At 43.3% G+C, this 144179-nt stretch overlaps 1 protein-coding gene across 2 annotated transcripts; it reads right to left on the bottom strand.

Moving 5' to 3' along the window:
* Window positions 1-25633: 25633 nt before the first annotated feature.
* Window positions 25634-86848, bottom strand: F13A1 (coagulation factor XIII A chain). Of its 2 annotated transcripts, none has more exons than XM_075705175.1 (15): window positions 86839-86848; window positions 85346-85497; window positions 79381-79569; window positions 67837-68088; window positions 61015-61133; window positions 55430-55537; window positions 52760-52934; window positions 46639-46777; window positions 40310-40413; window positions 39415-39503; window positions 38282-38435; window positions 37416-37703; window positions 33219-33379; window positions 30073-30209; window positions 25634-26131 (listed from the first exon to the last, which is right to left on the bottom strand). In XM_075705175.1, the coding sequence occupies exons 2-15, from the start codon at window positions 85494-85496 to the stop codon at window positions 25987-25989; spliced, it is 2211 nt and encodes a 736-aa protein (XP_075561290.1). In that variant the 5' UTR covers window position 85497; window positions 86839-86848; the 3' UTR covers window positions 25634-25986. The 2 variants fall into 2 exon arrangements, with proteins under 2 accessions (XP_075561290.1, XP_075561289.1); XM_075705174.1 differs by lacking the exon at window positions 86839-86848 and adding an exon at window positions 86433-86453.
* Window positions 86849-144179: the final 57331 nt, after the last annotated feature.

Raw genomic sequence — 144179 nt, 5'->3', positions numbered from 1 at the left:
TAACTCGTGGGTGACATACTTCTCTTGTGTATCAGCTTGCATGGTCTTTTTATTGGAGCTTCTATCTCAGTAAACCAGGGGAATCATGGGCAGCACATACTTATAAAGCCGTTCTCCTCTGAGACTGATCCCCAGACTCTAACTCAAGTCCTTGGACTGCTCACTTACAGATTTACAGTGCCCTCAATCAGTCCTACAAATAAAAACAAGGAACAGGGACTGCTGTTAATAAGAGGCTCTGAATTAGAAACCTTGTGATTTGCTGCTGGCACAGACAGACCGGCACAACCTTGTCAGCCCTGCTAATAAACTTCAGTCACAGTGCTGACCTGCTGACACACTCCACAAGCTGATGATATCTTGCAGCTTTTGAGCAAAGATTTTTTTGCATGTCAGTGTGGAAGGCTTCTTTATTATATTATTTTTAGATTAATGTTTTTATTAGGGAGCTAGAGTGAAAACAGAACCTGAGGAAGAGAGGAGGGCTGTGACATGAATATTTTCAAATGCTTTCCCCTCCACCCTGCCCTTTAATCTATGCTGAGTTACCATTCAGTGATGGAGCCTTGCAACTCCACTCGTCTCCCAGCAAGAAGTCAAGGACCACAACATGGCAGTGCTGGCTATTGAACAAAACACAGTTCATGAAGGGGGTCCCAACCCCAGTAATCTGCTCTCTCAATAGAGGATGAGAGATAATGCATGGTTGTTGGCAGGCAGGAAACAGTGAACTACAGGGATCAATGTAACCATCTTGGCACTGGTCTATACAAGACTGCCCACTGACACCACTCTGTCTGTGTCCTCACCCCTCATGAGCCGTCTGCCCCAAGTGCATCCATGCTGCACATCACAAGATACACTTGCCCAATGCTACACCACCTCTGGAAAGCTCCCTATAGTACCAGGCATGGATGCTGCCCCTCAGCATGCCCACTGCTACCTCTGCTCTAACATAGAATCATAGAATATCTCAAGTTAGAAGGGTCCCATAACATGCAGCATCTGGATGCTGTCTGCTTGGCGTTAGGTGGCTGATACCCACTGTACCTTGACAGCTTTGTGCATGCATCATGCAGACTCCATCTGAGAGATGTGAGGGGGCACCAATGAAGCAGGCGGGAATCAGAGTCAAACCAAACAGCAGGGGCTGTTCTTCAAGCAGCAGCGACTAGACCTGTGGGACTCTTTGCCAAAGGAAGCTGAAGCTCTTTATAGTTTACATGGGTTCATGAAAGATTGAGGTAACCATTTAATAACTGTTGGAGGTTGCTAAATATACGTAGAAACCTCCAGCTCAGAAAGGCCATGAACAAAAAATAGTTGAATCCTGGGGAAGTGTCAGTAGAAAATATCATATACATTTTCCCTGGCCATATGCATTCCTTAGACTTCTGTGGGTCATTGCTGGAGATACAATGTGGGGGCATCTAGACCTTTGTTATCACCTGCTACACCATCTCGATGTTCAGTAATGAGCACCTTGCATCTGTAGGAGCATGTGTCCTAACAGTGTCCCACTGATGTGAAAGGTTGCCTTCAGAGACTCTTGTGGTCTCCACTTTGGGAAGTAAGTATGTGTATTTATGTCCTTTTCTGGGTCCAAGAGCAGGTGAACTTTGCAGAGATCTTCAAAGCCATGCACTGGCTGGTCAAGCCACAAGTTTTGGCTGTTAAAGATATCTGGAGTGACACTATAGCATGCAGGAGGTATGACATTCCTCGTTGTGCTGGGACCTCCAGTGGTGATCACTGCTCCACCACCCAGTGGGACGCCACTGATAGGTGCAGGAAATTTATGCATGTAACTTGGCCATACTGGCCACACACATGGTACCCTTGGTGTATCTCAGTGTTGCCTACCTTGAAGGTGGGCTTGACACGAGGTTGGAGGAGGCCAGTAGTACTCCTGAGGCCATCAAGGTCCTTCACCCAATCTGTGCCAAAGTAGCAGGGAGCCTGACAACCCAAGCAGCAGAAGCCAGCAGGCCACTGCTCTTGGTGAATGTGATTCCCACATGGGACAAGCATCACTTGATGCTATCTGTGCACACACTGGCAGAGTCCTCTGTCTCCATAACCTTCTGTATCACTCTGCACCATGACTAGTCACACCTATGCTACTGCCTACCCCTGAGCTGCCTCTCTTTCCATCACTTCCAACTCAATCCCTTCTAATAGTTTTCCCTTCTCTGTCCCCTCTCTTTTCACATGGCAGACTCTCCTGTCCCTGCCCCACCAACGTGGCTGGATTTGCCAGCCTCCCTCACTGAAATCTTCTCTCTATGAGAAAAAATGTTAATTCTCTTTCAGACTCTTCATTGTCTGAAGCAGGAGGAGTAGCTCCACGCTGTGAGGACCAGCTGCCCTCGCCTCCCTCACACTCCTTCAAAAAAGGCTCCATGGTACCCATACTGGAGGACACACACGACAGTTTGCCATGATCTAGATGTGTTTCCCTGCCACAAAAAGGTCCGTGTCAAGAGGGACAGAATCTGCTTGAATCGTCCAAACATAATCAAATGTGATCTGACCTTCTACCTTGAACTAGTATAATCAGGTCACAGCTGAGCTTTTGGCTCGGTCAAGGCTGAATGTGGTGAGGGGAGAGATTAGCCCAGCACCAGTATAACAGAATATAAATTCTTGCCTCACATACCTCCCAGATTTGAAGGCCTGCTCAGCAGCCCTAGTTAATGTGCCATTCTACTTCCTACCATCTTCTGTGCTTCATCTGGAGACAAGTGCGAGTTGTAGCATTCTTCACAGCTTAGCTCAAGTAGCAGCCTTGTACATCTCATGTCCCCCTGTCAGCCACAGCTTGACTGCTGTATAGTGCTTCAGGGTCCTTGATTGTGCCGTGGTCCAATGACACTCAGAGAATAGGCTTTTATGATACACAACATTGATGGTGCCCAGCACATAGATGATGTTGTTCAATGGATCGTTTGTTGAACTGGGCATAGCTGGACATTCATACAGCTATGCACAATGTTTTGGAGAATACAGTGGTACTGGGACTCATGTAAAGGGTGTGAAAAAATCTTTTCCCTTGAATTATCACGGAACTCCAAAATAATGAAACTGTTTTGTTATCAAGGCCTGCATGGATGCCATGATGAGGGGAGGGGTGAGATATTTCTAAAGATCTCTGCACTTGTTGTGGGAGGAATGTCCCTCTGGCAGCTGCAGCCCACAAAGGAAATGTTAGCTGCCTCTTTCTTGTCGGCACTCTCATTGTGCCAAGGTTAGGGGATCACATATCACCTCACCTTTAGAAAGTTCTTACTGTTGACTGACTGGGACATCCAAAGATCCAATACTTCCAAATGTAGGTTTGGCCCTCCTCATGCAAACACTTCAGCATAAGGATGAGCAGAAAACTGGACAGTTTGACTCTTTCATACAGCCTCCATCGCTGGTGGGTAGCTGATGAAGATAATTGCATGAATTTCTGTATATGACTTAATACGCATACTTCTGGAAACCTAGGTAGCTTTTTGCTCTCCTGGACCTTTGTGGAAGCATTCCTTGCTTTGCTACAAGCTCATGCCATGAAAGGAGTGCTTGCAAGGCCACCCCATGCTTCGGTGTAGAAGTCCCTCCATAAAATGGACCCTTCATAGGCCATGATGCTTACATGTTGTCCACTCTTTGGGTAGCTGGTAGATGGGTGCACTTCTGCCACCACTGGAACAAGGTATACGGTGTGCCCAGCCAGAACAGCTGAGCACGACTCCACCAGTGGTGTCCTTTTCATTGAAGTATCCTTTTCATTAAAGGCAATGCTGTGGTCTTGATCCTGGTGTGACCATTTAGGCCTTGTGCCAGCGAACACTTCACGTCCCTCACTCCCCCAAACCTTGAAGACTGTCCTGTGCAGGTGGCTGGTGACTTGCTCTGGCTGACCAACATGGCTGGATGGGGGCCTGACCAAGAGTGACAGGGAGGCTCTCCTGCCTGTTTAGAAGAATGAAACAGGGAATGGTGGCTTGGGGTGCTCAGCTAGCATTTGCCAGGCAAGGATCTACCCCTGCATATTTTCACAGGTGTAGCATGACAAGCTGTTGTGCCAGTAGTAGAATGAGGAAGGTTAAAAAGAAATATTTACCTGGCAGCATCTCTTTTAACCCATGACTCATCATCACAAGCACATTTCTGATTCTCTTTCCATTCATATCTCAAGGACCAATATCTCAGTTCATGAAAATTTTAGTCAGTTGCTTTTCTGGCTGGTGCTACAAACTCTGTCTAATGGATGTGGGTAGTACAGATGACTTGCTATGAATGAACAGTGCTCTGTTGAGGAAGTCCATGCACTTTCTCCAGCTGCTCACCAGAACATGTGAGGCTGCGTGTGGGTCTGACAGGGAGCCAGAATTCAACTTCTGAAATGGAGCAGTGGTGGAGGAACTACTGTTTCACATGCTTATCAGCCATAGCAGCTTCAGAAAGCAAAACAACTTGGATTTCAGGGCTCTGCTTTGAATCAAGGTGCAGGTCTGGTTACAATACAAGGTCTCATGCCACATTATTGCATTGATTATTGTAATTATGCCTTTTCAGGACTTTTTCAAGCTACATTATATCCAATTATAGCTGTTTTAAATACCTTTGTACTGTACATCATGTGGTGTTGGAGAAAGGAGGTAGTAGATGTATTTTATTTAGCTTCCTGTTCTTACAGTAAGTCTTTTTATGGATAAGGGAGTTGGCATTATTAATATTCTTTATTTCACTGACAGCTATATCTGAAGCTATCTTTCTGAGTACCATGCCAAAAATGTACTTATCTGTGTTTCTGCAGTGCAGAGTGTCCAGTTTTAAAAAGGGATAAGGAATAGGTCCTGCATGCTCTTGGCCCATTCTTTTGTGGTAGGATTTATACACTGAATTTCCGTGCACTTCATTTGCAACAGAACATATGAAATTGTGGCATCACTGAAGTCCAAAGCAGCAGTGAAGTTGACTTCAGTGGGAACAGGATTTCTCCTTGAATATCTCCTTAGGTTGATCAGTACTGCTTAGAGGAGCTAAGCCTTCTGAGCTCCTTATGTAAGGGATCAGCTTTCCTAGGAGAGATACTCTAGATTTCTATCCTCCTTTCTTCTTTTCCTCCTCCACAACTTTACAATTTGGTCTTTATTTTGTTTAATTGTTTTGGGGTTTTTGCTTGCCTAAACTTGAAGACAAAATGCACCTAGGCTTTGATTTGCCTGGCTATGCATCCCCCTTTCTGCTGTGCAGAGGGTAATTGCAATACTGATGTGTGGCTTACTTCCACTAGCTTTAATGGATTTAAACAATGTGTTAGCCTTCTTTTGAATCCTTCATGGAAAATGATGTCAGACTGGGAGAACCTCCACAAAAGCCATTCTCAGATGAAAGTCACACTGTTTCCAATTCTTGAAACTGTTTTTCCAACCCAAAGGATTCCTTCCTTCCTTCCTTCCTTCCTTCCTTCCTTCCTTCCTTCCTTCCTTCCTTCCTTCCTTCCTTCCTTCCTTCCTTCCTTCCTTCCTTCCTTCCTTCCTTCCTTCCTTCCTTCCTTCCTTCCTTCCTTCCTTCCTTCCTTCCTTCCTTCCTTCCTTCCTTCCCTCCCTCCCTCCCTCCCTCCCTCCCTGTTTCCAGTTCTTGAAACTATTTTTTCATCCCAAAGGATTCCCTCCCCTCCCCTCCCCTCCCCTCCCCTGTGATTACTTCATATGTAGACATCAGTAAGTTTGCAGACGACCCCAAGTTGGGCAGGAGTGTTGACCTGATTGAGGGTAGGAAGGCTCTACAGAGGGATCCAGACAGGCTGGATCGATGAGCCGAGGCCAACTGTAGGAGGTTCAACAAAGCCAAGTACCAAGTCTTGCACTTGGGCCACAACAACCCCATGCAATGCTATTGGCTTGGGGAAGAGTGGCTGGAAAGTTGCCTGGAGGAAAAGGACCTGGGGGTGTTGGTCAACAGCTGGCTGAATATGAGCCAGCAACGTGCCTAGGTGGCCAAGAAGGCCAATAGCATCCTGTATCCAAAATAGTGTGGCCAGCAGGACTAGGGAAGTGATCATCCCCCTGTACTTGGCACTGGTGAGGCTGCACCTTGAATTCTGTGTTCAGTTTTGGGTCCAAAGAAGGGCAACAAAGCTGGTGAAGGGTCCAGAGCACAAGTCTTATGAGGAGCGGCTGAGGGAACTGGTGTTGTTTAGCCTGGAAAAAAGGAGGCTGAGGGGAGACCTTATTGCTCTCTACAACTACCTGAAAAGAGGTTGTAGTGAGGTGGGTGTTGGTCTCTTCTCCCAAGTGACAAGTGATAGGCCAAGACGAAATGGGCTCAAGCTGCGCCAGGGGAGGTTTAGATTGAATATTAGGAAAAATTTCTTCATGGAAAGGGTTGCCAAGCATTGGAAGGGGCTGCCCAGGGAAGTGGTTGAGTCCCCATCCCTGGAGGTATTTAAAAGATACGTAGATGTGGTGCTTAGGGACATGGTTTAGTGGTGGACTTGGCAGTGCTAGACTAACAGCTGGACTCAATGATCTTAAAGGTCTTTTCCAACCTAAACAATTCAGTGATTCTATGATTCTGTGATCATCAAGTCCTCTCATGCTTTGCTGAACCAGAACCAGATGTAGTTTTACAACTGAAGCATCAAGTGTCCCTGTGAGATGTAGTTTTTCCTCTGCTAGAGTACCAGCAAGCTGATTCTGGGTGCTGCAAATTACTCTCCCCTGCTCTGATCTGTCATCCCTCCTTCCTAGATTGGGACCCTCTGCCCCTTCTGCCCTGATCCTGCCAGTCTCCTGCAGCTCTGCCAGCCTCTCTGAATCAGGCCCATTGCTTGCAAATGCCTGCAACTTCCCAGCTGCTGAGCAACTGACTTGCCAGACAGGGCTCCCACCACAGCACTGTTTGTGGTATTGATGTTTCCCGCTGGGGCGGAGAGAGAAGAGGAAAAGCAGGCATGTACTGTTTGGCGGCCTGCTGGGTCAAGGCTGTTGGTTTAAAAAGGAAAAGAAAGGGAAAGAGATTATTATCCATTTTTTTCCCCAGTTCTCCCTCTGTGCTTTCAAATAGTGAAGGTCAAAACTGAATGCCAGTGTTTCCTGTGCATGTTATGAAGTGTCACCAGGGAAAGGAACACCAGGTGAGAATCTGCAGATGTCCCATGCACCCTGCCGGTCCCACTGCTCAACTCTCAGCAGTGGTGGCCCACCATGGCTAGTTTATGTAATGAATTCCCCCAGCCACTCCAGGCGTCCAATTGCATTTGGGAGCATCAGCCTTATGCTTTGCGTTGTTATGTATGAACTACTGTCTTCTGGTCTCTGAGTCACTGCTGATGAGTGTTTGGATGTTTGGAGCCTCATCCCCTTGCACGCACGAACATTTTCCAGCAATGTTAATGAGCTTCACAACCACTCGTTGTTGACTAGAGAATGCCCAGAGCCCAGCAGAGCAAACTAAGTGGGAGCAAAATAGCACACTGCTATAATCCAAACATCCTGATAGCCAAATCCTGACCTGCTGACCATAACACTTCTAGAGTCAAATACTTCATAATTACCTGTACCTTTGCATTGTCCTGTGTCAAAATACACATACCTAGTCAAAACCAGAAACCCAAAAAGCCCAGAAAGTCCAAAAACTATTTCTGTAATATGTCTGAAAAATACTAACTTGAGTTAGGACTTCCTACGTAGCATGAATATAAAGTTTCAGTAATTCAGGAGGGGATAAATGATGGTAAAAGGTTCTAAATCCCCTGAATATATATTTTAGAAAAAAAAAAGTGACCAGAACCATGATAGATTTTTATGTCTATGCTCATACAGACCTACTAGTCTCTGTAGTTGCTCTTCTTATAGTAGCAGGCACTGAGATCCTGCATGTAAATCATATTGCAGACTCATTAGTGTTACTGCTGCTTGGTTGCTAGCTGAGACACCAGTTCTGATTTAGGGTATTTTGACACTTAGCAACAAACTAAGCTTTGTGAGCAGGTGGCTGAGCCAAAATAGTAGCAGAGTTCGCAGTTAGCTGAAATAATAACAAGAATTGCTGGTCAGAATATGCTTTCTTTCTTGATTTATTAAAACAGCCTAGGAAAAACTCATTTGTGACAGATCCACTCCCACAAGACACCTGCTTCAAAACCACCATGGTACAGGTGTGTTGTTTTGCACACATGGGAACAGTTTCCACGCTTGGACTGTCCAACCAGTAGACCCATTCACCTGTGGTGGTCAAAGCAATCAACAGTGTGTGTGTCTTGCTCACCCAGGAGATCTTTAACAGCTCAGTTCTAGGCTCTCCCAGCAGCTTCTTGCACCTGCAACTCCAAATCCACTCTCCTTTCCTGATCTACATTGCTGTGCTCTCTGCCTGAAGAAATGGAAGATATCTCATTCGGTTTGTAGGACAGTCTCTCCCAGCTCTGGTGTGGCATTTCCCTTTCACCCCACTCAGGCTGTACAGAGACGCTAAGGACATCCACCTTTCTTTTGAGGGTCTCAGTGATACCTTGGACCGAGGACCTCCTCTCCCTGGTTTCCAGCCTGGCTGTCAGAGTTGACTATCACCTGCCCACCTCCACACACAAATCAACTTTCCAGGCAACAGAGACAGCATAAAGCTGTCACTCTGCTGTGCAGTGCCCACAAACTTCCCTGTTCCAAAAGGGAAGGAGACCACTGCTCCTGACAGCAAGACTCTCTCAATGTGTCAGACAGCTAGATTAAAACAAAAGAAAAACCTGAAAATCTGAGAAGAGCCTAGCTCTCCACTTCAGACAACGTGACTTGGTTGTACTCTCTGGTCACTCTTTATTCCTTTATGCTGCACGTTTGTAGTCTAATGCAGGGATATGAAACCCAGGGCTGAAGGGCAGACACATCTTGAAAATTCATCTCTCATGGCCTGTTGCCACTCAATTTTTTAAGGCATGACCATTGCCTTGCCCAAAGCCCTGTGTTTCGGGGGCGGCTGGCTAGCAGTGGTTGAAAGACCAGCAGTACATTTGTCAAGAAGGTAGGGCCCACCCTGGCCTCAAGACTGGAGGAAGGCACTCAGGAGGTCCAAGCATCCGGCTGCTAATCACAGCTCTGTGATTTCACTGTGAAGCCGTGAGTGAGCCTCTTCCAGAGCTCTTGTGCTCTGCAAAATGGGGCTAGAAATAGAAATTTTTCTCATGCGCGAGACTTGCCATCTGTTTGGGAACCTTGCTGGCAGGTTCACCGGCTGAAAGCTTAGTGTTAAAGGATTTGTATGGGATGATGAGAAGGTGCACATGTGTGTGTGTGGGAGGGAGCAGGTTGGGGTGGTAGCCTTGCAAGGACTCACGCAGCAATCGTGCCAGCAGCGGAGGGGACTGGGGGCACAGCCTTGGTAGAGACCACTGTGGGTACTTCCAGTGTGCCAAGCTGGATCCAAGGCTCCATGCTCAGGCCCATAGGTAGTTACTTGGTAGCAGGCATCCATTTTCTCGGTCATTTTCTCAGTTCATTATGGGCATCCAAGTGGAACCATTTTAGAGGGGCAAAACTTATCTTCAGAAGGCAGAGGAACATTCTTTCTGGAAAAACAAGCTTTCTTGCAGCATCTCAGTTTGAACTTGCAAAAATCAGTAGTCACTTTCAAAAATCTTGACAGTTTACATTTACAGATCACTATGTATAAAGAACTAAGTTTTATTAACTTTTCCAGAAGAAATCAATGAAGATATTGCAGAGAATTATGATCCCAATGAGGAAATAAGCTGCAGAAGAAGAGGAATGGTTAATAAGCAAGGAGCTTTTACCAGAAAAATACCATTGCCATTATTAGAAAAGCATGAGGAAAAGCGATATATATAACTCAGGACATGAGTGAATTGTCTGGCTTAGGGGAGAAGATAAAGGAGAATTGTTTTCTAAAAAGTTATTTTTAAGATGTAAGCAGGTCTTTAAAACACAGGCATGCATTCTGCATTTTACATTCACTAGCACAGGGAATCCAGCAAATGAACACCAAACCCGAAGGGCTCCATCCCAGATGATAATTCTCATGCAAGGGGTATTTAAGTGTACCCCTGGGGCCACATGGAGAGATTGGACAGGGACCTCTGCAACAATTGCACTGCAGAGAAAGAGGAGGAATAATCAGCAAAGCCTGTGGTATAGACTGGAGTTAACAGAATAAATTTAACCCTGCAGTACGCGGTCAGATCCTGGTATTGCTTCTATGACCACCTAGCCTAATTACTGCCATTTGTTAAATTAGATTATTTCTTAGCAGTAGCTCTTGAATAGCCCTTTATACACTCATGAAGAGACATTAAAAAAAAAAAAAAGTAAGCTGCTTTCTTACCAACTTGAGACATCCTAAAGGGCCAGGGCTCAACACTGTCAGACATACTTGAAGGTGAGCATGCATGTATGTGTGTAATGTATATGTGTGCAGATCTTGAGGGCATTTTGGTAGATGGTTTCCAAACACTTAACCAGAATGAGTTGAAAGACTGCCTAAGACAAAATGAATGCAGGGAAACAGTTTTGGCAACGCACAGGTGGCAAGTGTGAAGCACTGACCCTTGGGCTTCTGGTGCTCTTGCCCTCACATCTCAGTGCCTGATTTCTGAGTTTTTTGGGAACTCAATAATGTACTCAATGCTATTGAGTCAAACAGAACCAGGCTCAGAGCTCAAAAGTATTTCAAATCTTCTTGTGAAACCTCCAGGGGTCCAGGTTAACATTGAAGCTACAAGATATATAATGTACTTTACCACAAAGTTGATTCATGTCAACAGTCTGTATATGTGTTAATATTTCAAAAATCAGTAGGTCAGTTTAAAGGGAAAACAATTGGTAATGCTTTAGAAGCAATATCAACTGAAGTGATTGACTCAAAGGCAGTGAAAACCATCAAGGATGTAGCAATAGTATGAAACAAGCTTTTACAGAGATATAGCCGTGGCTAATTTTGAATGAAAGGCATCAAAACATCACTGGATGTTCTTCTAGGGTGCCAAAAAAGTTGCATCACGGTATTGCTCCATATCACTGTGAGCCACTCTGGGCCAGCCTTGAGTGTAGTGAGACACTTAAGATGTCTTACAAATGCACTGGGAGAGGAAATAGGTGAAAAGTGTTTCCAAGGCTGACACAGTAGTAACAATTTTGGTTTCCAATGAAAAAAGAAAACCTGGCTGGAATATGGAGATGTCTTTTCATTGTGATTGTCACATAGCAATGCTCAATTGATGTACTTCTCAAGAGAAATTTCTGAGTCAAAGATGACACAGCAGTGTCAAGTTCAGTGTTTGCACTAAATTAAATTTATCAAAGACTCAGGACACAAGCATCCTACCAGGGCTAATTAAAAGTAGATCTCTGCTGCAATCAAACACTATCTCTTAGTCAATAAAGAGCACAAAGCCAAACCAAGACCTGATGCAAGCTAGTCCAACTCTGACACAATAGCTGCTTTTGGTATTACTTATACCTGTCTTTACAACACAACAAAACATAGTTAATATTGATTCTTTTAAAAGCTGGCACATTATCAATGCCTTTGTATGTGTTCTGGTAAGACACACCTCTTCCTGAGAGGGGCCATGTGCTCCACTGAAGTCAGTGGGATCCAAGGACTTTTTACTCAGTACCTTTAAAAAACAGCCCTGTACCTCTCTGCAAACCAACCCTCACCAAAAGCAACCATCTGGGGCATTTATTGCTGGAGATGTTACATATAGGATAACTTTAACTCCTCTACCTAATTCTACATTATACACAGTATTTATAATAATCTAGTGTAATAATACCATGTTTCTAAGACTTTTTAAAATCCGCAGCCCATGCCAGTCTTTCAGAAAAAAAACCCCCAACATTCTGACCATCACACAGTTTTTCATTTGAAGCCAAGTAAGAATTAGCCCATGCTTTAAAAGTTCATTTATTCTTAGTATTTCTCCCCATTTTTTGTTTGCCTGCAAGTGTGAAGTTTTTGTAAGAAAACCAGCAGTGGTTGTTCTGAGGATCACTTTCTGGAGTCTCTGGCTCAGCATTGGTCCTTGGCTCCATGCAATGCTTGCAAGCAGTATGACCCCTTCCCAGCTGTAAAACCAGGACACAACAGAGAACTGACTTGCACAAGGATGCCCAAAAATCAGCCGCAGAGTTACTTTATCCTGAATCACCTTCCCTCTCTGTCTAGTTGGCCTGATTGCCTCCCTTGGCAAATGACTTAGCAGCAGAAATGTTTCCCGCTTTCTCTGGTTTCAGCAGTGAGTTCGGTTCTTTCCTATAGAATGGAACTATGGTTCCTGTTCAGGTTCTCTGATTTTATTCCCATTATTCCCCTTGACTTTCCTGTTAATTTTTGGGAATCCCCTAAAGTCAATATATGTGACAACAAAAGAAGCAACAGCCAGACTTCTGAAGAAGATTTACCAGCTCTTCTTTGTGTTACTGTTTATCTTTTCTGTTCTGCACTAGGAAGACTAGTGCTGCTCCTGGAGCTGACTTCGTTGCCCCATGTCCTTTAGCAGGAGCCTATTGGGTGGATTGCAATAGTGAATGGATCTACTGTAACCCAGCCAGACATCAACAATACGCCTCAAAATTCATGAAGCATGAGAAATAAAAAAGGAAGAGGAAAAACACTGCTGTCTTTTAATTATTTGGTGTTTTCTCATGTTCCTTACTTTATTTTCAAAGGACAGAGAGAGAAGCACAAAGTCAAATCTCTCTCCCTCCCTTCACAGATCGTTGTGATGGGTCTTCATGGCCAAGCAAAGGGGAGAGGAATGGATTTATGATCTCTGCTGCTACAGGCACTTGCCAAACTAATCTCAGTTACCTACCAGCCACATCAACCTTTAAGTCCAGGCTTCAACTCCATCACCCTGGGTTTGTGTTGCACCAAAGCTCCAAGCTAGTAGGCTTACTGTGGGGCTGAAGGATTGGCAGCCTCTGGACTGTGTCACACATGTCCGTCCAGACTGTGCAAGTCCAGCAGCCTTGTTCATGGTGGCTTTCCCTAGGGAAGCTCACCAGGCCGGGATTTACCAGAAAGCCCTAATCCTACTGGAAGATAAAAATGTTCAACTGTTCAGATACATAACATCAATTAATGTAATAAATCATTAAAATAAAAAATTATAACAAACTGGGCAAAGAAGTCCTTGTAAAGTTAGTTACTGCAGTGGCCCCTCATTTCAGCCACTACTGTCCTACCTAAAGCAGCATGGGATACTCCCACTCTCAAGCTAATAGTACAGACAGCCTACCCCAAGCATGTTGTCATGGCAGATATTTAGTAAGACCAAGGAAGGAGAGAGGGAGCCTCAGCAAAGTTTGGGGGAAGGGGTCAAGTAGCACCACAAGCCCCAGCTTCCCCTGCTTTTCCTCCCCACCAGCTATTCAAGCCCTGCTCAGAAAGCAGAGTTATCTTCCTTCACAGGCTTTCTGTTGTACATCATGACTGCATTTTCTCAATAAGCCCCATAACACACAGAGTGGAGAGAAGCCAGAAGTTACCTGGAAAATTGGGATGCTCAATTAACACGTGATTTTTGAGAGGATTTAGAGCTCCTGCTGCATTTTATGGGTTTAGTATGAGTCCCTCATTAACTTCTCCCACAGCAATGAGTATGCTACCTCTGCACACAGGAGCCCTGTGCTTGCAATCAATCATCCAAGGCTACAAACACCAATCACTCATCCCAGACGGACCCACCAGCCCACCACCAGAGGAGTGCGGTGTCAGTGAGGGCATACACAGCCTAAACAGTCATGACCCTCATCTTGTTGTTCTGCTAATCCCTTCCCTTATCCACTACATTTTCTCCTAGTCCTGCAGGAGATGAGACTGGGATCCAGCAGGCAGGGGTTGTACTCACTTCACAGTCTTCCTTCCTGCCCCACCGCACCGTCCATCCTGGCCAAGGGAGGGACTATTCCTGTGGAAAAGAGTCTGTAATTAGTATATACAGTGGTGATGCTGCCCTGCAAAGGGGCTAACTTAGCATCAGTCATGCACTCCTGTTTCTGAGCACTTGACTTTGTGACATGTTAATGTCTTCTATGTAGATGCAGCAAGAGTAGGGTAAGGTGAGTACCTAGGAAGAGCGAATTCCCCAGACTGTCTTTACAAGCTTGGACCTGCTAGGTCAGAGCTGCCAACCGTGCACAAAACAGACAGAATCAGGGGGAATGCAGCTGCTAAAATCTCAGAAAGGTTGCAGCTTTAGCCTGCAGCTGAATAGGCAGCATGTGGCCTGCCAGCACTATTATTTCAGTCCATGGCTTGTTTCTAAGTGCCTCTTTTCTATGAACAAGTGTCCTGGTTTCAGCTGGGATAGAGTTAATTTTCTTCCTAGTAGCAGGCATAGTGCTGTGGTTTGGATTTAGTAGGAGAAGAATGTTGATAACACACTGATGTTTTTAGTTGTTGCTGAGTACTGCTTATGCTAGTCAAGGACTTTTCAGCTTCCCATGCTCTGCCAGGTACACAAGAAACTGGGAGGGGGCACAGCCAGAATAGTTGATCCAAACTGACCAAAGGGCTATTCCATACCATATGATGTCATGCTCAGTATATAAAGTGTGGGGGGCTGGCCGGGGAGCAGCGATCGCTGCTCGGGAACTGTCTGGGCATCGGTCGGTTGGTGGTGAGCAATTGCATTGTGCATCACTTGCTTTGTATATTGTTGTTATTATTATCATTATTATATTGTTATTATTATCATTACTATTTTACTTTATTTCAATTATTAAACTGTTCTTATCTCAACCCAGGAGTGTTTCTCACTCTTACTCCTCCGATTCTCTCCTCCATCCCATCAGGGTAGGGGGAGTGAGTGAGTGGCTGCGTGGTGCTTAGTTGCTGGCTGGGGCTAAACCGCGACAAGTTTTGTGCAAAAGAGAGCTATAGGCTGATCAAATTGTGGCTGAAAGTCTCTTTAAATATCACCTTTTTCAAGGCCTTTTAGTTCTTGCACTAAACTCATGTGAAGTACCTCTGAGGCAGGGGAGAAAAGGCTTTTGGGTGGTGTGGGAAGGAGGGGAGCCACCTTGTACCCAGCCCTCCTCTGGCACTGAAAGGAGATGTGTCACCTTCCCATCTTGGCCATCACTGCTCTAAGTTGCTATGAGCATGTTCAGGGAGAACTTTTTTCCCAAGGCTTGCAGTCCAGCTTGGAAAAAAAACAACTGTTAACTGTGCTTCTGTTGAGCAGCGTTCCTAGCATCAGTCCCTTTGGGACAGTAGGAGATACACAGATGTGAGCAACGTTGCAGGCAGCAGTGCCACCAAAGCAGATAAGTGAAATGCAACACTTTTCCTCCCCACACTCATTTTTTTCTATGAGGTCTTAGATCATTCTTTCTTCAAATACCATTAAATACTGCTTTTCATCATTGCATAATTGTTCAAGATCTGATCAAGCAGCACCTTATTTGACAAATCAACCCACTGAGTAAATTGTGCAGCGGCATCCTGAATGGCAGGTACAAGTTGGGCTCTCATCAGTTTCTTTGACACAGTGGTAAAACTAGATGAGAAGCAGAAAACCCAGAAAAAAATCAGAAGCAGAAATTACACAATCTGTTACAGGAGTTCCCAAACACAGGCCCACTTAGAATCTTGAAAAGTAGCTAAAGAAAAGCTATGTAAAATTATTGTTGTCAATGAAAGGCATTCACATAGAGAAAAGAAGAAAATAAACCCCACTTTCTTTTCAATCCAGATTGGCCTACTGAGATGCAATACCGTAGGTACTGCTGTGTGTGCTTCTCATTAATTGTATAGTGCTGCACTTGCTCTAAAAGCCAGAGTGGCCTCTCTTGACAATTTTTGCTTAGAGGCCAGGTAATATCCATTCCGTGTTCAATACAGAAGATGCAATAGAACAAATTCACACTGCTCTAACACACTAAAACACTCAATCTATCGGTAATGGTATCTGGCCAAGAGCTTGCAGCTGATCCATTTGAAAGCAAAGCAAGCCCATTCCATGGGTTTTGCTACTCTGTTCTAGTACTGTGACTGTTACGACATTGGTTCTGCACAAAGTATAAGAAACCTGAAATAAAATGAAACAGCATTCACCTTAATACAATTCGTCCCCATACAAGTTACTTAGAGAAAACTGTTCTTAAAAGATTTGCATTTAGTTTAGGATGGCCAGAAGTTGTGTCTTCTGAAATGGGTGAAATAGGATTTCTGCATCTGTCCCAAATACTGCACAGCTGGCAACTTGGATGCCTGATTTGGGACTTCCCAAAGCATAGCTCACTTCTGACTGCAGTGAACCTAAACCAGCACTTCCCAGGAGAGGAAAATATCTCTGTACAGGAGTCTGGGCAGCTACAATGACTGTAGAGCCATTGAAGCTAATCCCCACACTGATCTCCAGAAATATGAGTCCAATAAATTCCCACTATCAGAGCTTTTGTCCTGGCAGCTGCCTAGTACCTCTCCTTAGAGGGGAGCTCCAGCTCTGACCAAGGAGAGTAATGGAAGTGCCAGGGTGGATAACTTTCTAGGCATTTCCAGAAGACTGGAGGGAAAGACAGAGCTCCTCATCATTCCCAGTCCAAACCCATAATGTCATCTGTATAAAGCACTTATTACAGCACTTTGAAGAAAGGATGGACTGAATGGGGCAGAAGGCAACAGAGATGCTCTTGCTACACAAGAAGGCATGTGAGCCATGAAGTCCATCTCCTGCTCCAGGGAGAGAGGCATTTGACCACTGTTTGAGCAGTGACATAGAGGAACCAAGATCTACTTGGTGACAGGAATTACAGACATCGGAAAGAAAACTGCATATCCATTTTGCCTGCTGGCGTATCTATGTTGTTCTAGATACGGCCTCTTCTGCCTCTGTCCCTCATTATTGTCCCTAGTTGTTGTATTTGTTCTCTGGCAATCAATGTCTAATACCTAAAAATCACATGCATGGATTTTCAGCATTGTGCCCTATAGACTTTAACAGCCAAACTGCCAAATATAAGAAACATACATGTCAACAACTAGCCTACAACACAAACTATTTTCCTGGGACTTTAAAAACTGGCTGGTCATGGAGGGATCTGGTTGGGACTATAGGTTATCATATGGTCACAGTGAGAAACTGATTATTGACAAAAAGGCAGTGAGAAGGATCTCCTTCTATGAAGCATTGAGGTCACACTTCTCTAAGAATAGCTGTAAAATGTGTGAGGAAGCATAGGTACGTGCACTAACACCCAGGACACCCCCCGCACGCACAGCCTGCTGTGCTCCAGGGCAAACACGGCACAGGGTGTGTAATATTGGAGTGGCCTTAGGGCCACACTGAAAAGCCAAACTAGGTATGGGGGGAGCCATGGAAAACATGATGATGGAGAGAGAAGCAGCTGGTATCGTTGTCTGCACTAGTAAGGAGTCAAAGTACCGCAAAGATGAATGCAGTGTCTTCACCTGATCCACTAGGTCAGTGGGTTTTTAGAAGTCCAGCTAACAAAAGGCTGAACAAACTAAATGCTGTTTCCCAGAGAAACTGATGTCTTACAAGAACATCCTGATGTTACAGAGCTTCACTAGAAAGACAGCAATAAGACACTTAATATTTATTTTATTTTCTTATGTTCCTGACCCCCCACAGTCTGAAGTCTGCTTCCCCCCTGCCCCGTTTCCTCAGAATGATGTTTTTTTCCATTTGCCTAACCTCACACCTTCAGTTGCAACTGCAGTTGGATGCAAGTTAATCTGCAGTTTGATGATGACACTTCCCCAATGCTAAGTGTCTCTGAACGCAAAGGCATTTTTTCTTGGGCACCAGTAACACTGATGAGGCCAGAGCTTTGGGAATATGTTTTATTAGTTAAAAGCTCTTCTAGAGCCAGCTGATTGGAGCACAAAGTATTGTTGTATAATACAAAAACTGTGGCTACCTTACTTAACCAGTTGAAAGGCAGAAAATAACTCACTAGTATGTTGCAGTCGGGTTTATAATGACTCTGTGCAAAACTTATCTTAGCACATGAAAATGCCTTACTATAAACTAAACTGTTTAGGCAGCAGAGGCTTTGGAACATCATCTTTACAACAGTCACTAAATTAGCTCAAGTTGTTTGCTTTTTAAAGGACAACAAACCCAACAAACTTTTAAGCAAACATCAGGGTGAAGTTTTACAGCTGCAAAGGGGATTTGGAGCAAGTGCACATCACTAATGATGTACATTGCATTTGTTTAAAGGGAGACAAGTTCCCAAAACATGCATCTTGGTACAATCACAAGCACAGTTACAGCTAGATTAGTGCAAAGATACTTTCAATGATCAAACCAGATCAGTGTGTGCCACTCTGCAAAGGGCACCAGGAATTCCTGCTGATAAGAAACCAGACCTGTGGGAGACTAGAGATTTTTTTTTTCCTTGAAGCTGGGCTATTAAGAGTTCATACCATTACTTCTAAAGGTGCATTTTGACTGTTGCTTACAGCGTACAGTCTATTTATGCCTCCTATAGGAGTGAGCAGTAGTGGTGCGAGTACTTTTGTACCAGTGCATCTATGCAGGGAAATATCAACTGCTTCGATGCTCTCAGATGGCACTGCCGAGGCAGAGCTTTGCCATGCAGCTGTCACAGTTGCTGAGCTCTTGACCGTCCCTCGCAACTTCTGACCAGGAATGCGTTTTTGAAACAACAGCTTACAGTGCTTTGGTTTGCATCAGAGTGGAGCACACAGTTTTTCAGATCAGTTTTGTCCGAGAGAGGGGACTGAAGAGTGCACCGAAGGCTCTTCAAGTGCTCATAGCCATTCAGACCAGAGAGGGGCAAGTCCAATATGAACCCTCCAAAGTACAGTGTAGCTATTGGGTACTTGACACCAGCCACTTCACTCTACAGATCTGCTCCTGTTAAACTTACTAATGCAAATATATCTGAAGAATACTAAAACTGAGTTACAGCTCACTAGACTCACCCCTTACTCCACAAGGTTTTGGCTGTTCCATTGCCTGCAGTTCACAGCAGCATTTCACTATTATTCTGCAGGCTATTTCCAAACAGAGTTTGGAATTTCCAAATTTTGTAATCAGATAAAACAATCTGAAGGGCACCACATAACCACTGTGATACCAAGACATATTTACTTTGAAGAAGAGCAGAATGCAGATAAGAGCATCTCAGGACCCTATGACTCTACATAGTGATGAAAAATCAGCTGGTTTTCAAATGTTAATGCTCTACTCATCAGTAAATTGTTGTAGAAAGCTGATCCATGGTCTTTTCAAGGGCAGTCACACTTGTGGTTGCATGAGACTGTGGGGCATTTAAAGAAATACTTCATGCAAGAGAATAAAATTTGTTCAACCTTGGCTGTACAGAGCTTGCGGTCAGGGCAGGTTTTGAATCTATTCATTTCAGCCACAGCTGGGTCCAGGTTTAACCTGATGAAACTAGATCCAAACAGACCCACATTCTCCCTGCACAGGCAGGCCATTCACTCATTAGCAGTGTCCTTTCAAAATACAGATGCTTAAAACAGCTGTCTTGTTTTTAAATGGTACTTAAAATGACATAATACTGGGAGAAGTTCAGAGGAGAGAAACAAGAATGATCACAGGTGTAGAACAGTTTCCATGCCAAAAGTGACAAAGGTAGGACTCCTAAGTCTGAAAAAGAAATTATCTGGGTGAAATACAGTGCAGAAGTCTATGAAATTATAGACAGCATATTGGAGAGGGAAGAAATTTTCCCTGACTCTTCCAGTATCAGAGATGTATGGTGTCAAAGGAGGTCAGTAGGAGAATGAGGTTCAAAGTAAATATGAGATGTTTTTTCTTATCTGTTGGTAGCACACCTAGGGAACTCCTTTCCCAAATGTGTGGTAGATGCTAAAGGCTAACAAAGCTGCAAAAGCGCACAAAAGAAAAAGCCACCAAAGCTACTAGAGAGACTACATTGTATTTGTGCCGAATAAGGAGGCTACTGTAGCATAAGCAAAATACCTGCATCTGCAATACCAGTCATTGCTACTACAGTTTTCACTAGACCAGACATTTCCTGTTTCTTATGATCAGGGGTGTTATGATCCATTTGGATTGCTCAAATTTACAGGACAACATACTCTGCAAATTAAACTTTATTTTATGAACACACTAGGAAAGAAAACAAACACTTCAAGCAAGGGCTAAATTCCCTTGTACAGACTAGTCTAATGTGAATTCACTGATTTGTCACTTAATTCATGATATTTCTAACTCAAAAGTTCTCTAATTCATAACTCACAACTCAAGCGCCTAAGAGCAAAATAGTTACCTAGTTGACAGTGAGAGTGCTCATTCTTCCTTCTTCATCACCTTGTGGGTGTCTCCTGTGTCACCCCTAGAAACACAAAAGCCTCAACAGTCTGGCTGCTGTTGGATCCACTTCAGAAGATTTTGGGGTAAGCTGATGTATTTATACCTTCCAGCTTGGAAGTTTGATCTACACTATTTCCATAAGTTAGTGGATTCTGAAGAAGCTGTCATACAATCAATATACAAGGACTATGGCTGCAGGTGATAACAGCTGCACAATGACCTCTAGCCCTCCCTGCCCACAGCATCCTGCCTACATGTTGCTCTTGCTTTGACCTAATGGCACTGCTCCCAGCATACATCAGACCCTAGCATGAGCTGTGTATTAGCCAAAACCTGAGCAGGAGTTGAGTGAGCAGTTGCAAGGGGTCCCTTTTATTCTCAGGCTAATACTGTGGAGGCCAGATAAACACAACCACATTTGGGCTGGGCTGCAGGTGACTTAAGGAAAATGCTGAGCCCAGCCTGGATCTCCTCATAGTGCACACTCAGCCATGCAGTTGGTTTGCAACTGCTGACTGCCTCACAGAGCCCATATTTCCAGCACCCAACCCACATTCTGACTTTCCCTTCCCCAAGATTTGCCAGCCTTGCAGACAAGCTTGCTCCTGAACCTAGCCCTGGCCCTCAGCATAGGCTTACAGACCCACCTGCAGAGGGGATAAAATCCCTGTGCTGCCAATCCACATCCAGCTCCAGTGACTGCCAGGAGGTCTGCCTTCTGCCACCACTACCTGTCTCTCCTGTTGATTCCCTGCATTAGGAAACACAGCCTTGGGGCCTTCCCCTCTTACAGCTTTCTGTTCCACCCCGCCTCTCCCCACCAGGAATCTTCCATCTACATCACTTTGGACATGTTTTCCCCTCTTTAGCATGCAGTCCTTCTTTTCTTTGTTTAATATTCAACTCAGCCTTTTCAACTTTGCCTTTAAGCACTGAGTATATCCCTCTCACCTGCATGTCAAAACCTCCTAGCTTCTCTCAGGCACTGTCTTCCATTACAGGTGCTACTCCAATATACATATCACACCCCTAGTCAGTACCAGCTATCATGCCAGCTCCAATATACAGGACAATCCCTCTCCTTCCATCAACACTCACAGTATACTTTGACTTTCCTCTTTCATAATGGGGCAATTAATTTTGAACAACCCCCTCTGACCTGGTGATCTTCCTCAATTGCACCATCACTCAAGTTCAGAAGCTAGCACCAGCAGCCTCTACCTCCTCCTCAGGGGAAGCAAGGACAAACGTGAAAGCAATATGGTGAGGAAAGGGCAGTATGTAAGTCCCCAGCAGGAGAAAAGGGTGGGGGGCACAGGGTGTCACCCATTTGGCAGAGCATTTATTGATTAGTTGCAGTTCAAACGAATTATCACTGGTAGCACCAGTCATTAGAAAAGCCAAGGCTCAGCCACATTCTCTGATTCTGGTTGACAAATAAGATGCTGCCATTGCTTGTGAAAGGTCACAGCTTGGTGGTAAGCTAGCAGCACAGGCATCAGGACTTGTGAAGCTTTTTCTGTGCTTTGTTTAGCTATAAGAGCAATTATCTAATGACCTGATGTCTACTACTGACTTTGTCTTAGCTTTTGCTTTGTTTATCCAATTGCATGGTGAAATGTTTACTGTTATAGCTACTTTTTGTAGCTAATAGACAGTAATAGCAGGTAGTTATTCTGTGTAGAATGAACTGTTTATGACACCAAAATAAAATGCAGCATAAAGAATCAGTAGCACAGGATGATAACAGGGGCCCTGGCAGTACAGGTGTAGGATGTTGTTGGAGGCCCCAGGCTACAAATAGCTCACCAGTGGTTAATTACTGGTCATCCAAGGGTGCAACCTTAGCAGGTGGGTAAGTCAAATTTTAGATGTAACAAAGGAGAACAAACAACGAGTACCCAACACATGTAAAATACATCACATACAGCAAATTTGGATCTACTGTGGAGTTGTGAACCAATGAAGAGAGAACAAGATGTGGAGTTTATTAGTAAGCGTGTAAAAATAACCTCTGGTGGATCATGTGGTGAGAAGGAAGAAATTTTCAGTTGTGCTTATCCCAGCAAAGAGGAAGAGAAACTCCCCCCACTAACGTCTGCTTGGTGGAGGACCTGGAACACCGATGACTTGCTGTTACATGTGCTCCTACCCCAGACTGAAGACATCAGAGGGGCAGTGTAGTGGTGCATATAAAAGCAGAGGAAAAGGAGTGTGCTAGAAAGTTTATGTGTATCAGTTTTACCTGATATAATTTGGACTGTGTTAGTACCATTGTAAGAAAAATACAAGATTATAATTTCATCACCTAATTATCTCAGCTAATAATAATTCTTTGATTAGACTATTTTTAATAAAACTAACAATATATTATTCCTAGGTTTGCATGTAAGATGTTTTCTTTTGCCCATAACAAGGTTTTGAATCTGACAAATTGATGGGAATTGAACCAACCTGCTCTGTAGCTTGGATGTAACAAGTTGGTAACACATGAGGTGTGCTTTCAGGAGTGCACAGACTTTTGTTTGTACTTGGCTTCTCTGAGCTGCTGGAGTGTGGGATCTGTGGAGGCAGGGGTTTTGTTTTGGACTTTTTCCTCCCCGGTCCATCTCAGAGATGTGATGGTTGGGTTGAGGACACAAGTTCACCCCTTTCAAAAGAGACCCTCAGCTGAAGAGATTGAACTCCAGCTCTTTTCAGGTTCAAAGATCCTCCAGATTTGGTGTTGCCAGTCTGACCTTATGACTGATTACTTCCTATGTGTACATATAGTGCTATTACAGCACTCACTGCTTCTTCAGTCAGATTTTACCCATGATTCACTTGAGAGCCCATCCACAGGGTGATGAGTGGCTGTAATCCTAGAGGCCATCCTCATTTTGTCCTTAGGGTTTTGTGAGCAATTCTGTACCGAGAGACTGGGTTGGTGATGCCAAGGGCTGTTGACATCCCTGGCCTCTATTCCCAGTCATCACTGAACTTCTTTTTACTTCAATATACCCCTCTGTAAACTATTAATAAAAATACTTCCAGTCTCCTGGTGAACATTGTTCATCTTAACGATTGTTAGTAAAATGCCTTGAAATATTTAGTCAAGAGAAACACACTTTTGAAGTGGGATGTAGGTAAGGTTTCATTAGGAGCATACGAGCCACTTAATGTATCTGACATGTTAAAGCAGTTTCCAGAGGAATCTGGGAATTTTCTTTGCTGGCACGGTGATGTGCTCTGGAAATTTTCACCTTCTCCAATGCATTAGGTAGTCAGTTTTTAAAACAGAAAGAAAAACAAAGGCAAATAGTTGAACTGAGCCTGTAAGTGGTTGGAGTTTTTTTGTTGGGTTTTTTGGGTTTGGGTTTGTTTTTTTTTTTAAATAAAGATAGGGTTTTCTCCTTAGCGCCAAAAAAAGGCACCTTTATCAGCATGGCTTAGAAGCAAATTTTTTAACTTTTACAATTAAGACGCAGCAAGTGATGTCTGTAGTGCTACTACATAGAAGAAGTGATTGATCAAAAATACAGAAAACAAGAAACAAATGCAATCAGACATGCTTTATTTCAAATTATTACACTGTGGTTATAAAAAGTCTGGAATGGAAAGCAGGGTTATATGCAAGAGCAAACAATGGATAATTTTGTTAGATGATGCAGACTCTGGTAGGACTGCTTAATTGCTTAACAGAGATTGTCACCTTGCATTTACAAGACACTGTTCAGTCCCTTGTACCCCAGAGGACTTATCTGGGAGTCTTTGACATTGCAGAGTTTCTAGTGTGGTCACATAAACTGTACAAAATGAGTGTGTGCCCATGCCTGAAGTGAAAGCCCCCAAAAATCTGGTGTTCCTGGATCTGGGAGTACTCATTGAGCATATGAGGTGGTGTGAATCTTTGCTTTGTTCCGCATCCTTTAGCAAAAGAGCAGCCTGCATTTCTCCCCTCGCAGGACTTGCTTATTTTTAACAACTCATCACAGGTTTTGCAGGAGGCAACATGTGGCAAGAAGAGGAGCAGAAGGCAAGTCATCTCCCTTGCTTTCTCAATAATGAGACCGCAAAATGACATAGCCATACACAGCACAATAAAGCCCCAGTCTTTAATGAACATGAGGATACTTTTAGCTTCTTTGGAAGCTCATTTAGCTCACCTGTGTTGTTAGTACGGGACATGCTCTTACACTAGGTGGCCAGTGGAGAGGAGTTGCCGCAGCTTGTGGTACATGTATCTTTGCTTTATGGAAAAAGATGCCAAGAAGCATTTCAGGGCAGATGAGAAATGAACATGGACACACGCCCACCCACCCCTGCTGCCCTAGCACAATCGATACATGGCTTAAGATGGAGTGGTACCCTGCACAGAAGACTAATGGAAACCACAAATTCGGAGCAGCTTCTGGGCCAGAAGGTCCTCAGGGAAGGAGCGATGCCTTGGGAGGCCCCACTGCACCTCACAGAGGAATATGCTGCAAGAAAGCCAGGAAGCAGGTCCAGTTTGTGGAGTTTCTGACTCTCGGGATAGGTCTTTATTGCTTTTCCAGCTGAGATGCTGTCCCTGTGTATTCCTGGGGTTGTTCATGTAACAGGACTTCATTCTGCAGTAGCTGTAATTCCTGGGAACTTTCAGGCATGGTTTAATCTAAAGTCATTCCCAGGTGTTTAATCTAAACTCACCCCCAGCTCCAGTGCAGGATATTCGCTAGGCTTGTGGGGCTGGCAGGAGAAGACCCTCAGGCTGCTCCATCCACTCCTCTCTCCTTCACCCCATTTACCAGCTGGCAGAGCCTGGACTGCTCTGGAGCAGTGAACCCCCCCGACACACACACATGTGGGAAATGGGGCTACTGGGTGGGTTCAGGAGAGAAGAAAAGGCAGAAAAGGATGAAGAGAGAACACATCATACACATGACATGTGACGAGGAAATGCAAGTTTGACGAGATGAACTCTGAGCAGGGGCATGAAAAACTCTCAATTTTCATCAAGCAAAGGACAGGAACAGCATTAGAACAGCATATGGGGTGGGACGAGGGCATGAAATAAAGGACTGAGTATGTGTGGGGGCTTGCACACATGAAAGAGTAGGAGAAAAAGCATAGGGAAGCAGCAAGAGGAAACAAGGAGCTGGGAATATTCTGGAGATAACACATCCTGAGAGATGCTTCCAGCAAAGCAAGCCTTCCATGAACTGGAAAATTATAACATTGTAAGATAAAGCAGTCCCTTTAGCTAGAAATACCTGTTTTTATTGCAGCCTGAATGATTTACCATAGGGTTGTGTAATTCAGTCTAAGAATTTATAACACTGGGTTCTTTTTTTTTTTTCTTTTTTCAGTGAAATATCAGGCCTTAATTAAAACTAAAGTTCAGACTACTTTGGTGAATGGAGCTTTTCAGATTCCCTTGCAGCACTAAAGCAGAAGACCATAAATACAAGTGAACTATAGGAATAATATGGCCTAGAATTGCCTTTAATTACATGTATCTAATTTTAAATCATTCACTATCCAGGTGCTTTTTCATGATCTCCCCAGTCTTACCAATTAGTTTTCTTTATCAAATTTTGTTCAGCACAAGGATGACCAAAATAACAATAAGCAGATTTCTACTGTTTCCCCCCCTCAAAATGTGATATTTTGAAATATAGCTAAATGAGAGATGAAGGCAGCACCTTGGTTCATGGTTTCTGAATCTGGACATTCAGCTCACCATACACATGCCTCAAAGCATCACAATTCAGGCTTGCAATCAGCTTTCGTAACCCTGGTCGGTTTGGGATACATTTTAATTCCCAGATCAAGGTAGAGTTCACTGGGATTTGCCTGCAGGGAAAAAGGAAAGTAACAATATTGTGATCAGTCAGCAAGTGCTCTCAACCTGACCCACAACTGGGGAAACTGATGGTGGACAGTATAACATGTCTCAAATTTTTTATGTTTCACTCATTCTCATAAGTGTCCTATAAATTATTCCCTCCATCTTCTATTCCTTTCAGAACTGACTCTGTCGAAGCATTTTCTAGCCTTTCCTCCAGGCTAATTTTAAATTTCCAAAATGAATCCATTTTCTTCTGCCTCCTGTTACTTCCTCTCACAATCACTTTCAGAATGAACTTCTTTATAGCTAACATATTTTTTTCTACTTTATAATTCCATTTTACCTGTTTAGTACAGCCTATAGCCTGCTGGTGATTCCTTAAATGGTTAAATAAGTCCTTGTTATCAAGTGTCCAGGGCATTCCCATGCAAACCCGATGCAGCACTGATGAGATGCTAAGCCCCTCCGCCAGCTCCTACCCTGAACCACCCTGTCACAGTTGTAACATCAGCAGATCTCCTCACTGGCCACATCAGATGACTTCTTCATGTCCATACAAATAAGTCAAAGTGTTCTTGGGAGTCCTGGTGTCAGCCCCTACTCTTTTACATTATGTATGACTCTTGATAACTCATACTATAAAGCAACTGTGTTCTGTGCTGCTCTTGGTTTTCAATTTTTGTTACAATTAAGATGCATGGAGAGCCTCAAGTATTGGGTTTCTGCGTTTTCTCAGTGCTTTCACTACGTACTGTGTGCAGATTTTGAAGGCTGATATTGATTGATTGACTATGTTTTGGGGATGTCAGGATACAGCTACCCCAAAAGAACCAATGGAGAAGGTAGTGTAGTGGGGACCTATTTATAAAAATGAACGTATTTTCCTCAGCATTAAGTAAGAGTATTATGAATTTAGCTAATGTTCTCATCTGACATGGCTATAGTATTCTGCAAACAACTGAGTAAAGTGAGAGTAAAGTAATCCTAAACTTCAGTCACTGTTTCAAATTCTCATCTGGTAGGATTTGGCTCTCAGATGCCATGTCCTATGCCGGGGTCAGGACAGAAATGACTGCCCAGGTTTAGCACGAGTTGCCACAAGACAAGAAACCTTAATTAGCTCTAAATGAGTTAGCCTGGGATCCTCCCACCTGAATATTTGTTTCAGTGCAAGTCTCCCCATGTTAAAATGAGAGGTATTCTAGCTCTTTAGAGTTTAGCTTAGGTATCTCTACATGGCATGGCATTGCATTTTGCATAAACAGTTATAGGTACCCTGGGGCATGTAATCAGGTTTAGAAAAGAAAAAGCAGAGGAAGATCATATTTTTGGTGTGAGCATGTGCTGACTGCTTGCAGCAAGTGTTTTCCCTCCTTTTATCTTTGCTCTTAATGAGAGATGTTCTGTTCCCCTCAGCTGGCCTGCCTGCTCCACTAAATGCCCACTAAAATGGTAGTATGATAAAGCAATGACTTCAATTGCTGCACAAGGTTAAGTACCTTTTTAAATTTAGAGTTTATGGGAATGATCTGCAAGGCATTATCTGTATGGAAAGTGAAGAAGATATTATACAAGTCTGCCGTGCAGCAAGGTTCAGTCTACTTTCTTGAGCACTTGGGAGCCAGATTCTCTAAGGACGAAGGTTTCTAGACCACATCTTCACAGTGCCCCAGTGAGAGAGGGTAGCACTACCACCTCTGATTTATAGTGCTATCATCTCTGCATATTTTTTTTTTTTTCATATATATATGTGAATGTGCAGGAAGACAACTGCTGTGCTGGGAAACCAAACCCACCTTTTCCTGTTTCTCTACTGTCCTACTTCTAAAACAACTTGCTTTTCTCTACAAATGCTAATACTAGCTGAACTTTGACATGTAGAAACACCTAAAGTTACTTACCTGCTAGTGTGAATGCATGCTTGGCTAAAATCTGTTTAACTCTATCCATCGCTGCCTGGTTAATTCTCATATGTCATGCAAAGACTATGCCCCATATAGGAATTGCTGTTGCCAAAGGCTTTTCCATAAGTCATGCTCCTCATCTGTCTGAGGCTAGTAGCTAAATATCTATCTATCTATCTAGTCTTTATGAATGGTCAAGACTGAAGCTCCCAAACCACTTCACTCCCAGAATAATGTTGTATCAGCTGGAACACACATACCTTTTTTGTGGAGTCACTCAAGTGATACAGAAAAGTTACCTTAAAAATACAGGGAGGTCAAAAGTCTCATCCCCACAAAGAATTGCAAAAGCCACACCCCATATGTGACAGTACCTAATGGACAGGGAAGCAGTGGAAGGTGGGGAAAACCTAGAATAGATTTAATTCCCTTTGCAAATGGAGTAAAGCCACACTAATCTGATTTTCCTGGGAGAGAATTCAGTGATGAATGTTTCTGCATAATATGCTGAGCCATCACCACACCAGAGCCATTTATCACTCTGAATGCATGGAGGCAAATATGATTATTATTTAAATAAACTACAACTGCCCCCTGCTCTGTCCTCTGCGTGTATAACCTGCAGCCTTCATTCATTTCAGAGAAGTTAAATCTTAAAATGACTTAGCTGCTCTATTTCCATTTTAAATGATGCCAAGGGCACTACTGAAAAGGGGAAAACATGGTGACTTGAAGGAAAATGACGTCTGTTCTGTGAGTCATTTTTCTCCCTAACTCCTGTGCCTTTGATGCACCCGACCACTTCTGCATCTTTGAAGGTGAGAGCAGCCCACGGCAGCTTTTGGATCAAGAAGGATGCAGAACAACAGGGGAGGCTGGCACGGCTGGCAGCAATGAGGACTACCGCTGCAACTTGTGTAACTCATGTGGACTGTGCTGAGTCCTGTTCAGCAGCATCTGTGACATACCACATGCACAAAGCAAGCACAGTATGATGCCCTTTCACAGTCATTTTTCTATCCAGCTCCACTCTGGAGACTGATTTTGATCTTTTTATTCCTGGCCCAGGTGCAATCAGGCTCAGACCTCCCCTACTGGCTGCAGATAATGCTGACAGTTTATGCAGCTGCTGGAGCACAGGTAATTTTTCAAACTCCTTGCGCGCACACCTGGGGACCATCAGCTCAGGTAATGATAGATAACATCACTTTGGCTGCCCAAGACCAAGCAATGGCTGCAAAATTTTCCAAGGTTCTCAGTTATATATCCTGGAACCGGCTAACACTGAGCTTGTAACACTGAACCCAAATGAAAAGAGGGTTTAGGAAGCAATTTGCTTAGCATACAGATACCACTGTGTCAGCATGAGGTGCAACTCTGAGTATAATGGAGGTGGCTTTCCTTTTCCTCAGGCTTGGGAGCACCCTGTGTTGGGAACACACCTCTGTGCCAGGGCAGCCCTGTGCAGTGGTGCTACTGCGGGGGAGATGTGTGCTCGCACACATCCCAGTGGGCTCTGATGCATCCGACACACATTTCGTGTCTTGACATAAGCTTGCAAAGATCATCTGAGGTACCTGAGCATCTTGTATAATCATGATTAACATGAGTGGAGAAAAGCCCTTTTTGAAAAAGAGCACAGGACTTGATCTGCGCATACAGAGTGAGTGGCAGTAAACACTTCATGTGTAGGATAAATCTGTCTGTCTCTCTGTGATAGCGGCTCCTAGGTGCTATTGTCAAGCGCTAAAAATAATGTAATACAGTGAAAAAGTAAACTCAGGTTGCATTAGCAACTACCCACAACCACTACCCCTTCCTCCAACACTGGTACTGAACAGATGAAATGCTCTCACAGTCTCTCTGGACAGCCTGACTTCTGACTATTGAGACCTATAGCTCCCCTGTGTATTGAATTTTAAAGTAAGGAGAGAGTGTCTGAATTGAATTACTCAGCACAGCATTAGTTAGGTGTCTCTTGTGAGCTTCTCCTGTGAGCAAGCAGGGGACAAACTCCCAGATAGTTGTGTTTTCTTCCCTACCTGAACTCCTTTTTCATTGTTCTCAGCACACCAGGTCCCTCAAGACGGAGTGTGACGTTCTCCAGGGTTTGTTTCAGAGGATTGGTGAATTCCACAGTCACAGACATTTCTTTACCAGCTACCGTCTCACCTTGGGTCTGCAAGACAAGGAAAGGACAACATTCCACAAGCCGATAATAATAAAATGCCCCATGGTGAAATCTGTAGGGTTAAATACACAATACTTGCAAGGAAGCAGAGGAGGGGGAATGGAGCACACAGCAAAACAGCATGAGGCAGAGAAAGCCTAGTCAGAAGAAAATTGTTGGATGGGCCCATAGGTACCACTTCAGATTTTTCTGCCCATTGCAATTTTCCCTCAAGCCACATGGCAAGTCAAGAGGCAGGCCCTCATTTCCACAGAAAAAACAGAAATCTGCATGCACATTCCTGGAGCTGAGTGTCCAACTGAGGGCGAGTCCAGCTGAAGGAGCCTCTCTCCCAGATTCTGCCCCCCTCCCCAGGCTCCCCACCAGCACTGAAGTGCATGGCCTGCTCAGGACATAAGCACCAGAAAAGAAGGGCAGGTCTTATTACCTTAAATTAGAAACACCAGGTCACATTGCTTGCACACCCCCCCCCCCCAAAAAGTGTTGTGCCCATCTTCCCCTTGCCTTGTAACCACCTCTCATGCTCTGAAGGGATTCTAACCCTGCACATGCACTCTACGTAGACCTGAGAACCAGTTGTCGTCCAAAACCCTTACATGGCAAAAAAGCAATACATCTTGCACTGGAAAATATTAAACTGCAAGACTAATGAACAGTGATTGCATTGACTTCCACGTGTATTACAGTACACAGCTGAAGGGATCTGTCTGTCCCTTCAGATCACTGATGGTAGTACAGCTGCCTGGGAAACACCTCCAAATGAACGTGTTTTTAAACAAAGACTACATGCATGGGGATTTTGGTATTTTTCCCCTAGAAACACATTTCTATCAGAATATAAAAGGCTCAGGCAAGGGTTTTCAACTTATGGCTGGCAGATCTCAGCTGGTCTATGGACTTTAAAGGGCCTTGAGAAAGGTAACTAAGAAAAACAAGTATCTTGTCAATGAATCTAAAGTGCTATGCTGGGGTCTGCAGCCCTACTGCAAATTTTTAACAAGTATGACAGCTGCGAAAAGCTGGAGTGACTCTGGTCTAAGGGATCACTCTGCATCAAATACCAGTATATTTACCGGAGTAAAGAGTGAGATACAGCTAAGCTCTCAACAGCATTTGCCCATCTGAATTTGCAAAAGACATCAGTGACATTTTCAGAAGTCCTAGCCCAATTAGAGATCTTAGATCCTCTTTATTTCAGTTGCCCCCTTAAGATCACTGTTACATGGGGGGATGCAAAATCATCCTGAACTCCCACACATCCAACTGAGACCCTGATCTGTATTTGCTGAGCTTATTTTTATAACCCAGTCTCAAGCTATATTAGAATAAGGTGTAATTTCCTACACCGTTAACTCTGACCATCTCCTTAGACTGATAGAGAAAGATCAAAGGTGTATCTGAAGACATGAGGGGAAATACATTTTTTTCATTCTTCTCCCTTATTCTCACATTAAGAACTCCAGTCTTGCCAGTCACATTCAGTGAAGAAATCTGACAAGAAATCTAGGGAGATAAGCTTCTTCAGATTTCTTAAAAAACCAATAAAGCAAAGTTTCCTATAGAAATACATAGGTATATACACACATACACATACGTCTATTAAAATTTCAGCTTATTTTCATACATCACAAAGAAGCAGAGAAGAGACAAACTCAGTTTTGCTAGAAGACATGGTTATTGGACAACAACCTATCTCATATACTAAACATCCTTTCTTCATAACAGCAGGGAGGATAAACTATTTTGAAGCTGAAATTTGGGATTCTGTATAAGACATTCTGTTTAAGTATTGAATTGAAAGAACTCTCTACTTTCTAAATCTGGTTATTGAAGACAGGTATTTGAAGTAGATTTTATCAGTCTCATTTATCTCCTCTCTAGAATGCTCAGTAAACCAAACATCTTTTATTTGAAAATACCAACAAACTGATCAGATCATAGTGACATTTCTGCAGACCATGAAGTATTTTGCAAACTTCACTGTAGTTTGATCTACATTTTTAAAAAAGATTTTTCTGCAGAAGGCTGCTGTTTCAGGTTACTACGTATATTATTATACAGAAACATGAACATTGGTTCAAATAAATATACAGGGAGGAAAATGTCTATAAACTTAGATTTCTTTCAAGGTCCTGAATTTTAGGGAGCTGCATTCATGTTTATGTAAAGCTTCCTGAACAGGTGTTCTGATTTTTTTTTTTAGTATTAGGAAAAAAGCAGATCCAAATGATGTCATTTAAAGCAGATGAAGGCTCAGCGTTTTTGAAAATGAGGCAATTTATTTCGATGCCCAGTTATGAATTAAGAACTCTAAGTCTCAGCCTTGTCTTTGCCATATGACATAGGGTCCTTGTCCTATCACAAACATTACACTTCTACATTTTCATAGCTACCATGCCACTGTCTGCAGAAATGCTTGAACTTTCAGGGAAATCCACCAACAGCACATTGATGGAGTGGCAGCAAAGCACTGAAATCCTGAAAGAATCGTCCCAAATGGACGCTGCCCATCCAAGTTTGGAGGAACTTTCCACCACACCTGCAGGAGCTTTCCAAGCAAATTCACCCCAACAGCAGTGTCCTTCATTCTTCAGCAAGAGGCTTCTGCGCTGCATTGCTTTAAATATAATAGACTTCTGAAGTAGTTAAAGACTTGAGTGACTTGAGTGAGTAATCTCCCTTACCCTTTGAGTTTCTCCAGCTTTCTCAGATCTTTTCCCCTCCTTCCTCCACTGAGATCATTTCAGCTCTCTACTACCAGTGACACTGTCAGCCTCAGACTCCAATGCAGGGATACTCAGTACAATATATAACATACCTATACATCCTCGTACACTCCAGCCATCTGCTGCTTTATAAGGTCCATGTTAGACTGAAGGTCTAATGTGCACACACACACATACACCCCACCATCCCAGAAGTCTATGTGACAGCCTTGTAGAGAACCTTCTGTGTGCAGCATGGTGGTCACTCCCCTCCACCCCAGTCCTGAGCTACCTTGATCTTCAGGGTGGGAATTTCCAGGACTGTTGCCTTCTGTGTGGCCAGAACCTTCCCCGTTTCACTGATCCGTGCCGTCACAAAAAAATGAAAGGAGGCTTGGTCCAGCAGGTCACTCAGGTACTCGCTCGATTTAATGACAACATCGAAAGTGCTAGCTGAGGGGAGAAACAGGAAAGAAAAAAGGCATCTGAAGCAATCTAATAGCTAATTGCTCCTCCCATCATGGCCAGTGCCAGTTACACGAGTGCCTTGGAAAAAAGGTGGCCCCAACCAAAGAATGACTTGGATTTTTTTTTCCCCCAAACAATCTTCATTTCTTTACCTCACCATTCCCCCTCTTATCTTGCCCTCTTTCAGTTTAGGCTGTAAGCTCCCTGGGGCAAAGGCTGGGTTTGTGTACAGCCTCTGCCCAGTGCCCATCAGCATGGGCCCAGGTTACTGTTGAAGGTTTCTAGGCACTACCACAAAATAAGTGAGAAGCAAGACCAGCAATAAATAGCTACTGGGCATGAAGGTCCAAACCAGCTTTTGAGTGTCACACCTGTAAATGTTTACTCTTTCACTTTATTCCTGTGCTTTCTCTGCCTCTCTTCCTGGCAGAGGGATGCCACCAGGGATGCCACCAGCACAGACACCGGGGATTTTGAGCCCATGCAGGCTACCTGGGAGACCACCTGCTCTCCAGGACATGTCTGGATATCTGCCTTTGTCTTACACTGGACTTGCCTCCAAAATTTAGCAAGAAGGTCCTCCGGTCACCAGCATGCCCTCCAGAGAGCTTTCACGTGCTCCCTCAACATAATTATTGGAAGGAACAAGTCCCTGTAAGCTAGATGGTTGAGATGCAGGGAGTCATTAATTTTAACAATATTGAACTGCAATTCCCAGGCCAACAATGGTGTGAGAATGTGATGCAGAGAAGCAGACCTGCTAACTAAGTGACCGGGCAGAATATATAGATCTGGAGCTCTTGGCTCTATAAACATTCATTTATAACCCTAGTAAACATATCAAGATCTCCCATCTGTTAACTATGATTATTACTGTTATCCATTATTTGTATTGTATTTGTGACATACACTGTACACACTGAGATAACTGAACTCAGTTGGGTAAATGACATTCACCCCTTTTCACTCTTTTGATCTGCTCACATCAAAACCAGTTCCTTGATTTGGTTTCAAAGCTATTCCCTTGGTGACCACCTGACCTGGATTTACCAGGCCAGCCTTAAATTTACTTGATGTGCTCCCCCTTCCTCCCTCTCTCCCTCCTCTTACTCTGTATCTATGTAAAAGAATTTCCCATAATGCCCCAAACAGTAAATTATAAATCAGACAAGGTATTTCTCATCTGTGTAAAGTAAGTAAATAAATAAATTAGTTACAATTGAAGAGAAATTTACTTTACAGTGGAAGGAAAAATGAACTTCTCTGTTTAAATTTAATCACCACAGGAAAGAAAAGAATAATAGACTTCCATTTCCTCAGCACTGGCTGTGCTGGTAAGTTGCCAGTACCACTTACTGCACCTAGGAAAGCCAAGGGAGACACAACACTGAGCTGCCTTACAGCCTTTAAAAAAAAAAAAGAAAACTAAATATAACTGAGTAGATGCGAGAGCACCTTTGAAGGCACTGGAAGGTTTAAGCTATTCAAATCCTCAAAGATGTTTTCAACCCACACAATTCCTTTAATCATTATTCTGAAAATCATGCATTTGTTTTCTGTTTGAAAACAGTTTGCTTCATTCGTTCAGTAGCATGAGCTGGAAGAATGCCTTTGACACATCTGTATTATGTTGTAACTTTTTGTTACCTCCATATATATATATATACACACACACACACTTCTTGCCATGAACAAAGCCTACGAATTCTGCCTGAGTGCCTTGGAAGATATCTTACCATCACACCCCTGACAGAGTATTCTCACACAGTTGCAAATGATCACGCTGCCCCCCTTCACACTGCCCATCTGCTCAGACACTGTTCCTGATTGCACGTCTACTCCTTTCCAAGGCAAAGCAGAAAAAATTAATGTTCAAGTTTTATGTACCACCTTCAGAGATGGCTTAACTGGTGAGGGGGTTTTTTTCCTGTTGTGGGACAAAGTGCTCCACAAGTCAATGACTGTACCTCAGCTGTAAGCTAATTTCCACCTTGAAAGGTGGTAATACCTTAAAACATGTCTCCTTGGCCAGAGGCAGTGATGGGGACATACTTTTAGTACACATGCAAAAAAATTAATGTTCTATTCTGTCTGATGCATCTCTCTAGTCTGTGTTCACTCGCCATCGGTCAATTCAGAGATTCCAGCACAGTTTCAAGAAGCTTTTCACAAACCATTTACTTAGAAAAAATGAATTATGAGGCTCAGTGATGCTTAAACGTTATCTATTCATTTCATATCTTGCACAGAGGAGATAGATGAGCCTCAAAGCACTGCAGAAGCTGTGTTTCAGGTAATAATACCTTACACAGACCTTTGATGCAAGAGCAGATGAAAGACTGAATTTTCCCCTGTCAAAGAAGTGTCACAGAATTTAGACTGAGCAGTTGAAATTGATTTTTTTACTGTACCTAGCCAAGTCTCCAAAAAGTTTTGCGGTATTTCAGATCAAATATTTAGTAACTGATGCAAGCCAATATAAAACCCCACACTGTGTTTTGATAGGCTGTATTGGAACAACCCAATGCAACCCAGAGTCAGCCCATTTCCAGACCCTTTGCAAATGAGTCAAGCAGTTAGGAAGAGCCAACAAGCAGCTGTCAGGGCTTTGTTATAGGCCAGAGATAGAACTTTTATTAACCTTCACCTGTAGATCCCTGTAAGTGGACTCCTACTTTATGGAGATTAATCAGCTCCACATCAAAACATGCAGTTTTAGATGATGCTCAAAGTGGAGGATTTTTTTTCACGGCATGGCAGAAACCGTGATTCCATGGAGGCTTCTCACTGAGACAAAACCCATACTTTTTGAGGAGAGAGGGCTCACAGTGTCTCCCGAGCTGGGATGAGATAGACAAGACAGATGACAAAGCTCAAAGGTCAGCCAAGGTTGCTGACCACCAAAGTCCTGCCACTCCTGCTGTGCTCAGCAGAGATTGCTTTTGCCCAGTAGCAGCATCCAGAAGGCAAAATCATTGCTCCTGACTTTCTCAGTAGGGAACTCAAGTAGAAGATCCTCTGACTTGGCCTCCATAAGAGCATGTTCTCATCACAATTGCTGAGCTGGAGGCACTGACCCAAGAGCACAGGCCTGTCAGAAGAACAAGTAATTGGCAGTCATTTCTTGCTGGAGAAGCCAGGGATCTACAGCCAGCCTGCTCCACAGTGCTTTAGAGTACAGCAGGTCCTCAGCACTTGCTGACTGTTTTCTGAATGGGGCTGCCATGGCTGACAGGAAATAAATTGGTTATGTCCAGAATAAAAAAGGAGAGCATCCCTCTTCCCTACTTTGAGCAGCGCAAAATCCCGCCCTCAACTGTGTGAGCTAGGCTGCCAGAAATGGCTTTTCTTATGAGAAGAGGGAGGCAGGATCTCCCCACCGCAGTCCAGAGAGCACTAGGAAAAGCAAACACTGCAGCTGTAAAGACAACACAGCTTTGGGGTGCCTGCCCAGCTGACAAATGTCCCTGCTTTATAGTGGCACATTCTAGTTACAGATCAACTTTTTAGACTGCTGTGAATATAAAATCCTGAACCACCCAGTCTTCCAAAGCCAGATGTGCACTTGGACCCACTCAGAGCTTGTCAGCTTCTTTCAGGTAAGACAAGATATTCACCTTTTCATCCTGTAAATGACACCTGGGGGAACCAAAACTTTCCTTCACTTGCTGAGATACTGTTAGGAGCCTAAAGGTATGAAAAAACGATACCTTGCAGCTTAATACCTGCATTCCTTTGCTTTCTTTTGTACTAAATAAGAAAAACTAACAGTTCCCAGACATGCAGCTTGGTGTAAGAGAGCATTATGCAGGGTGCAACAGCCTGAAGAAAACAAACAGCCTCAGCTCTAAACAACACTGGTGGCAGAGCCAGAGTTGGCAGCGGAGCGTCCTGATACCCAATAGAGTATCCTACCCCTAGCTACTAGAATTGGCTCTACCCATGGGTAAAGATATTGGTGACAGTTAATGACACAGAGAAAAAAAGCTAGCAGGTTTGAAAACAACTATGCAAGTCTTACATGAAGAGGGTTCCAGTTTTGCACTGAAAGAGTGTTTCTTGAATTCATTTTTTGTGACTCCTGTATAAAACACTATGTTGCCTGAAAGGTATGTAGTAGCAGTGTAGTAGTTGTGACTTTTGTTCCTGAAACTTATAGTGACTTTAAAGTCACTGCCAAGGACTGCTTTTTGCACTTCGAAGTCCATGTCAACATCCGTCTGTGGCTGATAAGTGGTATCTTGGGTAGTTTGCTTTTTAATGCCGTACATCACAGCAGTCTCAAGAGCCAGTCTCTCCTCCTCTGAGCCTAGAAATGAATGAAAATCAAATTTAGAAGAAAAACAGGGGGACTGCACTAGCCCCCTCACCGATCACAAGGGTGGGTGCATCTTCCATAGTTTGTGGTAGCTGAAATGAATGGATGAGTACAGTGAACCTTCCTGTGGTAAAGTTAATATTAGGAGAACTTCACAACTTCCAAGTGAGCTGGTCTTAAAGATTCAAGCCATATCAGATAAATAGTTAGCTTCAGTGATATTAATGGAGCTGCACTGATTTACTCTGTGCATACATCTGGCCTGAGTAAGAAGAGTCTAAACAGCTGCACAGAAAACTTTGAATTGTTTTGAATGCTGTGAGTTACTCCATGACTACCCTTTGTTTTCACTACAGCTTACTCAGTCCAAAGCATTTCTGAGTAGCAAAGTCTGTGCTGTTATCAAGGCATCTGCAATGTTTCTGGGATGGAGTTACAAATAGAGTTCCAGAGGGCACCTTGGCAGCTTTTCATGCAGCTCCTTCAGTACCAGAGGTCTGTAGATCCACCATCCAAGATCTGACTGAGGTAAATGTACATTGATATGGTCCCACCCCATTTCAGGTTACCTTCTTGGAACTTATACGCCTCAGTAATCTCCATCATTCCATCACCCCCAACTTCCTTGGTCACAATCAACTGCCCAATATGGGTTGTGTCAATTTTTTCTATCACTTGTATTCCATTCTTCTCCCTTCTTGAGTAAACAATATCACTATTCACCTATAAAATTAAATGAAAAAGGATTGAGATACATGAAAGTAGAAAGAGGAAGGGAAGCCAGCCTATCTCCCCTAAAAACAATGACACGTTGACTTGAAGTCCCACTCACATTGAAGTCCCATGTCTAAAATTAGTCATATGCTACAATAATGACTAGATTAATTTTACTATTCGCAGCTCCAGAACAACAGGGATTGTTTACTTGAACAGGTTACAGAGATACTGTTCGGACTAGGGGAGCATGATTACACATTCCTTGCACCAAAAAGCTTTAGACCATAGAGAGGGAAATGCTTCATAGATAAAATATCTTTATTGTCTTCTGTCCTAAGCCATATACAATTCAATTAGAGAGAGAGACACTTGCTCTACAGCTGCTGCAATTCTGGGCGCATCAGCTATCCTGGTGCAAGAGGTTAAAACTCCACACCAGGCCCTCTTGTCCCTTGTAGAGATCTTTTCCTCTCAGATCTGCCAGTCAGACAACCCATGTGAGCTCTCTTTGACCCACTGAAGCCAAAATGAACACAGTGAGAAAAGACCTCTTTAAAATCACTGCATCCATTTTGACTGAAATAAGCAAAGGAGCCTTAACATAAGCAGTTTTGCTGGCAAGCCTGAGAAGGAGGTAACAGTTAACAAGGGATGAAGATGAGCACCTAGATCTAGTGACTCATTTTCCAGCATAGCTGGAATCTGGGAAGCATAAATGACCACAGCCTGAAGTTTCATTGGAGCCAGAGTAGCTTTTTCTGCTTATTACATTGGTGAGCAGAGATTAGAGAAATCTCTGTCATTCATTACAGCCATATCACACCTACTGGTCTGCATGTCAAAATATAATTATGAGATTTTTCTTTGATGTGGAGTATACGTGAAGTAACTTCTCAATTCTTAAATTGTAGTGGAGTCTTATCTTCTGTCTCACCAATGGTCCCACTGATATCATTCAATGCACTAAAAATGTTCAGGTATGTACCTCAGCATAGACAAAAGGAGCATCAAATTGGAAGCAAACATGACCATGTTTAATGGCTTGAACTGAGGCTGGGCCACACCTGTACATACCTATGAGGAGAAGAGAGATAAAGTGAGAGATTAAATTAATTAAAAAATATGTCAAAATGTTATATTTTCTCAAAGAAAAAGAATTCTTGGGGTTTGATGGCCTCTTTTAATAGTTTACAGGAACTCCTGACCAAGAAGTGAAAAGCTTAATTTTTGTTACCAGACCTCTAAACAACACAGACTCAAGTCTGAAACAACCTAATGTTTCAGTACCTTAATGACACAGTAAAGTCCACTATAAGTCTCAAGTGCTTGAAACACAGTTACTACTGGTTTTGGTTAAAGCAGATCATTTTGGGAGGGCTCAGTTATACCACAGCTAAGAAATACCTCACTTCAAATTTGCTAAGAATGTCTTTTAAGAACTGGAAAATTAAGGACTGGAACAAACAACAGTGGCTTTTCACTTTTTCTCTCCTGTCTACCGCCTGCTCAGGAAATTTAGTAAGGGTTGCAGACATAAAATGAAGGAGAATTAATTTGATCAGGCTCCTGTATAGGTTCTCTAAAATTCTAGAAGCCATCTTTTGGCAACAGGACTACATCTCTTCTGTACCAAGCAGGGTCCTTCTCATGCAGGATTTTGTGCACATGCATCATGAGCAGTGTTATAATAAGGACAGATTTATTTTAGATCTCAAAACAAATCAGGGAAAGGCCCTGAGCACAGGTGAGTGTGGTTATCTAGTGCAAGAAGTTGTCACTGGCCATATGGTGCCACTGGCTCAGCTACTGTCAGCTCATTGTTTGCCACAAAGAACCCAAGCATTGGAAAGAGAGCCAAGGAGGACTTCAAGCAATGTTACCATCACTGGTTTCTTGGGGTGTCCCATCAACAACCTGCCATCCTCCAAAACCAACAGGAAGATCAGGTCTGGTCATCCAAGCTTCATTCCAGCAATGATAGTTCCTTAGACAAGAGATGAGACCAGAATATTAAATTCTTGGAAAGAAGACCAAAACAAACTTTTGTATTTACGTCCTGCCATTGCTTCAATAACAACATTTGCCAATTTAGGGGTAAAAAAGTTGGGTGTTTTTAGAGAACAGATTTTTAGGCCTAAAAGTTTAGTACCTATCTGTTAAAACCTGAAGGCCACAATCCTTCATTGTAGTTTCTTGACTACAAGTTGAAGAAGCTTTTTGATTCTTCTAATGTGTTCGGAATGCAAAAGTCTGCAAAGAAAACTTTCCAGTGCTTGGAGATTTTGGGGGTATATGAAGAACTACACAAACTACAACCCTTTCTAGCCAGACACCTCTACTTCAGTGTACTTGCTAAAGCAAGCTTTGAATCTTCTTGAAGCCATTGAAGCATGGTCTGCTTTATAACTATTAAGACTTAAGCTTTGTCACCTCTTCTGAGGAGATTTCAGGATCAACTCCATAACGTACAGTGTGTAGCTTTGTTTACATGTCTCAAAACAAACATGCTTAGCTGGTTTCTGTGTTGGTTGAGAAAAAGACCCTGCATAGGCTTTATAAGACCATCCTCATTGTGGATTCCTTATGAGGTCTTCCCAGTGTGTCACACTAGTGAGGGAGGTTGGATCTCCTAGAACATACAGCTTTCCATAAAACCCACCTACAACCACTGTGGGCCAAGTCTTGCCTTTAGGGCCCAGGACAGTATGCTGAAAGGTGAATTTCTGAGAGTGGTTCATCTAGGTGCTCAGGGTTGAAATGCCCTCACTTGGCTGGATGCTCAGGAAAAGAAAGAAACACTACAACACCATCACAGTCTGCCAGAATGTTTCAAAGACAAACAGAAAAGAAAGACAGATCTTGTAACTTCCTGCAATGCTACTGGTGCTCAAGGGAGAGTACAAGCAAGAAAAAAAGACAATCTAGGAAGCAGGTCTTGCAATAAAGCCAGCAAAGTGTTTGAATTTCATTATGGGAAAAATGTAAAAGAAGGAAGGAGTACAGAAAGGGGCAATTTTGCTTGCAAATTAGACATATCCTACAGCAGATACGAATAAAATTACATCTGTGTAGCTGCTAATACAGCCCCTAGTACATGCAATGATATTAGCAACCAAAAGGGGGACTGTTAAACTCTGACCATTTCATTAATAATAGGTGAAAACCAGCCACGGAGCAGAGTCAGAAGGATCTGAGGCTTGTCTAACAAGACTTTTCAAAGTGGAAATGAAAGCTTGCATCAGGGTAAAACTTGTCAGTTAGGAGAGTTAGTGAAGCAGCACTACAGAAAAAGGAATTGTTGAAGGAAAATGATGCACACTCAAAGAATTTTTGATGCTGCTGAGAGTAGTCAGTGCTGAATCATGCTCACAGAGCTTTGCTGAAGGCTACCAGAGAATGGGGACACACTTTGTGGTAGGTGGGTTTTTGAAAACTGTTATGCCAACATGTGAGACAATCCCTGCCCTGAAACCTTCACTGTTTCAGTTTGAATCAAACTCAGATGTCTCATTGGCTTTGTGTTCTGTGAAAGAAGAACCTGAAGAGCAGGCAGGAGGAAAGGATGATAAAACCAAGCGGGGGATAACAGTGCGGAAAATAGCAGCTCTGCTTCAATTCTGTAATTAGGTAATGCAGGTTTTTTCTATATTTTTTTCTATATCCATCCTAGGGGACAGGACCTTTCTTACTGGTTTCTATTGGTGTAGTGCTGCGCACAACAGGACAGCAATTTTTTTAGGTCTGCTGCCATGCAAATAACAAATACACTTAAGGATATTGAATGTGAATGGACAGAAAGACATTGCTTGTAAAGCATATAAGCATTAAGGAAAGGAGGATGAGGGGAACAGTTCCCTCTCCAAAATGTAGCAGAAACTTCTTTCTGGTAGAAGTGAGCACAGCTGAGGAGCTGGCTTCCCAGCCATAATTTGTTAAACTGATTCTGTAGTTCTTGTATTCTCCAGCAAGCCTGAGACATTAAAGAAAGCAAGAATGGCTATACAGATCAATGTAGTGACCATTAAATATTTACAGAGATAATTACAAATAGACTAAACAAAGCGATGGGGAAATTAATAAAAGATGACCAGGTGGGTTTTATGCCTGGAAGAAAATTTAAGAAGGGTACTTCGTATTGCTTATGAGACAGGCACATGCTGGAAACAGCTGCTGCCCTTTCATTAGCTATTAAGCTCAGGCATTGGGGTTGAGAGAGGCACTGATAACATTATTGAGAAATTAGAGAAAAGTGAGCTGGAAGTGAATGGAAGAGCAGAGGTATCAGAAGGGCTTTCTTCATGGGCTTAGACATGGATGAACCCCCGTGGGGCCAGGTGACTTGGGGCAAGTTTCTGCTGAGGTACTGACATCGGTCTGCTTGGACCTCACAGCAGGAGTGAGTCTTGATTCCCATCCAAGAGAAATATTCTTTAAGTGTCTTTATATCATCATTAAGAAAGACAAGGAGAACAAAGTAAGGGGACAGAGGCAGTACTGATGGGCCTAAATCCGGCCAGCTTTATAAAAATAACTTTTTGCAAAGTCTGTGTAATTTTGTATATGTGTTCTGTTGTTGTTGTTGTTTCCTATCCTGAGGGAGAAGATGATATTTAATAAAAATAAATAAATGTCAGATAACATTCAGAGGGAGTCCCACACTCAGAGATTGATTGGACTAAAAATCCTGGCTCCAAGTATCCCTGAAGTCTGAGAGTATTTAAAACCTGAAGACAGATCAGCTCCCGCAGTACAAGGCAATAGAAATGATATATTAATAAAGAAAAAGAGCTTTGGTTCCAGTTTTCAGGAGATTATAAATAAAAGTGAGAAATACATTTTAAAAAATCATTATAAATACCTTGAGCTTGTCCTCTTAAAAAAAAAGAAAAGAAAAGAAATAAAAGAGACATTAAAAATAAAATCAAGGTTAAGACACAAGCCATTTAAAGTCGGCATATGGGCCACCATGGAGTGTTACAGAGTAATGAAGAGAAAGGACACAGAGGAGAAATGAAAAGAGGTGTGTAATATATTAAGTCATGCCCAAGGGGTTATGTGCACCATGTACTAATAAATGCACCAGGAGGATAAAAGGATGAACAAGGCAGCTCAAAAAGTAATCAAGCCGAAGAAAAGCAAACGTAGGATGAGAGGGTGAAATGATAGTGTGAAGTTGCATATGGATTTCAGTGGAGCAAGGATGATTTTGGATGATCTGGCCCTGTCCCGAAAGAATGGAAAAAAAACAGGACTGAGTTAAGAAGTCTTGGGAAACAGCTGGGAAAAGGAGAAGTAGGGAGGTAAAAGGAAATGTCAAAAGTGGGTGAAAGGTGTTTCATGGATCAGGTTAGGAGAAGGGGAGAAGAGATGACAGTGAAAAGTCTGAACCGTGGCAATGATCCATTACTGGCTGTATATGGACTGAGCAGTGAGGTGGCCAGTCATTGGGTCTTGTTTCACATCATTTATAGGCAGAGGAGGTTTCAGAAGAGTGAATGCTCTGTGAGCCATAGAAGGACCAACCTCATGAGACTTACTGAGGTCCTGCTGTCACATAGACCAGGTGCAGCTTAGCAAACTGGGAACCCCCAAGGATCCTAACAGGAAGGAACAAGGCAAAAAGCAGGACCACAACCCTGGACTTAGGAGAGTAGGCTTTGGCCTGTTTAAGGCCCTGCTTGGAAGAATCCCATGGGAGGTGGTTCTGGATAGAAGATGGGCCCAGGAAATCTAGTTGTTTTTCAAGGGTCACCTCTTCCAAGCTTAAGAATGGTCCATCCCTATGTGCAGGAAATCTACCAAAAGTGGCACCACATGGTGAACAAGCTGGTCCCAACTAAACTCAAACAAAAAAAGTGCACAAGAGGTGGAAGCAGGAACAGATGACCAGGAGGAATGTAGAGACACTGTCTAAGCACACAGGGACAGGTTTAGGAAAGCCAAACCCCAGATCAAACAGAGTATGGCAAGGGACGTGAAGAGCAGTGAGAAAGGCAGGTACATCAGTATCAAAAGGAAGACCGTGGAAAATGTGGGTCTGCTGTTGAATGGGGCAGGGGACCTGGTGGCAAAGGACTAAGAAAAGGCCGAAGTATTCAATGTCTTCTTTGCCTTGTCTTTTACTGCTAATATTTACCCTTAGGAATCACGGCCCTTGAGACCAGCGTGGAATTTTGGAATAACAAAATTTACCATCTGTAAAGGAGGAACAAATTAGAGAATATTTAAACAAACTGAACACACAGAAGTCCAATGGATCTGATGGGATGGACCGAAAAGTGCTGAGGGAGCTGGCTGATGTCACTGTAAGACCACTCATATCTATCTTTGAAAGGTTGTGGTGACTGGGGGAGGTTCCTGAGGACTGGAAGAAAGCAAGTATCTCACTCCTTTCTTCAAGAAAGACAAGAAGGTCTACCCAGGGAACTACAGACTTGTCAGCCTCACCTTGATCCCTGGGAAGGTTATAGAGGAAATTCTTCTCTAAAACATTTCCAAACATATTAATAACAAGGTGATTGGCAGTAGTCAGCATGAATTTACAAGGAGCCAGCCATGCCTGACCAACCTAACAGCCTTCTGTGATGAAATGAGTGATTAAGTGGGCAAGGGGAGACCAGTACACGGGGGTTGGTTTCTCTTTTGACTTTAGCACCATCTCCCAGAACATCCTTCATAGACAAACCATTGAAGTGGAGACTAGAGAAGTGGATGATGTGACCTGCTACAATCTCAGCAGGTTTGCTGATATAGAAAACTGGAAGGAATGGCTGATAGACTGGAGGCTGCACATGAGGAGAGGCTGAGAGAGCTGGGACTGTTCAGCCTGGAGATGGGAAGGCTCAATAGGCTCTTATCCATGTGTGTAAATGCCTGGTTAGGGAGTTGGTGGGAAGAAACCAGAGCCAGACTCTTCTCAGTGGCCCTCAATGACAGGACAAGAAAAAATGGCCACAAATTAAAACACAGGAAATTCTGTCTGAACATCAGGAAACACTTTTTTTACTGTGAGAGTGGTTGAGCACTGGCACAAGTTTCCCAGAGAGGCTGTGGTTTGTCCATCCTTGGAGATACTCAAAACCCAACTGGACACAGCCCTGGGCAACCTGCTCTAGCTGACCCTGCTTTGAGCAGCATGGTTGGATGACTGTCATTGGTCTCTTCCAGTCTCGACTATCCTGTGATGCTGTGATACAAGCTTCAGATGTAAATGAACCTAATTGTTTTCCTTAGATTTCATCTTGGTAGCAGATTATAGAAAACACATAAAAGAGGTTACAACAACAAGTTCAGTCATTTCCTCCACCACAGAATGGGTTTATTATGGTTTTAATATAAAGACTTCCAGAGATTAAGTTGTTAATGAAACATGCTGATAAGCAGCTATGCTGATGAGTTGAAGGTATCATTGACACAAATCAGGTATATTAACACTGAATAGGACAAGTATCTCTTGAATACAGGAATATATACAGAGGTCACAATCACTGCTTCAGTCTCAGGAGGAGAGGCTTGAGGCCCCATAACCCACACATAATTTCTACTGAACAGAGTGTATAATCAATATATGCTACACTTCTCCTGTCAGACAGGAGACAGTGAGAGTTTGAGGAGGAAGTTAGTGCACTGCCTTCTCCAAAAGAATACGTAGACTCCATTTCTTGTTCCTAGGGAGCTTTCTTTTTATAAATTTGGTGATAGCACTTCAGTAACTTGTATGACACCTTGGCTTGTTTCCTTTTCAGCTGAACTGGACTTATTTTGAAAAGTATCTACTTGCAACAGTGACTGTATGTATACAATGTAAAACCAGCCTAGAAATATGGGAACTGGGCAGAAGCAGGACAAGAAGGGTGTTTTTTCCATAGATATTGAGGTACCCCTTTGAGCCTGGCTCCAGACTGATGGAAGTGCCCATCCTACTCCTTTCTGGTTTTAGAAATGTCCTGGCCCTAAGGAGCACAAACCCATTCCAGCTATCCTCCAGTGTGCTTTAATGTGCACTATACTGAATGGTAACTTTAGTATGTCTCTTTACATGACAGGCACTTTGTATTAGCCAGCCTACTAACAATCCATTCATTCTGTTTTACATAAGCTAGTAGTGTTCTTTAACGCACAGAAAAATAAATAAACCACAGGCATTGCTGTCATCTTTTTTACTACTTATATAGTTGACACATTAAAAGCGTTTGCCAGGAGAACTCACCAGACAGAGTCTTTTGTAAATTTGGTGTCCACTTGCCCTTCCTCATCCAGAAAGAAATCCAGCTGCAAATTGGCATTGTTATCATGGGCAGAAGAATAGTTGGTAACGAGTCTTGCAGGTATCCCCAAGCACCTCAGAACTGTGTCAAAGAAAGAAGTGTGATGAGAAGGACAAATATGAAGACTGTGCTCATGGATGACAGGATGAGTAGGGATAAACTATTAAGAACTAGAATAAAATGGAAAAACTCAGTCAAATCAACTCAAATAATTCTTCCTATCTGCCTTTATATATAATATGTTAAATATTTTGTTTGGTCCAAAATGATGAGAACTCAAGATACATAATTGTACAATGGTTATAACCTAAACAGCTGATTACCAATAATTTTAGAATAGTCTTGCACAGTGACCACACTGTAGCTTTTCAGGGCAAATCTGGGTGCAATGTGTCCACTGCATGACCAAATGTGGTATAAAGAAAAATAAGTTTGAGCTTGCAAGAAATGCAAAATATATTAGGCCTCCTAGTATCAGTAACCCAGGAGAATCATGAGACTATACTAAAAAGAAAATTAATGAGGAGTGTCTCCTTTTGGCTGATTTGGAGTTTTCCTGCTTGACATTTGCCATCAGAAGGGATCTGGGGAACGCAAAGAATAAAGTAGAAAATTATTGCTAACAAGGAGGAAAAGCTGCATTATTTGCAAGTGAAATGTCAGAGTTGGAGAGTCTGAACAAAATGCATTACATAATTTATATTGATTGCTAAGTAACAAGATTTTGGAGTCAATAGTCCCTTTCCTTAAAGGATCTTAAAAGGAGGATCCCCCTCCCCCCCCCCCCCCCCAAAAAAAAAAAAATAGCCCCTAGTGGTGGATTTGGGATATGTGGAAACGATGGCTATGTCTGAAGTGCAGTAGTGCATCATTAGGTTTCTGTGTTTGTGGTGCACCCTGGCTGATAAATAGGCATGGAGCACAGCCCCGAGGGGGTAGTGGGGCTGCAGGGTGACACATCATCTCACCTTCTCCAGATGAAAGATTTTGTCTCTTGTCTAAAAAAAGTTCCTGTTTTCTGATTTAGGAGCCAACACGGATCTGCAGAAAACAGAGGCTTTTTTTTCCCTAAAGGGAAAACATTTTTACTGAAAATCCTCTTTAAAAATAGTTCTGATGCTGCAATGTTGAACAGCCCTTGCTGCTACTGCTGGGTTTTGTATATTCATTAGCGTCACTACTGTGACTCCCAATAAAGTGTAATGCTGCACATTCATTTCAAGTTCCTGGATGACAAATTACCTGGATGCATCCAATACCATATGTACCTATTGATTAAACTTAATTCAAGCACCCTCCCAGGCTTCCAGCACATGAGCCATCAGGGCTCATTGAAACTAATTTGTCTGACAATTTCAAGATTAATGACCATTTTTCAGAATGTTTTAGCATTTTTAACAGATGACTATCCAAAGTATACAATATAGTAACCTTGGAAAGCTGGACTGGTCACAATGATAAAACATTGGCAGCTGAGAAAGACACAAAATCCACTCAAAACACCCCTTTCTTTTGCACACGGCTTTTCGGACCTTTGTTGTCCTCTCTGGACAGCAGTCAGCAGCTGGATGTGTCAGTGACTGTGTATCAGATCAGCCACTGGGCAACATTTTCATTTCATAATGCTCATCAAACTTTATACTTCAGCAATCCTTGCAGCAGTACAAAGTACCAGGTCTCTGAATTGACTAACTTAGTCAGCAAACTGAGTCTAGTTTTGCCCCAGATAAATATGCCTCTCCATTTAACACAGCAGGCTCGAGGCCTCTACTGTGTTGCTCCAGTTTCACAGCGGCCTGCAGGCAAAATACTGTGTAGTGGTGATTCAGGGCCAGTGCGGGGGAAAGGTGGGGGAACTGGTGTGTGTGTCTGTGATCTAGAGAAAACCAGATGAAGCAACAGGTGGAAGCCACTGTGAGCAACTGCAACCATAGGAAACCAGGGGGGTAAAGCCCCTCCTACTGTAAAGGAAGATCAGGTTTGAGACCACCTGAGGAACCTGAATGTACACAAGTCTATGGGACCTGATGAGATGCATCCCAGAGTCCTGAGGGAACTGGCTGATGTAGTTGCCACGCCACTCTCCATGACATTTGAAAAGTCATAGCAGTCAGGGGAAGTCCCTGCTGACTGGAAGAAGGGGAATATTGTGCCCATTTTTAAAAAGGGAAGAAAGGAGGACCCTGGGAACTACCAGCCTGTCAGCCTCACTTCTGTGTCTGGGAAGGTCACGGAACAGATCGTCCTAGAAGCTATGCTCAAGCAGACGGAAGACAGGGATGTGATTCGAGACAGCCAGCATGGATTCACCAAGGGCAAGTCCTGCCTTATTAACCTAGTGGCTTTCTATGAAGGAGTGACTGCATCAGTGGACAAGGGAAAAGCAATGGATGTCATCTACTTGGATTTCTGTAAAGCATTCAACACAGTACCCTACAACATCCTTCTCTCTAAATTGGGGAGATATGGATTTGATGGGTGGACTGTTTGGTGGATAAGGAATTGGCTGGATGGGCACATCCAGAGGGTAGTGGTCAACAGCTTGATGTCCAAATGGAGACCGGTGACAAGTGGAGTCCCTCAGGGGTCTGTACTGGGACCAGTGCTGTTTAACATCTTCATCAATGACCTAGACAGTGGGATTGAGTGCACCCTCAGCAAGTTTGCAGACAACACCAAGCTGAGTGGTGTGGTTGACACGCCAGAAGGATGAGATGTCATCCAAAGGGACCCGGACAAGCTGGAGAGGTGGGCCTCTGTGAACCTCATGAGGTTCAACAAGGCCAAGTGCAAGGTCCTGCACCTGGGATGGGGCAACCCCCAATATCAATACAGGCTGGGGGATGAAGGGATTGAGAGCAGCCCTGCAGAGAAGGACTTGGGGGTACTGGTGGATGAAAAGCTGGACATGAGCCAGCAATGTGTGCTTGCAGCCCAGAAAGCCAACCGTATCCTGGGCTGCATCAAAAGAAGTGTGGCCAGCAGGTCAACGGAGGTGATTCTGCCCCTCTGCTCTGCTCTGGTGAGACCTCACCTGGAGTGCTGCGTCCAGCTCTGGAGCCCTCAGCACAAGAACGACATGGACCTGTTGGGGTGGGTCCAGAGGAGGGCCACAAAAATGATCCGAGGGCTGGAGCACCTCTCCTATGAGGCCAGGCTGAGAGAGTTGGGGTTGTTCAGCCTGGAGAAGAGAAGGCTGCGAGGAGACCTTATTGCGGCCTTCCAGTACTTAAAGGGGGCCTATAGGAAGGATGGGGAGAATCTTTTTAGCAAGGCCTGTTGTGACAGGACAAGGAGTAATGGATTTAAACTAAAGAAGAATAGATTTAGACTAGACAGAAGAAAGAAATGTTTTACAATGAGGATGGTGAATCATAGAATCATAGAATCATAGAAGCACTGGAACAGGTTGCCCAGAGAGGTAGTGGAGGCCCCATCCCTAGAAATATTCAAGGTCAGGTTGGATGGGGCTCTGAGCAACCTGATCTAGTTAAAGACGTCCCTGCTCACTGTAGGGGGGTTGGGCCAGATGATCTCTAAAGGTTCTTTCCAACCCAAAGCATTCTATGATTCTATGAAACATTTGCCTTTTCGAAACCATTGCCTTGTGCAGAGGCTGAGGAGCATCAAGTACTGACCATGCAACCTCAAGCAGTGAAGGAAGTAGACATTTCTCAAGCTCTTTGGATGGGAGTGATTGCTGATTATCCCATTGTACCAGGAATAAAATGAACCATTTAATATGTCAAAGGACAGAGCATCTGCCAACGCCTCTGCAAATCATAGAATCATAGAATCGTTTAGGTTGGAAAAGACCTTTAAGATCATCCAGTCCAACCATTAACCTAACGTTACCAAGTCCACCACTAAACCAATTAAAGGTAGAGTAATAATTGCATGTTTCCTGGCTTGGTGGCTGGATTATTTTTTAATGAAAGTAAAAACTAGGAATCATTAAGGTTAGAAAGGATCTCTAAGATCACCAGTCCAACCATCAACCCAACACCACCATGCCCACTAAACCATGTCCCAAAGTGCCACACTTATATGTTTTTTGAACACCACCAGGGATGGGGACTCCACCACCTCTCTGGGCAGCCTGTTCCCATGCTTGACTACTCTTTCCGTGAAGAAATTTTTCCTAATATCCAATCCAAACCTTCCCTGATGCAGCTTGAGGCCATTCCCTCTCATCCTATCGCTAACTACTTGGGAGAAGAACCCAACACCCACCTCACTACAACCTCCTTTCAGGTAGTTGTAGAGAGTGATAAGGTCTCCCCTGAGCCTCCTCTTCTCCAGACTAAACAACCCCAGTTCCCTCAGCCACTCCTCATAAGACTTGCTCTCCAGACCCTTCACCAGCTTCGTTGCCCTTCTCTGGACACGCTCCAGCAACTCAATATCTTTCTTGTAGTGAGATGCCCAAAACTGGACACTGTATTCAAGATCAATCAAAACAGGAACCTGTCCAGATGTATGAAAGAGAAGCAGAGAAACCTGAAACTGCCTCCCCCACAGCAGCTGTGAGAAGCATGTGCCAGCAGAAAGGTGTTCAGAAGACAGCTTTATTTCCAAGCTCCTTACTGTTTTGAATAGCTTTTGAACTACCCCAGGTAACAAAAATGAGTTATGAAATTCAATTATCCAGATTGGAGGAAAATTATGTACAAAATTAAGCATACACGTAGAGAATGGGCAAAACCAAAGTGAAAATGCAGAGATGTCCAGGGATGCCTGAGGGTGAAGAACCAGTCTTGTAACTTGTCATTAATTATTCAATTTCCATGTTTGCTGCAGAAGATGGGTGATTAATATCTTTCATTTTTTTGTAGAAGTATAATGTAAAGAGAAGTATAATGCTATTCCTTGAGACAGCAACATGTGACAGTATTGAGACAGATGAAAAAGGGAACAGTTTCATGGAGAGTTTTTCTGTAATTCCCTGTTCATGTCTTAAATACAAGAACCAAAGCTTCAACCTTCAGCTGTGGCTGAAGAGTACTTGATGCAAAGGAGGCTCCAAGCCTGCAGACATACCCATTGTGCCCCCCTGGTCCTAAGCTGACCTGGTTGCCCCCAGTTTGATACTTAAATGCATATGTTTTAAGTGCCTGTAAGGAAGATCACGTGGGCTTAAGAAAGACACTTACTTTTAGTTTCTGTTCAGCTGCTTCTGTTGGCCAGTGCCATAAGTATAGGAACTGCTTGACTGGCTCTACATTGGCACTTGACATAAACATTGCTTCCAACATCTGTCCCCCATTATCTGTATAATGCACATTTTTTACACTCTCAGAGTCTTTCTTGACTCCTAATACACTGCAGTGTGTTCCAGTGTATTAGTAGTGTTCATCTGGGATGCTGCTATTAGCAAGTGCTAGACAGTAAAAAAATGGGACCAATCCAATGCTGCTTTCCCTACTGGGTTTTACAACCTGCAATACCCTGTTTGCTGCAACATTGGAACTCTAGTTCAGGTAAGTGTGTTTAGGCTTAACCTTGTAGTGTTAGACAATTCATAAACCAGGCCAGAATTTTTCTCATTGTTCTTGCTCACAAACTCCATAGAAAATGTTAACAGTGCTCAGTAGACAAGGTGCTGGGACGGTGCATGTCAGTCTTGCTAGGAACAATCCTCAGTAGGTGAGATTTAACCTTTCTGGAGCAGAGACACCATCACATATCCCATATTGGGTAATAGTTTCATGTTGCAGGTCTAGATAAGAAGCCTCCTGTTCATCTCAGATTTCCTAACAGAAATGTGGCGTGTGCCAAAAGACTAACTGTCTGTCTCCCAAACTTACCCTCTGTGAGTCACTGAATGCGTTTTACTGAACAAATAAATAGTTAGCAGATTTGTGTGGAAAAGCAGCCGAACTGAAGGAGATGCCAAAAGTTTATTTAAAGAGCATCTATTTTAGCCATGTATTTTTAAGTATCTCTACTACTTACTCCTCAACACCACAGAACCAGGAAGTATTTTAGCTAGTTTAACCTAAAAGCTCTCTCTGTTATGCAAGAATCATATAGCAGGGTGGAGCTTTTCTCACTGATACCTACATGTGTTGAAGACACCGGCAAAGACCCAGCACTGGCCGTATCGCACTGGTTGCTTAGAACTGTAATACTCCAAAAGAATGTCCACACTTCCTGTCCAGGCTGAAGGTGCGACCCCGTAAGTGTACGTATTGTCCCAGGATCCAGCAAGCACACCATTATCATCCCTGGAGTTGATCTAAAGACAAAGGAAATGAGCATTAGGGATGTCAGAGACTGAATAATAAAGAGCTCTTTAACCCAGCACACAAAGATAGGATGGGAGAGGCTGAATATAGCCAAGTTTAGGCTAGAAGTAAGACAGAAATGTTTAATTATGAAGGTAGGAGATGAACAATCTTGCTAAGGGCCATGGATTCTCCACCACTGAACAATTTTGAATGAAGGTCAGACACTTAAAAATAATGGCAAAGTTAAATCACCACACTGAGTATCCATGTTGCCGGTTTAGTAAGTTTTATTATCATTAAACATGCTTACTGCTATGTGTTTATAATAAACACGATCAGTTATACACTGATAAGCAAGCCTCAGAAATACCAAGCTGGATTCTTTCCTAACATCATCTGTTTCTTCTGTCCATATCAGCCCAGAGATTTAATAAAATCACTCCTGATATACAGCAGATTGAGAGGAGGACAAGCCCACTGTTATTTTTAGAGTAGAAACTAATTTCTTCGGTCCAGCACACATGAAAACAAGAAGGAATTTGCTGTATAAGTTTCCCCTGGTAAGATTATACAAAGCAAGGAGTTTTGCTGACTAATGGCTACACTGATAGGCATTAACGAGCAATACATCTCCTAGCTGCAATTTGAACCAAACCAGTTGAGGCTGTGCAAAAAGCTCATTCGCTCTGTACCTTTTAATTATGCTAATGTGGAACAGCTACTCGCCAGCCAAATAAATCACAATTCTCATTTAAAAGCTTTTGGCTGGATTAACTACTGTTTTATAATTAGAAAATCGACTTCCTGTGAACCCTAGGACTGAATAAAGATAAGTATTCAGAGTCATAACCAAAGGGTTAAGGGGTTGTGCCCATCTCACTGTTGTGGGAAAAGTGCCAAGAGAAGAGGCACTTCAAGGACAGGGCAGCGTGTTGATCTCCAGGCTCTCCTATGGCTGTAAAGAGACAAAGAAGGGGGTGGCTCTGCCTGCTCTGCAATGTCAGGAAGCCTCAGAAGGATCCCATCATGGGGCACCTCCTCAGATGAACTCAGCTCTACCACATTACGTCTTGAGCAAGAATGAGGGTAAGGAACATGGGAAGGACTTCAGCACCTCTTGGCCACTTCTTACTGAGGTCCAGATTTCAGATGGCCAAAACTCCCACTCAGCTATGGCTTAATCCTGCAGATTAGACTTAAAGTCCATTGACTCCTGAATTTCCAATAGTGAACTTCTCCACCTCCCTAAAATGACTGAGTGGCTCAAAACCACAAGTAGTACACAAGGCGCCTTTGTGTTCGTAAACTTTGTGCTACTCTGCCCATAGGGCTTCTAGGGTCCCTGCACAATCTACTAGCCCAGTGATGGGGGAACTACATTCAATTCTTACTTCTGTCTGAAGGTCTGAAGCCATATTTCTAATGTCTGGGGTGAAAGAACTAACCAAAAGGTTAAAAAAGAAAGAGAAGCGGGAGCGCTCTCTATCCTTCTTGCTGAAGCTATTCTATTTAACTTGATGTTATGCAAAAATCAGCACTGAGAGGCTGGAGATCCCATTTCAATGTCATCTAAGACAAAGAGCTCACTGTCTTAAAGTCTGGACAAATGCTGTAACAAGTGGGTTAAAGGATCATCCATCTCCAGCAGCTATGTTTTGCAGACAGTCTATTTTAGTAGCTGACTTTGGAGAACATCTAATGACACTAGCTCGATGAATAGGGTATTCTTCTGGGAAGCAGAAGGCATCAGTTCAGACCTCTGTAAGGCAGAGGATGAAGCCTCTGCCTTCCACATCCTGGGTGAGTCTTTCGTCTTGCATACCAGGGATGGGCTGCTATTGTACCCACAGCATGACTCCTGGTGTCTAGCAGCTGGAAAGAATGGACATGTGGGAAGTCTTCTCCTTACCCTTTGCTTCTGATTATTTTAGGAACCTGCATTCTGAATACAGTAAGTTTTGTGGGCCCCATGTTTAAGAGCACAGCTCTTACAGTGCTTTCTTCTGGGGCCAGGGTATCTTATGTAAATGTCATCAGCTTGACTAGGCCATCTGAGGCTTAAAAATCAACACATGACACCCACCATGGCAGTGTCTTAAGACCCCTTTGAGGTTAGTGCTGGAGTCCACACAAAGTCTCTCAGTTCTCCATCCCAAATTCCACCCATCATGCCACCTTACCATCCATGGCAGAAATAGCTTTCTCAGTTATCTCAGCTACCAGAAAGTGAGCACAGTGTCACAAAAAATGCTATCATGCCTGGAGTGCAATGTCTAAAAGTGGCTTTCCTACCAGCGGGTACCATTCTCAGGAAAAGGTGATGAGCTGACATAAATGTTTCACCTTTAGTGGATCGAAATAAAATGCCAGACCCCAGAGGTCAGAATGGACAATTGATCTGGCACCTGTTGGAGTGAGCACATCGGGGCACAAAGGCCAGTTAAACCAGTCTGGCTGTGATTTACGAGTTGCTTCTGACACATCTTAGGCATCTATTACATACCACTGCAGAGGCAACACGGCAGATTTTGATTGGGTTTCCACGCCCAGAGAGCTCCAGTTCTGCCTTGTCCATCAGGAACAGGCAAGCATCCAGAATGTTTTCTTCAAACTGGATAAAAGAAAATAAGGGAAACAGAGGGAAAACCATGTCACCTTTTATTCTGGAAAGCAAAGGAAAAGTTATCTTTCATTGATGTTATAATAGCTGATCAGCTTTAAAATTAGCTGGTCAAGGAAAAGTTCAGTGTTTAAAAATACAAGTTTTTTTCTAGACTAATCACCCATGTATAGCCAAAAAAAGTGAGATGATGTGAGGGAAAAGAGAGTGTCATTTTCAATTCAATCTCAGTCCAGTTTCCAGAAGGTTAAAAAGACAACACAGCCTTTCTCACAGGACATAGAATTTTAAGTGTTAACAAGTATATAATAGGAAGATATTTTAATAATAACTACAAGAAGCTAGTCTGCTCACAAAGGACTTCATGACCTTCACAGATTCCAGACCTGTTAATTTTAGGACCTCTCTGACCCAGCCAATGCAATGCTGGGAAGCTGAACAATTAGTGGTTTGCCAAAGTTAATTTGAAGACACTTACATTTTAAAATTAATTTTTAAATATGTTTAAAATTGACAAGCCAAAAGCTGATTATATAGATTAATCCTGGTCTACGAAACTTAGACATCAAAAATACCAAGTGACCTAAAGTAGTCTTCTTCAAAAATAGAGTGAAAAGGTAGTTTCTTCGATCCAGCATGAACAAGCACAAGAATGAATTGAGGGCAGAGGTGCCTAAATAGACCAGAAACCATTTGTCACAGAACTTGCCCTGTGAAGTATTTCATTTTCCTTAGGAGAAACTGCATAGCAAAGGAAAATACCTCTGTCCCCTGGAAAACAATAGGAGACAGGGAAATGCACATTAATGAAACAAATATCTTCTAGATACACAGTCTTATATTAGCATTCAAGGATGTCACAGAAACTCCACGAACCTCATTCCCCTTGCTGCGTTAGGCTTTATGTTCAGTGCTTACATCCTTAAAGATATGATTCACACTAACAGGAATTTTGCTCTCATGCTGCTACTAGAGCTGGACTGATTTTGCAACTGTCTGCAGCCTGGCTTAGGGCTCCTTGGCAGGTAAGGGCAATCTGAGTTTTGCCTCCTGAAGAAAGTGAGCAGGAGCCCAGGCCAACCTGCTGCTTCAGCAGCCTGGGGAGAGGCAGAGGAGAAGGAAGGGTGAGGCCGGAGAGCTGAAAAGGAAGCCCTAAAGAGTCAAGACTGCCTCTGATGCTGCAGGGAAGATGGGAGGGATGGGGGTGACACCCCAGGCAGCAGCAGAGCTCTGGCATAGGCCAAGAAAGAGGAAGCACCACCGTGTTTCACCACCCTTAGCCATTTCCTGGCCAAGTCCTTTTCTTTACCTGTGCCTTGAGCCTGCCTGGCTCTCATTGCTCAGGGTACCACTGCTCTATGGATCTTTTTCAGCAAACATCCTCCAAGGCAGCACACCTCTCCCATCATCACCCGCACTTGCATTGAATTACTTTGTCTGGAGCAGATGTTCACTACTGAGTCACACCTTATAGACTGAGCAAAACTGAATTCATGGTGTTTGGGCAAGTTGGGAGAGAGGGTTGTGTTTCCCAGAGACCTGCTCCTAATATTGTATCATCCCTGGGAAGGTGCATAATTGCATGGTAGACTCTCCAGTCTACTCCACTGGTATGTGATGTACATAATCTCGGGTGAATGACTGCGCTGTAGAGATCCTCTTTCCCAAGGATAATCCTCAGAACAGATAATGTAAACTCAGGTCCCTCATAGGCATCCTTCCTGCTTCACTTTTCTTCTGGTCTGGCTCAATTATTTATCTGCTTTCTGCACTTCAAGTCATCAGCAGTGTCTAAGACCTGAGTTAAATCAATAAGTTTACCCTGCAAATTAAATCTTTCTCATCTACAGTTTATGAGACATTGTCAATCTTGCCAGCATATACAGGAAGAATAAAGAGGAAAGAAATTGCTATCAGGGTTGTTGCCTTCCACCTTAGCATTTACAAAATGACATGAATGCTTGCGAAATAACTGGATTAACAGGAGAAGAGGTAGGACAAGCTGTAAAGTCTAGCTGCCTTACACTGTTGCAGTAGTGTAGGATGCAGAGTAGCCTTAACTCTAAAGCAAGTTTTGCCCTTCTTCACTATCCAGGGATTTAAAAACATTAAATCAAACTAAATCAGTTTCCTGCTCTCACTTTTGGCTTGAAAATGTTGTCTAGAGGGAAATGGAATAGAAACATAGCACTTGCAAGGCTGAACACCCCTGAAATGTTAGAGGAACCCGAGCAGTGGCAGGCAGCCAGGACAGGTGAGTGAACTTGGACCAGGTGCAGGCACTGCCTGCTCAACTCAAGCTGAAATGGAGATAAACCAAATTCAGGATGAAGGAACTTTGGCAGAGCCACCTGCGAAAGACTGCAGATGGAAAACAAGGCATGGGAAAACACACAGGCAAAGGGGTTCTGTCTGCACACAGACGTGCATTGTGTTACAGAGCAATGTATTTAGTCGGGCTGGCCTTCACTGGGCACCCTCTCTCATGCTAACCTGTTTCTAACAGATAACCTCCCATTTACATCAAAGAAAGAGGGGCTGTATCACCTTTTGTACTGGTTGAATTAGGGCTGTATTTCTTGCAGTCAGCTGCACGCAGATGTGATCTCACGTTGCCTGTGGTCTGATCTGACCAAATGCATGTGCCATAAAATTACATGTGCACAGTGGGCTGCAAAGCTAATGCAGCTCGACGTGTAGACATGAGACAACTCAGGATGGGAACAAGAACTCTATGCCCACCTGTTTTACTTCATTTTTCTCACAAAAAAAGCAATGTTAAATGATCAATATAGTATCCAATTTCTGACATTTCTCAGCCAGAGAATTCCTATGTGCCTAGATTTCTTCCAAACCCAAATTTCACCTGAATCCCCTGTGGGCTTTTCTGAGTGACTGGCTATTTACACTTTCTTAGAAGAAAGGAATCATAGTCATGTTACAAGGAACACCTCCATCCTCATGCATTACAGCCATGTTTCAACTGGTCTGTTGTTTTTCCTCAGACCATTTTTCTTGCCTTTCCTCCTCTCACGTTGATGCTGCTCATTAAAGACAGCAGCTGTGAGAATCATCTCCCACTAGTAACCCAATTTTGAACTGTATGTTCCTTTTTAATTTACAACCTGACTTAAAGCTTCCAGCTGTCATTGTTCAAAGCAATTTTTTAGCCTAGAACAAGTCTATCTGTATTTTTGTGTATGACTGTCTACCTTTCACCTCTATGACTGTATGTGGCCTTATGCTTTTTACTTACACTGTTGTACAAGGCTATGTGTCATAAATATAAGATGCATACATGTATGATATACCCACAATATAGGCCTTGCTGCTAGTTCTTTTACTCACTCACAGCAATGTTCTTATTCTTAACATCCAGGGTTGCTGAAAATGAGGAAGATACATGTTTTTAATGGCTGGAAATTGTCAGGGTAAGATCAGGAACATTATGTCCTCCATCTCACTGAAAGTGAGGGAACAAGAAGAATGTTTTTCCGTTGCTTTGCAGTTTGAGATGTCTGTTACACCCATACAAAATGATTGATCCTATTAAAACCCTTGGCTTGGGCCCCCTTATGTATCTGCCACACTCAGTTTTCACACAGCAAAAGGTGCACCATAGCACAGTGTGGAAATCAGGACCTCCAATTTCAGACAACGCAGGAATGAAAGTACGTGACAAAGGGATATGGAACAGTCCTAACCTCCCACAAAGAACTACCTCCTAGCAAAACCTAATAAATAATGCAGTTTCTCTAGGGAGGCTGGTGCTTGTGTCAGGAAGGTGCCAGATTTGCAGGATATAAGCACCTCAGGCCAAGCCACCACAGGCCATAAATTTAGCACCTTAGGACATAAATCCAGCAGCAGATTTAAGCAGCATGGTCCACCTCCAGCCGCTCATTCCCCTCTCTCCCTCCCACTTACATCTGTCACAGAGTGAATCCCAAATCTAGGAACAGCGCAAGCCCAAAAAATAACCCAGGGGAAAAAAAATAAAAAATCAAGGAGTTGCTTATTCAGCTAGATCAGCTCTCCAGTCTGATTCACTGCATGGCTGCACAAGCACTTGCAGGGGGAAGGAAGGGCCAGGAGGGGGCATTTTTGGTCAACTTAAATGCACACCCAGCTTTGGCCTCAGGATCTTGTTCCACATCTTTTATATCAGAGGCACCATCAGCTTATGGAATTGCTCCCCACCACCACCTTATTTAAGGGTTATTTTTATCTCAGTGAGGATGACAGTCAGACCCCGCAAACAACAGAGCTAACACAACGAAAGGAACAGTGCAGAGGCAGGAACTCCCTAAGGCAGTGCTGCCGCAGGAAAAAAGATGAAATTGTACCCTTAAATAAGGAAACAAGAGAGATGCAAGTTCAAAGAGCTCTCCAGGACAAGTACACTGGCAATCCATCCAGCTCATGCTTTGAGACTGTCTTTAGCTGAGGGAAAGAAAGCAAAGCAAGAAGGCCCCTTCTGCAAGGCTGTGCTGGGGAGGTGCCACAAAAACTGAATGGATCTGTCACCACAGCATTAAGGAAATACTTCAATACTTTCTTAATCGTGCTGCTGTGAAAATCCAGGAGGTGAGATGAGCAGAGTTCACCGTGTCCAATAACTGTCCTTTGGAGCCCCTCTGAGTGACAGCTAGGGTTAGTTTTGCTTGTTTTGATTCTGCTCATTAATGCCTTTTCCCTATTCTCAAACAACAACTTCACTCTTTCATCCCATAGAGATTTTCAGGCTGGTTAGTGCTTACAAATAGATTGAGGTAAAATAGACAAGCAAGCAATAGGAGTCTGATGTTATTGAAGGCACACCGATACCGCACACCAGCCTGGTGCGGGGTGTTTCTCACAGGCTGCAAGAGGCCACTGGAGACTGATGTTGTCAAGTTCCAGACAGCAAAGGGATAGGTTCCCCTGCTTTGTCACTGTGGCAAGGAAATGTAAAACTCTGGGATTACATCCCAGTTTAACATAGGAACCCTATGACAAGCTGGCCCCCCTCACCTCCCAAGCAGATGAGAAAAATTTCCATCAAGTTTCTAGAACTAAAAGGAGGAGTCAAAAAGCAATACAACCTATTGCTGAAAAATGAAAAAAAAAAAAAAAATCTCTCTACTCTTTCACTAAATCAGTTTGATCCTGAAGCAGCAATAACATAGCAGCAGAAATACTGCTGCACTGTGGAAACCTCAGCTAATGACTATAACTTTCAACAGGCAGCCTATTTGTATCTGAAATATGCCCCTAAAACAAGATCTTTAAATATTAGCTATTATAACATTGCTTTCCTGAGTTAGGCATATACCCATTTCATACAATTTTAAAATTATGCCCCTTGTCTTTCTGAAGGAGAGACCAATAATGCACTCCAGAGCCCACAGTCTCAACCACAGTCTGGCATCAATTAAATTCACTTGCTGTCCTGCTGGGAGCAGCCAGAGAAGGTCTAAATAGCTCACCTGACCGTAACTCCAGCTTCTTAATTTTATCTCGTTGATGTTTCCATGGAAAACAATACCAACATCATTCAGGACGTATTCTTCCCTTTCCTTCTCGTCATCCAGATACACGGCATCCTCTGCATCAGTTTACCAAAAATAAATGTTAACACAGTCACTTAAGTTTTTATATAGGACAGATAAAAAAAATCTTAGCACATAATACAGTCATCTTTGATGAAAGGTACCCCCCTTTCATCAAACAAAGCATTACTTGCTTCAACAGAGTACAAGAACAAGGAGGTAGTGACCCCAGTTAGAAATATGATACACAACTTAAAAGCATGCAAGATGCAGAAATGCTGACAACTCCTAACTGTTTTCTCAGGATCTGTAAAGTATGATTAAAATGTCACATCTTATCAAGAATCTTATGATTACTGTGTACCACTAATTTAAAAGTTGGAGCACCATGATGCAATTCTGCAACCATACAAACAGATCAAAGAACAATTTCAAACTTATTAATGTTAATAGAAAACAGCTCAAGTCAAGAGATCTAAAGAAAAATCTGTAGTGCATTAAAAAAATTGGAATACAGTTTTTATAGTGTATTAACAGAAGGGTTTGATTGCTTTCTCTGTACGTAAATTATTGACTGGAGTGTCCCTCCCCCATGTAGCTTGATTGACCAGCTAATATGAGGAGAAATTCAAGCGTCCAAGTGAAAACTGGAAGTAATTGGAAGAGATCTTTATCAAAACATATACAAAGGGTATATCCTAGATTGGTCTTATATAGAGAGGCAAGAGTGTATGTGTGGACCTTCACCCTGCAAACATGATTCACATACGTAAATAACCCATTATTAACATTCATAAGTAACCCTGAATGACATGAAACCATTCAGATATTCACAGGTAAGTATGAAGCACGTTGTGATTCTGTGATGTTAGAATAGTTGAGGACTTCTTTCCTGTGCCAATGCTTGTATTTTGAGACTAAGAGATACAGCTTAACAATTAATAGTATGAAAATTAATTAATTTGAGGAAATCAGTAATGTGGTACCAGATAGCAAATTAAAGGGAAGCAATAACCTCTGATAGTTTGATACAGGCAAGTACAAAACTACCACTCACTACTGCCACAGTGGATTTCTTCAGCATCCCACTACAAATTACTAGAAGATCATTTCACTTCTAAAAGCCTATTGATTTGTTGTATTTTGTTGAAATGCAAATCAGATTTGTATTTCCTTGTAAACCTCATCCTCAAAAACTTCTTCATTTGCCCATAAAACTGCAGTTTGGCTGAAAATAAGCTAAAATCTGAGCCCTCTGAAAAAATCAATGGCAAAACTCACACTGGCTTCAGCTAGGTGAAGGGTTTTGCCAGTCTACACACCTGACCCTGCTGGAAGTTTTTTATTTATATCCCTACATCTATACATACAGAAAGGATTATGCATAGATATGTAACATAATGACCTCCACAATGGTGTGCAAGGAATGATAAGGAAGCAGGTGTTAGATGTAAGAAGCCTTTATTGCACTTGAGGAGATCAGCACTTGCCATTATGCTTTTGACAGGGTTGCTGTAGAGGCTCTGCAGACTACATCCGAATCCGAGCAAATTGACAAGCGGCAGGTTTTATCGGGTTTTCCCTAAGGCGAGTAGGTCTGAGACCCACTCTTGGATTTGGTGGGGTGGTGGTATTCACCCACCTTCTAAGGGCTGGGTCATCAAGAAGTGCCTTTATAGGGTTGTCACTACCCATGACCTAGTCAATCTGCACCCAGGCACAAAGTGGAAGATCACAGGTTTATTATATTCAGAAGCTACCAGGTGAAAAAAGTGTTAAAACCTGACAGTGAATCAAAAAGCTATAGTCATTTATGCCAGCAGGGACTCTCATACTTATAAAGCTGTATATTACATTACTTTTTTGAGGTCCAACTCCCAGCTCTAAACAAGTTCTGCATAACATCCCACCAAAAATATTGCAGACATTACAGATCATCTAGGCTCTGTTTCATTAGGCTGGATCTGCCTGATTTGCTGATTGAACAATTACACATATTGACTCACTGAGCTTTGGATTTTATTAAAACACTTCCATAAAAATGGTACAGAGAGCACTTTTAAAGAATGAGAACTCACACCTTCTTCTGTACAGTTAGGCATTCAGTGGAGTGTGTGCATGTGCCTTCCTGACAGCTGTTGTTTTCTTTCAGGAATTAAAAATATCAATATTGATCTGGTTGGTATCAACTGAGATGCTTATGTTATTTTGAGACTGCGTGATCTTTGCTAAATCAGATGAAAATTGATTAACTTCTCTGTCAATTATTTTAAAATATTTGTGTTTTTTGATAAAGTAAAAGGGCTTCTGTGTTTCACAGAGAAGCCAGCTGCTTTGATTTTTTGACAGCTTTCACTACCCTTGAGACTGTTTAGAAGAAAATACGAGGCATTTGTGACTACTTTGATGCTAAGCGTGCTCTACATAGTACAACTCCTAATTATTTTGTGCAAGTGGAGGCTCACATCTGACAAACAGAAGAATTCCACGGAAATGTGCTGGGTTTGTTTGCTCTTTTTCTCTAGCAGTTTAGGAGGTTTTTTTACTCACTTCTTTTATCCTGGGAAATCACTAAGACACTAGCAATGCTACAAAGAAGCAAATTAGCCTCTATGCTTCTCTGTTTGAAGATGGATAAGGTGAAAACACACTTCATGTGAAGACAGTACTGCAAGTGAGGAATCCCCCTGAACTAGGCTCCCTATAAAAGAGATGAGGAGTGCAAAGAAGCTCTTTCCCTTTGGGAAGGTGAAGGGGCATGGGAGGACACTACCCGGTATGAGGGGATCTCCTTCCGCAGCACAGCAACTGGCTGGAGTTGGAAATGCTATTTCTTTGTGCAGACAGTGACCACTGAGCACAGCAGCACCAGCAGATGCGTGGAGGTAGAGGCAGCAGGCTTGCCCTGAGCACCCAGCCTCCCCTCAATGCGCTCCCATGGGAACTCAGGAGAGCAAGGCTGGGCTTTGTTGGAACCAGAAAGCTCCCAGGGCTCTTGCTGGGAAGAGGACAGTGCTGTGGCATAAATGGAGCTGCAAGAGCTAAATACAGTTATCTACAAAGCCCACCTCACCCAGGACCAAGCTCAGTATGCTTGCCATGCAACTGCTAGTGCTTGCCTACAGTAATTTATTAGAGACATGAAGCTCTGTGTGAATTTTACCCATGTGGAATCTATGATACAGGAGATCAAATTTAAGATCTAGCTACAAATGCCAGAAAATGTTATTGTGCTAAATTTGGATGACTGATAACACATAAGAAGAGTCCAAAGTCAACCACATGTTACTAATCTTCAAACTGTATTAGGAGATTTGAAATACATAAGCAGAAGAAATGTGCAATTGACTCAATAAAGCTGCAATATATTTAACCGCTTAAATATAATGCACTTTGCAGAAGGCTTGGTTGAATGAAACACACACCCTCCGCCCACAGAATCTGCGACCTATTCACATACACTGTGCATCTCCACCTGTGAGAGAGCCACACAAGTCAATGCAAGGTCTTTTCCTGATAGGCACTGAATGTTCCTCGGCAGTAAGTTGCTGGGGCTCAGCACCTCCTTGGAAAGAGCTCACAGTATTCATATCAAAGAAGGCTCTGCTTTCACATAGTCTGATACTGCTAAGAGTTAAATTAAATCCAAGAAGTTATCCTTAACTACTTGCCATTTGTATCTTCTGTTTCAGAACTGAAGAGGGCTCTGCACGCCCAGAAGCACATCTGGTTTTCCCAGCTATGTCAGCTGGCTGAGGAAAGAATGCTGTCTCTCCTCAAAGGCTTGCTTATTAAGTAACTCAAATTTCACCTGAGTGTCTGAAATCTCAATCCACTAGCTCGCATTCCCAGATGTTTGGGGCTGATCTATCTAATTTTGCAGGATCGGGCCCTACATCTCCATCTGTAAACTATTGTTGGTGATCAGCTTTAAATGTAGCTAAGGAGATTAAAACATATGAAAGTATCTGATGATTTTGGAAGCAAAGTACTCTGTAGCTTGGCTGGTAAAGTATTCAAACTTGTTCTGAAACAGCAGAAAAAAATCTCACATCCCTGGCTGGGAAGATATGTCAAAACTGAACTACAGTGAGAAAAAGAGTAATAAGAAAGGGCACAAATGCCTCTGTCTTAAAGAAAAGCTTATACCGACACATTGATGTTCCTCCAAAATGATGAGTCGGAAAGCTGCACTAGACACTGACAGAGCCCGTACTCCCCTCCCTGCTATAACAATCCCCATTCATTCCTGGCATCAGCCTTCTCTCTTTTTAATGAGGCTTTTCACTCAGACTTTTCTGCTTAGCTATTAACCCAGCAAACAAGTCTAGGAGATTTTCAAACTATTGTTTTCTCTGCACTTTAACTGCCTGAGTTTTTATACCCTTTTGTCATTCCACTGAACAATCTTTTCCAGCCAGGGGATACAGCGTGGAGAAAAAGTCCCTGGCTTTCTAACACAAGAAAAAGGGGGGAAAGGCAGATATAGGAGCCAATTAGTCCAAACTACCTAGGAGTAAAAGTAGGGGCAAGAAATGAGAATAAATCCAAATCCAAATCCAAATGAAACATGCAGAAAACGAAAACTACAATAGTCAGCAAGGGACCAGGACCTGAAGTCATTGAGACACACCTGAACATGTAAGCTGGAGATGAAAATGTGGTCCTCCAGGGGCGACCCCGAGTTGCCTCCCCTGGGCCTGGGCGCACGCAGCACATCCTTGCTGCCCAGAGACTCTCTTCGGCTTTCCTGAAGCAGAGCTTTTGCATCAGCTTTGCCTATGGCTGCCGCTGGAGACAATGCTGCATGTCTTGCTCCCTGTAAGGTTTGTTCCCATGCTGTGGTTTTAATCTTGCTGGGTTTTGGCCCCGTTCAACTCAGGTGTGAGGGAGGGAGGGCACAGGAGAGCAAAGCGCCTGTGTGCCATGAACAGATGTGGACCAGTCAGCACACAGAGCTGGTGGGGAAGGAGGTGAGAAGAAGGGATTGATTTTCCCTTTCCACACCCTGACTAGAACCTTGAATCAGCCTGTGTGGTCCCAGTCACACAACAGTGGGCCAGCCAAGCCCCCCGCATCACATTTTTTCTCCACATGATGGCTGTATGCAGACCTAGCTGGTTTTATGCTAGTCATGAGGCAACCTGAGGTAATTTAAGAAGCTTTTTCTCTGGGGTTTATCCCTTCCAAGGAGGTGCTGAGCTACTGCATAGCCACTGTGCTGACTAACAATATGGCTGTTATGACACTCATGACTAACCCAAGGGATGCTCTACCTTGGGGTGGAGAATTGCACCTCCCTAGCTGGAGCTGTGGCAGGCTGATGATGCCTTCACAAACCTTGAGCAGTTTTGTCTTCCCACAGTGGGTCATAACTTTGGTAATTATTCCTCTCTTTCTGTTAAACACTCTCCCTCCTCTCCCAGAATAAACTCTTAGTGTGCTGCTAAGAGGTATATACCTCTGTGCTGCTTTCAGAAGTATCTCATGGTGTCGTGGGACCTTGGGTCCTGCCCTTCCCTCCTGTTCCCACTTAACTAACTCCGCTTTACTCAGCGTTAACATATATCTTCCTAAATAATGCATAAGCTAATCATTGCTTATATTCCCTTGGACCAGGGGCAAGTAATGAATTCAGCACAAATCATTCGATGTACTGACAGTAGTGCAGCTGAATAATGGACTCTATTAATAACACTAAACTTACTCGTCACTTGGTAGGATGGCCCTTGTTTGGTACGGGATTATTTGATGTAAATACTCTGGTAAAAACATTGAAAGATGAAGGAATTGTGATGGGAGAATATTAAAATTAACTGGTGACCTAAATATATAGCGATATATATGCCAGACTTGGAGCCTTACAAGTGTCGGAAGCTGAGACACAGTGCTACAGCCTGTCAAAAGGCTGAGCTAACCCTTCCAGTCCTCCTTGCCCTCTCCTTAAAGCCACACTTGGGGTTCATTGGGTAAAATACAATTCTGTCAGCTTAAGGGCTGATTTTACCCAGGATCCAGGGAGATTAAGAAAGAATAAATTGTTCTTCAACCCACTGGATTATAAAAAAAGGCCCATTTGCAAAATGTTCTGTTCCTCACAGAGGACAGGGTTGCTGGTAATTAGTCACCACTAAAGGGGAAGTTCTAAGGGCAAATGTCATGTAGCAGTGGGAAGGCATCACCAGCGATGCCGCAGCAGGTTGGCTGCATCCAGCCTGTGCAGGAGCAGCAGCTCCCATTGAATTCCTGCAGGCTTTCAGCTGCAGATGTTTGATCCTAAATGTGGCAATCAGCGATGTAACTCAACAGAACATGGGACAGTGCCACATCCTGCCCCACACCAAATCCTGGAAAAAAACATGCCTGTATTGACTTGTCACTTTAAGGCACACACAGGCAGGCAGGAGGCTCACGCTGATGCCTGTTAAAGTCAGAGCAAAGTCTTGGGGTATATTTACTACAAGAAACGGAGCATCATCGTGCTGCCCAAGCTGGTAAGCACAGGCTTGGCCTCACAAAGCTGCAGAGTGCAGCTATAGCACAGGCACAGGTCTGCAGCATGAAGCCCTGCTCACACAGGGCTATTCCCCAGCCCGAAAGACTTGCCTCTTGGCAGAGTTACTGTATAACTTCCAGACCCAAACTGGCTTGTCTCCAACCACCTTGGTACCAAGCTCCGCGTCCTGGACCACCCCCTCCCAAAAACCAATGAGCCTGGCAGCAGAAAGTGTGAACCTTTGACTCTGATGAGGTACTTACGCTGGCACCAGGGATTGAACAGGATGTAAGTATCAGTTGCAGAGTTTCTCTGTGTCCGGAGGATGCCAAAGGGAGTCCAGACAGCAACGTACAGGCGAAACTTCCCAACAATGCAGGTAGCAGAGGACATGATGGACAGGCGAACAGAGTTGTTCTCCTTGTGGATAATCTTGGCTCCCCAGCTGCCAGGTTTCAGCACATCACCTACTGGGATTGGGATGTAGGTGCCTTTGTTTTGCTGTGGGTAGCGACCTGGAGAGAGAGGGGGGATAACTCCATGAAGAGGCTCACCTTGTTTTGACAGTCGCTTCATTTCCTGGCAGTCCCTTTGTGTATTTCAATGGAGGTGGCAGGTTTTAGTGGGCGGAAACCACCTCCCCCACCAGAGCTTCACAGAGTGCCCAGTCACTTGGCAGTACAGCCACACGAATACATGCAACACCTCCCAGTAGGCAGCCTGTGCAGACACCCCCACCCACCTCGTTCCAGCAAGCTTCAGCCTTGCTGGCTGGAGCACTGTCAGGAGTGTAGCCCTGGCAGCATGAGTAGGGGCTGTCCCATGCTTTCCTTGCTCACCACTGTTTATCCTGGTGCAGAAAGCTGCACTCCAGCTTGCTCCTTGCCTTGGTGTCAGCTACACTGTTAGTAACTTTAAGTAAGAGCCCCTTCCCCAGTTCAGATGCAACCACCACCCTTGCCGCTAGCCCACAAGTGCCCACTGGGGCACGGACATAGGTTTTGGGGCTCTTTAGCAGAGCAGAACCTTGTTCTTCTCACTGCACTACTGCGCTGATAAGCAGAGTCTTTCATGCAAGTCCATGCAGATGGAGGAAATACAAGTCAGTCCACCAGCAGATACCAAATACTCAGTTCCTCCTGTGTGTTCACTCCTCATGGATGGAGTGGGAACCAACTCTGGACACCCAAAGTATAGATAAGCAAACCTGGGCTGGATAGCCAAACTTTTTTTGCAAGAAATGGGTCCCAAAGTATGACACACCTCCAAAAATGACACACCTCCAAAGTACTGCACGTGATAGTCTACCTCACAGTAAGACAAATCACACCCCAGAGAAGTCTATTTTACTCTGCCAACTATAAAAAGCATCTAGATGGATAAGCTACATGTAAACATGTACACTGCCAGGATTCAAAGTTGTGTGAGGATCCACCCTTTGGGCCTGAGGTAGAGCCAAACTATGTCTGGAAGCCAACCAGCTGCATAGACAGAAAAGACACTTGTGAGAAGGCTGAGTTCCTCATCTCATTCTCAAATCTATTCTTCATTTTATATTTTAGGCTGAAATTCAGACTGTCGTTCAAAAATAGGGCAATGAAAAGCAACGATGGCAGACACAGAGACAGACTTCTATATTTTTCATTCCTACTATTTAAGAACTTCAAAATTAAACTCACAAGGGCGTTGATTTTCCTGCTTGCTTATTTTTATACAGCTGGTGTAGAGATAATCCCAGATCTGAATACTGCTGCATTCTGGGAAAGGACAACTTGAGCTTTGAATCTGAAGCTTGTGAGCTGCCACAACATTGTGTTTCTGAGAAATCTGGGGCTACTGTGCTTCATCCACAACATTATTCAGTGCACATGAATTTCCATTTTGCAGATGTTCAGTGCTCATAAATAGCCCACTTTGCCCTGTGAGCCAGGGATGCTGTAACCCATGAAACCCATTCAGATCAGCGAGGGACACAACAGAAGGCAAAGACCTACAGAAGAAAAAAGGACTAGAATAAGAGACCAAAATCAATAGAAAACACTAGAAGATAAAGCACTGGACACTTCAAATATAAGCCATCAAAGGAAAGCCAGACTAGAGAGAAGAGTCTGTAGAGGTAACAGAGATGAGAGTCTTGTGCCTGCTAACAATTGCAATCTGAGAGCTGAACATATTCTTGTTCTTTGTAGTGCAACTGGGTATGACCTAGCTTGCCTCTACAGTTGATATTTTGCTTCGAGTTTTGACATAATTGTTTTTTTAAAAAAGCAGTCCACGCAAACGAAGCAGCAGAGCAAACCAAGTAATTGAACTGACATCCTTGAAAACTGTTAACAAGTGCTACTTTTTAAAATACCTCCTTTATCTCCTTCAGAAAGGTAGGAGAGGGGAGAGATTACTATTTTAATGTGGTTAGGAACTGACACTGTCATCTTCACTGGAAACTGCACGCCAGTGTAGGAGCCCACTGGGGATAGAAGGAGCTGTGCTGTGGCGGGGGCTTTGCACCACCATGTCCGTGTGCACCATGTGCACATGGGGAGGCTGCAGAATCACTCGCCAGTAAATCTGTCTATAGGAACCCAACAGGATTCCAAAGAGGCCATGGGGCCTTTGCAGGACATCCTTATGGAAACCCTCTCACTGGCACCTCATAGCAGTTTTGGCAAAGTACCAAGCCTCTGGTATTCTCACTTTTCTGAAACCTCAACACACACAACTCCCTTTGCCCTTCCAAACAAAGGTTCCTCCTGCATGCAAAGCCACAAGACACCCTAATCTACCTGTTGCTTGACAAGGGAGCACCTGTAGCTGCTGCTGAGGAGTATACAAGGTCCTTTTAGCCTAGAACCCGTGCATGCCCTACCCAGCTGCTCCCATCTGGTAAGAGAGAGAGGTCACTGCACTATCTTGCTCACCCATGAGGAGAAGGTGCTCTGGGGTATTGCCTGTATCCCTGCAGACATAGCAGGGGTGTCAGAGAAGGCATATGCTAGAAGTCATGATGGTTTGCAGATGTTATAAACAGTAAATACAAAAGAACATCCTTTGCTTCTGACAGACAAGCAGGGTTCAGTGCTCACTAATGGTTGCATAAATCCTGAACACACGAGGAAGCCTGGGAAGATGGGCAAGAGCATAGTGACCAATTGCCAATGTTTTCTTTGAAGAGAGGACAGGTTCCCTAATCTTCTGAAACAAAAACCTAAATGCAAACGGAAGAGCAAGGGAATTGTTACTTCTGACAGGAGCTTGTGGAGCTGAATTGTAATCACACATCTAGGCACCTGACAGCACCAGCCATACTAGTCTCATATACACACATCTGTTGTCTTGATACTAGAGTGCTATAAAGCTGAGTAACTTTGGCATTACATGCTAAGGTTGCTGGCAAAAGAATCCTTACATAGGTTCAGTACTATGTTTATCAACACCGTAGGGAAGTCCTCTCAGGATGGCTTGGCCATTTGACTTTTATCATCTTGAGCACACATTTCTGGCTGCAGTGGAAAAGTAGGGCCAACTTTGGCTCATAGTTGGGATATCTGTAATGTCAGCCCTTTCTCAGAAGGGATAATCTGCAATGGTGATTTCATTCTCTGGGTTAGAGTCTCTAAGGAAGAAGATTCAATGTTATCCAAAGACTCATTAGCAAAAGCCCGAGAATGCCTGGCAGAGCACTCTCTGCAAGATCTCTGGTGCTAACCCAACCCACGGAGAGGCAGGAGGGTGTTTGGGTGCATGTCAGGACCAAGAGCCATGTAGAGAAGATAAGCTCTTTTTATGCTGACAGGAGGGTGCTTCTGCCAGCAGCATCAGCTGGCTCAGGATCCCTCTCGCTCTGATTTGCTCCAGGAGTTGGCAGCCTGAACCACGCTCTGCAGCCAGTTCTTTGTAGTTACCTCACTCCCTACACGTGTGCTTTGGGTGTAGGAGGCCCTGGCCCTCACATGAGGACATTTCACAGCCAATTGCTCTGTGAAAGACAAAGTTGTTGCGTGACATCACACTGTTGGGATGTCCCTCTCCACTCTCTCTAACAGCATATGGACATGGGAAAATCCAGCCTGAGAATTCAGAAAGCCTGAAGGTTGCTGCACTGTTAGCACCAGGCACAGGATGAAAATTTTATAGGCTTCTTTTGCAGCTCAGAAGATATCAGGCACTGAACAGGGGCTGCTGACTGTCTTGCCTTCAAGGCAGGAGAGGACAGGAGAGAATTCACAATGGTCCTCTTCCATGGGCCTCCAACTCTCTGCATTTCAATGCTAGGTACTGAGCCACAATACTGCCAGAAGACTTTATTTTTACAGACAGCTCCCTTGTACAGAAGGTTTAATGGCCCAAACATATCTATTTCCCCTGCCTCATAGTGCACAGGCTTGCAACCCTTTGGTACTTCTTTCTTATCCCTCCTTGGTTTCTGTAGCTATCCAAGCTGGGCTCCTAAAGCTCCTGTTCACTTCAGTTGCAGCTCAGCTCTGCTCTACACTTCCTGGGCTTTCTAGGCACCCAGGAAAAGAGGAGCAAAATAGCTGCTGTTGCTATTAAAGGAGCTCAGATCTCCCTCAGTGCTGCATCACAAGGCTTTGAAAGTAAGTAAATATGAGTAAAGGTCTACATGGCGAAATGCATCATGACTGAAGGATGTATGGAGGTGGGCATGTATGGGATGCCCCCCGCCGTGCACACACACACACACACACACACACACACTTTACAGGGGCAAAAAGCAGAGTGCAGTGTTTGTTAAAGCTTGCCGAAGTCTTATTTACGCAGTACTAAAAGAATGAGCCGTCTAAAACACAGAACTGTGGCCACACGCACATGCATTCGAAGTGAGTTATTTTTAACATACACCTCAGGTCCTTAGCATGTCAGCTCTGGGCCCATCAGGCACAGAGGCAAGCTGTGTTTAATTCCGGGTAAAACTGCTGCACCAGAGAGGGATTTACAGCAACAAAGGGAGAGCGAGAGATAGGTACAGCAAGTTCAGCTGGCAAAACACAAGTGCTCCTCCAGCTACCCAAGGCTGCTGTTGTTCCTTCCAAGTGATTAACAGGGACCAGGGCCTGCTCAAACCACACTCTTCCTCCTCCCTTTCCCAGTCCCTGGAAGCCCCTATCTCCATCTAGTTTAGTTTTTCCCTTGATCCCCAATGGACATACACACTGCTGTATGTGTTTGTGCATTAAACAGCTCCTAAATGCCACTGCTGAGTTAGCGCCGTGCTGTTAGCACAGCCAGCGGAGGGAGCGACGGGTGTTCTTGGATAGGCCCTACACAAGTAAGCAGATGTTTCACTTTCAGCAGGGAGGAGGGAAAATTTGGCAGCACAGAGGTCAGAGATATAGTGAGCTTCAGAGGACATCTCCTCCCACATTTCCTCCCTGATGGAAGTAGGATACCTCAGAAGAGAGGGAGGTGAACAAAGCTATTTCTCAGTACTCTTTTTAGGAACCCTCCTTAGAAGATTGTTTTTTAAAGAAGTCAAGGAATCTGTCTCCCTTTGGGACATACATGACACACAGTAAGGTTAACAATTTTCCTGTTAGGTTCATTTGTTTTACCTAGATACATTCTTCCATTCAAAGGGTAAAGAATCTATTTCAATGCCAGCCCTGGAAGTATAATAATTGTGACAGGCTGATAAATAAATTTGAGCTGGAAGCCACAAACACAGTAGATGTGTAGCAGAGGTAAGCCTTATTGTCACATGCAGCCTGGGGATGCAGCATACTGGGACCATGCCTTATTAATCACTATGGATAACTACAACAAACATCAGAAAGGGAAAAGGGAAAGAAAGAAGAAGAAGAGAAAGAAGGAGGAGGAGAAGAGAAGGAGGAGAAGGAAGGAAGAGAGAAAAGAGAAAAAACAGAAAAAAAAGAAAAAAGAAAGAAGAGAGGTGCTGTAATAAAATCACAAGCAATCAAAACAAGCAAGAAGGAGAAACAAATCTTTGTAAAAACAGTAGTGTCTTTAAGCCATTGCTTTAATATCACATCTAGGTTCCTCCCACCCTCAAATCCCATTGCCTTCAGAAGTGCTGCATACAAACTTGGAAATGTAGGAAACCCCAATATCTTGAAATAATTTTTGCTTATTGCTCCAGTTAGGAATCCTTAATATCTGACCACTCTGTCCCAGGAGTTAATGGTTCTAGTACTTTACAGTTATAAAGCATACATCAGAGTCACGCACCTTAGCTATTAAAACCATTAAAAAATAGATTTTATGTGCCACTTGATGCTGTTGCAGCAGTGTAAAAGAGAGCATAATAAAGATTCCTTTGCATGAAATACTGCATTCACGGAGCACCTTGAGGGACTCCCTCCTCCCTGCTCCTCCAGGGCCTGGCTGGGAATTCCAGAGGGGAGGAAAAAAATACCCTAACACCTTCATCAGAAAGTGAATTTTGTTGTTCTTTGCTAAGAGCTGGCAGACAGGTCTCTTCTCTGTCTGGAGTACATTTCTAGGAAATATGTTCCACTGCTAATACATTATTCTTTATTCCCCAAAATGGGACTCCATGTTCAGACCATCAGGTGTTTCTGTATCTTTGTTCAATTTTTGTAGTTCTTTGTTAAACTGAGATATAGCGATTTAATAAACTCTCAGCCCTGGGTTACGTACCAGCACCAACAGAAATTGCCCCCAGTACCAGAGTTAGTTGCTCTTGTATAATGGCAAGAAGGCTCCTAAAAAACCCAAGATCCAACTTCTTCCAACCAGCAACTTTTTCCAAGAGGTAGAACTCAGCTCGACATCCCATTTGAGGTGCTGGGTGACACCTCATGTCCTGGACACTCCATTAGATACCACATGCCCTGCCCCAGAGCTGCTTAGGAGGATAGGTGACAGCAGGGGTAGCAATACTTCCCACTAAGACAGATTTACTGCCTGACAAAAGGAACAAAACCACAACCCTCCTGGAATAACCCATGTCCCAACACTGTCATGAAATTAGGGAAAGGCTGTGGATGCTGTAGGACAGCAGCTCCATTGATTCTTGAGGGGGAGGGTCCTGCACCAGACCTCTGGTTATTTAGTTGTACTCAGATATCCCTCTGACTATAGGTAGGAATTTGGTGTTGCCTAAATAAGCCCTATGGGATCAGCTCTAACTTGTTTTTGTTCTTAGCTTCTTTCATGTGTTTATAACTATTCTGCTGGAGCAGACCTGGGAAGACTGTTGAAAAAGAAGCAGCAAGTCTCTGCTCTCATCTCAGGCCAAAATCCAATGATTTACAGAAACCTGAGGAGTGCATATGGGCGGGTGCATGGGTGTCCATGCATGCACACATATGGAAAGGTGAGAGTACCCTGGAGGACTGGGATTTATGATCATTCCAGAAGTATGCCAATGAATAAAGCGTTCATAATAATATTTAGAGCTAGATCAATATATATGGATTTATGAAGCCATTTAAGGAAAATACAAATATACAACAATTTATGAGGGTGTGGGGAAATATACTGTTAGAGTAAGGATGCACCGTATAAACTCATCAACCACTCTGGGATTTACAGCCATGTACAGGAAACTACTACTAAAAGCAAGATTGAATGCCATGTAAGCCCATCTAGTCAAACGTCTGCTTTTCAGAGAAATCACTGCCAGTGCAGCAGTGACTGTGGAAACTTTGCAGCACTCTTGCCAAACTGGCTGCCCGAGATTCAGGAGCTGTGCTCAGATGGGCTGAGCCCCACCCCGTGGAAAGCCAAGAGCAGCACAAAATATCCCCATCACCACGAAGGTGGTATTCAGGAGAGATCAAGATGGGTGAAGGAGTCATTGGCTCCTCTGGTCTCCCTGGGGCTCCAAGCAAACTGAAATTGTTCCTGCTGTGGGGAACTGCATGTAAACACAGTATCTACACTTCTCTGGTGGCTCTTTCATCTCAACCCCAGCCCAATAAAATTATTATTTCCCAAGGCGTGATGCTCACCTTTCCTCTCATTAAAGCCAGGAAGTGGGCTGCAAGGAAGGAAATATGTGGTGATGGAGCAGCTCCCAAACCACAGGTGCTGAGGCAGGGCTGCAGTCCAGCACGAGAACTGGAATAACATCCCATTACTCTTTATAAATGGATATATTTCCATGTGGATTATTTGGCACATTCATTGTTTTCCATACTTTGGCAGACAATTATGGTCCTAATTTAAAGAAGCATTATGTGCAAAACTGAATTATAATAATTCACATTAGCACTTCAGCCATTTTCACTGATGATGACTACAGAAAACAGTCTTCTAAAGCAGAAAGGACTTTAGTCATAAGCAACCATCTCAGAAGAATATGAGTAAAAGTGACTTTCGAGAGATTGGGGTGAATTATTTATATATTTACATCTATATATTTTTTTTTATACAATTTAGCCCATGAATTCTAGACTCCATGTGAATGGTCTTTAAATGGACTGTAGATTAAAAAAAAACCATTGTTATTAAAGATTATTCTGTGAGTGTTTCAGGCCGAGTTTCACATGATGCAAGAAGCATTTGTCCCAGGTACCCTTGATTTGTTATCAATCAGAAGGATTAAGCAGTCTGTACTTGCTTTACTTGCTTCATTAATCATCTTTTTAATGATGCAAAAGAAGCAAAAATAGGAGCAAAAAAAAGACAAGTAAAACTAAATTTTAGGGAATAAAGGAAATAGAATAGTTCTGCACACACACAGGATCAAGTTATTACCATTGTCACATTTTTCAGGAGCAAAATTAGTCTTTAATGGATAAAAATTCTGTGATGGATTAACGTCAATGCTAGGAAATTTCCAGTACTGGGAACTAATCATTCCTGAATAGCTTTATACAGTGCTGTTGTATAAACAGCCCTCACTGTAGGCACAGCCCTGCCAAAAGAGACATTGAGTTTTCCCAGCTCCAGCTGAGTTCCCTGGGAGCCAAGGCCAGTCGTCCCTACCAAAGTTATCTTTGTACCTTATGAGAATAGCACCTTGAAACTCCCAAAAGATTCTACAGCTCGTGGACAACCTGGTCCATGTTGCTTGGGGTAACCTTCCCACCCTTGGAGATACTCAAAACCTGTCCCCAGGGTAAGGTCCTGAGCAACCTGAGCAAACTGGACCTGCTTTGAGCACGGGCTTGGATGCAAGACCTCCGGACATCCCTCCAGCCTAGGTTATTCTACATTTCTGCTGCACTGTTTGAAATCCACTGCTCAGGCGCACAGAGAGCTCCTTGGTAATGCCATTTTACAACAACCTGCTGATATTTCTTTGTGTCCATCACTTTAATCTCTCAAACTCAGCACTTTCCTAGGAGGTATATCCCTTGTTTCAGTGCAAAAAGCTCCTCGTGGCTCAGGCTGCCTCTGCTGTATGGCCGTTGCCTGAGCCAGTCCCTAGGTGTAGCTCCTGCCTGGCAGTACCAAAGGGTAGGGTTCGCCTCCCTTGTCTTTGGTGATCTTGAAGTCAGAGCCTGGTCTACCAGGGAGAGTCAATGGAGGAAGACAAAAAATCCAGAAGAGAGTTCATCCCATTTTAAGACAGCAGGGCTAAACTGCCACCCGGAGGTGCCTGCCTCCCTCGCCTGCTCACAGAGGCAGCCTAGGCAACAGCTTTTGGACTGGGCCCTGGGTTCAGGCAGCTGGCTTTACAAGAGGTGAATGGCTGCTCTTCAGGCAGACAAACAGAAAAAAACTGGATGCAAATGGCTACGTCTCCCTGTGACAAAAGGTTTGAAAGCACAGCACTGAAACCTTGAGCACTCAGTGCCCTTTCCTAAGTACAAGAAGTCTCCTCTTTTTCCCCTTCAGGGCATTAAACACTGGACTTGCCACTAAAAGGAGAAGTAGCAAGAGTCAAGCAGATCACCTCTGGATAATTTTCTTCTCCTTTGTGGACTGTTTTTGTTTTGCTTTCTGTTGCTAGCCTCTGAGAACAAATGCACTGTGTTTTCACCACATGTGCGTAAAGAGAAACATTTGTGGAGCACCGAGTATTAACCGGCTGCTAGAAGAGAAGCCTGAACATCTCTTCTCCCAGTTGAATCTCTGTGAGCTAAATTCCTTGTAGCAAGAGGGCAGTGGTGCTCACACAAGCAGACACTTAAAAAGCAGGGGAGGGCAATAGCATTGTATACTATCCTGAATATGCAGCACTTTCCTTCAGCTGATTGCCAGCCACCACACATGGGACATCATCATTACCATTCCCATTTCACAGAAAGGACAGTAACATGAAGAATGGGGAGGGGAAGTCAACCACAGACTCAGGACTGACTGCAAAGTCATCATTCAGAGCTGAGTTTGTTGCAAAGTCTCCCCTCCCTCAGGCTGCATTTAACCCTGTTCCTACCATGGCTGAGGATGAAGGGATTTTTATCTGGGTTTAGAGATTTAAGCTACAAACAATGGACAGATGTATTAGGAAAGAGCAACAGGAAAATAAGTGAACATGTTCTCTTAAGTGGACTGTGCAATGTCAAAAGAAGTGTTAAATTTCTTCTTCCAATATAGAACATCTGATTAAAACAAATGCAAACTGCACACACTGCAATAAAAAACAAATGTTCCATTTTCCACTTCTTGCTACAGCTGTTTGTTTTAAACATATAAAGATTAAGGGAACAGTCTTGAATTTAATTAAATCCCAAAAGAACTAATGATATTTATGCATATTAAATTTTTAAAGGCACTTGTGTCAGTTCAGCCAATCATTCACTGGACTGTCATAACATGCCTCCCAACCCTAATTTAAATTAGAAAGAAGACACCCATGAAAAAAAAATGTGCAGACAGTAACCTTTTCACTGCACATGTGTTTAAGAGATAAACACCCATCTAGCTTTAAAAGGCAACAAATCTAATAAATGGCCACATCATCATAACTCAACAGTGGAAAAAAATCAATGTTACAAATTTCGGAACTGCATCTCTCAGGAAAGTAAATTAAAACATCAATTCAAACCTACTTTAAAGAGTTTATAAGGGGAACATTGACATCTTAACACAGAGACTCCCAGACCACTCTAGATGAAGCTGGGGCTTTCCCAGAGCTGTGGTGTAGGGCTCAGCGTTTGGTGGGGTCATGTTTGGAGCACAGCAGGAAGCCCCACTCTGTCATTTGCTTTTCCCCTTCTCTAGTGAGGTCAAGCCCTTCTCTAGTCCTGTACCTTCAGTAAGCCAACAGGTACATTAGGACCTGGGTCTCTGATGAAGATCTCTCAGTGAGAGGAAAAATGCTTTCTTGCTCTTTTTGCAGTAAATCAAGAAAGCCTCTGATAGGGCCCTAAGTCTCTGGTCCAAAGCTACAATCTCTGAACCTTCTCCTTTGCTACCAGGTTGGCTGCAAATACAGCCTACGAAGTTGCAAGGCCTCCTATTCTTCCACCCTGTGTAATTTTTCCCCATTGTGTACTCAACATTTTGTTATCCCAGTTCATACACAGTCATCTCTCCCACCTTAAACAACAGCCTCCCCCTCCCTGCATCTCCTAAACACTAATAAAAGGTGTTTCCCATTCCACTTACCTTTCAGCATTGCCACACAACATTATCCAGATAGAACTTCGAAAGCTCAATAAAGTACAGCTTGTTGCTAAACAGAAAGTCCCAAATACTGCCCCTTCTCTCACAAACAATTATGCTGACTTTCTTGAGTAAGGATTCAGACCCCATTTAGAAAAGCACTTCCTTGCCTACGGTTAAGCCTGTTTTTATGGTTTATCAATCATAACAGGAAAAGACCGAGCCATTAAGTACTGCTGCGTTCCTGTTTATGAGAGACTCTTCAACCTTACTTTGCTGATAGGACACAGCCTTTGCCAGGCACTTACCTATCAAATACTCCAGCCAGAACTGGTCCGTCTCTGGCTTGTAGGGTCGGTTGAAGTCAATCTGGATTTGGAAAGGCTGTCCCCGACGCACTATCAGCTTTGGGCTGTAGTACTTGTCAGTGTGGTGCTGCTGCTTGTTAATCTCATGGGTCTCCTTGAACATGTGAATGTCCACAACACGCAGGTAATCTGCAGAGATGTGTAAATGAACAGAGAGAGAAGGAGTCAGTATGTTGGAATGTCCATGTTGATACCAACATCATTAGAGGCCCTGTCCTCCCCTTCCCCAGTGTTGCCTCATCATGCAACACCATGCAACAGAGCATGCTGGATCTGTTTGGGGCTTACATCCTCCTGGCTGAGCAGGCACTTATGGACTGAGACTTCTCTGTCCACCTGCCATTTTCACAGAGGTTGGAAGCTTCTAGTGAATGGCTAAAGAAATTGCAGAAAGGCAGGTTGCTATGGGTGGAAAGCTGAATATCCCCCAAAAGAGTTGGGCTCCATCTTTCCTTTGGCACTGGCTTTCTGCAAGTCTGGGCCTCGTTGTCACAAGTTTACCAGTGCAATCAGCAGGCCTTTGACAGCTGTGGCTTCACATCTCCCTTCTTGCAGCCCTCCATTTGTAAAATGCAAATTCACAGGGGTTTTGTGACGCTTAAATACATTAATGTTTGCAAAGCACTACTACTATTGAGAGCTGAAGAGCCTGAGAGGCAGTTAATGATCTTGCATTCAACTGAGAGCTTGGATTGTCTGTATTAAATAAGGTTTTGGTGTACTGTATGTGTCTAGACTCAGCTTCTCAGTACTCCTCCACTGCTATTAGTGTCTTCTTACAAAAAGTAAATATAACATTACAGTATATAATTAGAGCGTAGAGTTATAGGCAAACAGCAGTAGGTATCTATAACATGCACAGGCAAAGCTTTGCTCCCTTCAAATTAGGGCTGTCTAAAGGGTTATAGCCTACCACTGCTAGAAGTTAGGCTGCTCAGCTAATGACCAGTCTGGGGTGGCACTGGCATAGCCAAAGGCACTTGCAGTCACCACAAGCTACATGACTGTACCATACTAGGAATCTTCACAATGGGAGTCTTCTCACACAACCAGCAACCACATGAAAACGAACTGGACATCATTCTTTCGCCTCCATGCTTGGGCAGATAATCACGAAACCTCTGCCAGGAAGACCATTACTGCTCACCACCAGAAGAGAGACAGAAGAGTAAAGCTTGATTTGCAGCTCTCAGCTTGTCTTTCCAGGTGCTGACTGTAAGAAACTAGCTAATTTCTGCATTTTATACTGACGATGACAGAGCCAAATGCATGCCTGGCGAAAAGAGGTGCACATTTACAGCAGCTGGTGGAGCTGTGTGTACTTGTGATGGTGGCTAATTTGGCCTCCTACTGAGTACACTGTGAGCAGGAATGATGCACTCAGCGAATGAGTCGGATATTCAAGTCACTGAGGGCTGAACACGGCCCATTTCACAGAAGCTCAGGCAACAGCTTTGCACACTGCACACTTTCTTGAAGGCAGGGAGACCCTGCATAGCGGCCAGCTCTGGACCAGCAGCAGAGCAGCTCCCTCTTGGCTGTGTAGCCTCCAGACTACAGCAGCATGTGCATTAGCCCTGCCCTTCTGCAGGGATGTGTTCAAGACACCAACAGAGCCCCGCAGGCAGCAACTCCCCTGGATGCCAGCATGGTCCTTCTCCTGCCCTGGCCAAGCCACCCGGTCTGGGCACTGGGTGACACTAAGGGGAAAGGGGGAAATAAGGGCAGCAGGAGCAGGTCCGTGGTCGGTGCATTGTCACCACCAGCTGCCTAGCCTTGCCCTGCAGGAAACAAAAGGAAAGGAAACTGCCTGAGGACACAGCAAGATAAGGATCCTTTCATGGAAAAGCCCTGGACAACTGAACCCAAAACCATCCACCTCCTGCTAACCCTAATCTGCGGAAAGGCTGGAATACCCTGTTCAATACTGAGGCAGGCTTAAAGTTCCATGGCAATGCTATTGTTATTCTCTGCTCAATTCGCCAGGTTTCTAGAGGAACTTCTGTAGATCCCCACAAGCTTTAGCACTGGCTGAAGTTACAGAGATGGGTTTTGTGTGAAACATTAAATGTGTTTTGCTCAGAAATCATTCTCATTGGCCCTCTGTGAAGCAGGGCACGTCTTTGCCTCCCTCCCTGCAAAACTTGCCAATGCTCACTCACAATAATGCTGATAACCTCACAATTAAATTACGTGAGGCAGGAATTTCCCAGAGGGGAGGTAAAACAGGGACAGGGGAGAGTCTCTCCCGTTATGTCTCCCAACCCCTCCCAGGCTGAAAGCACTGCATGTAAAAGCCACATGTCTTGGGGCTCTGTGAGGGGTGAAGCTATCAGTAAGTTTGGCTCAGCTTCTGCCTCCTTCCAGAGAGGCATAAAACTGGAGGGTTTGTTGTGCTTTCATCTTGTGTTCTGAAATAAAAGGCAACAGTGCCCCTGCCCTTCCTTCGCATGTTAGCCCCTTCAAGGAACTGCTAAGCCAGCCTGGGCTGTCAGTTCAGCATTTGCTTCACATTATCTCAGGACTTTACATGGCTCTTGTCAAAACACAGCCATACATATCTACAGAAAACGCATTTCACTTTCACTCTCAGTGTTAAAATGTACGTTGAGCTTGCCAGATGAAGATAACCTGTGACCAAGCCTGTGTTAATTACACTAATGGTAATTGCGGAGGACAAAACATGAGCAGGGTAATGGGATGTGCTAACACCATCACCAGAGTACGATCAAAAGGAAGGGTCCAGGCGCTGAGCACATCACTGCTCATCCCTTTGTGAGGGACAGGTGGCCATCGAGGGCTCCTTTGAAGTCAGGTCCATTTGACGGTTTGCCCATAGCCTCATCTGCTCTTTAGCGTGAGCAGGTTTGCTGCATGAGAGGCAGCAGTCCAATGCTTTCTTAAAGCTTTTGCAACATTAACATTGCATGGAAATAAATGAGCACAAGCTCAAGCTGGTTTTCGAATAACAAGAATAGCCTTCAAACATCAGGCTTTCTTGCAGGACCAGAGAGGGCTCTGGATTACAAACGTAGTGTGAGTTTCCAAAGGAGGCACCCATCACTCTGCTAACAGGGGAAGCATGATTCCCTGGTGAGTTGCCAAACTTTGCAAAGAGGGTGCGTGGGGAGCTTGCAGACCGTGGGGCCGCAGGGCTGTGTCCTCCCACCAAGTGGCTGGAAGCGCCAGGCCCACTCATAACACATTGCAGTGAGATGAGCTGGCTAGGAAGAGCCAGGGGGAGGACACGGCACAAGCGTGTTCACAGAGACACAGGCTTCTTGCTGAAGAAGCACTCGGGGGCTGTACGTCCTCCTCACTGAGCATCTCCTCCCGCAAACAAGCTGGGCTCCCGCAGCAGGCAGCCCACTTGACTGGGCTGGGGAGGCAGCCATCCCCGGCAGCCTCTGCCGCTCACTCCGGCTGTGATTCAGTGGAGTAGAAGTGGGTGTCAGCAGAGAGCTAGTCAAGCACAGGGTTTTACCTCATCCTAGAGTAGCAGCTAAAATAGGTCAAATGAATCACACCCTAAAAATGCCTGTTTCTCTCTGTTGGCTGTCAAGGGAAACGAGGGTAACTAGCTCAGCTGTAGACACCTACACTGCACAGATCAAGGGCAAGATTCAGTTAAATTTAGGCATCTAAGTGATGTGAACCTGGTATGTAACCTCTTATTACGGCCAGTTGCTGCCACCAGTGGAGCTGAGAGAAGGGTACAGATCACCCTGGAAGTGACACCCACTGCCTCTCTGAACAGCCTGTGCCCTCAGCTCCACTCACTGGATGGCTCTGTGTTGACTATGATCTGACACAGGTGAAGACACTGACATTTAGATGTTTACCGCAGGTGTCCAATCCTACCCCAAGGGCTAGAAAGCACCTCAGTTGTAACAGCAGGGATAATTTTTTCCAGTGTGTTATGGCAATAAAATGTGGGAACCACTACAAAAAATTCAGACAACCCAGAAGTGTAGAGGTGTGCAGCAGAAGGGGAAGAAGGTGGCACAAGCCGTCCTCTGCAAGGATGCACTCGCAGCACTAGAGCCGTGTTGTACTCTGCCGCTCCTGCTCTGCCTGCAGATGCTCACTTTATCCCCCAAGCACAACACTGCGAGTGCTCTGGGCAGGCTCAGCTCCTGAATGTAAGTCGCAGTCTGAGCTCCATTGGGCTATAAACCTTTAACGTGGTCTGACAGGTGACTTAAGCATCCTACCCCAAAACCGTGTGCCCAGGGACCACGCTTACATCAGCTGGCATCACAGGCTTAGATCACAGCTGATGTGCACTGAAACAGTGCTACAGTCCCTTCCCTCCAGGTCCCCCCTTGCATGTTATTGCTACAAACGTAGCAGAGCTGAACTGCACAGCAGAGCTGATCCAGCTGTACAAAAAGTGTTTTGCTGTTATGCACAAATTTATTTTTCATCCATACCAGTCCCATAGCCAGGTTTATCCTGTGGTCACACAAACTCTTGCTTTGGACAAGGGCTGTTTTTCTCACCAGCAGCATCACCTTAAGCACGTGTTGGGTTCCTGCCTCAACTCACTTGACCTGACATTCCTAAGTTTCCATTACATTTCTGAAAAGAGGCTCCCACCCACCAGCACCGCTTCGTTCAGAGCCTGGTGTGAAGCACATCAAAAAGCAACAGGAGTCTTTCTCCTGGTACTGGTAGGCTTTAGCTACAGGCTGCATTCCTTCTAAGATATCCCACACCCTTACACATCTCCAGGTTCTGTGAAGATACTGGGTTTGAACCGATATCTAGTCAGGACCTGTATTACATTGCATTTGACAATTTAAACACAAGTACTTGCCCCAGAGCTACAGGGTTGTTTGAAAAGGTTCAAGCAAAGTTTCTACAGTCTTAACATGCCAGTTGGTTTGCTTAGGCATTTTTTTTAAGAAATGCTTTTTGAAGAAATGTATGTGTATTAAAATAGGGGAAGTGTGGTTAAGGCACATGATTAGGATTACAGAAATAATGCTTTGCAATAAAAATTTGAACTTGTCACTTAAAACCCCTTTGCCTGTTTCCCAATGTGTAAAATGCAGTAATTAATGCTTGCCCACATTTATTAAGCTTTCTTTCAACCCTGGATGAAAAGTCCCATACGAACATTAAGTATTATTACATCTGGCTACCCTGAGTTGCCATGTTCAACAAGTCCTACTGTTCATTTCAAATAGGCCAAAAAATAATGGCATTTTGTTGGTGACTCATTCAGGAGCCAATCCTGATTTCTTTTAAACCAAATCTTACCTATTTTTTTTCAGGTTCACTCCAAAGAGTTGGCACTGAGAATGTGGTTTGATTTGCCCATCCCCTACCATGATATTGTTTTCTCTCCCCAGCCAAATGATTAAAATGCTTTTTGCAGGAGAATAATTAAAATTATGGGGATTCCTTTTAGTTTTCCATTAGTATTTATGAGTGAGCTGAACATCCAGCAAAAGATTTCCCTGCCAGACAGCATTTTGCAGTAGTTTCACAGTCAGTTTAAGGCCGTACAAACCAGCAGAGCCATTAAGAGGGTGAGGCTCCTCCTGTCCCCTTCACCACAGTGCTGCCACAGCCATGCCTGAAGCCAGCAGGTCCTAAAATGACTCTGTGATTGTGATCAGACTGGGAAACCCCCTTCTTGCCTTTTTTTAACCACTCCCACAGTTCAAGCTGAAAACTGGTCACTCAGCTTCTCCACTGCTCACTTTCCCTACCCATAATCTGCGGTAACATTTCCATGCACACGGTGTTTTTAGCAAGTTTTTTCATGAGCAGCAATAAAGCTATCTGAGATCAAAACATGTAAGGAAAAAAGTGGTTTGATTTTAATTCACAGACCTGGGCAGAAGGGAGTATGGAAGACGTAAAAATAGACTCATGTCTTAATTGTACACTGTACCTTTTGGATTAAATCCTCTAGGTATCAAACCAAAAGCCTCCATCTCAGGGACCTCATTTTCTTCATCATTGGAGTTGTTTGGTGGGAGGGCTCTTCTCCCATTCAGAGGAGGTTTCTTCTTCTCTTCATTGGTGTTTGTTGTTTCAGACATCCTGTATGAAAAATGTTGTAATACCATGAAAGAAAGAAAGAGTGCAAGGAAAAAGCAAACATGAGCCAGCGTGGCACATGTAAGATGGGAGAAACCAAAAACGGTGTGGGGTGCCAGCGAGCTACACATTTTTAGACTCACATAAATAAAAACTGAGAGGCACAAAACATCAGTCTAATGATGGAGTGCAGCTCTCTAAGGATTGGAAGGCATTTTGTGTTTGTCAAAACACATGAATAAGAGAAGAAGGGGGGTGGGAGAAGAAGAGGGAAGCATAACACAGAAGTATTTGCCTAGGAGAAACAGAGCATTAAAAACATTAGGGAGTTTCAGGTAAAAGAACTAGAAAATCACTCACTCTCCCACCCTCCAAAACAGCATTATTGAATCCAAAATAGCAAATTATATCTTCAGAAAGTGCACCACACACTACCTCCCCCTAATAAAAATGACATTCTAAGTTATACTGCAATCATGCCAAATACTACAGCCTACAACAGTCTGTGGATGATTACTGGAGAATTGTGCTTTTGTCCCTATGCACACAAATACCCAAAGGGCTAACTCTTGTACCCAGAAAATCTGCTTTTGAGAAAGACAGGGAGAGAAAAAAAAAAGGGGGGGGGGGGGGGAGGGGTAAAGGGACAAAAAAAATAGAAAAAAAGCACTTATCCACTTATTTCTCTCCCACTAATGACCTTAAGGGAAATCTCAGATGTAGGCTGATCAGAGACTTCTCTTTGAGCTAGTCAAAACTGCTTTTGCATCTATTTCAGTGTAAGCATGTAGCAATGAAAAAGTCATGCCATCTTTCTAAGAAAATATTCATGGCTGAGAACACTTCTTCCCAAAGCTCCTGAAAACAGCAATTCAAAATGTAGCAATTATTTAATAGCAGCAAGCTCTTAAAGGAAGGTTTTTAGTTAACAAGGGTACCTTCTTTTCAGATAGTCTTTTTTTTTTTCTTCTCCCTTGCAGAATTTCTGAAGTGCGATAGAAGCCTGGAAAAAGTTGGGGGCTTTTAAGTAACCTCTGTATATCCTCCTCCCTCCTGTTGCAATAGGACAGTGCTGAAAGGGTTGCCAAGCCCCCCCCACATCACCTCCAAGGATCTGCCACTACTGCTGACATGTCTTTGCTTACTCCCTCCCTCTCTCTGCCTGTCTCACCCCAACCCCACTCACCAGGAGCATTTCAGGGTGCTTGGGCTAAGGAAACAGTTTGGGCACTGAAGTTTCAGTTCTTAGTGAGATGGAGTAGAGCTGCTCATGGCACAAGGGCAGATAAAGTGGGAGACTGGAGGGGATCTTCCGAGGGACACATCCCAATAAGCTGTGCTCACCATGTTGCCAGTCTTTAATGGTGTCTCTACCTCACGGTGCCTGCAATTCAACTTCAGGTGCTGGTTTTCAGAGTACTCCCAGGCAGACACAGCAACAGTTCCCCTGCCTGGTGCCTCACAGCAGTCCTTTCAGATGACTGTGGGGAACATGGACATGGAGAGCTCATTGGTGGCCCAGCAGAGAGGACCTTTTTCTCAAGACCCTGTGCAGTTCAGGAGAGTGAAGATATTTTGCACCAAACAGCTATGTTTGGGGTAAATGACCTTCAGCTCTTGCCCATGATAAAATGCATATCACCTAACAACCAGTGTCTGGGGCAGTACCTGGTGGAAGCATTTTAGTTCCATGTCAACATTTTTCAGTTCCACCAAGCTCCAAGGTAACTGGGGACTGTGTGACACCTCCTCTGTCAGACATAACTCCGCAGACCAGTGGAGTTACATGGAGAAAAAGCAGCGTATGGGGAATAATTCAGTCCCACTGTCCTGCCAGCCACGGCTGTTTGACAGCAGAGGTACAATTCAACTACTAAGAGCATGCACGGGCAGTGGAGAGCCCCTCTTACACACATGCGACCAGCCATGGGCACTTATTTGCCTCAGTTGCAGGGTAGACGAAAGAGCAAGGAGACACAGTGAAGAGGACTCCACTCTCTTTCAGCCAGCTATGGCTTCCAGTTCTGTAATATTAGAGAAGCCTTAAAGCTCTGCTGGCTTAACATCACTGAAATCAAGCCAGGAGGCAGAAAAGAAGAGAATCGGGTCACATTCCTGTAATGGAAAGAAGCAAGTAAGTCATCTGGAAGACAGAACCCCCATCCCGGTTCCCTGGCGATTTCCCAGTAGAGGCCACAGCCACAGTGAGGTAGCTCCACACAAGCCAGGACACCTGCACAGCGTGGGGCAGAAGTGCCAGCTGGGGACCGAGGAGCAGTGTGGCTGCACCAGCTCGTCATCGTAGCCAGACTAACAAGCCTGCTAGGGCTGATTGCAGAGGCACGGCACCAGGCTGCAGCGGTTTTGGAGGCAGCCTTGCTATCTGCACGCAAGCGTTGCGCTGCGTACGCTGTCTCACAGTCAAAGGGCTCGAGCTCTCCCCTGCCTCCCCCAGCAGGCTACTAGCCATGTAGCATGGAGAGCCACCATGCCTGGGGACTTCCCTTCCCCTGCCCTGCTCCCCTAGGAGTGCAGGCGCCCCACAGGGAGAGATCCGGTCCTATCACTGGCATCCTGATCTGCAATTTCCATTGACTCACTTTTAGGCAGATGGGCCCTGCAGTAACCATCTGGAGGGCAAGCAGCACCCCTGGCACCCGGGAACACAACGAGCTTTCTGGGGGAGGAGGCTTGTTGCCGATTTTCTTTTTTTTTTCCTTCCACCCTAATTTCAATGTGGCATGGTGTGCTTTGTGCCTCTTTCTCCACTTCCAGCCAGCACTTCAGTTCCCAAAATTGCAGCTGCTGCAACAACGTTACAAAAACTGATATAAATATTGCCTCAGTGCCATGCCTGCTGGGGGCCTGCAACACAAATAAGAAATGCCGTCTCCCGAGGAAGTCATGTGCTTCCCCAAGTGGCTGCGGTGCTGTCAGAGCCGGGAGGAAAACTTTCCGTCAGAGGGAGGAAGGGAGCGAGCGGATGCAGCTGAACAGATCCCACTCCAGCCATTGCGCTCAAACAGCCAGCGGTTGCAGATATCTCCCTGCGCCCATGCACATCTCTCCGGGGCTTTCGGCAGAAGCCGATGATCACGCGGAAAGCAGGGAGGACAAAATTTTTGGCGGTAGCGGCAGGAGCAGGGCTTCGCATCCAGGGACAGTAATGTTCCGCAGGCTGTAATTTATTTATTTGGTGGGGAGTGATGTAAATTCGTGCTTATGACAGCTCCAGATGGCAGGTATTTTCTCATTACCTTGACTTCTTAGCATTTGCTCTCCCTTGCCTATTAGACTGCACTGGCCTTAATTTAACTTTCATGGTTCAAAACTACTGACGTCAGGGCTGATGCAGGAGCGGGCATGGAGAACACGAAGCCCTGGTTTTCCTGTAGGGCCTTATATTTAATGAATGACGCACTGGGATGACCGGTGAGAGAGCACTCTCTCTTCCTGATGCTGCTTCTGCACTGCACCCTGTGGGAAACCACGAGCCCATGCCCATGTCTCAGAGGCAGCCTTCAGATGCTGGTGGCCTTTGCCAAAGACCTTTGTAGTCACAGGCACCCTTCCCACTGCAATGGACTTCGGATTATGGCCTTTCCTTCCGATCCCCGCAGAGAAGCCCTTAAATGGCTGGAAAGCTTGCACCTTAAAGGGTTATCCAAAATGCAGTTTCCCGCTGTCGCCAGAGCCAGTGTTGCTCTGTTCCAAGTCCTCCCATGCCAGACAAGAGTTTGTGGGGAAAAAAATCACAGAAAACACAAGAGTCAGTAAAGCTTTACAGCCAGAGGAGAGGGCGTGCCAAGATCTGCCACAAGCAAACTGATCAACCAGGTGCTCACATAAATGGGTTGCTGTGCTGCATGCCAGCGGCTGGATGGGAGGGATATTTTGCCTACCACTACTGTAGCTACACCAAGCACTCCTTGGCAGCAGCTGAGCATTGTAAAGCTCTGCAATAGGGTGACTTCATTTCTTCTTTTTTTTAAATATTACCCTCATGCCATTTGCAGTCTAGATGGGTGTTCAGACATACTGGGATGTTATACTACAGCATGTGCACGAGTGTACCTGTGAGGACATCATCCTTACTCCCCATAAACCAGACTCTTTCAACTCTGATCCTCTATACATAATAATAAAACATTACCTCTTTCTTGTCTTCTCATAGCTTCACTCAGGAACTTGCACCCTTCCTTAGATGATCAAGTCTGTCTTCCCCCTCCCTCTGCATCAGCACTTGTCTCCCAGAAACTGACGTTCCTCTTCCTACGATGCCTTGCCACACCAAGGCTGCAGGCAGAGTAGAGAAGATTCTAGCAGAAAATATGAATAAAAAATGATATTTTTAAACAGAAGCAAATTTCAGAAATGTTCATTTGGTGGTTTTGTTTGCATATTTTGCTTTGGGTTTTTTAAAAAACAAAGCCAGCTAATATATCTCTCTGTGTGTAACAGCTCTGGCTACCACACACAGTGGAGTATATTTTGAGTTAATGCTGAAAATTCAGAAGGCCCGGCTCTGAAACATGGCATGTGTACACACGTCTGTATGTGTGAACGAGGGGCAGAGGCAGAGAGAGAGAAAATGGCAGCTCTTCAGATGGTGGAACATTTGGAGAAGGGGATAGAGGGCCAGTTTTTAAAAGATACTGTTGCAAATGTTTCTGTTGCAGGAAAAAAACCACATATATATATCTATTCGTACACACATTCTGCTAGGAAAATGCGGCTTAGGAAATTTAACTCTTCTCTGAAAAACTGTTGTTCCAAACTGCAAGTTTAAATTCAAACTGCAGAGCCATCTAAGCATCTACATCTGAGCTGGCCATCTTAGGCTCCCTTCATCCTCCACACAGATCTAGTCTAGGCAGTGATTCATCTCCTCCTACAGCAGACACGTAAATAGGTCAGATGAATCATGGCCTAAAAGTGCCTGTTCCCTGTATTGACTGCAAAGGGAGCTTGGGGTGACGGGTCCTACCATATGTGTCTATACTACCGATGTCTACAGTAAGGTGAGATGAATCCTAGCCTAGGCACAGAAAAAGAAAAGGATTTTATTTGGTTTTGGAGGCCTGGCTTTCAAGTGCTAAATTATCCTTTACTTTTATGGAAGATACTGCTGTAAATCATTATCAGTGATACACAGCATACAGTTCAATACACTTTTTTCTCTCAGAATATGTGGCTGCCACTGCCAATTATGTAAAATATATTTCTTACAATAAATGTCAGATTACAGTAAAGTACATACAAGCTCATGAGTTCAGGCTTGGGAAAAAACATCCATCTTTTTGTACTCATCTGTGAAGGTGTTTTGCTTCCTCAGACAGAAATATAACTGTACATGTAGTAACTGCAGCAAAATAAGAAAACAATCGTACTGTCTGTTACAAACATACAACCCAGGTTCCCACTCCTATTCTAACTGACATCTGAATCCAAAGCATTCAGTTGGTTTGGTACTAGTGGCTGCCCTAGTTTCTTACAGAAAGAGTAAGAGTGAAGGCAAGCTAGGGCAAAGGGGTCTTTCATAAAAGATGATATTCACAGGCTCCAGCTAAGCTTACTCATTTATGTTTTGCTGGAGTTGAGGCCCTAAAGGATGAAAGAACATCTCTCAAAAATGGGAGTGGACAACTTCTCTGCTGTGGCCAGCTGACCCAGAAGCTGATAGAGACGCAAAGGCTGTGGACCTTAGATTTTTATTTCAACCCCAAAAGAAAAGGACAGGACATAAAAACAAAGCCATGACTACCTAGAGACTTAAGCAGGGAAAGCCATTTCAGATAAACCATTTGTTTGAATAAATTTCACCACACACACCGTATATTTGGGCCAAAGAAAGAGACTTTTCTAAAGGAACCGGTTCAACACCACTTTGACTTCTCAACCCCACACACCCAAAGAGAAGCTCTTGGCCTAGGGATCAACCCTACTTTGTCCATCAGGCAATGAGACTAAGATAAGGGACTGTAACTTGAAGAGCAGGGGAAACAGATGATTTGTATGATCCCCTTTCAGAGACTACCGACAGATACCTCCTCCCTTTTGAACAGCCATTTTATCTAGAGACAGAGAGCAAACTACATATTCAGTCTGGTAAGACTTTGTCTATCATTCTTGCTATATACTCACAGAGCTGCTTGAAATTTTTCCAATGCATCGGTGTCTTTTTAGTGAATGCTGATTCCACAACACTGAAACATTTTGCAAGAAAATTACAATTAATTATGGTAAAAGAGTTAGTAAGAAGTTACCAAAACATGCTTAGCTTTGATTTGATCATTTTAACTTTTAAGTTTGCAGCCAGGCTGCCATCCCCAGGTACTGGATGCTGGGATATCTATGGCAAGACAGGCTTGGGGAGCTCAGGGAAGGGAACCTTAAAGCTTCTGCAAAGACCCAGCTTGAGTTTAAGTAGCTGCAGCTCAGTCCTGCACCCAGACTGGCAGCTGCAGAGCTGCAGCCCTCAGCTCCAGAGGGACTTACTTGTCACATACAGCATCAGATGCAAATCAGGGTCATCCATCTGTGCTGTGCCCAAACTACCATGGCTCCTGGACAGTGTGGAGTCATCTTGGATACATCCAGGCCAGAACTGATAAGCCAAGGAAGACCCAAACCACCTACAAGCACAAGCATGGGGTCTGTGCCCTGTGACCCTGAAACACTCATGTCAAAGACCTAATACAAGACACTTGAGATGTCCCTACATAAAGACATTTGGGCTGAGCAGGGTTTAGTAGGTCCAGCTCTACATCATGCACAGATGAATATCCTTGTTTTAGTGCTAGGTTGAACAGCGATCATGCAGCATAGCACCTCAGCCAAGATGCTGGATCAGACCAGAGCTTTTCCTGCATCCAGGGGGCGGGTAATACACAACCCAGGCAATCCCGGCATGCTTAGCTGACAGTTGGTTCTAATTAATTTAGTAACATATGTGGACATGCAATGTTTCAATCTTAATGTCACAAAGCGTTTCAACATTACTGACACACAATGTTTCAAGAACACTCAATTACAAGATTTCTGGAATTAAAGATCTCCTAAATTTCATTTCAGGGTAAAACTTCCTGTTCCAGTTTGGAACAAAAATACATTTTAAAATGCTCAAATGTCTTGTAGAACAGCTTTTCCTCTTAATACAAACACAGATGTAGTGTGTAGGCCCATGCACAACAAAGCACTTAAGCACATCTTAACTTCAGTCGTGTAAGTAATTCCATCTTTAAGCATATGCCTAAATCCTGCAATGGGCTCAACTCAATGGAATCAAGGCTGTACAATATCTGTTTGTGTAGAAACACTTAAGCTGCCTGTTGATGTTGCATTTCTGCAACACGATGCTGCAGTTTTACAAGTCTCTAGTGCAACTGCTTCTTGAGTTGTTTCAAAGATGGTTGCCAAAGTGGGTTGTTGATCCATCTTTCAGTCCCAAGACTGACCTTATCTTTGTGCAAATGAGCTGAGTAATTGCTTTTTTAAGGAAGTATGCAATGTTTTGAGAAGTAGGTTCAAATGTGGATTGTAAAACATCACAACTGGTTGGTTTGTTAATGGCGGATGTTCTGGGGGGAGAAAGGAAATTGAAAGGATGAATCATTATCCAGATGAAGTTCAAAAGCAATTTAAAAGTCATTTCATAATCACAGATGTGTGCCAAATATACCCGTCCAGCACAAGCTGTAGGCTTTGATTTTTGTGAAGTCTGCAAGTTCTTTCCTTTGCTATTCCCACTGTAACCTCTTGCAGTGTGGTTTGAAAAAGGAGAACGTAAGAAGAAATTAATGCCTTCTAAACACTCCACATACCTGTCTCTTTCTGTAGTGCTGTGCTGTATCCACAAAATTACTGTCAATGCGCACAGTGGAATACAAACACTTTTCCTTTTGTGCTCGTAGTGAGCTCATGGTTGGAGTAAAGATGAAAGTCAGATCAGCTGAGAGACACTGCATCAGGAGGGCAACTGCAGCATGCACCCACAGCAAGGTCCCTGGCTGCTCAGCTGAAGTTAAAACCCTATGTTATGAAGAATAGGCGTGCACAGTATTTCTCTCGTGTCCAGAAGCTGTGTAAATCCTGTCAAAGCTGTACAAATTCCAAGGTAATAATCACGGTCTACAGGTTCCCTCTGCATTTGAGGCTTATCCATCCTCTCCCACAATTCCACCTCCAGTTGTGTGCCCCTAACAGATCAACCTCTACAAAGTTTTAGGCTGTGAGCTTGCAAGAACACATGCTAAGACAAAGCTCTGCAGGCAGATATCTTCTCCTTGACTCCTTGATCTCTCTCTGGCCCCTCTCTCCCCCAGCTGTAATCTTCACAAACTTTTGCAGATGTCATAGGAATAGTATGATCTTTCACTCTTTTCCTTTTGAGCCATTTTCTTCCACAACCTTACGCTGCTTTTGATTTCCTTTCAAAACACCAGTGGTTGGTTGCTGGGGGAGCATTTACTACTTCACTAATAGATTGGAAACTCATCCGGAAAACAGCAGTGCAAACAAAACAGGAATTGATCTATCTTTTATATTACAAGATCATTTTCTCAGAAAGACCCCTGGAATTCTTAATCTTCAGACTTGTAAAAAATTATAGGTTGTTCAACTCATACAAAAAGAAGGGCCTCACTGGCTGTGGCTCAGATGTCTTTACCCAAGTGCCTTGTTTGCCTGGGATTCCTCCTGAAACTCTGTAGTTCCTGTGACTTACTTGGATAATTCCTTGGAGATGAGCATGAAAATGGGGTACAAGCAGCATGTTAGGAAATTGTAAGAAATTGGTGGTAGCATTAGGTTGAAGAAGTAGCCAATGTATTTTCAGGTAAAAGCATAAGCATGTTTCAAAGGCATCCACTGGAATATACAGATGGAAATGGGTTCATTCAAAGTCCTGATCCTTAAAATGGTCCATGTCACCATCTTGTAGTCTGATTTCCCACCTCTTGCTTGCAAGTCAGACAGCTAATCAATGAATAGAAACAATATCATAACACCATAAAAAGCAGTTACAAGTTAAGGATAATGAGAAGCAAGTAACCTGAAAAAATGGCTTTTGAGCAACTAATAAGCTGAATTTGCATTATACCACAACAAATTCTAATCAAGAAAATGCATTCATAAAAAGCAAAGTTGATTTGTGGACCTCTGAAGGAAAATTTGGGGCAAGTAGGAAAATTGCAGTGACCTACTTGTTTAACTTTTCCCATTGGTAGGGCCATTGGCTGACTAATACTTCTGTTCCGTACCTGCTGACAGCTGGTGTTCAAATGTTGAATCTATAGCTCTCTGACACCACTGTTGCCAACACTTTCTATTGCATTCAATGGTGAATATAATTTTTGTGTCTGTTAATTGAAATACCAATAGCACCTCTTTAAGAAATGTGGCTCAAAATAAAATATGTGATTTGTGGGCATAAAAATCAGCAAACCCTTGGAACATCTAGAGAGGCCATTGTTGCAAGCCTTAGCTAAGGAATGCTACTTTAAGGTTGTCTTTATTCTCACAAAAAACACAGCCTTTCATGAAGGCCACTGAAATATACATGTAGAGCTTCAGCAATAACGCAAATTATCATCTAAACTAACTGTAGCCATGATATCTTTTAGAATGAAGTCCCATCAGAACTCTTCATCTTTTTCACAGCTCTGAAAGCTGAAAACATTACACCTTTTCAAGACTTTAACCATGCCAGAAAAAGAAGTGCTATCTCACTGTAATAATGTTGTCTTAATTATGTACAATACTTAGCACTAGTTTTACACCAGATGAGTCATAGTAGAAGCTTGTACTTTGCTGTTTGACTAAATCCCACAGCACTTAGAACTCCCTGCAGTGAATGCTTACCAGCTTGTGCTCGGCTCTTCTCTCAGACCACGTCTGCTGGATCCTTCAGGGGAGGCTAGTTTGAAGGGTGCTGCAATAGGATGAGCAGACACTGTGGTTGGAAATAAGGGCGCAGAGTCAGTAAGAACATGCCAGAGAAATGTCTTGAAAGCTGCTCAGATGTTTATGCTTCTCCAGTCATGTCCATTTTAATTAATTGGGATCCTAGAAATCATAGAACTGGGTTTCATTCCTTTCTTTTTAAAGGCAGTTTATCTTCTGAGTAGAAAGGTGGTCTTTTTTCGTCATCTTCTGCTGTTTGTTGTAACAATTAAGACAATGCCAAACAGGCAACTGAAACACTTGTAGTCATTTACGGAATCCCTGTTTACTTGCCTTACTCCATTTGATCTTTTACTAATAAAAATAATCCCATAGAAGCAGATACCTACCATTTTATGGAGAATTTTTACTACTGGGTTCTCCAATGAGATAGCCTGGTCTGCTGGGCACCTCTTCATTTGTGCAGATTTCTTCTCTTTTCTACATTTCAGTGCTTTCTGAGCTCAGTGAATCCCTGGTAAGCACTGGATCTTCCCCCAGGTCCCTCCACGTGCTCATCTCTGGGAGAAAACTGGCTATTCTCAAATCAGTTGTTACCTTGACAATTCAGCTCTCTTCGTCTGAAACATGTGAATAATACTTCAAGGCTTTCAAGCCTTCATAAATGGTGGTAGAAACTTCAAAGGAAAAACACTATTAGATAGATCTTTTAAAGATACTTATAAACTTCAAGACCAGATGGACTTGAAGCGGAGTATACTGCAGTCTTCATTCACAGTCAGCAGAAGAGGTAGGCTCTAGCATCAGGTTCTTTGAATCTCTGTCTGGAAGACCACATAGGAAATTTAAAGTTAGACATTGTGAAAAATTGTTCCCATCTGCCTCCCCTTCTTCACCCAATGGATATGCAGAGTGCCTAAGTACCTGGCTATCACAGGTCACTGGGAAGCAGTTGCTTAAGCCTCTGTATGCAAATAACAAATACTCTATTCATTAAACATCCCTGTAATGAATGTCCTGCTATGGCACCTTCCAAGGGACTCTTGATTAGTTGAAAGAAGTAAAATCTTCGTGTTGAAATAACAGCTGGTTATGATACTTAACAGTATCAGCGGATAGTCTAGAGACATACACTTCACCAGGAAGCTTTCACTCCCACACATTATTTAAATAGAAGGTGATTTTTGCAAACCTAGTACCTCTAAACTGAAATGTATTACATTTGGCTAGTAAGGTCTTTCTAGTTAGTGTTTTTCAAAGTGCAATACCTGTCTTATCAAAAGCTTTACCCGGAAGAAAACACGAGGGTTGGCATGCATGCCACACTGTTGTGTGGTGCAAAGAGAACGCGTCCAAGTGAAAGGACAAACAAATCATTCTGCTCACGAAATAATTTAATTTCCATTTTAGCCAGGAATACACTAAATAATGCATCATTCCTTGGCTACTCAAAAGGTCACCTTTTGGTCTACAAGCAGCTGCAGCAGCTGTGTTCCCCCAAGACCCTGCTGCGAGCACAGAACAAAGTGTGAGAGCTGATGACAAGCTCAGGGGATGCAGGTATGGGACAGGCTTCTGGAGGCCTCCCAGCAGCTCCAGTTGAGCACCACTGCCAAATTTCCTTTCTCATTTTTTACTTCAACCCCAAATAGCCGCCTTCTTTCCCCTCCCCTTCCTAAGTAAATTAGTCATATGTAAATTAGGAGAAAATAAACAGCCAACTCAGATTTTGACACCATGCAGGGGCAAGTATCCATGGAGATTCATCATTGATTTCCCATCACATTTGACAGGAAGGTACAACAAAGAGAATAAAATACCCCTGCAGTAAGGCACTCTGTGAGGCCAAGTTCAGCTTAGAGGCTGCTAAGTCTCTTATTCCCAAACTATAATGCAAGCAAGCTGATTCTGTGACAAAAATACATATGCAGTAGAAGCATCTGACCCACAGCTGGTCTAGATATATCTCTGATATTTGAGACTTTCATCCAGTAGATCTGGAATAAAGAAATTGGTGGCTTCTTAGATATTTTCTCATTATCAGGAACCCAGACATGAGTTTTGCAGCTAGGAATCCGTTCAGCTTTCTAGACCAGGGTGTTGGTTATAATATATGCACCTTAGTTTGGAGGGAGGGAGTGTGAAGGGGACAGAAAATCACCCTGGATTTTCATCTAGTTCAGAATCAGTCCCCCTAACAGGTAGGTCAGGGCGGTACAGAGGAGATGCCCTGACCAGGCCTGGCTTTGATGGGATGGTGGGTGAAACAATCTGGTGTTCTTGTAGGATTTCCTTGGTGATCTTTTCCACAGACCTAATCCTGTTCCATTTCCTGAACACCTAAATCAAAATTGCCTACAACCAGAATAGCTTTTGTTTCAAATTAAATCAAACAAGCAAGGAGAGAAATAACAACTACGAGAGAGAAAAACAAGCATGTAACTCACTGTAAGGGTCATCTTGCATTGATGCATAGCAATCCCTCCTAGACAACAGTCTGGGGAACACTTTATTTTTAAAGGCCCAGCACACAATAACAGAATCATAGTAGACATTCATCTAACCATATGCACCACTCATATCTTTCCTTACCCAAAAAACCACGTGAACCTTAAAAAGAGATGGGGAAAAAAACCTAATGCGCAAGCACTGAATGAAATATAATACAAAACAATTCTAGTGCATATGTATTCCTTAGCCCATCCAGATGTGCTTTCATCTCCTCCAATCACTCACACATCAAGATTGCAGCAGACCTCCATGAAAACCCCCTGAGCTCTGGGATTCCCGTCTCTCTTTCAGGGTGATGTAGGATTCATTAACTCCAGCTGTTGCTGCTAGCTTTTCCCCACTGCAATGGTTCAGTGTCACTGCCAGCCAGCACAAAATCCTGACCAAAAGCACGTGCCATGTGGCAAAGCTCTGCAGTTCAGCAGGTTGCCAGTGTTGGAGCCACAGTGGACACAGCAAGGTGGCAGACAGCAAAGGACAGAAAAAAGAGCAAGGGGTGGATAGGCCCATAGCGTTCTTGAAATGAATTGGCAAGCAAATTTTAAAATTTGCACTTTAAAAAGTGAAAACCAGAATATTGCAGAGTAACCAGTTTTGCCATAAACTGCTCTTTACAACATGCTCGAGGCAATGGCAGTGAAAGCCAGAGAGGCTCTGCAGCCATGATCAAACTTAAACCTCTTGCTTACTCATGTACCCCTCTGCCACTGGTACCTGAGGGCCTTGAACAGCATGTACTGCAAGTCAGGAGAAAGCCCCATACACTTCTGACAGCAGCTGTCTCAAACATTTTCCAGCCACGTTACCATCAGGTGGGGGTGATTACTGGAATTCAGTCTGCATCAACATTACAGTATATGCTGGACCCATCCTTCAGTACATACTCCAAATGGGGCCAGGATACAGCTGGCATTACTTAGCTCATCTAGCCAAGCCCAAGTCTGCACTGGCCTGCATGAAAGAAAATAAAGAAAAGCAAGTCTGTTATCAGTAGGCTTAAATTTGTTTAGCAGGAGCACGCGCCTCCTTTGCAAAACACCTATGAGCTTGAAAAGTATAAAAGGCTAAAGACAGAGACCAATCACACACCATTTATTTAAAATGCATCATCCCAGAAAAAATGAGGGATATTTCTAGCTAGAAACCCAAGCCAGAAAATTATGGCAGCCTGCTGGCCAGCTGACAATCGAAGGTTTACTACCAGACCAACAAACAGCTAAACAAGTGCTCTTCCTAATGGCAGGAGAAGCTGGGATGGAAACACACAGCCTTTGCACTCCAGACCTAACCTCGTCTTCCTGTGCTCAAAAGCCACATGCTTTTGGGCTTTCCTAACATGATTTTGGAGTCTTTGATGCATCCTGAATTTGGCAAAGATCTTGACATTGGTACCACTATTCTAAGTTACGTCCTTTCCTTGGGCCGCCTCTGAAAAAGCCAGCCTCTCTCTATTGACCATACAGGCAGCGGGGTAGGAGTCGTCTTCCACTGCAGACTCCTGCACAAGGTACTTGAAGTCAAGCAGTTTCAATATTGCTCCTGCCCCCCACCCTTCCATCCCTGCTCTTCTCTCCCTAGCTAACGAGATGATTTTCTTTGGCAAAGAAAACCGCACCCAACACATAAAAACAACTGCCAGACTGGAGTAAGAGTATGCGTGTGCTTCCAAATCGGTGTGAGCAAACTAGCCATGTCCTAGCTTCACACTGAAGCAAGACCAAGAGAGCGCCAGTGTCCTACATCCCATCTCCAGGCCACCACAGTCAGGGGAGCCCAGCCCAGCAGCTGGATGGATTCACCCAGCGCGGCAGTGAGCGCCACACTGCACGTGGTATCTGCTGGCCTATTAAGGTACAACCATGGTAATTTTTTTCTCTTGAGCGTATTTTCAGAGCCGTCCCCTTTGACGTACATATTTATTGGGCTGCAATCCAGTTAACATGTGTGCACACTCGCAGGCACACGCACAGAGCTGATTACATACAGCTTTCCTTGCAGTTCTGATAATCTGGATAATTTATTCAGGTTGGCAAAGTTGGAGTGTTTTTCCATTTCCTCTGCAGAAGGGGAGCAATATGATTGTTGCTGTGGTGATCCTTCCCTTAATATTTTTAGCCGTGATCTGGCTTAGAGTCATGACTTGCTTTGGAAAGTGTCATTTTATTAAGGCATAATATTAAAACATTGGTGAATAGCCTTTTATTTTTCACACTGAATAATATATATATCTATTCCTTGAAATTCACATTTACAGATGAAAACGTGTAGATAATCCTTTATCATAAACAGGGCTGGTTTTGGCCTTTATTTTGTAATCCCTGTTCTCCTTCATCCCCTTGGGATGCGCAGTCAGAACCTCTGCTCGCCTGGGTTACGTTTTCAGGAGGGTACATACTTACTCAGAAACATCAACGCTGACATTGAAGGTAGTTGCATGTGTAATCCTCCAGGCAAGAGGTTCAAACAAGCTACCTCCTTCCCTACTAGCGAGGTTAATGACTGCTCTGCAGAAAGGGAGCAAGGCGATTTCATTTTTTTCCTTCATTCCTGAGGTTGCAGAGCCAGCATTCCTCTCTCTGCAGAGGGGACAGCAAATGTCAGCTCCCTACTTTCATTTATACCTTGATCAATGAAGATGTTGGCAGAGAAAACTGTTATGCACAGTGAGAAAAGAAGTACAAAACTTCTCCTACTGATGGGAATGGCCAATGGCAAGTTATTCCCATTTGTAGCCTGGGCTGTAGATGTATCCTTGCATGGCTCTACCAAAGTAAGGGTGGTAGCACCACCACCACCAAGCCAAACCTATAGCTCTGCCATTGCATGACAGTAGTGCACAGCACACAAGGAGGTGCTGATGGGGGGTGGAGGTCCAGCACTCAAGCATCCTGCTTTTGTCTCCTTTCCCTTCACTCTGAATAACAAACTGGAGTGTCCTGGGAATGGTTGTGTTTTTAAAGTTGCAAAACTACTGTCATTAGACTGCTTTCCCATAATCTGCTTCACATTGACTTCTGCCATGGGATTAATCACGGAAAAGGATACCATGCAGTATAGATGAAAAGAATCTAAACTGGGCCAATGGAAAGCTGTCCTCTCATTTAGTCGTGATTTTCTCAAAATTACTGTTTGAGATGAAGTTTGTTTGTCTAGTTTAAAATCCAGGATTAATCATTCTGGCTAGTTGACAATTCTGTTTCTCCATTTTGTATCTCCTACGGGTGTTTTCCAACACTTCAAACCATTTCCAGATTATTATTGTTTGAGGTGGGAATTGAACAAGGGGCTTGTTTATTTTCCATTCAGGAAAATAAAAAGTGACATTCCAAATGGTTTTATAATTTCCATCATTTCAACCAAATGTGTTTGGTGTATCTGAATAAACCAGATTCAGATATTTGTTACTGAGATGCACTAGCAGAAGCTACCACAAAACTTTTCTTTTACAACGGGACTGCAAATATAGGTGATATGAAACTATATCTTTTCTTTATTTTAATAAGAAAAACTCCTAGAATCATAAGCAGAGAAACTGCTTAACAGACTTGTATGTATTTATTTACACAGACACACACAATTACTATGAACTGCAGGATACCACAGCATGAATGTGCCTGTGTCTTTTGTTTCTCACTGCTTCTCTAGAAATTTCAAGATTTTAAGATTTCATCTGCAAGCTTTTAGTAAGTGCTAGAAACTCATTCTTCCAAAAAGCAATACAATCCTCCATGGTCTTAACACTCTCTGGATAGACGCTGGTAGATTCAGCAGCCTGTTGATGCAGCAAACTACGTCAGAGGTGCAAAAAAACCAGCCTATGCCACACTGATGGAATTAGGACACGGCTTCCTACCACCCCTCCAGTCCTTTCCCACCATCAACAGCCTGGTGAGGGCACTTGGACTCTGCCTTCCCACTGATCCCTAGAGACAATGCCTCGGACATGGATGACACACGTGTGTGGCTAGACTGTACCCTGCATGATATTCTGGGGACGCCCTGGATCCTACGCAGAGGCTGAACAGGGACGCTGTGCTTGCGCTCATCTGCACGATGCCAGCACGCCTCCCACAGCTGCAGCCGGCATGTCGCCGCTCCACGCCAATTCCCTCACCAGACTGTGCAGGGCACAATCTACCTTGTGATCTTAAGTATGCACTGGTGTGGGGAGGGCAGAATTTGACAGCTGGTTTGCCTTCACCTTGGCCGTTTCCATGCTCTGCCCCATACTGTGATGCCACCATTACCCGCATAACCTGCGGGCATGCATTTATGCACATTGTGTACGTGTGTATTCTTCCCCACGCTATGCCTTAGAAATGACAGAATTCTGCAAAGAAAGGAGGTGACAGCCCTTGGAACTGGGAAAAGCATGCAGCATCAGCTGAAACTCTTTTCTGGGTTATTTTGAGAGTCAGATTTTACTCCACAGACCCACTGTAATTTAAACCCAGACCCATCGCAGGAGAAACAAAACCAAAGCAGACTCTGTTGGATGGAGCCCAGCCTGCCTAGAGCTACTTTGATACCTCTCATTAGCCATAAATGCCAGGTCTCGCTTCCTGTGCACCAAGCCAAAGGTGCTGGATTTTGGCTTGCTTCCCCTTAGTGTGCACCAAGCCTGACCTAACTGCAGGTTCATGGGACCAGACTGAACCTTCAAAGTCCCGCTCTGCCGCGCTCAGCTCCATTTCCCTGCAAACTCTCTGCATTAAGGCAACCGTCCAACACATACTCCAAGCAATTAGAAGATTTCCTACCTGCTGTAAGGCAGCCTTATTGTGAGTGCATATCATAACATAGCTTTTTACGTGTTATTCCACACCCAGATTGCTGCCTTTTGTTGCAGGGGGCTGAGCTACAGCCCCTGTGGGAGCTATGAACAGTGCATTTGCAAGCAGAATGTAGGTTTCTGTACTATTTCTGAAGCTCTGCAATTCACTTCCTGCCTTGCACGCGGACTGGGGTTTTGCTTAGATGCAAAGCTCAGATTGAGCTGTCAGTCACAATATACTTCTCTTTTTCCTGTTTTAGAAAAGGGATTTATATCTGTAAAGGATGGAGTCAGCTCAAACCCTGTAGTCTTAACTACATTGGCTCTGGAGCTAAATATCAGAGAGAGATGAAGGTGTGTGACAGAATTAAGTCTGTGCTATAGAGCAAGCCTAACTTGTGTCCAAATCCTTGCTGAAGTACAAACAGTAGTCTCCTTTGGCTGTACTGGACTTGGAATCAAATCCCCGCAGAGCTTGATAAGAAGTTGTCCAGGTAAAAACAAACTGATTTTTTAAACAGCATATTTCCTAGCAATTTCAATGATTCCTGCTGACAGTTTAGTTTTAAGCACCAAATTATCAGACAATAACTCATGACCCAATTCTGAAGTCAAGACTACAGTTCACAAATAATTTTCCCCATACATCCCTCAGCAATTTTGGAGAGAAAGGATGCTAAAAGAAGGCCATAGTAAGCACAAAGGAGACAAAACCAGTTGGCCAGATATTTAAACCAGAAAAACTCAAGTTAGTAATAAATACACATTTTCAGCAGCAGCTTTTGCAAACCCATAGAGGGGAGCTCAGCAGCTCCTAAGTCAAGGCATGCAAGAAGTTGGAGAGCCTTTACCAGTTACTGCCTAACCACACACCACCTGCTCACCTCCACCCCATGTGAAATGAAGACAGAAGGTAACTCACAGATAAAACCACACTGAATGTCTTCAATTCTGACTGCATTCCTCCCTCCTTCCCCACTACCAAAAGGTATTAAATGTTTACTCATCTTTAGTCAAATCAGTATCATAAAAGACAAAGAGGGAGCTCAATTTGGCAGGGGTGGGGGGAGAAGCAAGACTAGGATATTTACTGTCTCACCTTTCTCCAGAGCTTAATTTGGAATTAGCTTTGTGGCTTAGCTAATTAGCCTACACACTGATATTTTAAAATTATGATTATTTTTTCCAGCTCCCTAGAATACAGGCTTAATTCTAGTAATCGCAGCTGCTCATTGTTATAGCTTGTTAATGCTTATTTAATCTTCAAGGCCCCAACTTAAAGCCTCCATCTCTGAATACCTTCAAGGAGAAGTTAGACACATATCTGTCAGGGACGATGTTGATGTAGTTGCACTTGCCTTCAGAAGGAAAGATGGTTTAATGATTTCTTAAGGTCCTCTTCAAGGCTAATTTTCTGTGACAAAGTCCAATCATAATGCAACCTAATTGCACTATTTCAAGAGAAATTTACCCCATCCCAGTGGCTTCCCCCCGTTCCTGCTTCTCTTCTGTTTGTGTGTTAATAAATCTTTTCTCTTTAGCGTACTTTGGCCATAAGAAAAGCAAAAAGCATATCTTTGAGAAACTACCCCTAGGCCACATAGACAACTTTCAGGTGGCAGGTAGGGAACTGACAGCTCTATCTTTCTATTCTACCATCTGTTGTATGTGACATAAAACTAGGATATTTGATACTGAAAGAAGAGGGGTAAAACAGCATCTCTCACCAGGGTTTCACAGACAAAGGCTCTGGGTCTCTCCACCAGCAGAACACTCAGCAGTACAAGTTTGATCTGGACTGGATCCAGGCAGAAGACTGCGTTTCTATCAAGTTAGTCGTAGTACCTGAGATATGGGTAATATCTGCTCCGGCACAAAATTTGTCATTGCCATTTCCAACCTCAGACAGCCTTTGGACGTTTCAACCTGTCATGGTTTAACCCCAGACAGCAACCAAGAACCACACAGCTGCTCACTCACTCCCCCCAAGTGGGATGGGGGAGAGAATCAGAAAGGTAAAAGTAAAAAAACTCATGGGTTAAGATAAAGACAGTTTAATAGGTAAAGCAAAAGCCAAGCAAAGCAAAACAAGGAATTAATTCACAACTTCCCATCGGCAGGCAGGTGTTCAGCCATCTCCAGGGAAGCAGGGCTCCAGCACACGTAATGGTTACTTGGGAAGACAAACGCCATAACTCTGAACTTCCCCCCCTTCCTTATTCTTCCCCCAGCTTTATGTGCTGAGCATGATGTCATATGCTGTGGAATATCCCTTTGGTCAGTTGGGGTCAGCTGTCCCAGCTGTGTCCCCTCCCAGCTTCTTGTGCACCCCCAGCCTGCTCGCTGGTGGGGTGGGGTGAGAGGCGGAAAAGGCCTTGACACTGTGCAAGCACTGCTCAGCAGCAACTAAAACATCCCTGTGTTATCAACAGTGTTTTCAGCACAAATCCAAAGCATAGCCCTGTACTAGCTACTATGAAGAAAATTAACTGTATCCCAGCCAAAACCAGCAGAGAACCATATCTAGAGACACCTGAATGATACCCATGCCACCAGTGCTCTGCACTGTGTGCCCTCTATGTTTATAAAACACTCCTGGGGACCTTTCTGTTGGGTTTGCTCTACTGTCAGTGTCTGGTCTAAAAAGAAATGAGTGCCTTGCCCCCCTGGCATTTCTGACAGACTGTTTGAGGCAGGTCCTGTAACAATTATGAAGCAGTTCACAACCCACATGTGCATATTTTTGAAGTGTAAAATGCTCCAGAAATTCCTGATGTATTCTCCACAATTTCTAACTTCTGTGCTGCTTTTCTTCTTTTTTTCTTATTTCCATTCTCTCACCACTTCAGTAAAGGTCAAAAGTCATTATGTTGTTCTGTCTGAGGTATCAAACCCCTCTAGACTAATCTCTGCAATAGCACACAGATCTGCAAACATTTTTCTTGAAAAAGTTAAAAACCATTTGAATATTGTTCCGTATATTATAACATTTTGTCTGTTCATATTCAGTTACCTCTAGAGTGAAGCTTTATGTTTTTCATTTGAACACAAAGATTTCTTTTATGATGCCCGAGATGTAAATTAGCAGTGGGCAAAGCAATTGCAAAAAGAGAAAAGGAGAGGGGCTGGACATTTCACCTCCCATCAGAAAATAATGAGCCCACAGTGAGTGACAGAGGACACATGCCCCCAGCTAAAGCCTCTCCATCTTCCCACTACTCACTGCTGTGACTTGGTGCAGACCCAAGCCTACCCACACCACATAAGACTCCTGTTCGAGTGCTCTCATCCCAGACAGACTTTGGAGACCAGCAAAGAAGCTTTAAACCTCCCACGCTCAAACTGAGCCCTCCCCTTTGCTTCTTTGCCAAAACCATCTGACAGGACTTCAGTTGCACTCTTCTACAGATGCTGTTTCCTGAGCTGGGGCTGTACAATGTGGCAAGCCATAGTAGCAGGTAACTGAAGCCCTTCAAGTGCCTGTGTTTGTCCCTAGAAAGGAGTACAGGGATGAGGGGGCAAGGAGGGAGGAGATGACTTCTGGCAGCACCTGGCCTGAGCGGACTTACCAGAGTTTTCAGCAAACACGGAGTAAACTAGAAGGGGATGCTTGGTTTGTAGCCTGCTGGCCAGCAGTAGGAGAAGGAGCAGAAGACTAAGGAAGGAGTTCCCCGGCCACGGAGGAGGATGAGAGCGCTGCATTATCGAAAGCACATGGACATCAGGGAACCATCTGGACCTCTTTCTACAGTTTGCAGCTGATGTCCAAATATTTAGTGGAACGCTGCTCCCCATGGGTGCAAATGTTTTCTCATCCTTACAGGAGAAACAGTAACACACAATTAGAAGCAAGTTTTGTAATCCTGTATTGTTTACAAATATGCTGGCTGGGAAAGGATGAAAGTTGATTCTGTTTCTAAGTGATTCTGGTTTATATTTCAGTTCTCTAGAATTAACCATGGTAAACCTGACTGCATCTGACAGCCAGACATAATAAATTCAAAACCTTAATGTCTGTCTCTAAAATCAAACAAAACAAAAGTTATCCTCTGTTTTCCTTTAAAATTCTCTGACTGCAATTGCCTCTGACTCCTTAGATAAAAAGAAGGTTCTGAATCTCCACCACTGGCTGTATACATCTAAGGGTATATACAGTACTGAAGACTATGGCATTTCTCCAAATGCATATAGCCAGCAGCAAAATCTGGCTGGGTGACTTCAGGAAGGGTTTTCCTAGTGGTACGTCTGTGCTGTAACCTGGTATGGGGAACAGCAAATCTCTCTGCACTCTTTTGGTACAGCACACCCATTACAGAGCCCCATACATGTGGTAATACTGAGCTAAAATTATGCACTACAGACAAGGTGTCAGAGACAGTAAAGAGGTAGCAGAGAATAATAATTTTCATTTTCTGATTCTCTGGCAGATGTCACTGTCAGCACTGAGCTTTCCTTACCCAAGGAGGGGACCCACAATCAATATGTTGCTGCCCTCCCAGAAAGGTGTCCTTTGGAGCAGAGCATGGTGGGAGCCAGCCCATCCACAGCTCTCCTGCCACCCTCCTGCCAGCATAGCGTCTTAAATGGTGGGGTCTTACTCTTAATGTGCGTTGTGCCCAGTCTCCCCTGCAAAGGCTTGATGCTGTCTACAAACATAATTTCATCAAGCTTTCTTCCATCTATGCTGAGAAAACACATGGCACAGTCCCTCAAGGAATCCAGTTTGGATCTAATGAGATATATCAATGATGCTGCACTAACATGCAGTCCTCATAGTCTTTTGTAAGACCATTGGTGTTGCCAGAACATTGCCTGGTTTACGCTAAACCAACAATCTCTTAATTCGTTTCTTAGGTACCATGTCATTCTTCTATTTTAAAATATTCTGTGATTTGTTTGGGTAGAGGTTTTATGCAAGCACGTGTCCTTGCCTATTGGCTTTGTTCCAGCCTGAGGTGTCACACTTTTCCTAGCATAGCATTGGTCGCACTACAAATAGACCTCACATATCCCACCCTAAAGGCTGCAGTATTTCAATGTTGTTTGAAGTCACTGTGTCTGTAACCCTGCCCCTCCAAGGATCTGATGAAGGATGCTAGCATATACCTTATTTTTTAAACTGTACACCAGTTAGGAAAAAAAAGGCACTACATGGGAAGTATCATTGTTGTGAATTGGATTTATAACATTTAAAGAACCAACAAGTGGACTGGTCATGTGAGGTACCTAGAGATTCAGATGCTAACTTCTCATGAGATGGACTACTTTCACTGAGTGCTAAACACTGAACCTGGTTATAGAAGAGCTCCTAATTTTATTCCAGCCTGGTCAAACATAAACTTTTGTCAAACAAGGAGTTACTGGCTTTGTCAAAGATGTAAAGGAAACCCATGTCATCCTAGAAACTGCAGCAGATAACCTAATGGTGAGTTTTCAGCCTAACACCTAATGAAGAATCTGGCCTATACTGTAAAGACAAGAGTAGTCTGGTCAGACTGTGGATACTATGCTATGAGCCCACAGCAGAGACTGCCATTTAACAACGCAGTTCTGGGAACTACAAAGTCACATTCCCCTTGGGAACAACAGCCCCAGGTAGGTTGGCTCTTTAGTCCCTCTAAGCATTAAAAAAAAATTAGGGGTCTCAATTACAACCCTCTACAATGAAAAAAAAAAAAAGTAGATCAAGTACATTTGGACTAAGATGCAATTTGTTTTGATAGGGAATGGAGTACAGTATGGTTCGGCTGCAAATAAAACCTGATTGCTCTTAACAGCATCCTGCAAAGCTGTTAATGACCTATACACAGACAGCAGGATCAATATAAGCTAAACTTACATTTCATAGCTGGTATCAGAGCCACTTCATACTGACAAAATAATAAAACAGCAAAAGAACAATGAGACACTCTGGCACATGTGTACATTTTCTAAAACCACACATAATGAAGGCTTTAGCAATGCAGAACTCAACCTCCCAACTCAAAGTTTTATTGGCCGTTATCTCGCTGGATTTGGAGCAATGGCTCTGAATGCAGTAAAAGACATTCATTTTTCACAATGTTTCCCCACATAACTGACAAATTTATTAATGTTATAAAAAAGGACACAATTTTGAAATCCTCAGAGTGCCTGACTTGTAATGGTGCCAAATATGTTTCTCTTTTCATTAGCATTCAGGGATCACTATGCCCAAACCACCCTCATCTACTTTTTCCACTCACATAGATGCAGTTGATGTTGGATCACCAGCCATCTCGGTTCTTGTCCAAGGTAATAACTTTGGACTACAGCAGTCAGATATACTGAGAGAGTGTTTCCAAATTAGAATGGAAACTGCTAGATGTCCCCAATATAGCCTCCCACTGGCCTATATCAATATAGTATGAACTCCATTAATATCTTTTGGGTACCCCACCTCCCTGCTTGAGAATTATAGACCTTCTCTCAGTTTAGAATGGTTGCAAAAGTAGATACATTCAGAAATTCAAAAAATTATCTAAGAACTCGCAAGTGCTACCTAAACCTCTGGAATTCAAGTATTCTTCAACAGGCTTTGCACATCTTCCACCTCCAAGGAAAGAAAGTGAATGAAACGGCAGCACAACATGTTTCAAGTGGTAACTGTCTGAAGAGGTCACAGGCAAAAGAAAAGGACAGATATTAACAGAGCATCAAGGTACTTGGTTAGCCAAATTTTGCTTCTCCCAGGGAGAAGTACTGTCCTCCCTTCATATATTGCAACCCTTGGAGCCAGAGACCTCCTGCTTTCTCCTGGGGCTGCTCAGCTCTTTGGACCTCAGTCCAATGACCCAGACCTTAATACCACATCATTCTGAAAATATCTTTGGTATCTTGTCTCACTCCTTCACGAAGTCACTTTGGGGGCCTGATACAAGACATAAACATCGTTCCCCTCAGCTGGACATGCATAAACTTCCCTGCTGGAAGAGGGCTTCTTCAGGAAGGCTGCACTCTTTTACTTCCCTGACTTCACTGGAGACTTCCTCACTCTGCCATCTTTCATCCTGTCTGCCCTCCTGGTCAGCACAGACCTCTGTCTCCTCTTTGCCTGCAACTCTCCTTTCTCTTAGACATCCATCCTGCAGCTCACCACAGCCAGTGACACCAGGAAATGAGATGTGGTGGCCTCATATCATTGTCTGTGTCCTGGTTTCAGCTGGGATAGAGTTAATTTTCTTCCTAGCAGCAGGCATAGTGCTGTGCTTTGGATTTAGTAGGAGAAGAATGCTGATAACACGCTGATGTTTTAGTTGTTGCTGAGTACTGCTCATGCTAGTCAAGGACTTTTCAGCTTCCCATGCTCTGCCAGGTGCACAAGAAGCTGGGAAGGAGCACAGCCAGGACAGCTGACCCAAACTGACCAAAGGGCTGTTCCATACCATATGACATCATGCTCAGTATATAAACTGGGGGGGGTTGGCCAGGGAGCTGCAATCGCTGCTCAGGAACTGTCTGGGTATCGGTCGGCAGGTGGTGAGCAATTGCATTGTGCATCACTTGCTTTGTATATTATTATTATCGTTATTATTATATTGTTATTATTACTACTACTATTATATTATTTTGTTTCAATTATTAAACTGTTCTTATCTCAACCCAGGAGTGTTTCTCACTCTTACTCTTCTGATTCTCTCCCCCATCCCACCGGGGCAGGGGGAGTGAGCGAGCGGCTGTGTGGTGCTTAGTTGCTGGCTGGGGCTAAACCACGACAGTCCGCTAGCCCCTTGAATAACTCTTGCACCAGTTGTATCCCTGTCCTCTGGGATAGTCAGGTTTCAGCAGGCAATGGTATCACAGAAAGTGCCATTAACCCAGTCACATCTGCACATCACATTTTACCTTACAGAGCCTGCAGTAAGGATCTGCTCTCTTTATTTCCACTTAGCTTCTTCTCACCTGCCTTCACTGTAGCCCTCACTCCTGATTTTCTTTGTTTGTCATACTCAGACCTAGCCCAAGTGAGCAAGGTTGGCTAATTCTCCTCTCACCACAGCCAGCTAGGAGTTTGGCATAGCCTAAATCAGTTGTCTCTGCTTTCTCTGCAGTAAATGGAGACAGCTCCAGAGGGCTGTTCAGGTATTCAGGTATGCCAGAGAAGGGGGAATGCGTCACCTTCTAGAGAGCAGGAGGTCAGGCAGCAAGCTCTAAGATGAGAAGCTGAACATTTAGATAGATGGCTGCAGTTCAGCAGTGCCCCCCCTACAGCACGAATAATAAAGATCTGAAAGACAGAGATTGACTGACTGATCAAGAGCTTCACTCCTCCGGAAGCCCAGATGTCCTCTCCTTTCCATTATCACTTTCAAGCTGGGGGCGGGGAGCGTGATTTCTGGTGTCCCCAGAAGGCTGTGAAGACCATAAGGGCATATTCAGCACTGGACTGTGGGGCTGACATCAGTTCTGTGCAACATCATTCTCAGTGTTAGGTTATCATTTGGGTCAAGAGCTACAACTGTTTCTTTCAAACTTCTTTTCAGACTCTGCATCAAGGTTAAGCCTAGTTCTCCAGGATCCACATGAGTCTCCATTTAAGGCAAGGAAAACAAAGGAAACGGTTCCTTTGAAACTACTAACGATTGAAGCCTTTTAATTCTTTTCCTGTTTGCCATTAATTTCTGCCCCCGTGAGTCTCAGAGCTTGCTGCTTTATCTTCTAAGCTTCAGAAGCCTTGTTTTCTTCAAGGACACCTTGGATTTATGAACATTTCTTTCTTTGTTCACCATGCCCTTCCAATTTTTTTTCAATATCAGGAAGTCATTACAGCATCAGTTGATTCCTTGCAAGTGAACTTCGAGTTTGGAAAGTAAGTGTTTTCTGTATGCAGGGAATCCTTTCTTGATTATTTTCCAAGTAATACAGAAGGTGTATCATAAGAAAGAAATTTCTATATATTCTTACAAAAACATAACATTAATAAAAAGAGATAAATCTAGATTGATCCTCAATTTCTCCACCCCAACCTTCAAAACAACCAAAAAAACCTATATATTATCTTCATTCAGTGAAAAGATTGCCTCCTTCTTAAATCAACAAATTCACCTTTTCTCAAGCCTGCTTCTCCTTAAGTCTCATATATACTTTCCTCCTCGCCTCAATTCTTCTCTCGCTGCTCATTATCATTAGGAGTCCTATTCTTACCAGGCATGTAAACGGGAATCTTGAAGACTTTACTGATGTCCACATCTATACTCTCATTTTTCCTTTATGTCCTTCCTTCTGAGTCCAACCTAAGCAATGCACAGTCGAGTCAGAGACTGCATATCCTTATTGACAATGAGTCCTACTTACAAACACAAAAGAATTCAATCTCCCCTCCTGATTTCACAAGTCTATTTAAAAGGATATTCCTTCAGTTTAGGATATATCCTGATAATAGAGTTAAAAGTTATTTCAGGTCTTTTAATTCCTCTTGCCAACTTGTACAGCTTTTCAGGCAGACATTGTCCAAAATACTGTTCAAAATATTTTTTCCCTGGTTGTTGTGACAAACCACAAACAAATCAATAAATGCCTAGCCTGCTGAGCAAACATGAAAAAGAGTCTGTATGACAGACCGCCAAAATATGTTGTTAGACTATCCATACTTGCAGGGAAAAAGTAAGTACTGAAATAATGAACCAACGCCAGGCTGAATTGCCATACGTGGTTGTTAGTAAAATCATGCTACCTATCACTCATAAAGTGAGCAAAAGAAAGGCCACCCTCATGCACCTCACTGATGTGCTGTGGAAAGCATCACTAAAGCAAAGGGCAGAGCCTGGCCACATGCATGAGAACAATGGGATCCCACTTGACCTAGAAGAGTGAGGTATTTCCTGCTGGAATGCTGCATGTGATCCACTGGGAAGGATAGATGGGGAGCAGATTTCTAGTGAGTGATTGCTGTGCTTACTAGAAGACTGAAGAAGGAGCAGCCTTCAGCATGCTCCTAATGTTGCCAGTGGTGGGAGGGAGAGTCTATCCATGATGAGTCTGCCAGGAGGCAGTGAAAAACAAAAAAGAAGATAAACTAAGAAACGGATAAATTCATAGTTTATCCCTGGCTTAAAAGTCCACCTTGCATATTGCTCCAGATCACAAGCCCAAACCTGCTTCTAAGGAAGTCAATGACAACCAAGGATCAGGGTCCATTCCAGTTAAGTATTTTATATCCTTACAAGGGATATTTGGAATATCAGTGAACATATAAGTTTCTGGTTCCTTTCAGCACACAAACACCTGTGTTCTTTTAGAGTATAAATATTTTAAAACTGTTGATTCTTGCATCTTGCTCTTACCTTTATGGTCTTCAGAAGCTAAAACATAACAATCGTTGCCTGTACTCACTACATTTATTTAAAATCTCATCAGCTTGTCTACACAACCCATAGATGAAGCCACAGACACTCTAGACATTCTTGGCCTGCTCCTCAGAGCTCTGAGGAGAGCAAGACACAAGGTGAGCAGCAGCCTAGGTCTGAGAATCTGTCCTGGTCTTCCTGCTACACCGAGGTGCAGCAAGGCAGTGCAATCTGCATGAAAGATCCTCATAATGACAAAACCAGCAAAGGAAGATAAAAATCAGGAAGAGAAGTGGCCTTCAACAGAGTCCATTTCAGAAGCACAGGCAGAAGCCCAGCCTGAGGTTTAGCTAGGAAGGTCACAGGCAAACCTTTGCCAGTTCATGACATCTGCTTGCATGCAGATCATCCTCTGAAAACAACAAAGCTGTTCTTCGTGATGAAAAACCACAAAAAATGTCAAGACCTACATTCCTGAGAGCTTTACAATCCCTTCAGCCACATTGCTTGGGGTTTTAGAAAGCAACAGTCCTCAGTTTTTTTTCACAGTGGGATTCTTTTCAGTGGTACCTTCCTAGCAAAAGGGAACCCCACTGCATCCCTTCTTCTTGTAGCAGAACAACGCAGAGTGCCACAGCGTCATCATTGCATCAGGCTGGTAGTGGTCCCCAAGACCAAGAACCTCAGAAAAATGTTATTGGCTATCAGTTTATTCATGTTTGATCCTCTTCCTCATCAGGCATGTGACCCATTAGGAAAGGCACCCCAAACAATTGCCAGCAAAGCTTTTAAGCTGCCTCCCAATTTATATGCACATTCCAGATATATAACTGGAAGAACTAAGCTAAGCAAGTTTTTTAGAGTATCATCTCTGTTTTACTGGGATGATTTCTGCAACATGCTGCTTGTCTTACCAGCACTACAGATCTTAGAAGGAGCAAGAAGGAGATAATAAAAGAAACATCACAAAAAAATAAGCTAAACCAGGTTTTCATTTTAGCATCTTCTAGTGCGAAACAAAAGCTGTACAGCATGTTGTAATGCTGGTAATCTTTGCTTTTCATCAGTATTACACTTTCATTTCTGGCTCTTGCTCTGGGTAGTCAGGGATTCTTGAGAGACCTAGCAGGATTCAGACTGTGTAGAAATTAGGTATTTAATGGTGCAGGATAAATGCACATAATTACACAGCATAGCATTTCAGTGTATCAGTATTCTTAACATCTATAGAATACAATCATTTCTGTGTCACCATGTAGAATGACTCATTTAATCTGGAATTAAAATTCATTCAACTCAAGGGCAAAACAACATTGCTGTTTGACTACATGTAATCGTAGGTCAAGAAGTGAAGAAGTATATCACATTCAATTAATGCTTCTTAAAGCCTGAAAGCTGCAGAGTGGAATTTAGTCACATAGCTGGAGGGAACACTATTATTCTTATGAAAAAGAGATGGGAAATTTCCTCATTACAAATATAGCTAATTAAAAGATGAATTTTCCATCATGCAATAAATTCCAAGATACCGATATCTAGATTTTATTCAAGACAAAAAAAAAAAACCCCAAACCAAAAACAAAAATCAAAAAAACCCCTAACTTTTCAAAGTCGAAACTTCCAAATATTTCATGAAACAAAATCCTCTATAAATATTTCATTTGAATGCTTTTCAGAAAGCCTAAAAGGACTGTTTGGATAAAATCATTATCTTTTTGACTTTTACATAAATGAATGGAATATAATATATCTGAAATGAAAATGTCAATAAAGCCAATACATGTTTCTGTTAAACATTTCAATTTGTCAGCTGAATACTGCAACAGAAAGTTTTCCACCAGGTAGCTGTACAAGCAGGCATCAGGAAAAGAGGTTTTCTGTAACACAATTCAGACCATTATTTCATGGAAAAGAAGTGTTATGAACTTAGGATTAGCAGTCAGACACATACTTTTCATGAAAGGGCAGAGAAAACTAGGTCACATGTTTGTACCCTTCAAAAATTCCTTAGTCCCTTTCCCTACTTGTGTCTCCTCCTGAGTATTCTTTGAGGGGGTGAGGATGTGCGGGAAGGTTACAGCTTTCCTGACAATCTGGGGTCAAGCTGGAGTCCAGATAGTTTACAAGAGCTGAGACTCACAGGCCAAAAAAGGCTGCACAGCAAATAAAGGCTGGACACCTCACCTTGCCCTGTCCTGGAGCTCTCATACCAAGTCACAACATCAATATTAAGTCAGAAGTAGTGAGAGACAAATTCACATCAGTTTCAAAGACCTGTAGACTGAAAGGTTGTGGAGGAAACTGCCAACCCTGGAAAAGAAGCAGTCTATATGAAATTAAATTTTAAAAAAGAGAGCACAATTTATTGATCTGGGCTTTGCCAGAATAAAATATTAACCATAGGACCCTTCCCTCACACCAACCACAAGCACTATACTGCTAAAAAGCCATGAAGACAACAAAGTAACCTCACAAAACAAGACAGAAAATAACCCAGGGAGATTAAGAACAGCATTTGCCCCAAACATGTTTTCTTAAAATATTTTGCTGCAGACAAAGGGGCTTCACTTAAAGAGCTTTACTTCCTTTTCTTGGGCAAGTGCTTGTAAATCAGAGAGGAAAATGGCCAGTAACAGTCCCTTGCAGATTTACAGGAACCTTTTGGTTGTGTATTACATGACCCTTGCTACCATGTGAAGGTGATGTCCATTGGGTTAGCTGGGATCACAACACAATAAATCGTAGAGATTTTTAATAAGTGAATCTCTCCTGCGGCTTCCCCTGTCCTCTGTCAAGTCATCCATCTCTCTGCGATTTATAGGATAACACATCCCAATCCTACAGGTAACTCCAAACAGCAGCAGTTTATAAATCAAGCTACCTGGTAAAGCTTCTCTCCTTGCTCTGAATGAGCTGCCTACCCTCCAGCCTGACCCTCAGGACTTTTTCAGTTTCCTCTTCTCCTATCCTGCCAACACCGAAATAAGAGCTCTGTGACAAAGGATATGGGGAATTTTCAGTTTTTTTCCAGGGGGCAGAAAGGACTTAGTTGAAGCCCTGGAAAGTCCCAAGGCTTCCATTTAGTGTCATGAGATTATTTAACTTTTTCTGGGATTTTATGGTCACCTTTTAACTCTAAAAAATCAAACTTCTAACTAAAGCATTTGTCTTTACGAACAGATAAAAACAGTTCCAACATATTTTCCAAATCTGTTTAAAATAGTTCTTGATTACTTCTACTGAGTTATGTTCTAGGAAAACCCACATAGCTTATAAGCCATACAACTGGCAAAGCCACAGCCCAAATAAAACTTATAATCCTACACCAGCCACAGCAGCATGCAGTCCCTGAGTGACTGAGAGTGTTTGTATGCACATACACCCACAGGACAAAAGCACTCCAGCATCAATACTCTTTCCATACAAATTACATATTGACTGGTGTCTAACACACAGTGGCCATGTCTTGGTTTCTCTTTCAGAGCCCTCCTGAGAAATGCCGATGTGACAATTCTCAGGGTATCTCAGGAGCTCAGGGCACCCTGCGTGGAGCATCCAAAGAGAGCCAGATACATTCCTATCCTGACAGATGCCACCTATTCCACAAGTCCACAAATCCTTGCTGCACACATGGAAAAAAAAAGCTGTTGCGTACCCTATTGGAGCCACCAAGGAAAAAATACAGAGGACTCAAGAGCTACGAGGTCATGGAGAGACACTCTTCAGTGGCTTCTCACACAGCCCTTTAATAGGACTGTAATGCCCAGAAAAGACCTACAAACACAGCACCCAAGAAGAAGATGGAAGTGTTGCCCAATGCAGGGCATTTAGTGAGAGGCAAGGTCAGTAATGTCAGCAGCAGTGTAGTAGTGAATGGTTTTGAATGGGAGAAGTTTCAGCTTGATATTCAGCCTACAAAGGAATTCAAGGAAGGATGGCAGAGTTTAAACAGTGGACATGCAAAAAAAGCTCATCACTAGCAATTGGGGGAGACCAGTGATAGCACAGGGACAGGACTACTGAGAGATGCAGTTTTCTGTAGCGCTTTAACCAGACCAAATCTTTTGGCTTACATTTTTCCTGAGCCCTCACTTATACAAGTTCTCTGTCGTGGTTTAGCCCCAGCCAGCAACTAAGCACCACGCAGCCACTCGCTCACTCCCCCTACCCCGATGGGATGGGGGAGAGAATCGGAGGAGTAAGAGTGAGAAACACTCCTGGGTTGAGATAAGAACAGTTTAATAATTGAAATAAAGTAAAATAGTAATGATAATAATAACAATATAATAATGATAATAACAATAATAATATACAAAGCAAGTGATGCACAATGCAATTGCTCACCACCCGCCGACCGATACCCAGCCAGTTCCCGAGCAGCAATCACTGCTCCCCGGCCAACCCCCCACACTTTATATACTGAGCATGATGTCATATGGTATGGAATAGCCCTTTGGTCAGTTTGGATCAACTATTCTGGCTGTGCCCCCTCCCAGTTTCTTGTGTACCTGGCAGAGCATGGGAAGCTGAAAAAGTCCTTGACTAGCATAAGCAGTACTCAGCAACAACTAAAAACATCAGCATGTTTTCAGCATTCTTCTCCTACTAAATCCAAAACACAGCACTATGCCTGCTACTAGGAAGAAAATTAACTCTATCCCAGCTGAAACCAGGACATTCTCAAAGACATTTTTGTGGGAGTTTTTTCCCAAATGAAAGCTGAGTAAGAATTTGGCCTAGCCTAACTTGCAATTAAAAGAGCCATGAAACCACAATAGGAGAAACTGCTTTTGGAAGGATTGACAAGGAGCATTGATGCTGTTGCCAAGGTAAGATCATTCAAATATACTTGATGAAAATCAAATAAAATTCCAGCTGTTGCCATTTCACTGTGATGTGGTCCAGTATTCCCATAGGAGAAAAGTCCACATGAATTCAATCCAGATGTGATTAACATGTCCCAAGGGTGGGAGACTTGGGATAATAAATGTATCTTATAAGCAACACACCTTCTCTGACTAGGTCTGCACTGGAAATAGAAATTGCATTATATTTAAAAGAAGTTTAATAAAATAAATATGCGCTTGTTTCTAACTCTTAAACTAGAAGTCAACTATTTGTCAGACAGATGGAGCTTGTTATAGAGTGCTAAGGAAAACCTTATCATAAGAGAACAGTTTCCTTACCACCAAATTATTTAGGATTTTTCTCTACCTTCTCCCTAGGTTCTTTTTGACACCATGACAACCCTAGCATATCAGGGGTCAGACAGAATTCAGCTTCAGAGCTAAGATGGTTTTTGTCTGGAAGGAATTGAGCCAGTTAATTCTGAGCAAATGGTTGTTTCACCAGCACGGGACCAGTAACAATAGTATTGAAAGAGTAACTTCATTTGGTTCAGTTATTAAGGGATTAAGCTGCCTGACTGCTTCTGGAAGAAAATTTTTGCTGATGCAGTCTCCTACTGACATGAAAAAAATCCATGGCTACCTGATCATGCACAGGATTGTATGAAGTGCTGGGTGCCATGAAATACGATGGAAGGAATCAGGAAGTAGGTTGGTTGTAAGATCAGGCTCTCCATTGCTGTGCATGCCTAGCTGGGTTATGCTTAAATGAAATTTTCAAGGTGGAAATTCCATTAGAATCCTTCTGCTTTCTGCTTGTTTCTACTGCAAGGCTTATTGCTCAAGGGATCAACAAATCCAGTCAGCAGACCCACTCCAAACCTGGTTAGCTGCAGCAGTAACCATTATGAATCAGCTGAAATGTTCAGTGGAAATTTCTGTTGCATTTCCAAAATCTGTGGAAGAAGCTACAGGCATGTATTTACAATGTTCAGATTTGCATTCAAATGATCCAGTTTCACCATTGGGAATTTTCTGCTTATGTCTTCAGATCTGGACTGGAGTTCACACAGATCACCTTCATTGAAGTCAGGTAGCCAGCCTGCCAGAACCAGAAATGAGAACAGGCTTCAACGATGACACAACACAACTGAATCTTGACCTCAGGGCAACAAATTCTTCTGGTACAGCTAGAGATTTGTGAAATGAACAATTACACAAGAGTTCTCAGAAGTCAGAAGAGGTTAAAGGAAAAACACAGAGGTATCTTCCAGAAATACACCAACCCTCTGCCCTTGCTGGGATGCCAAACAAGAATTTTGACATCAGCTAATATCCTCTTGTGCAGTTGGGCTAAGACTTCTTAATTTCTTCATCACCTACTGAGGGCTTTGCCCTATAGGATTTGGGGGAAGGAAACTATGGGTAGGTGTGAGTGTACATGTGTGATGAAAGGCAGGGAAAAGACAGAGGGGATCATTTCCAAGAAAGTGAGAGGTTTTTGGTTTTTTTTTTAACTCACATGATATTTCCTCTTTCAATAATTACAGTTATCTCTGCTTGTTTTTGTCATATCAGCAGAGTACTAAAAGATCACCACTTTGGCATTGAAATTCTCTTCAAAATGGAGAGGTGATGGTGAATGCATTGCCCATGATTTCAGTTCTCTTTGAATGTTTATTATTCCAAGGCTCCATCATCCATTTAGTTTTGAATATTTCTGCTTCCTGCATCCCCTCCCAACATGATTTCATGTGTCTGCAAAGTGCCCTCAGCTGTGGTTCAGACAGGTCAAGAAAGCTGTGTGTAAAGCACAGGAGGCTTGCTTAGGTTTTGGGGTGTCCAAATGATGACTAAGAATAATAATAAAATCTGAAGTCACCTGCTGTTTTTGCAGCTCAGACTCATGATTTTATCAGTCTCTGTCATGGCACTCCATCACTGACAGGCTGAAGAGTCCAATTATATTCAGCTGCTGCTTGTACAGAAGTTGTTTCATACCTTTGAACAGCTTGGTCTCCCTCTCCGTACTTTTCCTATCCCTCCCCAAAGACCCTTCCCTGTGAGCTCTACAAGATACACAACTACTTCTCTCACCAGTTCCTTGGTTTTGCTGGGGTACTTTCCTGAGTCCTACGTCAGTGGTGTCTAGCAAGCCCCAACAGCTACCATTCAGGCAAGGGTACATTTGAAGACTGTATCCCTTCAAGTACATTATTTCAGAGCATGCAGAGACAGTACCGTATCACAGATCCCCCACATACAGCACGGTAGATTAACTGACCTGAACTACTCTTTTTCTTGGCTTCTAGTCAAACTCTGGCTCTGCTCATTTCAACAATCTTTTGAGCTGCAACTACCTCAAAGGGCATCTTGCTGGCAGCAAAGTCCTCTCTGGTTTACACCTGAAGTCTGGTTCTCTGTTTCCCGTCACAGGCTAAGAAGGGCCTTTGAATCACTCTGTCTCCTCTGGAGGGTTGCAGGCACACTTGTGGTTTTCTAACCGCAGGATGTTCTGAACAGAGAAATTTCAAAAGACACATAGAAATAAGAAAGTGCTGATTTACAGGTATTCTACAGCAGGAAAAGTGGGAGTATTTCTTTAGCAAACTACTGAAATATCTCTCTTTTACTTCAGGATGAACATGTAATTTTAAATACCGTATTATGAGTCCATGTATATGTCATACATTCCTTCCTGAATGCCAGGGCTGTGGCTATCTGCTCTCTGCTCTGCTGCAAGCCACAGATTTTTCCCAGATGTCATTAGTCTGTGGAAGACACTTTTTCTGTCCTTGATGTCTGTGAGATCAAGTCCCAAACCAGGTTGTTTCTATAGACCCTCATCCTGACAAAAGTGCACTGGGGAAGTGGGTACACAGTTTTGATTTTAAAGAGCCTAATTTAGGAAATTCCATTACCATACATCTAATGTTGTTGATATCTTGCTATAATTTAGAAGTAAATACATACAGAATGAATAAAAACACTGTAAAAAAATGGATCTGTTTGGCACTGTCATATCTAAATACTTTCATACCCTTTACTTGAAAACCAAGCAATTTTTGGTTTTCCAAGAAATACACAATATTTGGCTTTCCTTCTGAAGTTCAAACAAATGCATTAGAAATAATGGAATTCCCTGTAGAACTGAAATTTCAGTTCCGAAAAACCCCAGGTCTTAAGCTTTGGATCTCTGTTTTGCTTTGTTTTTTAATAAGATCAGGTACTATTTAGATAAGATACTGAATAATAACTAATGTCTGCCAAAATGAATGGTTAATATAACACTAGTTGAGCAACTGATAATGATTGTGAGGTCTTCCAAAGGTAACTGAATTTTATATATTTATTTCTAAGCAAAGTAACAGTAAAAACCCAAAGATAACGTAACTCCATTTTTATCCTTTCAGCTGTTCAATTTTGAAGAAATATTGCTAAATTAGTGCTACCTTGTTCTTCAGAATTTGTAAAAACAAGCTTTTGCAAAAATTTCTAGACTACAAAAATATTTCCTTTCATGTTCTCATGAGCAGAACTGAATTAATAAAGTGAAATACTGCTTTTTACCAGTTCCTATCTTAATAGAGATCCTTTCAAATTGGCATTGTTCCTTCAAATTGAAAAAAAAGGTTCAGGCTTATTTTTCCATTTCTCATTTTCATATATATATAGGTATATACATATAAAGAAAAGTGAGCAGGAAAAAAGCAAGGGAAAATGGAATTTTAAATACTTTTTCAAATTAAAAATGAATTTTTTTAAGAGAGGCAGGTAATTTTTTGGCCTGATTCTCAGTACAAATATGCAAAGATATAGAAAGGAAAACTTTTTAAAATAACCTCTTCTCTGTTAAAAAAAAAAGCTATAGTCCAACGTTGCACAAAAGAGCACAAAGTGTTTTCACTTCACCCTGTCAAATGCTTTTTCAAATTCTTCATAAGGTTCCCTATGTAGGCTGTCATTGGAAATGGCTCCTTAGTGTAAGGTGGGCTATGCCAAATAAAAGTTCTGCCCTGTAAGAGCAAGAATATTAAAACCTGTGGCACACATGCTACTCAGCTTCAACTGGAACAAACACAGAAAAGTAAGAGTGCTTGGACATGCGGCAAATTAGAGCTGAGAGTTTGGGCTGACATGAAGGAAAGCAGTGACATGCTACATTAAGAAAGACATTTTAGGAAAAAGGCCTGGAATCTGTCAAAAACAAAAGTTGGAATTAAGGAAACAAATAGAATCATCAAGAAAGCTCGCTGGTCAGAAACCAGGTGGCACCCAGTATGAGAGGTTAAGAGGAGGGATGTGAGAAGGTACAGAGACTTTTTGTCCATACTAGCACCAGCAACACTTAGTCCCACATGTAACCTGGCTGATCTGAACCATTTAGATGAGGATTGCATCTGCTCCTGGAAGTACAGTGGCTTCTGAAAGAAGACCAACTCCTTTTGAATCACATGGTGTTAGCAAGAGTTTTGGGAAGCCTGTTGTGGCTGCAGTTGTGGATAGCGTCACACAGTCACCACTTGGAACAGACATGTGAAGTGTGCAAAGGTGCCTTTGCTGTGGAGAGGCATAACAGCACCTGTACGGGGTGCCGCCCAAGGTGATTTGATGAATGGTGCTTAAAAATTAATCCTTAAGACAGAAATGTTTCCACAGAATTCCAGAAAACCTAAGCCACCTCGTTTCACCACGTGCTTATTTTCTTTCAGCTTTTGGAGCCAAACAACTTTCCTGCCTGTCTGAGATTTTATAAAAATGAATATTGATCGGAAAAGGTGGTAGAGGTCTGGGTTTCTTTTTCTTTCAGCAAACCATCACAGTCATTTTTGTCCAGCTGCAGAACACTAATATTAAGCAATGCAGTCTCACACATTGTGATGGTTGCATTTTTTGCCTAACCTTTGAAGCCTGTTATTTTCTCCACTAAAAGGCCAAGAGATGCAATTTCTTTAAAGACAACTGTTTCCATCAACACAATATCCCTAGAAACATTCAAGGTCAGGTTGGATGGAGCTCTGAGCAACCTGATCTGGTTAAAGATGTCCATGCTTACGGCAGGGGGGTTGGGCCAGATGATCTCTAAAGGTCCCTTCCAACCCAAAGCGGTCTATGATTCCATGATTCTATGATTCTAATATCATTTGGTCAACCAGAGACCTAGCTCTACAAGGCTGGCCTTAACAAGCACCATTTGTATGAATAATCTGGAAGCTCTTGCTAACAGGTCATAATAATAAATTTACCCAGTGACTGTTGCTCTAATGTGTATTTACAGGAGATGTGAGAAAGAGAACTCCAATTTGGCCTATTACATAGGCATATTTTCCTCATGTGGACCCCCAAGTGTGATTGTTATTGTCATTACAGCCAGCACTGTTCAAAAGAGATGTCTGAAGAAGCACTTCGGTGGTCAGTATTGGGACTTCAGGCTATTATTTATTCTCAGACTAAGAATTGACCTAGCGGTGCTTTCTAACCTAGCTACAGCTTTCTGGGAAAACAAGAAATGCTCTTGATCACACTTCATACAAGAAAAGGAAATTGAATGGGATATGCTCAGACATTTCAGATACATTTATTATGGTTTATCAGTTTTAGGTTTCTAAATTTGTCTCCTCAGAGAAAATTTCTCTACTTTAAACCTGTTCCTCTCAAAATGATTTATAACCTTCACCTTCAATGATTCCAAGATCTTTAAAAGATCTGAGGCTTGAATTAGAAACCAGCCACCATTGAATCACCGTTGAATCACGGCTATTCCATGGGGCAATGCTGCATGATATTTTTTGACAATACACGCAGACCTTCCATGGTTTGCATTACTTAGAGATATGCTGCTGTGGTGGAACAAGAGTTTGAGAAGGACAGTAATTGTTGTTTTTCTTCAGAGGTGACTTAAATACTGGGATTGCAAAGGTCTGCTTTGGAATGAGTACAAGAGCATTTGCCTCTAGCTTGTTCCAAAAAAACTGAGATCCATCTCTCATCCTAGAACTACAACTTGCATTCCAGTTATGGCTGGGACTCTTTACACAAGCTATTCATATGACAGATTACCAAAAAGTTCTCCAGAACAAGCTGTTACTAGAGTATACCAAATTGGTCATAAAAAATTATTTCAGAGGAAAATGCCAATTCTGACAAAATCTTCATCAAGGTTTCTCATGTGAGATTTCTTGATTTCTAGAGCAGCAGTTATTTACTGATTTTCAGAGAACTCATCCAAGACACAAGAGAACAGCAGAACAGGAACTTTACCATGGGTTTCCCTCACGAGTACTTTAGTCCGACAAGCCATTCTTTACCTGAGGAAAAGGATAAGAGATGCTGATTTCTCCTTTGCCACCATGAGAAGTATCACCATTGCAAGTGAACTGAAAAGGGGCACTGAAATGAAAAACACTTTTTTTTGTCCAGCTATAACATATTTAAATATTCAGTGTAAGTACAGATATGACTCAAAGACTGCCCATACAATAAGCTTCTTGTGAAAGGTTAAAGCAAAGACCTTGGAATACCTAGCACAGGTTTCAAGAAATTTTCAGACTGAGAAAATTTACATCACTAATTCCTACTAATTAGACACCTTGAGAATGAGACCTGGGTTTGTGAGTGGTGTGACCTGAAGTAGGTCTGAATACAAAAGAAGGAGATCCTGATACACTTAAGGACAGAAATCCCTCTTTTCATGACCTTTGTCATTGAGGCTTAATTTTAGTAGGTTTCTCTTAAGTCTTTAAGTCATTGGCTGAACTTCATTCTGACTTGTGAAGGACCAGGGGAGACAAACTGACATGGTCAGAACCTAGTGGACCCTGAGTATAACATAAAACCCCTTAATTAATCACCTTTTTCCATTCTGCTCATTTCCATCTTCTGTAACTCTTTCTTCTCCATGATTTACTCACTTTAAAGACTTGATGGATTGTCAAAGTTCCCTAGCAGCTACATTTTCCTTTTCTTTCTTTTGTAAAGTATTTACCTCAGCTAATAGTGCCAAAACAGGCTCTAACAGAGAGGTGGCACTATAGAGATGCGAGCCATGAAACTTAGTCAAAATATGTAGGTGTTGAGATCATTCTCCTCCAGCAAAGAGGACTGGCAAGAAATTCCTCAAAATAAAGGCATTTCCTGGTCCTCCATCCACTTTTTGAAGGTATTATCAAGAGGGGCTGTAATTCAGCCCTGAAGGTACATACTGACTCCATTAACTAGGAATCATCACTTTATTACTGTGCTAATAATGTCCTCCATTATGACAGCTATAAAATAATTTGCCTCCACTGTTTTTCAGCATTATGCCGTTTTTGTTAAGCAGGCTGGATGACCAAATGGGAATTTGAACAGGATTTAAGACTTACTGTAATAGAGAGAATTAGAAGACAGTATATGTTTCATAAAGGAAAATCTCTCTCTTCATGCATCTATCATACCAACATATACTTCAGCAAAGGCTACAGATTCACATTAAGACCCAAACCCCAGGTTGTTTAGAAAGAAAGGCAGTATGTCCTTTTTCACAATACACCCTTTTGTCACAGAAATAGTGTAAAGTTCTTCTAAGAGACTGCAATAGCCTCACGGCCAAAAAGCCCAGCACAGCAGATTAAAAGGAAAGCTGTGCAGGGGCAGCAATGTGTTGTACCACCCAGGGAGATCTTGGGTATACACCAAGTGAGCCCAACCATCAGTGTGTGGGTGTGCTGAGATTTTTAAAGAGGTTTCCAGCTGATGAGAAAGAAGAGTCTCCATTTTAAGCTAAGTGCCACATTCCATATGCATTAAGCAAGGTAAATTCCTAGATTTCATGGAGCTTGCCCAGGAAGCAGTTAAGGTATTTTGACAGATAAAAGCCTCTCTCCACGCTGCATTTAAAACACAACTAGCTGAAAGACTGACCCCTGCTCTGCTTGTGGTCCTTGATTCAGCAGCACGCAGCACAGCAGAGAGACTACAAGGTGGAAAACCAAGGTAATGCAGGAAACCAGCCGCTGCCTGTCACAGCGTAGCTGGAAGTCATTTATTTATTGGCCTCATTCATTATTAGCCACAGGTCTAAATCCTGATGCTCTGAGAAGCTTGGCTTTTTGGTATACAGTCAGAGCTGTGCCTGGGCTCTTGCTTGCCTTCCTCTGTGGCCTCCCAGAGAGCCCCACATTCACCTGCTGTGCAGCACTCAGCCGTGATTCCTCTGCACGCATAAATGAATGCACGGGCTGAGAAAGAAAGCGTACATGGAAATCCTCAGACCTGGCTTGCTGCCCTGTGGCAACATGTGGCTCTGCCAGCTGAGACACCACACTGCAGCAAGGCTGGGAAAATCGCCCTGTGTGCATCTTCCCAGACCACAGGGAAAACCCAGCCCTGCCCTACCAGGAAGACAAATGACAAAGCACGGGTCTCAGGCTCCTCATTTTCACACTCAAAGCTGGGATGGCTTTATAGCATTATGTCACAGTAAATAAAAATAGGAACACTATTCACCTCAGATCTGAGAGCCATAAAGATGCTCAATAGAAATCTTTTTTCCCTTGTCTCAGGACCATCTAAAAGAAGAAGGGCAAGTGCATTCAAGCTCTCACTGACATACAAGTAGGGATGTAACAAGTGTATCCATCTACCAAAACTACCAACTTTTTCTTTGTAAAACCAAACCAAATACCTTCTGAGGGCGAAATAAAGGTTATCTAATTCCGTAAGATTAGCCAAAGGAGACTGATGTTTCAGGGTGGCACAGAGCTGTACATGTATGACTTCAAAATAAAGCGGTTGAGACTCTCAGGTGGCAGAGACTCTGGCTCTTTTCCTCTAAGTACACATATGATCTTCTAAACAATATTTTCTGGTTCTCATTCATGACTAACCAATGATCCAATGATATTTGCAGTAATCTTTCTTTGAACTCATTTTATCACACAGACTCTGATTACCCATCAGCCCTTCTCTTACCTGTGCAAGTACACGCACAGCTTCTGGGTTTCTCTTTACCTCAAAGTCAAAGGCTTCAGGCAGCAGCTGATTTCTTGTCATGAAGATGTATTTTTTCACAGGCAACATTCAGGTGGGGATCAAACCAGTAACAATACTGAGTGACTTCATCGTTCAGACCTCCTCCCTGTCCCGGTGGGGATGCCATGCTGCTGAGGTCTTGGAAATACAGAAGTAGCAGCAGGGAAGATCCCAGCCCTGTAGCAGCTCCTCAAGAATATACGGAGTTCTCCACCAACTCCTCCATTTCTCTGAGGGGTTCTTCCCCCAAACCCAGCACTCCGGTGCCTTTTTTTCCATGTGCATTGAGGTCCCTCCCTACCCACCTCAGAGATGAGTGCTGCACTAGCAGAAGGCTGGGTACTGTTTTCCGGGACCACACGCTGAGCATGGGGCAGCACCCAAGAATGTTGCCTCCTCCACCGGCTGCTCTAGCCCGTGCCTGCAGTAAATAGGTGACTGACATCAGGCAACACTACTGTGTCATAGCTTTTGCAAGAATGTGCAGAAAAACTGCCCATAGAGGAAAAACCCTCAACTTAAAAGAGTACATGAAAAAAATTGTACTTTCACCTGCCAATAACAATACACTAAAATCCTCTGGAATTGAGGCACCTTGATGAATAGCAAATTGTTCTATTTTAACAGCTGTAAAAAAGAAAAGCTATTAAAAACCTTGGTCTAAATAGTTGTTGAGAGATGTAAAATATAGCAAAATTTTTTTTTTAAAAAATCAACAATTAAAAATTAATGTTTCTGGCTTGCATCATCGTTTAACACTTATTTGGAAACTTCCAAAAGTTTAGACTGTAATAAGAATTTAAGCACCACTTAATGTCTTGGCTCCAGCTGAATATATCCTCATTATGCAAATATGTCTTAAGTTGTCCTGATTAAGTAACAGTCATCACTATTCACCACTGTTAGGTGAAACAACTTCTAGAAGGGTCCCCAGTAAAACAGACATCCCAGCTGAACATATCTTTCTCCTCTTAGATTGAACCCAGGATGTTCAGACAGGGTCCTTCTTTAATGCCCACAAAGTGTTTAATCTGATACTATGATTATTTAGAAAAAATCCCATACTGCCAATGATAACATCTCATGCCCAAAACAGTGGCCCTAGATAAAGCAAAAGAAACTTCTCAAAACCTTTGACATCGCCATGAGTAAAGGCAATAGAGTAGATATTTTCAAGGCTGAGAAGGGGTTAATCCTCATAAGTCTTATTAAAAACAGCAGTTAAATCCCTAGGAAGACTTTGAAAATTTCAGCCCAGACCTTACGTCTCGTTATTCTCATGCAGGATAAGCCACAGACCACGAGGGACAGCTCACCTGCACAGGCAGGCACTCCTGCCAGCCCTCTATCCAGGAGGAGATGTGCTACAGCTTCCACAACACTGTTATTTGACACAATGATATTACTCAAAATGCAAGTTAAATACGGGTTATACACTATGGGATGAAGGCCCCGTATTAAACTGTCCAAGGAAGGAAACACCTCCTGCTGTGTTTCCAGTGTACCATGTAATTTACAGTCACTGCTGTGTGTTTTGTGGGAGAATATTAATGTCTCCACTTCCCAGCCAGAAATATTAGAGTCATTACTACCATCTGAAACTGGAGGCTACAGGCTGAAAAGAAAGGGGGTTCTCTGCAAAGACATTCTTTCCTGGCTAGGAGCTGAGTGTAATACACTTTTTCTTGTGCTTTTACTGAAATGGGCTTCCACATCATATTCAACCTCCGCCAAATACCCTGTTCACGTCTCTTCATCAAAACCACATGATTTCCCTTATTCATATTTGGAAGGGAACAAAGCTGATTTAAGACAAAGTCTTTTGTATATTTTTTTGGAAAATTTATTTGTAGCAAAAAAATGGGAATTTCAAAGGATACAGATTTTTACTGGATTTTTTTTTTTTTAAATTAAGATCTTTATCCAGAATCTGTTTTTCTAGCACACACTAAAGTAGAAATGGAAATAGCTGCTTAGGTAAAGCATAGCTGAGCATTAGCTGAGTCCTGTGGTTTTTCCTCTCCTTAGTAAGGTAATACTTTCAGATTCCCATTTACTTCTGGGAGCTTTGGGCAACTTCATCTGCTAATACAAGGGGTTTTGTGTTTCTGTTCAGTTTGATGTTTCTCTCAGTATGCAGGATATTACCTAGACAATTCAGACCATCTTTGCATGATTAGCTAGTGTGATAATTGCAACAAATGTGAGAATGTTATCAGCAATAACGTTTCTGTGTCTCTACAGAGTCACTGGCCTGAAAGGTGACAATGAGCAGATGTGCCTTCTGTGCACCATGCAGCAACTCCACGCAGCACTCTGCCACAAGCTCTTGCTAAGTGAAGGAGGAAATTTTGCCTTCAGTTTTTTAATTTCAGCTATGACCATGCAGTCATAAAATGGGAGAGCTAATCAGCCAAGCACAGCAGCAGACCTCTGCTCTGGAGAAACTTTGCTATCTTAGTAACTCATCCACCAACCATACCATCACAATTTGACAATGCCAACTATTTTATAAAGAAAAGTGTGTAAGTGATGTCTTTGTATCTTATTATGGATGCTGATATACTCACATGGCAAGCTGGGAACCCAGTAGGAAAAGGGAATTTTTAAGGCGATCTGAACCAAAACATTAGAAATAAATGTAGCAAGTAAGAACTAAAACAAGTAAGGCTCGTGATTTTTTCAACTGATATTTCTACAAAAATACAAATCGACCATACTAACTTGAAGTGTGGGGACCATCCATTCCCAGCACAGAGCTGTTTCACATTAGTGTGTTAATTTTTATCAGCAATCTATCAGCAATGGACCAAACTGAGCCAAAAAAATACTGATCTCTCACATGACAAGATACTAATAATGAATCAGAGAACACTGATCACAGACTAATCAAACATGAAAATACGTATTTTTTAGATAGAGCTGGAAGAACAGAAGCAGCCTGGAGTATTGCTTGACAAAAGCTATAACCTGAGGAGGAGTTCTGAGAAAGAACTGGTGGAAGTAGATGTCTGAGCAAAGTTCAGTAAACAGCCAAGGGCTTACATGACCAAAGACTGAACGGTATGATTCAACACCTTATGCAAACCTTAATGGTCAATACAGCCTTGCATGAAGATACTGGAATTTTCCAGAATTGCAAGAAGCAACAGTTAACAACAAAAGACATAATCTGGGCATCTGACATCTTTTTTTTGAAGAATGGGTCACTTTGAGTGGCAGACAACAACTTTGCAAGACAGCAACCCAGGCCATGATATGAACTAGGAAATGTAAAAGGGCACATGTACACAGACTGTTGTAGACTCAAACATTTCACTGCCCATGCTCCGTGTTGGCTGGACATGGAGCAGTGTGGAATTTCCATAGTTCTCAGTGTGGGCAGAATGTTACACTGTCAGCCCTAATTTATGCAGATGTGCATTCAGACACCCTGCTTCATTCAACATTTTACTCTCTGAATGCACAAAAATATGCATCAGAGAAACAGCGAATGCTGTGCTCATCTCTCCTTTAACTAAATGTATATTCATAAATCATTCAGCACTCTGAGGTACTCAGCTCCTGATTCTTATGTATGTCAAAAGCCATTGTAACATTCTTGCAAGGGCAAAGGGCCTTATCTGTTGATGATGACACATCAAGTGGGTAGAAAAGGGTCTGTATACAAATAAGAATTGAGTCTACAGGTCTTTATGGTCAGTCTTGGTTCATGACCAGCAGTGAATTAATAACTTTTACTGTAGCACTTGTAATACGAGAAAACAAATTTATAATAGGTGATTGTGGCTGTTCACAGCCATATACTCAGAAGTTCGGGCAGAGGGTAAAGCTTCCCTAGGCAGAAGTATATGTATGTACATAACATGGGACATGCATTGTGAGTCCAGCACTTCCAGCATGCACAGAGATGCACCCAGGCAGAACTGTGAGCAACGGAGCTGGTGCTATAGAATGGGTCTGCACATCCGCAGGGCATGCGCACTGGGTTTCCACATGGTCTACAGTCTTGTTGGAATTATTATAGCTCTTTTTGCTGCTGCAATTCCTTTTGATACAACAAGGCTACACAACCACTTCGAATCCTTGAAAGAGACTGAAGTCCTCAAATTCTGGGCAGAAAAAAATCACACAACTGAAGAACCCAAATGTAGGGTTACATTAGCCAAGGGGTACATCCAAGCATTAGTCTAAAAAGTTCACAGCCCAGGTTGGGGAGGGGGGGTTGGAATTTTTTTTTTTGGGGGGGGGTATTTTTTTCTCTCTGAACTAAATGACAGAGTAGAAACACCGAGTGACCTGCAGAAAGCCCGCCTACTTGAATGGTTAAATCAAGATGCCCCCCACTTGTAGTGGCTGAGGGCAGAAGCAGCACATACTAAGCAAGAAATGAGAAAGTGTTAGAGATTTTTTACCTCAAGTTGGCAGTATTTGGAGTTGCTGTTTTGAGATGTCCTTTGTTGTTCCCACATGGCATAAGGTACTGATCATCAAATATGTTTAAAAGGACTACAATTCAGAAGAGCTCTACAACTAAGGTTTATCAGCCTTAACATTCCTTTTTAAAGTGTCCCTGCAGTGCAGAAGGTCACTCTGTAAACAGAGAATTCTTGTGCAACATGCATTTCCCCCTGCATTTTTATGTCAGCTTTGCTGCATTTTACAGGGCTTCAATTTTAGGTAACCCTCAGCATGGTCATACCAGTGTGGCTTACAAAATCCAACTTAGAATTTTTTTTTTTTTTTTCTTCTCAGTAGTATTCTTAACCCTCTTTAGAGACCATTCTGATAGCAGAACAGAATTCCTAATTCAATGTCTAACAAGTCAACTCATTTATGTACAGAAAAGCAAGGATGGGCCAGAAACAGTCAGCCAAGCAGAGCAGAGGGCTAAAGAAACACATGTGGAATAAATGCTTCTGGAAAAAGAAGCCTCCCCTGTTAATCACATTAACCTGAACAGCCAAAGGGACATTTTGCCTTAGCCTCAGGCTGTGGAATTTCATTTAATTTTTACTCACCACTTTCATCACCTGTTTTCAAGGTTATGTGTTTGAAATCAGTTACCTAACTCCACACTTGGGCTCACAAATAACTGACAGGATGAATGACAGAAACACTTAACCGTGCCACATTTTCAAAAAAGCCCACATGGTTAGGTACAATAAAAGCTGTAATGGTGGAGTCTCAGCTGAAATATTCAAAAGTGAATTGAGGTACTTAATGACCATTTTAATTTTCTGTAAGTGCAGAGCACTTGCCTTAAGTAAAGCAGGCTCTTCTGAGAGCTTAAGTTGAGCAATTGATATCACAGATGGTTTTTAACATGTTGGTCCATAGCCTGAAAAATGCAGTTTGTATTTTTAAAACACGGACGTATCTAATGAACTTGTTTAAATATTAGGCATCACAGCAAACATGAGGTGGAAGTCACAGAAGAGAACGTGATAGGATACAGACATAGAAGCCCACGGTGGGAATGTAGTGCAAGCCAACTCATATGTTTTGGGCCAAAATTTAGTATTGCCTAAACCTAGAATTTTCATTTAATCCATTATAAAGATCCACAAACCCACAAATTTCACAGCTAGATCTAAACCTGTGAGTGGGACTGAACTTCCACCAAATTTAGGGGGTGGCGGAATTTAGTTTTCAGTCCAGGTCTCTCATGAAGTGAAACATGTACAGTAAATATATATGCACCTTTACATATTCACTTTTCACAATTTTAGCTGTACCTTAAATTAGGAGGATGCTTTAAAAATGCATTAAGCTTGACAGCTGGGAAAAAAAAAAAATGAGGCTGATCTAACATTTCAGAGTACAGAAGATTTTTACCTCAACTTTAGAGAGATATCGAACTTCTGCCATGGGAGATCAAGACCATCATTGCTAAGAGATGGAAAAAGCTGGTAGACAAAAGCAGAGTGTTTTTGAAATATTGCTAGATTATTAAAATATTAACTATAGTTGACCCACATGCAAGGCTTGAAACTAGAAAACTAGAAATACAACCTATGTTGCAAGAACGGTGTATTTTGTTTAAACAGGGCTCGGCGTTACCTCTCTGTAGGCTGGTAAGTTAGCTGCACTGTTCCAGTATAAAACTACTTTCAACAAAAAAAACCCCAGAGCTCCCGCAAAACTGAGGTTTTTGTCTTGTTGTCACTCACGAAATCAGAAGCTTGCTCTCTCACCCACTGTGAACTATGCCAGCCACATCACTCCTCATGCTTCCAGGGAGTTTTACCCTCGAGGTCACAGTGTTTTGTCACTCTACTGTGGGGCACTGCGGCAAGGTTTTGCTGCAGCACAGTGAAGGCACGTCCCCCGAATGCAGAAATGTGCTGTAGCAGCACATCACAAAAGAATTATTCATTCCCTGGGGCAAGTACCAAAAGGTCTTAACCTCAGGAGTTAGGTCTACAAGGACCAAAAACTGGCAAGCAAGTTATTGCTTTATTTCCCCATACAGCAGAGAATGTGATTAGTAGATTTCTCCCATCCCTCAGCTGCTTGTCAAACACTGAGCACAAGCCAGTACTGTTCAAAACTTCTGACATTCAGACTGGAGATAAGAGGATTTGAAGTATAGCAGGCCAAATTCAGATAGACTGACAGAGCCTGAAAATGCATGCACACAGCCTTTTACCTTAGGTGCACTCATTTCTAAAGCAAAATTATCAATCCCACAGACACCAAACTCAAAACATGCTTTGAAAAAATTCTAAAGAGCAACATTACATCACTGAAGCTATTCCTGGGCTGTGAGATGCAAAAAAAGAAGAGAGTCAGAAATATCACTATCAAACCTATTCATTAAAACACCCTTTTCTTACCTCGCCACACTGTCCCACTTGGGATTAGCAAAAACAGCAAGGTTGACAGGATTAGGACACTCTCTTGGAACATGACTATCCTGTTAGAGCGAACACCATGCGGTGTTCATTCCCTTTACCTCACGCACAGTTTCTTGGCACATGCCTTCCGTACAAGTCTGCTGCTCTTCACATCAGTGTAGAACACGAGTAAACTCATTGAAATGCAGGCATCCGATTTTCAGATCTCTAACTGGTAGAAGACTCCCAAGACACAGGCTGCTTTATATTCACTACTGTGGCCTTATGATTTGATATGCTACCACACCTGTAAGTAACCCACAGATGCTCTGAAGCCATGAGCTCACGTAAAAGGAGGCGAGTCGTTCCTCAGCTTGGTAACTGGCTGTTCACCTTCAGACTGTTTCAGTACCAAGGCAAATCATGGGAATACACTAAAGGTATCCCACTTTACTCCTCAGCAGGGTATCCAAAACAGCACAACTGAACACGACTGCTGACGTTTCAGGTTTCAGGATTTTGCATCAGACTTGGGGCAGGTGGCATGGTTGGTTACTGCAGCTCCATGGGGGACAGCAACTTGCCTATGTGTGAAAATTCAATTCTTTTCAATCATGTAATCACACCCTAATGGGGCCAGAAGAAGCAGTGCTGACTGCTGGGAACAGTCAAAGCCCAAAGAGACTTTATCATAGAATCATAGAATGCTTTGGGTTGGAAGGGACCTTGAGAGATCATCGAGCCCAACTCCCCTGCAGTGAGCAGGGATTGAACCTGCGAACTTGGCATTATTAGCGCCGTGTTCTAACCAACTGAGCTAACCTGGCTGGTCTGCTCATCTTCCCACAAGCAATGGCTCTGCATGTGATTTGGGAGCAGCATGTGGGGATGGAGTTGGTATTCCCTAAGCTACTGATCCACCCTTCACTGCCAGACTGGATGGGTTTGAATGGGTGAGGAAGCCAAACCATTCACCAGAGAACTGGGCTCATTTGGAAAATTAGGTCTTGTCTGTTCAGGACTAGTAAGGCAGACGTTTTCGCTAGAAACCACCTCCTGGTGGTGGGCAGACACCTTACTGCAATTATCTGCATGAGCTGATTTAAAAGGGTACATGGGTCCCTTCCAGTATCACTGTGATTTTAGATCCCAGAGTTTGCTATTTAACAGGTCTTCATGACACGACTTGTCTACATGTCTGTAACACGTACACTCTAGTTCCACATTTCTCTTTTCTTTCAGTTGCCATCAAACAGCCCTTTCTCCACACCTCCAAAAAAATAAAAATAACAAAGCCAACCCCGCTTATTTTAAATGGCAACTTCATGCAAGGTTTCAACCCAAGGTTATTTTTTTCTACCAGTTGTTTCTTTGAGAACAGATGGCATTTGCAATGGTTCAGGATGTATCCTATTTTTAAGTGTCATGTATTTTTACTTTTCTGCAGTGGACTTAGCAATCAGAGGAAAATGCCACGAGAGCTGGGCTTTTTACATGATGAACAAACCACACTGTCTCATGCCACTTGGGAAGTTATCTCCCTTTGCAAGTGCCCAGCAGCCACCCTGCTCTGTGTCCACCCTTCTGGTGCAATGCTTCCTGCCAGCACTCGATAAGGAACAACCTGCATCCGGCAGTGCCAGCTCAGCAGAGCACTCAAACATTAACACAACAAAACTGGCAGTGAGAAAGTTCAAATTAAAGTTATGTACCATGGCATGATCTCTAGTATGCGGTGTTGCAGGGAACAAATCCCATTTCCACCACAAAGTTCAATACCATGAGAACATCCCATACGTTGCTTTATTTTCTTTCTGGTATTTTCTTCCATACATATCGTATTTTGACAAGGCAGCAGCTCTTCCAGAACAGGAGAAGCAATGAAAAATGGAGTCAGGAATTGACATGCTATTTAGGTTTGTTTTTTCTTATACTGCAAATTCATAGGATAAAGTCATTCGTACTTTGCAAGTAACTGCAAGCTCAGTCTGCCTCTATTTTGATCCATCTGGACAAGAACCCACTCTTATAATGGAAAGCCAGCTAGCAAACTCTGAGCTTGAGCTCTTAAACCTAGCCAGAGGGATCAGGCCAGGTTTTGGACCATGCTAACATGGCTAAACAGCTGCTGGGTCAAATCTGGCTTCTATCCAGCAAAGAGAATTCATTCAGATTTGCAAAAGTCCACGTGGAGTATCTGAAGTTAGTATTTGGAAGTAGTCATATGAATAGGGAAAAAAATGTTGTTGTGAATGCTTAAAAAGGGAAGACGCACAGCCACAGTGATCCATTCACCAAGGAAACACAACAGCTGACATCTATAACCCCCTGCCAAAGGCCTCTGGGTTGCCTCTTCCACTGGTACCAGGAGCACCTCCACTTTGGTTCATGTTCCTGATTAATTTCCATTTTGTTTCTCTGTCAGGCTGAGAGCTGAAGCAGTAACAGCTCAAAGGCGGCATTGTCTAAGGCAGCTCTGGCTGGCTCCCTCGCTGCCAACCCCTCAGGGCTCAGCAAGCCCTGCAAGGAACTGCGTTGGCAATGGCTTGTGTCAGGGGCTTGAGGAAGAGACAGCCAATTACATTGGGATGGATCCCCCTCAAAAAGACTTTGAAATTCAAGAGAAAAGAAAATGGAATCAATCTGGGATACGACTTAACATTTGAATCCAAGCAGGAGCAATCTGAAAATGAGGAAGGGGAACTTTTCACACATGTGCTTCACACCAAGTCAGCCGGGGGACGGGGAGAAGTCTCTGACTTTTTTCCGCCAGTTCCAAAGAAGAAGGTATTCATCTGGGACACTGAAGACCATGGTTCTCCTTTCTAATAAAATAGGAAAGGATTTGATCTTAAGAGAATTTCTCACCTGCTAGTGAGAATCTCACCTGGTTCCTCTTCACCTAACATACTTAAACTGGGTATCTCTGTTCTCCACTAAGACCCCTGGCTGGTACGATATCAAGTTATTCTCACTCTCTTTGACCCCATGAATATATATTGTTTGCCAAAACCCCAAACTGATTTTCAGCTCTGTTTTCATCCTGTCTTTCAGAACAACGTGCGATTTTTAGATGCCTACAACATTTGGAAAAACAGAATGGAAACGTTTCTGAGAAATTTACTGTTTACTTATTTCTGCAAGTTTCTTTAAATCAACACTTCTTATAACAGACAAGTCTCAGAAGGAAATGAAATAAGACAATATTCCTAGAAAACTGAAGCTGCTTCACCATAAATATCATAGACAAAAATAATAAAACCTCTTGGGTACCCTTCAACCAACTTACACAGTCCATTCGCTTAATGCCAAAGTTTAATGTTTCTGCCATTAGGCTGAGTCCCCAGGGCATGTCACAGTAAGCTTGAGTGAACATATATGAGAACTGCTAGTAGGATAAATGGCCTTCTGGTCTCACATATGCTTATTTTCTTCCTATTTTTCTACAGCACTTAAAACAGCTAGTCTTGCCAGATACTTATCTCCATACTAGTGCTGTTTTGTAGCACATTGCTTTGAACTTGTGAGGCTACTTGTCAAAGAAGGTGCTCAAGTTCAGGAATAAAGTCAGTCTTAAGAAATCACATGACTACAGAGAGCAAAAAATTGAACAAAAGACCCATTTTCAGGCAGACTGCAGAGGCTAGTTCCCTCCCTTTCAGAAAGACCAGGCACATAGTCCATGCTTCTCAGTTCAAAGAAATAAAGTCTTGCAAATTCCAGCCCCCAACAGTCAGGAGATGCCTGTGCAAACTGTATTCCCATGGATTGTATACTCCAGGATCCAAAGTTTAATTTAGTTATACAACATTTTCCCACAGTTTCCAGCCTCATTCAGTGTACAGGATGAATTCTGTTTTGGACACAAAGGGGGCATATTGAAGTGTGCTCTGGTCTGATAGGACTCACAATCGCAGGAGTTGGGAGATGGGTGGTACTTCCTTTTGATGATAAACCTGGAGATAAAGTGGCTTCACAAATGAAATGTATCAGGGATTGCCTACCTGCATACTCACACAGGAGCTGGAGACTTCATAGTGTGGAGCAAGAGCCCCTCTTCTTGCCCTAGATCCCCTCCTGCAAGGTCATTAGGAGAGTGTGGCAGAGGACGAAGGAAAAACTGCCTATGTGCCAAGGTCTGTAGATTGGAGCCTCTGGGGCTCACTGCAAAAAGGTAAAAGGAGTCCACAGGGAAGATATGGAAATGCTTTAGGTTTTGCAAAGGAGCTTCTCTTGTTCAGGACCAGAGGTCCTCACCCTCAAACTGAACAGCAGAGAGAGGGGCTGGCAGTAAAAAGTGCCCACACAGTCAACATCGGAGAGAGGGGCACAGCCAAAACACCTGTCGCAAGGACAAGTTGTAATTCCAACAGGAGGTTTGACTGAGAGAGATTGAGCTGTCTCCCAAATTGCCTTGGAAGGGTGGGTTTGTAGTACTGGCAATTCTGTGCCACCCTGGAAAACAAGATTTTCACCCTTCTCTGGGCACAGCTTTCCTACATCACCGAGTTCCCCAAGACACTTCCTAAGCCAGCATCTTAAATGTACCCATGTCTCATTTTCCAGATGCCCAGTTTGGGACATTTGGTACATGGATAATGCATAAGAATTCCCACCTCCCACTGAGGGTCAATGAGAGCTGTGCTTTAAATGCAAATACAAGAAGAGAACAAAATGCCAAGTACTCCGGTCCCCCGTATCCCAGATACAGAATCCAAAATGAGTGGGCACATCAGGCAGTAACAACTTTAACATCTGCATCTCAGAGGCTCACATACAAGATGAGGTTAACACCACTTCACCTCATGGAGTGCTAGCTGCAGGCAGAAATTCATCTGTGTTCATGAACAGCCTGGAAACTACGATCAGAGTATTTGCAGTCCCTGAGGAAAGTCTGTATTCTGTGCAGGGTTCAGAGGATGTGTATGAAGTAACGTAAAGGAGAATAAAAGGAAATGAAAAAGCACCATCCATCTTGACTGAGGTGAGAAGTCCAAAGTGAGAAAATACAGTGTGGCCACCTACTTGAAGACTGTCTTAATGCAAACACACACACAGCAGAGGAAAAGGATGGGGGGACAAATCAGCGGTCTGGACAGCTGAATTTAAATCAGGCACATCTGAACATTTAGCTTTCAGTGCACAGGCAAACACACACACACACATACCTGTGCTGAAAATTGATCCAGACACCTTCTACTGCCACCAGATAAAAAGATGTATTTCTATGCTATCAAATTTACAGCCCAGGTTACTCTAACCTTAGCTTCTTCCCCATGTGGACATATCTCATACATGGTATACTTAAATAGCCTTAGGCAGTGAATTAAAAATACTATTTTATTTACAATTCTGTAGCAAATGATTCACTGTAGATATACATCAACCTTTTCATTAAATATTCATCATTCAGTGGTTTGCTCCTGCTGCCATAAGGCAATGCAGTGGCAGTACCAATGCTTAGATAACAGTGCCTTAGAATAACTGAGAGTACCTTTCTCTGCAATGGGGCAATAAATTATAACTTATTTTCCAGGCATATATGTTTTGAAAATAATTTGATTTTTGTTTTAAGTAGCACTTTGACCTAAAGTTCACCATCAGGTAGTGAAGTCTCTTTGATGCTACAGTCATCTAGTTTGCTCCTAGGATCAGACAAGTTTCAATCTGCAGTACTCCAAAGGGTTTGCAGGCACTGTGTACGTCCATCAGAAGAGGTATACAGACTTTTTCAGAGGAGGCATCCCCTTTCTTGAGGAGCCACCTTGAGACAGATACTCACTACCATAAAACAGTTGCACATTTAAAAGTAAGTATGAACCCACCTTGCATACCATAATCCCAAATTTTGAAGAGATCAAATATGCTCCTTTTTATGTAAAAAACCCCCAACTTATGTAGCTAAAAACATACATTGCCTCACTCACTACTGAAGTACCTGTGAATGCATACGCATTTCATACAGTCTCAATGGGAGATACTGCTTTTGTGCTGGACTTGGGGCTAACCATGTAGCTAGAGAGCCTGGAAACATTTCTGCCAAGTTTTAGTTATTCTGCAGAGATATTTTTTCCAGAGCTTCTCCTTTTTTTTTCCTGTGGGGCTTGCTCAGTCATACACAAAAGTAGGGAGTTGAATTTCATGGGCCAAAACTGAATAAGGTCTTACTTCAGGTGCTTAAATACAAGCAACTTGAAGCAGTTACATCTCAGATGTCACCACAATCAACAACAGAGCTCCAGTGACCTGGATTTTTCTTTTCATATCTGAAGTGCCACATGAGGGCTGTTACACTGAAGACAGTCAGGGAGCAGTTTACACTAATGTGTTTCCCTTAGCTGTTGGGATAGGTTACAAGAAGGCATGTGCTCAGCAGCCACAGCTCAGCTGACTGATGAGAGCTCACTTGGTCAGCCACAGTAAACTAGTAATTTGCAACTGTACAGAAATATCTCTAAAAACTGATGCATAAGATGGTTAAAGATAATGCTGTCTTTAATGCTGTCTCTTAGAACAGCAAAGGAGAAACCTTTACCTTTTATAGCTACTAGAAGAAATTCACTTATAACCCTGTATTTGACAGTCTCTGGTACTGGGACACCACTTTCTGCCAGTGAAACCACTATGGCAGTGTCAGATGACTGTTGTGACATTAATTGCTGGAATCCAGGTTAAAAATGGTCAATGTATTGCCCCATAAAAATACTTGTATAATTATGGGAAAAAAAAGGGAGGAAGTGCTTAGAAAGATTACCATCTGAGCAAGCCTCGCCTAGGGTGTTTGTTCCAAGCCAGACACACTGCCCTGCACTACTGCTTTCAGAAATAATGACATCCCTCCTACAGCCAACTGCAAAATAATTTCTGGCTTTCAAACCCTCAAAGAAATACTTTCCATTCTGTTCCTGAAACCAATCAATACTGCAGTATCCACAACTGTTTCTAATACAACTGCCTGAAGAGTATATGTAGGCACTGGGCAAGGATTACCAGAAAATGACACCTTTCCAGCTGGAACATAACATTTTCTGCCCAGTTCTGTTTAGCTCTCTGCTGCAGCCTCTGAATACACTGCTGGGACTGTACTTCTGTTTCACTAAGAGTCCTTACTGAAAGAGAGAAGTCATGAAATGAGATGGTGAAAGTTGGACACATCCTTTAGAAAGCCACTCTGAACTGATGCTTACGCTATGCTGAGAGTTCTGTCTCCAGAAACCGTGAGGAGGTTTCCCTTAACTCTAGTTTGCTGCGCAGTCCCAATGTTGTGGAAGATCATGGAAGACACAACCATTTTGTAAAGCAGAGTCAAATAGTTGACTTAGTTAATTATCAAGATTTATCAGGGTGGACAGCGAGGGTCAAATCAATAAGGAGCCTGTCAGCCACAAGCGACACTGACTCCAGAAAGTCAGACTCATGTGTTTGGGGGCCTGAATTTTTAATAAAGTTTTCTTGACATGACAATTCTATGTACTGTAATAAAATTCACTTTACTTTTACACTGAAATTTGCTATAAAAGGTTCCGTCAACATCTGTACGTCTATGTGCTGGAAAATACAACCACCCTCCATGCACTGCAGGGCTGTCAGAACTCCAAACCGCATTGCCACATCCCATCCATGGGAACACCAGGCGCTGGTACTAAAACCAGCTCAGAGGACAGAGGAGGATGAGGAGGGTTATGGCCTCCAGCCAGGCTGCACCACAGGCTGGTAGCGGGGACATAGCAGAGACTGTACCCATGCTCACACAGGCTACAAATCTTGCGGGGCTTGAACAGGCCACCATGGTTGGTAAGGATTATGTCTTGTGTTCACCAGGAAAAAGCATCCCCTTAAATCATGACCCCATATACCTCATCTCAGGCAGCTCCTGTTGTCAGAAGGTAAATCGCCAGGCAGGAGCAGTGGCTGCCGAAAGCAGCTGGCCCCAATCTCACACACCCTGATCCTTGCCCTGGCAGCGGCAGCAAACCTGATTTCCCCGGGCACTGGCAGAGGCAGAGCAAGCGATGAAGACATGACCATTTTGCTGTGCCCTTGGCAGGCTGCTGTCGCCCAAGGCAACAGCCTACATCACCTATGCTCCCAGCTGGCCTTGTTTTGCAGTCAGTTCTCCATTATGTCTGAAATTACTCTATTAGCACCTTGAAATAAGTCATTTAGGCCCCACCTAAGATTTGGAGAGATTTTAACAGTTGCCTTGACTCACAGATCTGCAGACTAATTGCAAGTACTGTCCAGGAACATTAAAGCCCACACACAATTGTGACAACTTCGATATTATTGCTTAGAAAAGTGCCCGTTTGAGTCATGCTTTAACTCAGTCCTAAGTATTTTCATGGAAAACAGCGTATTTCCCCCCAACCCCATTTCACAGAGTGGGAAGCACACAGGAAGGATTTATCCCACATAAAAATAAACTGCTATTTGCATGTCATAAAATGACTGTGGAAAACAGAAAAACATCAATTATTCAGAACAGCAAATAAACAAAAAGGGAATTTTTCCAATTTTTAAAAAGAAATAGCTTATCTGCAACCAATGGCTCCATTTTTCCCCCCTTACAAAGCAATTGCTATATCCTCCTCTGTATGGAGTATGCATATCAAGTCTGACACACTGGCTTGATTACTGTGAGAATGAGCAAAACAATGAACTTTTACAGCCAAAGAGCTTTGAATTTGAACAGATGCCAATTCAACCTGTAGAGAAATATTCCATTGTGCCTTTGTGTGCTGGTTTGACCCTGACTGGATGCCAAGTGCCCACCAAAGCCGCTCTATCCCTCCCCTTCTCCACTGGACAGGGGAGAGAAAATATAATGAAAAAGCTCCTGGGTTGAGATAAGGACAGGGAGATCACTCAGCAATTACAGTCACGGGCAAAACAGACTCGACTTGGGAAAAATTAGTTTAATTTATTGCCAGTCAAAACTGAGTAGGGTAATGAGAAATAAAACCAAATCCTAGAACACCTTCCCCCCACCCCTCCCTTCTTCCCAGGCTCAACTTCACTCCTGATTTTCTCTACCTCCTCCCCCGAAGCAGTGCAGGGGGATGGGGAATGGGGGTTGTGGTCAGTTCATCACACATTGTCTCTGCTGCTCCTTCCTCCTCAGGGGAGGACTCCTCACACTCTTCCCCTGCTCCAGCATGGGGTCTCTCCCACAGGAGACAGTCCTCCACAAACTTCTCCAACGTGCATCCTTCCCACAGGCTACAGTTCTTCATGAACTGCTCCAGCGTGGGTCCCTTCCATGGGGTGCAGTCCTTCAGGATCAGACTGGGTCCAGTGTGGGTCCCCAACGGGGTCACAAGCCCTGCCAGCAAACCTGCTCCAGCATGGGCTCCTCTCTCCCCACAGGTCCACAGTTCCTGCCAGGAGCCTGCTCCAGCGTGGGCTTCCCACAGGGTCACAGCCTCCTTCAGGCACATCCACCTGCTCCGGCGTGGGCTCCTCCCCAGGCTGTAGGTGGGTATCTGCTCCACCGTGGACCTCCATGGGCTGCAGGGGCACAGCTGCCTCACCATGGTCTTCACCACGGGCTGCAGGGGAATCTCTGCTCCGGTGCCTGGAGCACCTCCTCCCCCTCCTTCTGCACTGACTCTGGTGTCTGCAGAGCCGTTCCCCTCACAAATTCTCACTCCTCACTCCAGTTGCAGTTTGTGTCCTGGTGGGTTTTTTTCCCTCCTTCTTATATATGTTATCCCAGAGGCGCTACCACTGTCGCTGATGGGCTCAGCCTTGGCCAGCAGTGGGTCTGTCTTGGAGCCAGCTGGCATTGGCTCTATCGGGCACAGGGGAAGCTTCTAGCAGCCTTTCACAGAAGCCACCCCTGTAGCTCCCCCCCACTACCAAAACCTTGCCAATACACTTTGAAAACTTGCCCAAAAAATTAAAAAAAACCCAAACAATAGTCTTTCACACTTTTTTTTTCAAGAGAAGAGAGATTTTTCCTTTTAATCAGTGACCTGAAGATGTCAGTTCCGCTCTTACACATTAACATGCCATTAGCACACGAGTTCAGGGCAATTACCTTGGTGAATGTGACTAAATACAATCTAAGACACCACAGTGAGAAAGAAGCCCATAAATCTCACTGTTAAATTATTCACATTGCTGTTGCTGCCGACATGCCTGTTGGGAGGGGACGATATTGCTGCCATGCTGCCTGCACTCTCAGGTTGTGAATGTGGGTCAATGTCTGTGCCCCTCTGTCTTCTCCACCACTTTTTGCCATACAAGCTAGGACGAATAGCCCATCCTGCATCGCAGATGCCTACTGATGTGCCAGGGTAGTTATTGCCCCTCTTGCACTGAATAGGGTCCAGCCTTGACTCAGACACCATCAGGAGAAGGAACAGCCTTCCTGCTCCCAAGACAGAATGAGCTCACTGTGGATTTAACTCATTTTTTTCTTATCTGGGCAGGTTTTAATGAGGCTGGGAAAAAATAGTGAACACAGATAACGAAAATGGTGTTTTGTGTGGAG

This window comes from Pelecanus crispus, chromosome 2 (genome assembly GCF_030463565.1).
Source record: "Pelecanus crispus isolate bPelCri1 chromosome 2, bPelCri1.pri, whole genome shotgun sequence".
In the NCBI taxonomy this organism is placed as follows: Eukaryota; Metazoa; Chordata; class Aves; order Pelecaniformes; family Pelecanidae; genus Pelecanus; species Pelecanus crispus.
Note: the sequence above shows the minus strand (reverse complement) of the source record. Positions and strands in the feature narration are given on the sequence as shown.

Bases quoted from the DNA above. Each gene is read 5' to 3' on its own strand.
- F13A1 (XM_075705175.1), bottom strand. From the start codon at position 85,496: ATGTCTGAAACAACAAACACCAATGAAGAGAAGAAGAAACCTCCTCTG. The intron at 61,134-67,836 runs GTAAGTACCTCA...AAACTGATGCAG, and splicing joins GTTCAATCCCTGGTGCCAGC to AGGATGCCGTGTATCTGGAT. The intron at 38,436-39,414 runs GTACATACCTGA...TTAATTTTATAG, and splicing joins CTCCTTTTGTCTATGCTGAG to GTGAATAGTGATATTGTTTA.